Source organism: Heterocephalus glaber, unplaced genomic scaffold (genome assembly GCF_053883595.1).
Source record: "Heterocephalus glaber isolate CG9 unplaced genomic scaffold, H.glaber_assembly_v1.0 deba00001457, whole genome shotgun sequence".
NCBI classification, from domain to species: domain Eukaryota; kingdom Metazoa; phylum Chordata; class Mammalia; order Rodentia; family Bathyergidae; genus Heterocephalus; species Heterocephalus glaber.
This window is the reverse complement of record NW_028258305.1, coordinates 28,890,059-29,003,747: the sequence shown is the minus strand read 5'-3', so window position 1 is coordinate 29,003,747 and position 113,689 is coordinate 28,890,059. Positions and strand designations below refer to the sequence as shown.

At 39.8% G+C, this 113,689-nt stretch overlaps 1 protein-coding gene across 3 annotated transcripts; it reads left to right on the top strand.

Moving 5' to 3' along the window:
* The first annotated feature begins 4,358 nt into the window (after positions 1 to 4,358).
* Tmem178a (transmembrane protein 178A) lies at positions 4,359 to 112,762 on the top strand. Of its 3 annotated transcripts, none has more exons than XM_087216460.1 (4): positions 4,359 to 4,485; positions 98,310 to 98,423; positions 101,188 to 101,325; positions 111,807 to 112,762. In XM_087216460.1, exons 3-4 carry the CDS (start codon positions 101,220 to 101,222, stop codon positions 112,046 to 112,048), a joined length of 348 nt encoding a protein of 115 aa, XP_087072586.1. In that variant the 5' UTR covers positions 4,359 to 4,485; positions 98,310 to 98,423; positions 101,188 to 101,219; the 3' UTR covers positions 112,049 to 112,762. The 3 variants fall into 3 exon arrangements, with proteins under 3 accessions (XP_087072586.1, XP_021109420.1, XP_004839397.1); XM_004839340.4 differs by lacking the exon at positions 4,359 to 4,485 and adding an exon at positions 54,726 to 55,219; XM_021253761.2 differs by lacking the exons at positions 4,359 to 4,485; positions 101,188 to 101,325 and adding an exon at positions 54,721 to 55,219.
* Positions 112,763 to 113,689: the final 927 nt, after the last annotated feature.

Genomic DNA, 113,689 nt, shown 5'->3' with positions numbered 1-113,689 from the left:
ATGACCCCTTATCTCACTTTTTTCTTTTTCTCATATCCCATTAATTAATTTCTCACTTTTTGGTTCTTTCATTCTGATTCTTCACCCCTTCTACCTTTACTAGTATAACTACTAATCTTTAAGAATCTCTAGATAGCTAGTTAACTTTATGCTATTGCTGTTGAATACTCTTTAGTTAGTAGAGGTAAAGTTGTTCTATTCAGTAGATATTTATTGTAGGTCAATAATTGATTTTTCTTAGCGTTCATAGTTCAATTATAGATCCTTTTCTATGGACAAGGGTAATACTTTATTGGTCCTTGGGTTTGTCAATACTCAATTTGTATTTGACACTATAATTGCTGCTGATTTTATTACTATAGCCAAGGTGACATAGCTGTTGCTATTAATTGGTTTTCTTGAAATGCCAATAGCTGAATTGCCTTTGGGTCATTAACAATATTGTGGCTCCTTTCCAGAGAACTGGATACTGGGCTAAGTATGCTGCAACCTCCCATCCCAAGTAAATGGAGGTGGTGGGTCCTGGGACAGAGGCAAAGGCCAATAGTTAGCCACCCCTAGAGGACAACACTGAAAAGGAGACATTAACTAAAGAGGTCTCCACACTAAAAGCAAAGCTTTCCCAGTATAATCAACTGGCAAGCCTCAATACAAAAGCAAAAAAAAAGAAACACGAGAAGACAAACCAACAGAATGCTGCCCAAAACTCCCAAACCCCCAAAGCTGATCCATGAAGCACTGAAGGGGAGGAAACCAAAAGCCACACACCCAAATTACTTGAAACAATATCAAGAAAATAACAAGACAGGTCAATAAGGCATTTGGCCTTATGAGATATAAATAAGCAAATATGAAGAAGATATAAGTAAGCAGATATTGGACCACATAAATAAAATGATCAGCAAGTGTATGGAAGACAATAATAGAGAGTTAGTAGACCTAAACAAAATGATGCAAAGCATGAATGACAGGATAGAAAAGAATTGGAGTCCATAAACAGGCTCCAAATAGAAATTCAGGAGGTTAAAAATTCCCTTGAAAGTATGGAAGGGAGAAGTGACCATGGTGAGGACAGATTGTCAGAAGTAGAAGACAGTGCTGTTGTCAGTGACCAATTAATGACAGATACCTTGAAAACAAGAGAACATGAAAAATGGATCCACATTGGTTTTAGTTCCTGTCATTAGAACCATGAGTGTTCATGAGATAATTAAACAAATTATCAGAATCTTAGTGTTGGAATGGACCTCCAACTTACTCTAGTTTGAATGTCCCCCTGAGGCCAAAATGCCCTTTCTAGTGCCATTGTCAAAAATGAATTCAGATTGGGCTGGGGATTTAGCTCAGTGGTTCTGCCGCCTGCCTCGCAAGCCCAAGGTTCCTAGTTTGACTCCCCGGTAACCCCCCCCCCCCCAAAAAAAGAATTCAGACTGTGTAAATGCTACCTGGGGGTGGGCATGAAGGATCTCCTACATTAACTGACACATTGTTGGTCAGCCCTAGTATCTCAGAAGCTCTTTAAAAATTAAGCCTATACATTTTGTGATCAAAATATAGAGAATGCTTAAATTTAAAAATCACAGTGAAAGACACATTGCCACTAATCTTACTCGGAATATTTCCCCTCACTTTGAATACAATTATCCCATTGTTCTGGCCACTTTCTGTAACAGTTTGGAAGTCTTCTTTCATGAGTGTCTTTGTAAAGTATGATTAAAAAAAATACATTGAATACTGCTGCTGAGTGCCATCAAATGGAAAGACAGGCTAGTAAAAATATTATGATTTATCCTCATCCACTTTATTCACCAGATTTGGCACTATGGGACTTCTGGCGCTCCCCTAAAGTCATAACGACCATGGAAGATGTTATGCTTTGTATCTAGATGTCCCTGCCAAAGCCTCAGAAGCTCAAAGGTGGGGCTTTTGAAAGGTGATTGGGGTCTGGTTGGAAGGGGAGGGTTGCTGTAGCCATGATCTGGAGAGGTTCGTCTCCCTCCCTGGTGCCTCCCTTGATCTGTCTCTGCTTCCTGGATTCTGTGACATGAGTAGTTTACCTTCACCCAAGGACTTCCAGGCCAGACTGTGCAAAGTGAGCCAAAATCAACTTTTCTTCTTCTATGTTGAGGGTGGCAGATATTGTGTCCTATTGATGAGGAAAGTAACTAAGGGAGAAGGTAAACATTTCAGATTGATTTGGGACACCAAGGCAGCCATGCCCAGTGCAAGTGAAGACACTCACGAAAGAGAACTATTTCAGAAAGTGGCAAGAATGATGGCATAAGTGTGTTTGAAGCAAAGGGAGATATTTTGAGAGGAATTAATGACAATGTATCTTTTATGGTAATACGTTTTTCAAAACTTTAAACACTGTATTTTTTGATCACACCACATATATTGTTCCCTATAATTTTCAATTTCCCTAGATAAATAATTTTCCTCAGTCTTATCAAGGATTGATTTCTATGAAGCTCACCCATCAATCAAGTAGTTTACGCAAGTTAGGATAGATTAAGCAAGGTTAGTACTAGGCAAACTTCCTAATAAGGTCTCTAGTGGAGTGTATTTTCGGTATCTTTAATCCTACTGACTTTCTCTGGGGACAGCTGCCTCTCACCCTCTCCTCTCCTACTTTTCTTTCCCTGTTAGAATTCCTGCTATCAGAAGAAGTTTGGAAACACCGCCACCATCAGATATAGGTGACTGATAAAGCATGACAGCCCTCTCTCAAGAACATTTACATTTTATTAAGGATGAAGCCCTGAAAGATTTGGCATAAAGGAACAAATTCAGACTAAATCATAGTCATCAGGCAGATTGAGGGAGGGTGGGGGTAAGGTAATAGCTTCCCAGAGCTCCTGACATCACCTAGTGGAGGAACATCTCACACACTAAGGTAAGTCTGGTGCTTCTGTAGCTCCCCAGGTTGGGGCTGCTGAGATGCTTCTGCCCTAATTGAACACTGGGAAGTTGTTGGAGTGGAGCAAAGGGAAGTTAGCAATCTGAGTTATTTGAGGTTTAAGTGCAATAGAAAATGGCCTGTTTACATTGTGTTAAATGAAATAAGCCAGGTGCAAAAAGACAAATACCACATATTCTCACTCATACATGAAAGCTGAGAAAGTTCATAGGGGCGAAGAGTAGAATGGTGATCACTACAGGCCGGGAAGGACAGAGAAGGAAGGGGAATAAAGGGAGGATGGATAATGGGCACTGAAATGCATTTAGTGTTCCACAGCACAGTGGGGAAACTGTAGTTCACAGTCACCTCTTATATATTTTATGAGGCACTGGAAGAGTTTCAAACTGCTCAACACAAAGAAATGATACATTTTTTAAGGAGAAGGAGATGTTACTTACCCTGATTTAATTATTATACATTATATACATGTATTGAATTATCACACTGAACCTCATAAATATGTACGCTAAAAATAAAAATAGAAACAGGAAGGAAAGAAGGAGGGAAGGAAGCAAGCAAGCGAGAAAGAAGCCTGTCTCCTAAAATTAAAGCCCTGGAGGATTCAGATGGCCACCCCGGGCTTGACTGATGATCTGTTTTAATTCTCTTCTCAAAGATGGTGCCTCCAACAGGGTCTCCAATGGACCGTTCCTGCCTCCAAGATAGGAGCCAGCCATCATTTGGAGAAGAAGTTTTTTCTCAGAACAAACAGCTGTGTCTCTTGATGGAGGGCACAGGCATTCCTTGAAAAGCTTTCTATTCAAAGCAGAGAAGGTCCTAGCCTATCTTCCTTTGACAGCGATGAAAATAGCACAGCCTATGTAGTTGAAGGCTCTGTGGAAACTAAACTCCTCAGGCCTGAGGTAGAGGGGTGAATGTGTCTGTTATATTTATTATTTACTCAGAAACCTGTCCAAACAGTGCATTTCAGGAACTGGTAGGCAGCACAGAAGGAAATCTGAGCACCAGAGGGATAAGAGGGCCTTCAAAACTAGGGCAGGCTTTCATTAGCATCTACCTGGGCTCTGTGGGCCGGGCAGTCTGCACATACTCCCCTACCCTCATCACAAATCAATTTTTTAAAACTTGGTTTAGACTCTGAGAAGCAGCAAAATTGGGGATTTCAAATGAGCCTTTCAGTCCAGATGTGTCCATAATAAAGACCACTGGGTAGTGGGGCATAATTAACAATCTCTCCTTCCCCGAGACTACAGAATGGCATTAATTCTGCCAACTGGGCTTGATGTGAATTGGCTGGAATGTCTGAGTAGATTTCCAGCTGCTGCTCATGTAGCTCTGGCTTCCAGCAGGATTTGCATTCCAAATAAAACGAGGACTGAAATAGATGTGTGATACATGTTCAAGGCTATTTTTAATCAATGATCACTTGGTTAGCTGTGAAAGATGATCAGCAGGTCACAATCCATTTCAGATTTTGCTGTGCCCTGCAGAACTGATCTGAACACATGGCAACTTCAGTTTCCCCTGTGGACCTTGCGCTTTGTGAGCTCTTTGGACGAGAGGTAGGAGGGGGTTTGTGTGGATGGTGGTGGCACAGTTGTGCCACTGTTACAAGTTACAGAGCTGGAGGGCCATCAATGTGGGCTCAGGGCCATGTTTAACTTGCTTCTGATCTCCCAGGAAAACCTCAAGGATCAGTCTTAAATCCAAGGATTCTATCCCTGAATACCCATCCTAAAACTCACTAGTTACTGTCCAATGTCTTTTAATTCATGAAAGAACTCAGAGAAAAATATTTCTTCATTGCTAGTCTCTATCTCATTGTAGGGAGGCTGTGGGTTTTGCATATTTCTTTGTAGATAGTATCTTCTTGGAAGCATGAGATTTCTTTGGAGACTGCTGCCAGTATCATGCACTAGAGTTTTCTTTCTTTTTAAAAATAATGGCACCTTACATTTATTTACCACACTTACTGTTTGCAAGCATATCTGTAATTTCATTTGCAAAAGATATTCACAGAGTATGGATGTTTAAATATTTACAATTGCATATTAAGTTTGTTTAACAGAATATGGTAAAATTATTTCCCTACCCATATCTCCCCATTCTCTTTATCTATAATGTGTTTTGCTTTTCAATCCAGCTCTTTGGACTTTTTTTTTTCCACACATGTGTTGGCAACTGTATTTTAGCTGCACTGTTAGATCTCCAGGGTCATTAGAGTCAGGTACATTTTTTTATTTTTTGAAAAACACTACAACCCCACTGTGTACACAAACTACTCATTTTGCCTTCATCTTCCATCCTTCTCGATTATTATAATTCCTAAAAACTTTTTAATCATAGTTCACTTGGACTTTAGATGTGGCCTGGTTTTTTCTCACAAAAAATTCACTTAGGTACATTTCTTTTCTATTCTTTAATTTTATAAAGATTGAGTGGTCCATTCTGGCAAGAATATTTGATCATCTTATACAAGGAGGAAGGAGAAAGGAGCCCAGAGGTGGATTTGGCTCTCAGATATGTTTAAAAAAAAAAGAGAGAAGAAACGGCAGTGAGGTGATCCATTGATGGATTGGCCTCAGTTTTAGCACTGAACATTCCACATCCCCGGAAAACTGGGGTGTTTTATCACCCCCGCTTCCAGTGTGACCTCCATAAGAAAGGGAGAAGGTTAACTAAGCAGGACAGCAGAGAGTGGATCCTCTACTTTCTTGGTTAAATCCTAGGGGATTGAAGACTCTCACTACCTCCTTGGTGTATATAGGGGCTGGTGTGTCATCAGATTTGCTCTCACTTTTCCTAACCTTACGTCTCCTTTTTAATCTTCTCTATATCGGATCCCCATTATTTAGAAATTCTGTGCTAGCACTTTGGCCTTAACAGCCAGCAGAGACTCCAGGATGTAAATGAAGAAGAGTTAAGTAAGAAAATTTCAACTCAGAGTACAGGGACAGGAAATCGGGGAGGGGACAGCTACTTGTATAATATTTACACTATATACACGAAGCCCCAGATCTATGGTTAATTATTTGTTATGTGATATATTAAAAGAGCTTAAAATGTCTTCAGTGATAAACCCACTACCAACCTCTATTTTGTATAGAGACAGACTGTTCAATTATTTCTTTGTGTATATTTTGTTGGTTTTTCCTTTTGAGGAAAAACTAATATTTTTTCTCCATTGTGTTCTAAAAGTGTTCTTATAGGTTTCCCCTCTTTAAAAAGAAATAAAAGGAGAGCACACACTTCAGTCAGTTTTTTTTTTTTTTTTTTTTTTTTTGGTACCAGGGATCAAACTCAGGACCTTATGCTTGTGAGGCAGGTGGCAGAACCACTAAGCTAAATCCCTGGCCCAGTCAATCTTTTAACATAGATAGTAAGTATTTGGTGTTAGTTTTTCATTATTGCTCTTTTCTGCCTTGTTAATACCAAAGCATTCAACTGAATCTTATTTTTCCTCCGAAGTGCTAGGGATTGAACTCAGGGCCTTGTACATGCTCTACATCTAAACTCCATCCCCATCCCCTGAAATCAATTCATTTATCTTGTCTCATTCACTTATTTTTCATTCATTTGGATTTAGTGTACTGTTAACCAGAGACAACCACAACTAACCCTAACTGAGTCTCTAATGACAACTTCCAAATCCATCTCAAATTACTTTCTCTCCTTGCCTCATTTATCTTCCTTTTTTTTCTGCCTTATCCACTCCACAGCATATAAAATAAATTTTCAGGATGGCAGGGGAAGGGGGAAAAAATAAGAACCAAGAGAGTATGTAAAGGTGCATACCCCAATGATGAATGTCATTATATTGTACACCTAAAATGTACCAATAAAAGGATATACACACACAAAAAAATAAATAAATTTTCATCATCACTGTTAACACCTTTAATACTTTACTATTATACTTTATTTTTAATTTCTGTTTAATATCTTTGTATTTGTTCTGTTGATTTAACCTAATTTGTTTATTCTACTGTTATGGTAATATATGCTTATTATTGGCATTTGGATAATACAACAAAAAGAAGCAGAAAGAATAACTTCCCAGGATCCTTCTACTTAGTGATAGTTCCATCATTTAAGAAATAATGATTGAACATCTATGTGGTGGATTCTGTGGCTATAATCATAAACAGGGTAAAATACCTGTTCTCAAGCAGTAATAGTCTAGAAAGGGATACAGAAAAGAGCAAATTGAAACACAGTGTGATCAGGGGAAGGACGTAGCCGTAACAAGGTTTTTTGGAGCCTCCTGAAGGGCTTAGTTTGGGGAGCCTTGATCTCTCTTAGAGCAAGTGACCTTTATATTCACCTTCATGGAGGAAACAATAGCATCATGAGGGATGGCCTCATTTCCCCACTAACTCTATGTGTCCTCTTCCTCTTATTACAGTGAATGAAGGATCCCCAGGCCTTGGTAGGACTTTGCTTCTTCAGTGGTCATTTTCTGCTGGCTCGTTCACAGCAGCATATGAACATATTCTGGAAGACCTTATGTCAAAAGAACCCTGCCTTAACTCCATGTCCTCTTCTAGCTAGTGCTTTCTTTGTCTGCTCTACTTGACAGTGAGCTACAGGGAAAAGCTATCTTCTCTTGCTTTATAATTATTCTTTCCTTTGATTCTCACCCCTGCTCTGAGGCTCTCCTTATTAAGATCACCTATGAAAGGCAAGGATTAGCATTTCTAATACTGAGCCCATGCAAGCTGGTTTTCCAGGAAATGGGTTGGCTACCTGCACAGTTCCATAATGACCCACAAGGCCAATTGCTTAAGTAGTCATTTGCAAGGACTGGACTTCAGCCTTCTTATTCTGCCAGGGAATGGTTGCTTTTCCCTGGACAAATGTGAAGCTGGAAGAATAGCGCCAGAACTACAGTGTCACAGAACATACCAGCTTTGTATCCCTGATTGTGCAGGGTAGATGCCCTCCAGCTCAAGGTTTGTGGTTGCTGGAATTTGACACCCAGTCCGGCCAGGTCTCTGTGCATTGCAAGGGTTATCCCTGCATCCACTGCTGCTCTTATGTCTCCGATCCCCCGCCCAATGCTGCTCCAGCAGGGTGAGAATATATGTTGTCTTTTGCTTTTGTTAGCATGGCAACCAATAAATCCCACGTTGCCACCCTGAATGGTCATATCTTTCTCTGTTGTCACTCAGCCCCTTTCTAGCCTTCAATACAGTTGTAGTCCTTTTTGTAGATAAGTGACTTTTTCTCTTTGTTTGTGATGCCAGCCTCCTCCCATCTCACCAGATACTTGTTCTTAGTCTCCATTGCTGTTCCCTCATTCTCCATCAGACCTGGAAATTCTAGAAGTCACTGTTATACTTTTGCTGTCTTCTCTGGTTACGCTAGCTCCCTAGACAAGCTCATCCTGATTCTTGGGTTTATGTGCCTACATTGTTTATATACACAATATGATATTTTTGGAACATCTCATTCCTTTCCTGAAAAATAGAGATGCTTAGCAGCAACATCAGTGAATTGAATTTGTAAAATAAATTAATACTATTACGGGTACATCACGACAGTCAAATTTTTATCTTTTGCCCTGAAGCTGCTGTTGAACACTATCCTTTAGGAGAGGCCTAATCATCTTGACATCTCCACTTGGATGACTAATAGGGAACCTGGAATGAACATGGGTATGGGAGACACATGTTCTTTCTCCTAACACCCTGTCTGTTATTTCCCCAGTCTTTTTTTAAATCAGGAAATTCTTTTCATCTTCTCCCATCCAATCTATCACCAGTACCCATCAATGCTTCCCCATCATATACCCAGAATTACTTCATTCTCTCATTCTCTACTGCCACCTTGGTTCAAGCCATCATCATCTCTTATCTGAATGGTACACCAGTCTCTTAACTGGTCTCCCCATCTGCTCCCTGACTCCAATTTTTCTCTACCCACTCTCCCTAATAATCTTTTAAATATGCAAATCTCATCACTTCATTTCCGTTCTTAAATCCTCTAGTTGTTTTCATGCCATGGCTCTTATCCACCTTTCCAGCTTAATTTCACAACATGCTTTGTCTTGCCAATTAGTCTCCTGCCACAGAGGCCGATGTGGTGTCCTCAGACTTGTGGGGTTTGCCATAGGGCCCTTGCGTCTGCTCCCTTTCTCCTCTAGCCCAGAGCTGCTGTTTGCCTGGCTGTCTCATTCTTACCCTCTACATTCAGCTTCAAAGTCATTTCCAATGTCTGTTTTCCTCCTCACTCATTCACGCCCCTGCAACCTTGTAACTTTTTATTCCCTTGTCCAGATTTGTTTTCTTTGTCCATCCACACCACTCACCAAAAACGGCCATCTTCAAGGGCATCCTGGCATAGAAGATAGAAGTATTAGTTAGGAAGCTAAACCAGCTCTTCTGAGTACTTCTGAGACCTCCTGTAAGGACTCTAATCTCTCTGGGCTTCCTTTCCTCATCTATAGATTGAGGTTCATTAGCTATTTGGAGGATTAAGCAGGCTGTTACACATAAAGTGCTTAGAATGTGCCTGGCTAGGGCTCACTTAAAGCTGTTGTTTGGTTGTGTGTCTTTCTCTAGCAGCGTACATGCTTTGTGAGAGCAGGGTTGTACTGAATACCTTCTGTCTGCCCCTCCAGATCCATGCTCTGCCCTGCTCCACCCTGTTCATTGTCCCCCTCCCATTGGTGGCCCTTACAAACCTTAGCAGTCCTTGCCTCTGGCTTCAGGTTGGGTTTACTATAGCCAAGTACCATCAAGAATAGACAAGACTAAAGAATGAGTTTGGGGTGGTTATTTATCTGGTGTCCATGGGGACAGCTGTGTCCACCAGGTGACCTCTCCTAGGCTCCACTCACTGTTTCCTCCCTTGCCCCTCCAGCCTGGTAGAGGTAAAGGTGACCCTCCTCAAATTTCTTTAGACCCTACCCACGCCTTCTTGAATGAATACTTTGTTAAACTCTGCCCAAATGTCCCAACTAGGATATACCATGTTTTCTCCTAGGACCTGCAAAATACAGTCTGTCTTGTTCACTGCTGATCCCCAAAGTCCTGGCATAAAGAGAAACTGAATAAAATGCTTTTATGTTAGTGGAACTCATGAGTGGAAGAACAGATGAGGAATCTGAGTATTGAAGGATGTGAAGGTGTTAGCCTGTATTCCAAAATGGAGAAAGGTGTTCCAGAAAAGAAACAGAATAGAAGGTGAGGCAGAGACAGAGTAACCAGAAGAAATTAATAGTGTTTGAATTGTGAGATTGTAAGAGAGTTGAGAAAAGAGTCTGAAGAGGGAAGAAGGGCCAAGTTTTCCGCACAGTCCTTGTCAGATGTATTGATGAATTAGGTTCTTTTCCTATGAGCAATGAAGAAGACATAATGCCTTAGTTAGTTTGAGCTGAGTTGGGGCAGTTATTACGAAAGTACTGTAAATTGGGTGCCTTATATACAGCATGCATTTATTTCTTAGATTCGAGAGGCTGGCAGGTCCAGGACCAAGGTGCCAGTAATTTTGATGTCTGATTAGGGCTTGCTGTCTGGTTCATAGATGGCACCATCTCACTGTCCTCACCTGGTGGACAGGGCAAGGCAAGTCTCGGGCTCTTTTATAGAGGCACTAATTCCAGTTGAAGGCACTAACCCTATAGAAGGGCACGAATCCCATATAAGGGCATAAATCCATTTGAAAGGTGAAACCTAATCATGTCCCAAAGCCTCCACTTCTTAATACTATCATACTGGGGATAAGTTTCAACATATGAACTTGGGAGAGGGGCAAACATTCAGAGTATAATAAACAATAATAAGGGAGAAAAGTTATATGACTGTATGTGTATTTTTGCAAAAACAATGGTGTAGATCTTTTTAGGATCCCATTGCTTTTATAATTAAAGTGTAAAGCAGATTTGAAAATTACAGAAAAAGAAATAGAAAAAGGAAAGTAGAGACCTAAAGTTCTAAAACCAACTGATCTTCCTGTTGCAGTTTAGAGGATAACCACCTTCACAAATGCTTCATTTGCTTTAGTGCTCACTATTCTAGCGTTAATAATCCATGAGGTCCTCAGGCAACCCCACGAAGCAGGTGCATTCATGATTCCAATTTTACAGATGAAGCAACTGAGGCACAGAGGATAAATTTCTTCTCCAAAGCACATGGCTGCTAAGGGGGAAACAGTGACTCAAACCAGGAAATTAGACACCACTTCCCATGTGTTACTACAATATATTATATTTGACTTTCACTTTTTTAGGCAGTGTTAAGGATTAAACCTAGGTCTTTCTGCATGTTAGGCATGTGCTCTACCACTGAGTTACATCCCCAGGCCCTTCACATTTTTCGTACTGATATTTGCACTGAAACACAGGTCTAAATGGAAGGTGATGTGTAAAATATTACTCACTTGGTATTAATTTTTAAAATGCAGAAATCTTTCTTCCAATTTCAGAAAATGATCATATTGTTTTGCATATTTCTGCCTTTGTTTGAAGCAAGTATCATTTAAGAGTGGGCACCTAACTGAGCTGATTGATTGTGATGTCCACGATCACTTATCAAAAGTGTAGGTCTAGGGCCGGGGATTTAGTTCAGTGGTGCTGCTGCCTGCCTCAAAAGCACAAGGTCTTGAGTTCAATCCCCGGTACCAAAAAAGAAAAAAAAAAAAAAAGTGTAGCTCTATAATCCAAATAGGGCCAATCACAGCCCTTGAATGAAATTGCACGTTTGGAGCGTGAGTCACGTGGGTGTAGGGTTGGGCTGCCAGTGACCATCTTTCCTGTTACGTGAACTGAGTCCATGTACCACGGGAGAGAAGGAGGTCAAGGTAAATCAAATCAAACAAACAAAAGACAAAAACACACAGATTAAAAGACTCAGAGAAAGCTAGCTAGTGGGGGAGAGAATGAGAGAGTGAGAGTGAACTCTGATGAGTTGAGATCCTTCATCCAGCTATGCTTGAAGTCTTACTCTTGACCTTTCAGTCATTCAAGCCATAAATTTCCTTTTTGTTCCTTAACTAGTTTGAGTTGGTGTGATGTTTTGTTCTTCTTCCTCTTCTTTTTTTTTTTCTTTTGAGACAAGGACTTGCTATGCAGTTCAAGCTGGCCTTGAATTCACTATGTAGCCCAGGCTGGTCTTGAACTCATGGTGATCCTTCTGCCTCAGCCTCCTGAGTGCTGGGATTACAGGTGTGCACCACCACACCTGGCAGGTGTTTTATTCTTCAGAACTAAATGAAATTATAGAATTGGTACTAGAAATAGGCCATTGCTAGAGACAGACTCTAAAATGAGGAGTTGGTTGAGTATAAATGTGGCCCAGGACAGTGAGGACTCTCCTACTAAGTTCAGGAATGCTGACAATCCTTGTCATGTTTTCTGAGACATATGGTTTAACGGTCACCTCTTGTTTCTGTAGACTCAGATCAGGTGCCTGCTGAGACTAGAGCTTTAGGGGAATCATCAAAATTTCAGGATGCTGTCTGCTTCTTGCATGTCTTTCAAGAAAAGAAAAAGCTTTGGTATAAATTGGTCCCTCTGAAAGCAGGGAGAAAATAATATATAACTTCATTAATGAGAATAATCTAAGACTGCTGTGGCTCCGATAATCAGGCACCTCATGGCACAGCAAAAGCCAAGATCCACGCCTAAGCTGAAGTTAGTGTAGCAGAGACTGGGAGTTGGGAAACAGTAGGGGATATGATTGAGACTCAGGAGGAATTGAGGAAAGTCTGATCCTCTAAGCCTTTCCCTGCACTATCCTCATGAGAACTTGCTGTTGGTGAAGAAAAGAAGTCATTCCATAGCAAAGAGCCAATACATGGGATTCAGCATAGGCGTAAGGCTAGATCAGTTCTGCCTCAGCATCTCAGCCTGAATCATTAAGGAGTCTTACCCAAGGGCCAAGACTGGATGCTAAGGAATAAATATATAAAGAATCTGGTCCATAATCATGGACCATCTGGTCCATGATGAACAAGATTTCTACCATTGTTCACCTGCAGAAGTATATTCAAACAGTAGATGACTGGGGTTTTAAAGAAACCCTAGTCTGACTTGGCCAGAGATATGACAACCCCAGGGAGCTTGGGGTTGCTAGATTTCCAAAGCAACAAGACAAAAATGAAGGGAGATGCTAAGGGATAGGACTTCCAGAAGGGATTCCCTCCTAGCAGGTGTCCCAGGCGTAACATTGGAGAATAATGAATTTGGGAGATCCGTTTGCAGAACAAAGCCTGGAGAGATAAGATGGGTTCCATTGTCAATGTGCAAATCCATGTTATGCTCTTCTGCAGGATGTAGTATATACTGTGGCATAGGTCATATCACCCTTTATAAATAGTTTTAGAAGCTCCAGTGGAGCAATTGTTTAGTGCGCCTTACTTATATAAATAGAGTTTTAATTAAAGGTATCCTGTTTCTCCTCAACTGCTCTGTAGTGGAACTGTAAAACATTGTTATGGTTTAAATATGAAATGTTCCTCCAAAGATTCATGTACTGAGTTTTTGATCCTCAACGTAGCAATATTCAGAAGTGGGGCCTAGAAAAGTAATTGGATCATGAGAGCACTTACTGGAGACCCCTGCAGTTAGGCTCCAGTTTCCTGCCCAGTATATGATGCAGACCTGAGGGGAAACCCCCCCCCAAATTAACAGACAGAACTGAGAGAGACAGAAAGCAGGGAGCCAGGATGACCAATGGCAGTGCAACTGACAAAGGCTCTGGTCAGTCCAAGCCTCTGATTTTTATTGGTAATTAACTGGGGTAAAGGCCACCTATGAGCAAGGGCAGGACTATGTGAGGGGTTTCTATGGAAATTAATGTAAGCAAGGCTCATGAAGGGCAGGACAAAGCGTTCTCAAATTAGGAATAGACAAAATATATGGTTGTTATTATAACATTGTCCTAGTTAGAAAGTTTTAGTTGTGGGAACGGAATTTGGGTGTGAGTTACTCTGACCTTGGCACGGGCAGATAGGCTTCAGCCAGACTCACTTTTATAAACAAGCCAATTGTGGGGTTAACTCTTTACAGCCTGCTTGGGGGCATAATCAGTATTGCAGTCTCCTGCAGGCACTAACTTCATCAATGGGATTTTAAAAGTGTATTTAATTGGGTTACTTTGTTGATAAGATCAGGGCTGATAAGAAATGAACTATTAGGACTTGGGGTCCATTGGAGGAAGTAGATAACTGGAGCATGTCTCCTGGAAGAATATGTCTTGTCCTCTCTCTCTCCCCCTCCCTTCCTCCTTCCCCTTCCTGCCTACCGTGAGGTGAGAGGCTTTGCTCTGGAACATCCTTCTACCATATATTGTGCCTCCCCTCAGGCCTGGAAACAATGGAGCCAACCAAGAGCCAGCTGAGCATGGACTGGAACCTCTGAAACCATGAGAGAAAATAAATATTTCCTTCTTTAAACTGGTATATTCAGGTTATATATCACAGCACTACAGAGTTAACAGAAAAGACATCATTGTGTTGGTCATTTAAAGTATAGCTTGTTGGACCAAGAGGAAGCACATTTGGGTGTGACAGCAGGATCACCTAGAGATGGAGTGGTGACTGGATGTGATTCTGAGTTGAGTCTTTTTGGAGTAAGTGTGATTTGGATTACATATTAGTCACATAGACATTTAGGTGGAGGCACTTTTGAAATTACATGTGCAGGGTTGTGTGTATTGGTTAAGCAGCCAGGGGAGGTGACATCTGTATTTACTGTATGTCAGCCCTTTATTTCCTGTGAAGGAACCACCTCTCTCCCATCTCATTAGATTCTCGTGGGATTACTGATCTCAGCATATCTCTTGGCTGTGAGTGGTAAGTGACCCAGGCCTGACTAACAATGGTCCAACTCCTTGTCAATGGTGAATGGACATGACTTAAATACACACAACCAGAGGATTTTTATGAGATTTTAATTCTCATGGTGCAGGGAGTCGTCTTCCATTTGAATTATGGGCAAAACAATGTGGGCTTGGAGTTGTTCCTCTTCTGTGTTTCCTGGGATTGGGAAAGAGTATACAAAGTATACTTGCAGTGGAAGAGGATGTGGGCACTGTAGAAAGAGAAGCAGAGATAGAATGAAGCAAGAGAGGATGGAGAGAAGGAGAAAGGGAGAATGACGTTATTTGAACTCCTGTCCGTAAACACTTAAGCCACCCTGGGTTTTCTTTCACTTGCAACTAAGAGTCATAAAAACTTGGTATAAAATATTGAATTACAATCTTTGCTGATCAAAATTTTGTGCCTTCTTAGTGTCTTTCCAACACACAATAATATATTCCAATAATATAAGAAAAATCTGAGCTATTCCTGATTTCCCCCTTTCTATGCAATTTATTATCTGTTCAAATGCTTGAAGAGTTAAAAAAAATTTTGTTTACATGAAAATCTCTCTCAAAAATGCACTTAGTATGGCTGGGGATGTAGCTCAGCAGCACAGGGCCTGCCTAGCAAGAGTGAGGCCCTGAGTTTGATTCCCAGTGCTCACCCCCCCCCAAAAAAGAGTAGCTGGAAAAATGCACTTAGCTCTGGGTAATTTCATCTCTCCTATCTATCTATCTAACGACTTTTTCTCTGCAACATTGCGAACATACTCGAGCTAACATAATTTTCTAATTCATGATTTTTTTCAGTTATGTATTTGATTATGGTTTTTATTCCATTTGCTTTGGTTTCTTTTATCTAAAATCTATATGTTGGATCCTTATAAATTGTGGAAGGTGCAAAACACCCTAAAAGACATCAGCTGACAACGTACAGAGCATCAGCTAGTGAATAAAGATCAACTACCCAGTTTCTGGGTTGGGACAGATATTGCACAATTCCATCAACCTGAAAATGTCTTGGTTTCTAAGTCATTGTGTTTTTATGTTTTAGTTCCTTCACATTCATAGATATTTTAAGAGAAATTTTTGTTTTTCCTGTACTGGGAATTGAACTCAGGACCTTGTACTTATCAGGCAGGCATGGCGCCAATGAGCTAAATCCCCGGCCCTTAAGAGAAATTTTAGATACCAGATGCCATTTAGTATTGGAAGTCTTCTTTTGACTTAAGAGCCAGATGAAGCTTTGTGTACTTTGTGTTTCCAAGAGTCACTAAATTAATTCATGGAGCAGCATTATTAAGCACCTTTTATTTGTCTGCACTGTGCTTGGTAGGCTATAAAGTTGAACAAGATGCTATTCTAATTTCTAAATATCCAGTCATCTAGCTGGGTAGGTAGACATGTAAAACAGTCAACTATAAATGACTTATGAATGGATGGTATACACACAGCACTCTGAGAGAAATCTGGGGAAGGCTTCACAGGGGAGGTACAGACATTTGTATCAAGCTTTGTAAAATCAGCGGGAGTTTACTGACTAGATGAAGAGGCACCAGCGTGTTGCTCTGTTATCACTGGCCTCTGCTCTTGTGAGAGGGTATGATTGGGGTTAGACATTTCTTTTTAAAATTTTACTTCACTGCTATTCAATTTCACAGTGTTTTCTACTGACTGACAGATCTGCATGTGTGGGATTACATGGGCAGCTTTGTCTCTCTCTGGGGTAGTTTAATTTCTTTTCCCCTGTACTCACTGGGAATGGGGTTTCTATGTTCTTACACATTTTAATTTGCTTGTCTCTTATAGCATATATTTCTGTAATTTGGAAGAAATAATTATTTATATAAGCAGAAAATGTGAAAGTTTAAAAGGATAATCTAGTCCAAGGTTTCCATCTCTGCTACTATTTTACAGCTGAGAAGACTACACAGTTAAACAGGAACTGAAGAGGAATGATAATAATGATGATGATTGAATAGTACAGTACTGGTAATTTATAAGATGTTTTCATAAACATCATGACATTTCATGTTCACAAAATCCTCTGAGGCTAATATTACTGTACCCTTTTTGTTAGTAAAGAAATTAAATTTTAGCAATGTCAAGTTATTTGTTTAAAAATATCATATTGAATCCCTGGACTTTCAGTCCAGTACTTTGCCTGTTATGCAATGACACCGTTTGTTTAACTGAATTGTACTTTAAAAATACATTCCAAACTAATAGTCTTAAAAAAACAAACTATGAGAAAATGCACAATTGGTATCTAGCACAAACACATGATTCTTGTGTTTCTTATAATCTGCATCACAAGTGATACTTCCCATAGTACACAGCTTTGTGTTGCTGTCTTGTTTGTGTCTATATGATTTGTGTTGTCTGAGCAAAAAGATTTGTCCCCGCTCAAAATCTAGCAAATTTCTTCTGCCTCCGCCCCCTTCTTTATGGCTTCTCTGAAGTTCACCAAACTGTCAGCTCTTTCCTATCTCTCTCTGGAAGATTGTCAGATTTCATTTATCGTGCCTCGGACTGTTCTCTTCAGCCATTGCAGCAAAATTTCTACAAAAATCTTATCCACAGTGTGTTGTAATGTCAGTGGCCTCTGCTACTAATGCTTTCTTTCTCTTCTTTTAGAAATAACACTAACACCCTGTCTTAGTCTATTTGCTGTCACTATAACAGAATACTTGAATTTGGGTAAATTACAAAAAAAGGCTGAAAATCCAAGATCTCACTCAAGTGAGAAAAGAATGAATCCATTTATGAGGGCTTCTCTTCCATGACCCCAAAATCTCCCATTAAGCCCACCTCCCTACACTGCCACATAGAAGAATTAGACTCAACGTGAATTTGGGTAGCAAAGCATATGTAAATCATAGCAGATTCTTATTTTATGGGATGGACCATTCCACCTTTCTTCCACAGATGGCCAGCCTTTTCTCATGTATTTAGTAAAAGCAGACCTTGAGCAGTGAAAGACACTTCCACTCTTTAGGAAGGTAGTTCTGTTGCTCCCTAAATCCCTTGCTCCTTCAGTTCGCAAGAGATCCCTAACAGGAGTGGAGTAGTGTTGAATATCAGCCACAGGCTGCTGAGGCGGGGTCCTATCCTGAGTCCTGACCATGCTGCTTTCTGTTTGGGTCATTGTGGGCAATCATCTGTGAGCCTCATCTGCAAAGTAGGATCCCATTGGACATACCTACCTGGTGAAATTGAGAAGATAAAACTAGATGAGCATGTAAATCACCTAGAGTAGGTGCACAATGTTAGTTTCTGCATTTATTATTCCTACAAATAACTCTTTGACTGGTTTCTTTTTGCCACTATGCTAACCATTCAGTTTAATGTCCCAAATTCATCAAAATTCTTCCTCTCTTGAAACATTATAAGTCAGATGTTTTTTTGCCTCAACTCTATATTTCTTGAGCAACTTGATCCAATTCTCTTTCTTAAATATTTTTGCTTATTCTTCTTAAGAATTTTAGGCCCTACCACTCTATGGCATTTTTAGATTGGAACAAATGATCCCTTTTGGTTATTCCCCCAATATTTTTAGTGACTTCCTATTCTCATAGAAGTTTGCTAATTCCATATGTAATCTTTTAAACCAGTTTCCAAGAAGTAAATGTTGATTAAGATTGTGGAAAAACTGTTATTTGTCACTTTACAGTAATGTGTTCTGGCAGATCTATTGTCAGATTTTTTTTTCTAAAATTATAGAAATGTATTCAAATAAATATTCTTCAATATTCTTTTTATTCACAGTAATTTATAGACTGATTGATTACTTTCAGTTTTAGCTCCATTAGTAGAGAGGCAGTCAAGTTCTTCTTCCAAATCTAAAGGTTGCTTTTATAGTCAGCATATTCACTATTTAGCAAATATTTATTGATAACAGTCACTTTAAACAGAACCTAGAATTCAAGAACACTAAGGTGATAAGAACTAAGAACTGGCCGGGATTTAGCTCAGTGGTTCCGCTGCTTGCCGTGGAAGCGCAAGGACCCGAGTTCGATCCCCGGTACCAAAAAAAAAAGAACTAAGAACTAAGGTTCTGTCCTTCAGAGAAGTCACAACAAGTAAGTTGTCCCTTCCTTATTTTTAAAAAGATACTTGCATCTTTTTATTTCTATAATCATGAAACTTAGCTTCTTATACAAATGAGTATATAGTCCTATATCCCTTGATTATCCTAAGGCCTACTTTAAGATAAAAAAATTAATTTCTAAGAGAAGTAGTTTGATGTGGACATAATTTGCCTAATATTTGCATGTGCTTATTTTGAAAGATGTCTTATTTCTTTTTTTTGTGTGTGTCTTATTTCAAATTAGAGCATCACAGTGGTGTTTGAGGGTGGACCGTGTACTTTGTTTGGCTGACATAATTGCTACAGATTCCCTCTTTTAGAAACATCCAGTCAGAAGTGACTTGACAGTTAAATGCAACAGAGGAGAGAAAAACAGAATCTCAAGAAGTCTTTTAAGACAGTAAGAGGCCCCATCTGGATTTTTCCTCTCTTTTGGAGGAGCTACGACAATTCATTAGAGTACAGCGGGACCAGAGGGAACTCTGTCTACATGATGCAAGTTGATGGTCATTCAACACCATATTTTTCCCCTTACCAGCCTTCGGGTTGAGGCATGGAAGGGCTTCTTGTAAAATAAAAATATTTGGTCACAGAATTCTTTTGCCACAAGAGTTGCTAAATCATTTTATCACAGAGGTTCTCAAACTTTTCAAATTAAGAGTTCCTTTTCAACCTCAACATGCCTTGGGTTTCCATAGAGAGGTGTTCAAACTTATAGGATTCATGGATTTAGAAAGTATATAATGATGCTGTACCACTATGAGTTCAATAATGTCTTTATATAAAATTAGCTTTGTTAATTAGAATAGAAATCACACACATTTGAAACAAATAGCTATGTATGCATCTATAGGCTGTTAGATGTACATTGTAGATTTTGAAACCCCATGGATTCAGAGGCCGTCAGAGACCTCTATCTTGGGGACCACTTCTCTAATCCCGTGATCGCGAACCTTTGAGAGACGAGTGCCCAAACTGCAATTCCCAAACCCACTTATTTATAGCAAAGTGCCAACACTGCAATTAAACCTGAATACTGAGGCTTTAGTTTAGAAAAAACAACTCATTCATTAGCATCTTTTGTCTTAAAAGAAAAACACAATAACAGAACTTTCAATGCAACAAACAGCTTTTTATTGAAAGTTACAAGTTTGCATTTGGAGTGCTTTTGCACAATTACCGTGATCTTTGCTGTCGTATATATGCTGATAATTTGTCAAACCTTGGCTGGGACTACTTCACTTGTGTGCTGACAGAGAGGGCTCTGCGTGGGCACTGTGACACTTATGCTATAGGTTCACCACCACTGGCCTAATCTAATCTCATGTTTCAACAGATGCATTAAATGTGGCTCATGGATATTAAGTGACTTTATAAGGCCACAATTCACTGGTGGCAGAGGCTACATTGTTGACACCTTTTCCATTGTACCATAGCAGTCTTCAATTGTTCTGAAATTATTATTCATCCAGATGAGCAGAGAGAAGTATCATAAATGCAGTAGCTCAGAGGAAACTTATGCAGATACCATACATGGGCAGATATGATCCTAGATTTAACTAACAAAGCCCTTTCGCTTATTTAAACTGTGAGTAGAATTCTTGCATAATTTTTCCTATTTGGCAATTAAATATATCTTGAGGATTATAAGAAGTCAGAGACATGTTAGATACTTTTTAGGTATACAGCAATTTCAAAAAATATTAAATTTCTGGTCCCCCAAAGACAGAGAAAATCTAAAAAATCTTAAGGATTACGGATTTCTGGCCATGTATAGCACAAAAGTCAGCAAGAATGGACAACTTCAACTTCTGCCAAGTTGGGAGAAGCAATTCTGGCTGCTGAGTTGAGAAAAGAAATGAGGAAAATCACCAGCCAAACAATGCATTATAATATTGGCAGACAGAGGAGGAGGAGTGTGTAGGACATTAAAAAGCCATTCAGTATTAGAATTACCCAACTCACTTGGGGAAAGATGAAAAGAACAATAAATATTTCCTGGATATTTTTTAATGTTTAGTTAGAGGTAGATGTCTCAAGGACAGCCAGGTCTTCAGCCAGAGTTTCCATGAAAGATGAACACGAGGTTATATATATCAAACTGAATGCAAATCAAATTCACACTCTCCCTGGTTGATCCATTTCTACCAGTACTTCATTGGTTTATAAAACTTCAGGAATTCAAGAGATTAACCTTAGGTGCCCGTGAGTCAGAATGGCTGTAGAGAGTCTGGGTTGATGATGATTCCCTTGAAAATGTGGGCCAAATTGGGGGTAGACCCTGGGTAGTCCAATTGTATTTTTTATATGGACACAGCAATTATGAGGGCTCATTCAGTTAGATACAACAGTCTTCAGAAGATGAAAGTTGCTTATCTAAACATTAATGCTTGTGTCAATTTTTCCATAGATAAAGGATCTAGGTTATGACTAAGGTTTGCAATTTTCATTGCAAATGATTTGAAACTATGAGCTTAAGAAATCCTAGGGAAGATGGGACCAAACACATCGAAATACACTCCCATCATTGAAAGATGTAGCTCAGCCTGCGTTGTCTTTGGGAGATAGCACATCTGGGTCTCAGACAAGCAAAGAGTAGATATACTAATCACTGTTGACACAAAGCTGTGCAAACATACCAGAATGGATTCCATAGCCCCTACAGCTAAATAGAATTAAATCACAATCCAGAAAGTGTTGTTTTGCATCCAGCTTTCCTTCCTTCTCACTCCCAAGACTCCCAAGAGTCACAGGGAGGGAACAAGAGTGTTTACCATGGAACAGAAATCCTTTTTCTTTTCCATTAACTCTCCCCATGTGCTACAGTGCTGGCAGCCTGCCTAAGATGGGCTGGGAAAAGTGGGTTGGTTAACAGGAGCATTTTCAAGGCAGGCAGATTCGGTTGCCGTGGTGAAGTCCCTGTGCAGTTGAAGAGTGGCTTGTCTGTTTCTGGCTGGGGAATCACTTGTGCTCACCCAGGTGTGGCCCGCACAGGAAACCCAGGAAACTGGCTAGCTTGGGGCCAGCCTAGGCTACGTAGTGAGTTCCAGGCCAGCCTGAACTGCATAGTGAGACCCTGTCTCAAAAAACGAAACAAGCAAACAAACAATCACAGTAAAGATCAACATTCTGCTCTGTCCAGCAGTGGGAACCAGTAGCCACATGTGGCTGTTAAATTCTTGCTTTTTGGTTGGCTCCAAGTGAGACATTTGATAAGTGGGTCTTGAAGGCTTCCTATAGAAAAAGGAATGTAAAACATCTAGCTCATTGATAATTTTTTTACATTGAATACATGCTGAAATAATATTTTTAATATACCGAATCAAAAATATATCATTAAATTAATTTTATCTTTTTTTACTGTTTTAAAATTGTGACTACTAGAAAAATTTCAGTGAGAAATATATTTCCTGCATTATATTTCTACTGGGCAGCAGTGATCTATATCATTCTTTGAGGCCTCTGGAAGTTCAGTGTGCATTTATGTTGGGTTGGTGGTGGTACTGCTGCAGGCTCAGAAGCAGACACCCGCACCCAAGCCTATGGATGGTCAAAGTGGAAGGGGGCATCAGACAAGATATATCTCAGGGCTTGAAGGAGTGAATGGTGTAGCATCCAATCCATGCACCTGCCTCACTTTGCAAACCAGTCGCTATTGCTGGATATTCTTCCCTCCAGGTGTTTGCCAATATATTCAATGTTGTTGTGAACAATCCTCATAAACCTTTGTGCCCTGTCTTTATTATTTTTAGAGTAAATTCTTAACAGCAAAATTGCTTAGCTCAGAACTATGAAAGTTTTTAAAGCTTTAGAAATGCATACCCAAATAACCTTTGGCAAGTACACATGTGTGCAGCGATTTGGTGATATTCAGAAAGATTTGGAATCTGGGAAAATAGTGCCTGCCCTTAAATGCAAAAAAGGGAACCAAGCTCCTCTATAAGACTGATCTGATAAGAATGCCTAACAGAGTGGAAAGAGGAAAGCAAGAGAGAGGAGAGGGAGATGGAAGAGAAAGGAGAAACCAGTTAGAACTGAATGAGGCCTGGTGTGGTAGCGCACACCTGTAATCCCAGTATGAGGGAGGCTGAGGCAGGAGGATCGCTGAGAGTTCAAGCCCAGCCTGGGCTACATAGTGAGTTCAAGCCCAGCCTGAACTACAAAGGGAGACCCTGCCTCAAAAATTCAAAAAAAAGGCCGGGGATTTAGCTCAGTGGCACTGTGCCTGCCTCGAAAGCACAAGGTTTGATCCCTGGTACCAAAAGAAAAAATGGAGCTGGGAAAGACCACACATGGTTTATGTGGTTTCTAATAGATCTTTGGAGGTTGAACCAGCTTGAGAATAACCACTCCACAGAGCAGAAATCTACTATAAAACCACTGCATGCTAAAGCTAAACAGATTTCCTAGATGCTCTGTAGTAGCAGTAGTAGCAATGTTAAATTTATTTATCTGGGAACTAACTTCTTCCTTCCTACCTTAGTATTTTTATTATTATTTTTTGTAGCGCTGTGGATAGAACTCAGGGCCTCCCAACCCAAAGCTTCACACATGGTGGGCAATGACCCTACTACTACTGAGCTACATACACTCTCAGCCCCAGAAATAGCTTTGAAGCAACCCTAATGCTTTGTCCTCATGGGAATGGGGAGAAAGGACATTTGCCTGAGTGATGAGGTAAAATGGCTCCCAGGGTCCCTGAGGTATGGAATGGAACTGTGGATGTGTCCTTCACCATTCTCCATGGAAGGTGAAAGTCAGAGTGGCCTATCAAAGGGGTCCCTGGCGATGTCCCTAGCATAGTGTGACTACATAGCATTCAGTATGACCTTTCACAGCACAGTTGGGCCCTTCAGTTTACCAGAATAGTGTTCATTATTTTACATTCAGTCAAGATGAGATACTTATTCGAGAGAGTTACTAGAAACACATAAAATCCTTCAACAGAGTTCAGGCTATGCTCTGGATCTGAACAAATTCAGTGCAATTTCTTATCCTATAACTCTTGTGTCTTTAAGACAGGGCAATGAAAATGAATGTTCTAAATAATGACCCGAGGCGCTGCAAGGGTCTGAAGTGCCTCACAAATCATCAAAGAAAGATTAAATTATGTCTTGTACTTACCAAAGCCAAAAAGTGAACTAATAATATATTTTAGAAATCATTGCTCCCAGAGGTGAAACTAAAAACAGGGCAGTATTTAACCCCAACATGACTAGAACATGGAAGTCTGGAAGTCACCAAAAGACCCTACAATGAAAGGCTTCCAATCAGTTATTTTGCTTATAGATATGAGAATGCCTTATGTGTTAGGCCTTCTTGAAGGCAAACTCTTAGCGCTAGCACTGGCAGATCAGCAGAAGTGGCAGCACCTACTGGAGCTAGTTAGATTTTTTTTTTTTTTTTTGGTAACGGGGATTGAATTTGGGTCCCTGGACTTGTGAGGCAGGTGCCAGAACCACTGAGCTAAATTCCCGGCCCATGGAGCTAGTTAGAAATGCAACTTCTCAGCTCCTTTTCTCTCAAACCTGCTGGTGGAGCTGCAGTTAGGCATCATCTCCAGAGGATACATTTGTACACTGAAGTTTGAGAAGCATTTGCCTGGAAGGTAGGGGACTAAGGACTCATGGAAAGGAAGGAAGCTCTTCTCCTTGAACAGGGCCTTTGGGGATATGGCTATTTCTTCAAAGTTCACATTATGTGTTAGGTACTATGCTAAGAACTTTATAAGGCTTCTCTTCTTTCAGCCATTATAACAGTCCTATGGAGGCAGCATAAAAATTAATTCCATTTTCCATATAGGAAAACTGAGATATAAGTTGGGCAGGGTGGCATATGCCCATAATTCCAGTTGCTTGGGAGGCTGAGGAGAATTGCATATTTGAGGCCAGCCTGGGCAAGTTAGTGAGACCTTGCCTCAAAAGAGCAAATGAATGAATGAATGAATGAATGAGTAAATCAATCAATAAATAGGTAGATAAATGATGGCAGCTCACTGGTAGCTGAGCACTCACTTGCCTAGCATCCATCCCCAGCACTGCAGCAAACAAACAAACTCCATGAGATACAAACCCATTAAATGATTTGTTCAAAGGGCCAGGGATTTATCTCGGTGGTCCCACCACCTGCCTCATAAGCGCAAGGTCCCAAGTTCGATCCTCAGTACCAAAAAAAAAAGCCTGGTCAAACTCATAGATATAAACAGTAGAACTAGAATTTACATCTCTGCTGCCACTTGTTGGCAGGACATAATTCTGTCTTTCTTCATCAGGTTTTCAGTCACCTACGAGGTGGGCAGATACAGAGTTTTGTGTGTCTTAGATCCATAAGCATTTTTCATCTTCTCCAGAAAGCCTAGGAGGTTATGGCTGAATTTTCCACAGAACGTGGATGGTGGAATGATACCCAATGAATGGGTGAGTTCTGGGAGAAGTTCAGGTCTTCTGACATTTCACTTCATGTACAATGATCAGAAAATACTGAGACCATGAAATCCATATGCAATCCCATTTTTTAGAAGCAATATCTATTAAACTCAGAGCTTTATTCTTTTATTTTGCAGCTTTAGTGAGATATAATTGACAAATAAAGTAGTATATATTTAAAGTGTACAGCATGATATTTTGGTATACACCATGAAATGATCCCCACCATCAAGCTAAACAACATATCTGTTACCTCAGAAGCCTCTCTCTCTCTCTCTCTCTCCCCCCCCTCTGGTAAGAAGACTTAATATCTACTCTCTTTGCAAATTTCAAGTATACAATACAATCTTATTACATATGCTTACCATGCTGAACATTAACTATCCAGAACTTATTCATGGAGGTGACTCAAGATAGCTCAGAGGGAACTTATTTAATAGTGGGGTGGAAAGGAGAGAGTGACACCCTTCTTCTACCCATCAAAGGCTCTTGTAGCACTCATTCCCTTTGTCTTTGTTTGCCCCATTCCTGTCTTTTTTATACACAAGGCTCCTACTGCCTGCTCCTCCCCTTTTTAGTAATTGTACTGCCGAAATAAGTCCCTACTCAAATATAAAAACAGAAACGCTGAACTGGCTGGAAGAGAGGTTAGGTAGAACTCTTGAAGACATTGGGGTAGGAAAAGACTTTATGAACAAAACCTCAGTTGCCCGTGAACTAGCACAAACAATCAACAAGTGGGATCTCTTTTTACTAAAACGCTTCTGCACAGCAAGAGAAACCACCAGCAGTGTGAAGAGACAACCTACAACGTGGGAAAAATTTTTCACCAACGGTCCCTCAGACGAAGGTCTACTATCAAGAATCTATAAATAACTTAAAAAAAATCAGACCTCCCAAATTTAAAGACCCAATCCAAAAATGGGCATCTGAGATGAACAGACATTTCTCACACAAAGAAGTAGACATGGCAAATAAACATATGAAAAAATGTCCAACATCACTTGTCATTCGAGAGATGCAAATGAAAACAACACTGAGATTTCACTTCACTCCAGAAAGAATGGCTGCTATCATGAAATCAACCAATAACAAATGCTGGCGGGGCTGTGGGGAAAGAGGAACCCTGCTCCACTGCTGGTGGGAGTGTAGACTGATGCAACCACTGTGGAAATCAGTATGGAGATACCTCAAAGAACTAGGACTGGAAGTCCCATTTGACTCCACTGTTCCACTGCTGGGGATCTTCCCCAAAGAATTAAGAGAATCATACCACAGTGATATATGTGCACCCATGTTCATAGCAGTGCAGTTTGTAATAGCTAAAACTTGGAAACAGCCCAAATGCCCATCAACTGGAGACTGGATCAAAAAAATGTGCTTTTTAAAAATAAAATGAAGTACTACTCAGCCATCAAAACTGAGAAATTAGAGACATTTATTGCTAAATAAATGCACATTGAGGTGATACTCTTAAGTGAAATAAACAGGACACATATGTGTAAATACTGAATAGCTTCTCTAGTGTGAGAAACTGAAGGTGTAAATAAGGACTAAAAGGTATAATAGATAATGTGAAATAGGAAGAAAAGGGGCAAAGGGGAGGGGGAAGTGGGAGGGGTAGGGGAAAGGAAAGAAGGGAATGGAATTAATATGAGAAAATGAAAAAATGGAAACAAAGTCTTTGTAAATAGGAAGGGATGGAGTGGTTGAAGGGAGGGCAGGGGAAGGGGGAAAAATAAGAACCAAGAGAGATTATGTAAAGGTGCAAATTTCCAATGATGAATGACATTATATTGTACACCTAAAATGTACCAATAAAAGGATATACAAAAGAAAAAAAAAAAAAAGAAACAAGTCCCTACTCCTCCACTTGCAGGTGGATGAAAATGGCTACTCTGTCCCTGATGTGACAATGTCCTTCAGTTCACGTGCCAACGACTATATGATGCTGGTCTTTGGCTCTATTATTTCCAATTCTCCAGAATGAGAATTCCATGCTATTTGTTCCTCACATCAGTCCAAAGTATTATTAAAACAGCCAGGAAATCACCTCTTTGAGCAGACATTGTGTGTGTGTGTGTTGGGGCGGGGGGAGTAATTCAAATATAGTCCTCTTTTGATCTCAGCAGAAAATTTGTTTCAGGAATGCCTCTCCCCTCAAATCTGTGGATGCTCAAATCCCTTATGTAATACAGCCTACTATTTGCATATAACCTAGGCACCTCTTTCCATATATATACTTCAAATCATCTCTGTATTGCTTATGATATGTGGTACAATATAAATACTATATAGTTGCTATACTGTATTATTTAGGGAATAATAGTTATACTGCATGCAGGAATAGTAATGTACATGTTCAGTACAGATGAAACTTTAAAAAAATATTTTCAACCTGTAGTTGGTTAAGTCTGTGGATACAAAGGGCAGACTGTAATGGATTTTGAGCTAGGCAGACTTGCCTAAAAGTCTCTACCACAATTTATTTAATATAAAAATGAGATTGTATCTTTTGCAACTATATTTTCACTAAATATTTTACCAACACATATCCTGGACTATAAATATAATTGTACCTCAACAATTTTAGTGGTAGTATCATCTCCGTTCTATGCACCTGCTTCGGTATGCTCAACCAGTTGCTATTGTCCAATATTCTTTTCCAGATATTTGCCAATATAGTCAATGTTGTTATGATCAACTGTCATAAATCTTTGCTCTCGATCTTAACTTTTTAAAGGATAATTTAAAAAGCAAAATCGCTAAGTTTAAGAAATAGGAAAATTTTAAGGCCCTAAGTTACCTTCCAGAAAAGCTGCACCAGTTCATACCCCATCAACAGTGTAGTTGTAGGTCTGCCTTCCCACATCCTTCCTACTACGTTTTGTATCTTTACCAATTGGCAAAGCTAGGTGTGGTGGTGCAGGCCTGTAATCCCAGCATTTGGAGGCTGATGCAGGAGGACTGCAGTAAGTTCATGGCCAGCCTAGGCTGCATAGTGAGTTCAAGGCTAGCCTGAACTATATAGTGAGACCCTGTCTCAAACAAAAACCAAAACAAACAAAAATATAATTGAATAGGCAAAAACTGAGATAATCTTTTATTTGTGTTCTTACTGAAATGGAACAAACTTGTATATATTCATTGGACTTTTTTTCTCATTTTGCAATACTGTACACTTATTTTTAAAATTCAACTATACACAAAGGGGAAAATGCCTTTGACGGTTGTGCCCTAATTGCATCTGTGGCTTTCTTTCATTGCTTATCCCTACCTAAAAGTAAACCAGCATCACATTGTCTTCTTTTTTTTTTTTTGGTACCGGGGATTGAACTCAGGACCTTGTGCTTGGGAGGCAGGCGGGGTGCCATTGAGCTAAATCCCCAGCCCCACATTGTCTTCTTTAGGATAATAGTATACAAATCATAAAACAATATGTACCATCAGGCCTTTAGCTTATTACACATCATTGTCCCATTATCTTTCATGATCATTTTGACTTTGAGGAAGAGCTAGAAGTCTCATGGTTACAGATGTGTTGAGTAAGCTGGATGAAGACTGTAATGTTTTTTTGTTTGTTTGTTTTGGGTTTTTTTTTGGTACCAGGGATCGAACTCGGGTCCTTGCGCTTGCAGGGCAGGCGGTGGCACCACTGAGCTAAATCCCTGGCCCCGAAGACTGTAATGTTTTTACAAGCCTGCCTATCTGTTGAGTGGCACTCAGCAGCAGCACTCATCATAGTTTTAAAAAATTACACCTCATAAAGACACTCATGAAAGAACTACTTCACAAAGTGGCGAGAATGATGGGATAAGTGTATTTGAAACAAGGGGCAGTATTTTGATGAGAATTATGACAACGTGTCTGTATTGGTTACCTTTCTCATTGCTAAGACAAAATACTTAACACCCAAAGTGAAAGGAGAGAAGGTTTACTTTGGCTCACAGTTTGTAGAGGTTTCAGTCCATAGGTGGCTGGCCCAAAGGCAGGGAGACATGGCAGAGGGGCATCACAGAGGAGAAGCAGCCCATGGTGTGGAAGGGCAGGCAGAAGGCAGCAAGAAACAGGCAGCAGCAGCAGCATCCTACCTTCTCTCTGTCCCTTTATATTTCATCCAGGCTACTTGCCCTTTGGGTAGTGCCGCCCACAGCCAGCGAGTGCCACCTTAATCTCAGCACCATAGCTTTAATACCAGCCTTACACCCTAGACCCAGCCATCTCCGAAAATTCCCACCTGTGAGTGCCCGAGGCTTTGGGGGGGACATTGGGATACAAGCCATACCAGTGTCTTTTATTGTAATCCATTTTTTAAAAATTACACATTCTGTGTATATTTTGATCACTTCTTGTAGCCCTTACCAGGCCCCATCCCAGACTCACTGATTCAGACTCCTCAGGTGAAGTTCTGATGTATCTACCATCAGGAGGTTTAGGAAATGCAAATTTAAAGTATTTGAAAGAAGGCCTTTTGTAGGAGATGGCTTTTGGGATGTGCCTCCAGCCTGTAAGATACCCATCAACAGAACTCCCAACTTATTGGGAGGGCCTTAACATTCATATTGGAGCTGTATCATCCCTACATCCTTGGGCTTGAAGCAAGTCAGGCTGAACCAGTCAGATTTTCTCCCTCTGTAAACTAGAGATGATATTTACAGACAGCCAGTCTCTCTCTAAAACATTAATATGGAATCTCAAGAATTCAGGCCAGCCTTACTTTGCCATTTAGATGAAGCAGTTAACATGATCTATAGGGAGACAGAAGAATGAAACATCGCCTTTTGCTTGAAGTAGCTTGATTTGCTTTCAATAACTTGCATCCCAAGACGAAGACATTCTAATACTTTTAAAAGTCTCTTACATATTACTCACCTTTTAACCTGAAGATGAATTGAAGGAAAGGGGAGGTAAAAGTTATAAGATGTAATATGCATATGTACTAGTTCCCAAAGATAAATGTATTTATTATGTATTGCAAACACATACTAAAAAAATAAAAGAATTGAGGTTAATGGTCCTTCTATTTTAAAGCACGAATTCTTCTGGTAAGGATCTCATTCATAATTCAGTATGAGTTACTTAAACAGGTGACTGTGAACTGAGGGACAAGGATGGGAAATGGATGATGGAGGAGACACAGGGAGGGGAAGACTAGGTGGAGTCCCTGGAGGGGTGCTAGAGACCAACAGGAGAGCTAGGGACTGGGTGTGGTCATTACCTGCTTGTCTTTGTGATAGCGAGTGTGTAGGTATTTCCAGTATAGGCTGATCTGTTCACTGTCACGTGGCAGTAATGTGGCTCTGAGTTGGCTTTTAGAATCTGTCAGAGTCAGTGTTCAGTTGTAAAACATACCTGGTTAGGGTTCTTGAATCAAAGCTTACAAACACGAATGAGTTATTCCAAGACAACTCACAGTTGATTTCTTGTTTGCTCACCCAGGCAATTCATTGTGTACCTATGCTTAGCCCTTGCCTTTGTTACCCCAGAGTGAGCCAAGTTCTCCCTCCACAGGGACCTGACATCTTGCCCTATTGTTTTCTGTTGCTCCTGTTTCAAGGGCTTATGGATTCCTTTAGAAGTTATCTCAGTGCTCTGTTATGATCACAATTTCTAGGCTTTTTTTTTTGTACCAGGGATTGAACTTGGGACCTTGCACTTGTGAGGCAGGAGCTGGAACCACCGAGCTAAATCCCTGACCCCCTTTCTAGGCTTTCTTATGAAGTAGATTCTTAAAAACTCACCTCTTGTTCCTGAACTTCTTTTGCTTTTGAAGTCAGTAAGAAGCAATACATTCATGGCCCTCTTTGATTCTACTATATCCTACGATTTTTTATTTATTTTTCCCAAGATTTATTATTTTTTTAATTTAAGGGGTAGGTATGTGGGAGGGGAGACTGTTATCCTCCAGGGAAGGCTTCTGTTAAGAAGGAAATGTCTGATGCTCCCTAATCTCTGAAGTTCTTAACATTGTTCTCCTTTCAAGGAAGCCCCACCACTAAAGGGGGTGAAATCAATGGACTTAGAAGATTGTGAACAAATCTTTTAGAACCTAATGCTTGCCTACCTTTTACCCTTTATTTTACATGAAGGATTCATTCTGTTGTTTTAAGGGTTCCTTTCTTTTGCCAGGAAGATAATTTAATTTCATCCTAGGGTTCCCAGAAGGCCAAACATATGGGATTAATGTAGGTTGTTTGATGCAATTAAAATTTTATCTTGATGATACGTTTAGACAAGGAGCGTCTGAGGGCTGGTCTTAGAGTCCAACCCTGGATTCTTGGCTGAGTTCACAGAGGCAAAACACATTGCAAGGAGAACGCATCTGGTCTCTTGAGCCAAAGGAACCTCAAGGCCGCATGTGACTGAGAGTGACTGGCTGTAGCCTCTGGTGCAGGATATTTGGCGGTGGCCTGAGAAGGCTCCTGAGAACAAAGCTTAGGAAATCTGCGCTTGCTTGACGTGGGGTAGAACATAATCCAGTGATTTGCATATGTAATAAATTCCTTTTTATTATCTCTCCAGTAGGTTCTCAGGTCCTCTGCAAGTGTGAACTTCTAATTCTTAATAGGTCTGTGCATTATTTCTTTCATTTATGGCTGAGCGAACAGAAGCACACAGAGATACAAAGACTTGCCTGAGATTATGGAACAAATGAAATAGGCATTGCTAATTGACTGCTTACTCTTTACTGCATCCCTTGCCCACCCAGCCTGCCTGCCTCATGGACTGTCTTTCCAGACAGCTGCTGCCCACAGCTCCTTGGGGAGAAGCGGAAATTCAAGTGCAAATGGAGGAAAAGAAAATTGTTTCAGTTCAGCATCCTCTTAACATTTAATTCAAACTTGTGCCATTGAACCAGCAGTGTCCACATGATTTAGTAGAATCCTGATCAAACTCACTATACAGAAAATATATGTACAGTGTAGTACTACTACTGATGCATATTTGGGGAGAAAACTGCAAATTCAGGGAAAATCTACACTTATTTCAACCACACAAGCTGCAGTGACTGCAATTTGTTTCTTTCTGTCTATTCAGGGATTAAATTGAGATCAAGCAGCCTGGAACAGCTTGATGACTCTACCTCTCAACCATGGAAGGTGCCAGGTGTCCTGCATTTTGGATCTGACACCTTATCGCTGGGATAACAATATACAACTGGTTGCCTCAAGATGGCTTTTGGCTCTTTTAGGCCCTCCCGCAGACTGATTTGTGTGAGAGTTGACAGTGAAATTGGGAAGTAAGCAGAATGATAAAGGGTTAGAGCATGTTCTTTGCAGACAAATGGGTTTAGGTTCAAATTCTGCCAGTTAATAATGGCATGACTGGGAACTCCTGGAGTGTATCTTTCAGGTGATGATTAATCAGCAAAGGATAGGTGGGTGGTAATAATGATAATTATTAGAGCAGCTATTATTAAATGAATGCTTACTGAGCTAAGGGATCTCATTTAATTTTTACAACAACCCTAGTAGATAGGCACTACTAATAAATGTGTAATTAATCAATGTCAGTTGCTTTCTTCCTTGACTGAGCAAGAATTTACTGAGTGCTGGTTATATTCAGACATTGTACAAGGTGCTAGTGATTCAATATCAGATAGGTCATGATCCCTTCACTCAGAGAGGCTCATATTTGGGGGTGGGGGGGGTGGAGAAGGAAATATAGTATGACAAAGGCTATCCAGGGCTTGTTGGGAGAAAATGAGAAGAAAAAATAAAGTATCCTTGGAATCAGGGAAGGCTGAATCATCAAGATGTGTGGTCACAGAGGTTCCTGAACTGCTAGAGATCATGGGATTTGGAGTTCAAGTCCTGTTCTATCTACTTCTTGGATGGGCATTTCCATTAAGATAAGGCTCAGGAAGACATGTTGGAGTAACAGCCTTCTTTTTACACTAAAGCAAGCATTATTGTTGCTGTCATCAGATTTACATTCTAGATATATGACCTTTTAAAAAAACAATCAGAATGCTGGTTTTGTGAACAATGACTGGTATACTATGGGCATCTTTGACAAATGAATTGGACACAATTGGTGCTTAGTTAAGATGCTGGACTTCATCAGGTAACTGTTGTCATCCACATGTATTACTGGCAACCATTCGGTGAGTGGTAGACCACATTGTGAAAACAGATTGGAACTGAGTCTTTTTCTCCTTTTCCTCCATCAGCTCCAGTCCCTAGAAAGGAATCTGTGTTTGGCAGTAGGCCCTGAGTGACAATTTCAAAGGCAGAGAAAAATTTTTAAAACTGAATGCTTAGACCACTAACCCATGGAATTTAATTCATGGTGCATTTTTTGGATTACAAAAGAATTGATTGAGCTTATGAAACAAGAGTAAGTTGTTTCTGTAAAGGAAGTCCTTTTTAGCATTCAGTAAAGGGATTGACTGAGGTTTACTGAAGTTAGAATAGTGCTGCTTTTGTTAAAAAAGGAAGTAACTGGGTACATGACAAACCATTTGGAGTGTTACACAGAAGCCTAAGTTCAAGCCCCAGGCCCTGCCTTTGATGAGCCAGATGATATTTGGCACCTCCAGCACTTCGTACTTCTGAGCCCCAGTTCTCTTAGCTGTAAAATATGTAAAATCATCTTAGCTGTTATATTGTGATTTTTAAGAGGGTTAACTGCTGGGTCCTGGTTAAAATAGGGTTCTTCTTGAATCAGATAAAACTGGGTTTGGGGCTGATGTCCGCTGCTTTTTAGCCGTGTGATTTTGGCAAAACTCAGTTTTCTGCATGTTCTCCATTGTCATCATCTATCAAATTGGTACAACAATAATAGCTACAGCCTGGATATTTTTTACAAAAGTTAAATGGAATATGTTTGGCATAGATCTTGGCACCTTTAAACTCTCAATAAATGGGAGCTATTTTATCATGAGTTCTTGTCCTGTTTATATCATATTGTACCTGAACAACAAGAGACCCAGGATGAAAAATTGAGCCCTCATCAGTGTTACAGCAGAATTAAGCAAAATTGTTGTGTTCAAGGAGCCTTATTTGTGTGAGCACTTTGCTGTGATGTAGAGTTAGCATGCCTGAAAAAAGGATGCATTATTAGCTGTGTCAAATCTATAGTTGATCTTCTGTTTCATTCATTTAACACACAACCAGCATCACCAAGCTTTAGATTCTTGATGTTCTACTGGCTTCTGAGGATAACAAGGCAAATTGGACATCTTTCTTGCTCTTGTGGTGCTTATAGTGCAGATGGCGGAAGACATGACCAATCTTGTCACAGTATATTGTTTATCAAGTCTCTCTTTCCTTGAGCTTTGTTGAAAGCCTATAAGATTTGGAACTCAGAAGCCTGTGCCAAGTATATTTGCCTAAAATTAGCTTTCTTTGTGATGATGTTTGATTCAGATACATGACTGCTTATATTCTAAGTCCACACAACCTTAGATTGTCCTTGTGAAGCCTGCACTTCATAAACTTCTCTTTCTAAAAAGAATTTTGTGTACGGTTATATGAAACCAGCAATCAAGCAAATGAACAAAACAAGAAGAGGAGACAGCCTGTTCTACTTTTAAAAAACAAACATAGCTGACTTACACCAAGTCCTCACTATGTTCCAGTCAGTGCCTAAGCTCTTTGTGTGTTAATTCATGAATCCTCCCAACAGCCATGTGAAGTATGTTCTACTATCATCCCTTTTTACTGGTGAGAAAACTGAGGGATAGACAGATGGAGTAATTTGTTAGATGACTAGTTAATGGCTAAATTGGGGTTTAATCTCTTGCAGCGTGAGCCCAGAACCAGGCAGGTAACCAGTAGTTTCTGAATGGAACAAGATACTTGTAATGGTTTTCTATTGTTTTATTAAATATTGGACTCAAGAAAATTAAATCACAGCAGGCTGAAAATATAATTCAAACTTTTATTAAATGTCAGAATATTGGATCTTTGGATGCATTTTATTTCTGGGCAATTATCCAGGTTTGAAGCATATATGTAAGTATTTGCTACTGTGATTATTGTATTGACTTACAGTGGCAAATCAGATTACACACTGAAGAGAATTAAATTACTGACACACATTTGGGAGGGCACCTTTGATCTTGGTGTGTAAGTTCAAATGTTAGCTCATAACCAACAGCCCTTCTCCCTCGCCTTAATATTTCTTTTGAACTACTTGCTCTGTTGAGAGTTGTTATCTTACTTGGACCCTGTGAGTTCCAAAAGGAAAATTTATTCTTTATCCTTCAGCCAGGTGTTTGCTGTAAATAAATGCTTTTGGTCTGTGAGTAAATTTATAGTTACTATCGTAACTATTTTTGTTTTGCTTGGAAAATCTAAAATCGCTAACTATTTCAACTTTTTTTCTTCCTAAAAGTTCTCCAAAACATTATATTTGGAGTGGAAATAAAAGATCTTCTCTGGCCTATCTTCCTGTACTGTGCTATACATAGTCATTTTTAAGTCTATCTTTTCTAAGAAGCATCTACATCACTTATTTCTGGTACATACTTTTCTTTTCCTGACTGTGTCCTCCTTGACTCCTTAAAGCTAGATTTAAAATGGACCCAACATCATGTCTATCTTAGTTATAATCAATCCTGGCAGGGAAGATACTAGCCTCACCTCTGGAATTAGTTTGCATTGGTGTCCAGTGACCTGTTCACAAATGCTGGCTCTGGTGTTGGCCCTGCCACTTATTATTAGGTCTCCATCAGCAGTGCTAATCAGCAGTCTCCTATCTGACATCAGAATTGTGCCCGCTCTAAGAGTCTTTTGCTACTGTGTTTCTCCCTTTGGACTGAAGCTCTACGTATCCACAAACTGAACCTTGCCTGATTTCACTATGCTGTGTGAGGATTGTGCCTCGAGACTGAGCCTTATTGGCTCTGTGACCAGAGCTAAAGTAAGCTGGAAATGTTGGGTTGAATCATAGGGCTACCTATGGGGACAGTCACAGGAATGAATCTTGAAGACAGACTAGAGGAGTCATGATGCTCGTGATTCTAGAAAAGAAGCTTAAACATTACCAAACAAGGAAGGGAAAGAAACGCCATGTGGTGAAGTGGTCCAAAAGAACAGGTAGACAGAGGTGCCAGGTTGAAAGAGGGACTGGAATGAATGATTAGTGAACACAGAGGGCAGGCAGGGATGGAGCAGGGGCAGGTGCAGGTGCAGGGGTTGAATCTTGCAGGTCTTGTGATCCTTTTGAGAGGCAGGGAGTGGCACCTGTCAGACTGGATGCAGGACCTTCAAGTTTGCAGCTGGCCTGGCGGATACTCTGTGCCTATGCCTGCCTGCCCCTTGCTGCCAAGGCCCCAGCAAGCCTCTTGCCTGCTAGATTCTGTGCTCTGTTCCATTTTCAGTTTAACAGAATTGATGTTGCTCAGTGCTCCCAGGACACGTGACGTTGCCCTGTTTGGCTCTGGCTCTACTTTCAAGAGAAGGTGGAGAGAAAAGAGGACTGCCAGCAAGGCCATTTCCTCCCATTGTAGTCTGACTGTGCCTCCTGCTTCTTATGAGTGACAAACCTGCACGATTCTGGGTAGGGCTTTTAAATTAAAATATTTTATATTGTCTGTCATGGAACATCGGAGATCATCTCTAATTAAAGTCAGCCAATGTTCATCAGGTGTACAGTATTTATCAGTATTCCTTACATCCTTAATCTTCTTATAAAATCACAGAAAGAAAAACAATACAAAGTCTGCTTCCAGACGTCAAGGGCATACACAGAAATCATTAGTTTACATTTCTTTTGGCTGTATTGGGGATGAAACCCACAGCCGGGTGCACGCTGGACAAACGCTCTATCACTGAGATACACCCACAGATACATTATGACTGAAAACCATCTAATGCATAGAGAAATGTTACTAACATTATAATATGGCTCATGGGTTTAGATATGTCATGATTCAGATCGTATCAACTGAAAATACCACACAAAGAAACATTCATTTTAGTCTCACTTTCCAGCACCAGTCTTTAAAAGAATTCTAAAAATTTTCCAGCTCTATTGAAGTGTAATTGACAAATTGGAATAGCACATATTTAAGGTGCATAACTTGATATTTTGATACGCATGTGCTTGTGAAATGATTACCATAGTCAAACCATTAATATATCTAGCATCTCACAGAATTTCCATTTTCTTTCTCTGTGGTGAGAACACCTAAGATCTACTCTTTTTTAGTAAATTCCAACTATACAGTATAGTATTGTTAATGGTGGTCACCATACAGTACCTTACATGTCCATCATTTTGCATAACTGAAAGAAGTGTTCTTTGACCAACATTTCTGCCTCCTAACCAGCCTCACCCCAGGCCCTCTGCCTACCACCATTCTACTCTGCTTCTAGGAGTTGTAATTGAGATTCCACGTAGAAGTGAGATCATGGAGTATTTGTCTTTTGGCATCTGGATTATTTCACTAACGTAACATTCTCCAGGTTCACCCATGTGTGGAGATCCAGCCTCACATGAGCGTAGACCCTGGCACACATCCCAAGTGGTTCAGCAAGTCAGGTGAGTGTGGTGTGCCAACCACTGACACCCTGTTTCATAACTTATGTTGGACATGTGGATAGTTTGTGAGAAGGCCAGGTGTATTCCAACCAGCCATCTCCTACTTTAGTCTAGCATTTGCAGGGTCAGGAGCCACTTGTCTTGATGCTGCTTCAGAGATACTTCTGTTCATAAATCCACAATAAATTGCACTTTGGGCATTCTTGGATCCATCTGCTTTCTTCCTCTTCCTCTTCCACCTCTTCTCCCACCTCTTCTTTGTCCTCTTCTTCCTCCTCTTCTTCCCCCTAGTTCCCCTCTTCCTCCCTTCCCCTCCTCCCTCCCCCTTCTTCCTCCTCCTCTTCTTCTCCTTCCTCTCCCCTCTCCTCCTCCTCCTCCTCCTCCTCCTCCTCCTCCTCCTCCTCCTCCTCCTCCTCCTCCTCTTCTTCTTCTTCTTCTTCTTCTTCTTCTTCTTCTTCTTCTTCTTCTTCTTCTTCTTCTTCTTCCTCTTTCTTCTTTCTTGTTCTTGCTCGAAGTATCTTCTACTGGTCTAGGTTTTTCTGAAACATCATGTTGTCACAAATAACAAGATTTCTCTCTTTTTAAAGGCTGAATTAATATTCTCTGTGTGTGTGTGTGTGTGTGTGTTGTTGGAAATTGAGTTTAGGGTATTGTGCATTCTAGGGAAGTGCTCTACAACTGAGTCATTGTCCCACCCCTATGCCACATTTAAAAAAGAATTCCAGTTTTGAAATCTAACTTTCTATCAGTTCTTGGAATTATAACTAATAATAAAATAACACACACGCACACACACACACGTTTGTATCTTGCATTACTACCAAGTCAGATCAGCTGTAATGCTACCTAATGAATAGCTCATGATGTATGATCAGTCCATATATTGTTTGGAAAATTGGATAAAACCACAGAAAAGTAGCCTCAGACTGAACGATTTAACATAATTTATTCTCTCATACTGAGAGGCTCTATTTAATTTTCATACACTTGTGTCTGGTATCCTTTTTTGAAATACAGTAGTTTGCTTCTCAAAACTTCTTTTCTGGTTAAAAACATGAATTTATTTTTAAATATATTCTTAATTTCTGGTATAGGAATGAACTATGCCTCTGGGAAAGAAGTGCATTGCATGGATACACTTTGTGAAGGTAAACACTCAGAAGCATTCTGCTTTCTGTTAATTAATGATAGTGATGCCAAGTTTTTATAGGAAACCAATTTTGCTTTTGAACACCAGGGAAATCTTTGAGCATCAGAAATGTTTCAATTTATGAAAACCATAGCACAGCCCACAGTCCGAATGTAACAGGTGAATTAGAGTTGGTCCAGAAAATTGGATGCATTAGTAATTGGTCCATGAATGTTCAGTAAATACAACTAGACCCCTGAAAATATTTCCTCAAAGCTAAAGACAACTCTAAGAGTTGGGATTTGTTCCAGCATTTCCCAGGAGCTGGAGTTCAGATTATAGACTGGTCCTGTGGAAGCTGAGAGAGGTCGGAGTTTTGAGCAGCCACTGGGTGAACCTCGCCTTATCTGTGCAAGGGTCTTTCCTGGCTTATGAGGAGTCCACATTCCTTATCTCCAGTGGAGCCTGAGTCTGACCTTTTTGCAGGGTGGAAGTTTGGGTGTTCTCTTGGTTTTCTACATTAGGAAGTTATTTATGAGCATTCACTGACTGTGACTTGACCCCCTTGGTATATTTAAAGCAGTCTAAGGCTGATGTTATCAAACGTTTCATTGTACACACAGATGCCTCTTGTCAGCAGGAGCTCAGAGTTTGACAAGGTGAGAGGCAAAGGATGTGAGCACTGAGTCACCTGGAAGAGCTCTCCAGTAACCCCCTTCCCAACTTCCGTAATGGGAGCTACTCCACGGCCATTCCCACCTCTGTAGCATCTAGGTCACATCTGCCTGGAGCTTGTGCAAAATTGTCTGCGTGAAGGCATGGCTGGTGATCAAAGAATGATGAAAGTCAGGGAAAATACTTTAACCACAGCATCACGAATAACAATTATAAGTTGGAAATTGCCTAAATAGGAAGGGAGCCATAAATTATGACACATTTATGTGATGGAGTATTATGTAACTGTGAAAAGCAGCTAGGCAGATTTATAAGGATGAAAATGCCCACCATAGATTTTATATATATATATGCACATACACATCTATATATATGAGGTTTTTTCCATATTCATATATGATAATGTTTTTTCCTTGTATATATGATATTTTCCTATGTATATATTTCCACATATAATATACATTATATTTTCCATATATATATAAAATCTCATTTTGTATTTAGAAAAACTGTAGAGACATGTGATCTTTGATAAATAGAGTTTAGGAAGGTGAAGGAAGGACTGCCCCTTTATATTTCTGCATTTTTGTATTACTGGAAAGTTTGTGATTAACATGTATTACTTCTGTAGCTAAATATATATTTGAAAAAGGAGATTAAATAATTTAATAGTGTTTCAGTTAAATTTCCCAGCATAATCCTAGTGGCCAAAAAGAACAGATCTGTAATCACAAACAGAAAGAAGCCCAAGGTGTTTGGATATAGCACTTTATCAGAGTGTATTTCTGGGACGTATGTTCTCTCTTCTGAGAAAGGAGGGTTTAAGTCATTTATTGGTTGGCCACTTTTCTTCTATTAGCTTGATGACACTACTGTTAATATACTTCTGTTCATTTTCTATTTTACAGGTTATAAAGCACTTTTTACATCTTGAATGATACAACAAACCTGCAAGGGGGTCCTATTATCTCCATTTTTCAGAAAAAAAGCATTAAGGTTTAGGGGAGTTAGTCAATGTGCTCCAGTAATACAAGCAATTAGGGCAGAACTGCAGGAGCCAAATAGGGATTCTATCCCCAAAGAGGCCATTAATTCTGGGCAAATCACCATTTTTCTAGGTCTTAGGTTTCTCAACTATAAACAAGGATGTAGAAGTTTTCTAAGTATACAACTGTTTAAATAAAGCTAAATAGCCCTTCTTTACCCTTCAGTTAACTTTGAAACAAGTATCTGGGCATGTTTAAAGATATTTTTATTTTGTAGACTCATAAATATCCTTTTTATTAGCATGTTTAGGTATAAGGTTAAAGGAAGTGCCCTGTTTCCCTCAAAATAAGAACTAACTGGAAAATAATCAGCCTTGAAAACTAGAAATCAAAAATGCCAGCCCCCATCAGCCTGTCCTTGCCTGGCTGCATTACAGAGTAGCTGAGGTAAGGTAGGTAAAGCAAGGCAAGGTAAGGCAGGAACAGGCTGACGGGCTTACTGCCCACAGGGCTACAGCATAAGGTGCAAATTTTATTATTCATATGTAGTGAGACCAACAAATCCAGAGAAGGCTGCCATTGAGAAGAGAGTTTGTTACTGGCAGTTCCCAGCAGGAGGGGACATTTCATCCAGGACCAGGTCAGGAAGTAACAGGGTCGTCAGGAGGCAGAAGCAGAGGGTGATGCAAAACATGCACCAGAGTCAATATTGTAGTTTTTCCCTGGGAAAGAATGCAGAGGCAGGGTTAGGGTTGGCTCCTCTGACTACTACTTGAGGGCCTACCACTGGCTTGGTCTTTCAGTTCAGAGAAGTAGCAGGTCTCAGGCCAGAAGCTCTCCCTACTGGAAGGACCCGAGTTAAGTCTTTAGATGTAACTAGCTCCTTTCTTTTATCACTCATTCTTTGCCACACACCTGCCCTTCCTCCAAATACTCAGATCTCCTCCCCAGTGGTGCTTGTTCGTCATATGAATCCCAGCTTCCAATGAGTGTACTTTTTTTTCCCCCCATAACATTGCTAACAAAGGGAAAGTGCCCCGATGCCACAGAGCCTGGGGCAGGCATAATTCAACTTCTCTTGAATCTTTTGCTATGTTCTTAACAACTTTCAGTTTTGTCTGAACTTTTTTTCAGTTTCTCCTTGCTTTTTAGTTGTTACTGTCTCCATAAAGTCTTTATGTCTAGTCCACAGTTCTCTAGATGTATTAACTTGGCTCCTTTTGTTTCTACTTGTTAACCTTGATATCTTTCTACCCTCCTTTATAATATAGTCCTCCTCCGGATCAATACTGTGCACTCAGTGTATATCTACTTAGTAAGTTGTTCTGGAAAGATTCTGGGCCCTTTTTTAGGGCCCATATGCAGAGTTTAAAGGGAACTTCCAGGTCTTGACAGCTTGGGTTCAGGTGACTAGAGCAAGAGGTACATATGCTTTGTTAAGTGCCAGGTGAAAAGCTGTTCTGATGTCATTCAAAGTGAGGTTGAAAGGGAAAAAAAAGTCTTCACAGCTGTTTGATATAGGAAACAACTCATGGTCCTGCATGAACTCAAAGAAATCACTGGATGTATCTTTCCTGTGACTGTAACAGATGCGATAATTTTCACGTGGGCTTCTTCTTTGCTTTCTGGAGCATCCACTACAATAATTCTTAAACCTTTTCTGTCCTGGATGGCAGATAGAACAGCACTTTAGGTGATGCAGTGAATGCTCAGATAAAATAAATGCCAGAAGAAAAAGGATGCCTGGAACCCAGGAGGGCCTTCCCAGGCCTTCTCTTCTCTGGTGTTGAGAATTTTACATTTTGTATCTTTTGGGATTCAGCCGGTCCTTGGAACATGATCAAAGAGGGAGCAGTCAGGAAGGAGAAGAGATTGCATTGAGTTTGGGGATACCTGTCTGAGAAAGGAAAGAGTTTAATCAGGGTATTAGATTTCAGTTGCTAGTGTATGAAAATGACTAGCAAACTAATGATGCAAACCAAGGCAATTCATTATCTCACAGTTCTGTGGGTGAGAAGTCTAAAATCAGTCTCGTTTGACGAAGACTAGTGTCGGCAGGGCTGTGTTCCTTCTGGAGGCTGCAGGGGAAAGTGCGATTCCTGGCCTCTTCTACTGTCTGCTTTCCTAGTTTATGGCCAGCATTTGCTTGTAACAGCAGCAGCACCGCACCTCTCTGATCTATTTTTTTCTATTGTCACACTTCTCTCTTTTCTAGACTGTAGCTGGGAACCTCTGGTTTTAAGAATGCATGTGATTAGATTGGATCCATCTGTATAACTCAGGATAATCTCCCCATTTCAACAAGAGCCTTAACTTAATCACATCTGCAAAATCCCTTTTGCCATGGAAAGTAACATATTTATAGGTTGTGGAGGAGGGGCAGTTATTAGATCCTACCACAACCACAAACTTGATATACTCACTGAGACAGCTAAAGGAAGCTTTTACTTTGGTACTTTTTCCCTGAGATCTGATGGATATCTATAGCTTTAAAAAAAATTCTCTATTTTACTTAACATAAAATTGGTCTGTAACAAATGAAATTTTATAGACAAGTGATAGTATTATTAATGATCTCATTTTTCTTTGTTTCAGTTATAACCTTAATTTTAGTTCCTCTTAGTCTCATCTTTTCTATGCCTCTCTTTCAGACATATGTGAGTTTTCTTTACCCTTTTCTTTTTTTTTTTTCCAGTAGCAGGGATAGAATTCAGGACCTTGTGCTTGCCAGGCAGTTTCGGTGCCACTGAGCTACATCCCCAGCCCTGGGTTTTCTTTACCTTTAAGAAACTGTAATATTACAAACTGTCCCGCTATACACATGGGTGCGCATATCATGTAAAGATGCAAGATCCCAATGATGAATGTAACTGTATTGTATACCTAAAATGTGCCAATAAACTTAATAAAAAGAAAAGAAACTGTAATATTCCTGGCCTCTGTTGCTATAGAATGATTCCTCTCCCTTTAAATGCCAAAGTTCTGAAAAAATTAATCAACATGTGTTATTTTTCTTTTTCCTCATTTTCTTCTCTTTAACTCTTGATCCCAGAAATGTGATTTCTCCTTCAGCCTTTCTATTGACCCTCCCAGCTGCTGGCTATTCCTGTAATTCTTGGTGCTACCGACCTTGAACCTCCATACCTTTGGCTTACATGATTCTCCTAACTCAGTCAGGTATTCTGCCCGGCCCTCGTTCCCTTTCCACTTGGTCCCCGGACTCAGAACACAACCTCTGCTTTTCTTTGCTATACCTTCTTCCACATGGTTGCCTTTAGATGAAGGCTAAATCTACTTTTCACTTTAGCTGGTGGACATTTCTGCACAGATATCCTTCTGCCCTGCAAACTCAAATGGCCAGAGCTGCAACTTCCAAATCTGTTTTCCCTCCCAGTGTACGTACCTACTCCCTTATCTAAAGTTGTTTATTTTAGTTAACAGGTCCATTTTGGCCTAAGTATTTGACCTTCCATATTTATATTTGACTCTTTTCCCTTTAGGAAAAATTGACCTGCTCACTATCTATTTTTATTAATAATACCTCTGGTGTCTCTTCCTTTGCTTCCAATACCACTGTCATGACTCTCATTATCCAGGTCCGGGTGATCTGGTGATTTTTATCATTTGATTCATTGCTACTGCTAGTTTAATTTCTTATCTCTCTTCTTCTATCACATCCTCCTCCTCCTCTCCATTGTCTAAGATCTTGGTGTTGTTTAAACCAACCACAATCTGAATCTAACCAACATTTCCAAACTTATTTTTTAACTTTTCATCATAAGTCTTCCATCCTGCCAGGTCCACTGTGCTCAGTATCCCATGAACATACCTTGTTTGTTATTATCTCTGCTTCACACAGTTTTCCATTCCTGAAATGCTCTTTTCCTCACCACCAACTCCTCCCATACATCTTTGAAAGTTTAAGTCCCATTAATATTTTTTGGTCATCTCTATTTGTAAGATTTTCCTTCCTCTTAATGTATTAACATTCGCTGAATGTTGTATTATAGATCATCAGAGAACTGCCCTAAGGGACACTCATCACGATCACCCACCTGGCTACAACTGTCACTAGGTCCTCAATTCTTTCCACTGTTACTACGGATAAATTATGAACATGCCTCTTAAGACAACTTCTCCACTGATCTACCAGATCCTCTCCCCTCTTGCTTACATGTGAACTTCACCCTAGAAAATCTTCTCTTTTCTGTATCAATTTCTCTCACTAATCATTCTCATCTGTGTACAAACATACTGTTTTCTTCTCATTCTCAATAAAATAAACAAGAAACAAACCCTCTCCATTCTACTTCTACCTTTAGCCATTACTCCTCTCCTTTATGGAAAATCTTGAAAGAGTAATCTGTACCTACTGCTCTAACTTCTCTCTTCCCAGTCTCTTTTGAACACATTCCAATCAATCTTGTATTCCCTCCACTCTGCTGACATTGTATTAAGATCACCAGGGACCTCCGGGCAGCTAAACCCATGCGGAATTCTCAGCTCTCATTTTGCTTGACTAATCAGCAACTTTGAGACATTGGTGATTTTCTTTCATTTGAAACACTTTCTTTACTTGGCTCCCCTTTCATTAATTTTGCTGGTTCCTACTGACTTCCTGAACCTCAACACATAGCAGTTTGCCAAGTCTCAGTACCTGACCTTCTTCTCTACTCCCTCAGTGGCCTCATCCAGTCTCATGATTGAAGTATCATCTATATATACAAACTTCTGGCTCCCAAATTTATATGTTTTTTTTTAACTTCTTCTGTAACTCTAGATTTGTATATCCAACTGCTGACTCCACATCTCCACTTCAAAACTAATGGTAATACCAAATAGTACAGCCCAAATGAAGATACTGATATTGTACTCCTTTAAACTGTTCATTCCAGAACCTCCCCTATGTCTGTGATGATAACTCCATCCAGTCCCCCTTTTTACTCTTTCACTACACACTGTACACATCAGCAAATCCTATTGACTCTACTTTCAATATCTATTTAGAAAGCAACCACTTCTCACCATTCCACTTTTATTGCTTGGTCTAAAATGCTATCATTTCTCTATTGGGTATACAAATAACAGTTTTGAGTGTAGATTGTGGAGTCAAACCATTCAGATTGGAATTTTGGCTCTGACACTTAATAAGGGCATAATCCTGAGCAAGTTATCCACCCTCTCTATGCTTCCTCAGTTTCCTCATTTGTAAAATGAAGATAATAATTATAATATAATTAATAGCAACAGTACTACTACTAGTAGTTGTTATAAGTATTAAAGAGAAAAACATATAAAATGCTTATTGGTGCCTGGCAAATGGTATATGATCATCACATATTAGCTACACACATTATTCTATAAACCTCCCAAACTCTATGACAGCAGATGAAAAGTACTAGGTAAGAAAATCAGAGAAATTGTGGAATGGCCATTCTCTTAAGCATTAGCCATTCAAATTTTTAAATACCCAAATCCACGCTGCGCTCCACTGGGGAATTGTACTGACCTACTGTGACGTGAGCCTACAGCTTGGTGTGTTTAGTTTGTACAGCTTTTATATAGAGATTTTTGAACATAAGGTCCATTGGTAACATTTGTTAATCATGTACTGTTTGCTATTGCAAACACTTTTTCACTTGTCTTGAGAGTAATTTCTATAACATTCCTTTTCCAAGTCTTTCTTCAGATCCCTGGAACCTCAGATAGCTGTAGTCTTGCTCCTGGCCATATTCTCTCTCCCATCTAGGATTTCACATTTAGTTTGCTGCCATTGCTACCAGCTATACTATTTTAAAAAGGGCTCCATAAACCTAGTTAATATGCCAGGAAAGCCATTTTAAGTTTGCATTTTATTGACACAAAGAGCCTGGGCTTCTTGACAAAAGTAGTTGATATAGAAAAAGGTAACTTGCTGAATGAGAATAGGAAAAGCAAGCACTAATTCAAACTATGCCTACAAAATTCAAGAGCAACACAACCAAGCATCTTTCAAAAGAAGGAAGTTGAGAGATTAAAGAATTTCCCTAAATATACAGAAAGTATATTTTTGTATCTGGTGTTAAATTTTAGTAATGGAAACTTCAGGGATTTCTCTTGGCTAAATATGAGTATTCTTAGGAGGACTCCTTTTCTATTGATTTTAAGTTTCCATGGGGTTCATAATGGCACATGGTTACTTGGCTGGAAAACACTACGAGACAGCGACCCTGCTGCCAACCCTCTCTGACTTGCCACTCACACAGTTGGAGGCTCTCGATCACATGCAGATTGCCGACACCAAATAAATTGGGCAGATGGAACTCATACATCAAAGCCACCTACTTGGATTCCTTTCTGGCCATTGGTGCATTTCCTCTCTCTCTTTTTAAATCAGCCTCATAAATCTGACCCTGACAAGGTCCTGCCTCTCCATACCATAGTCGGAGGTAAGATGGTAATTTGTCCCCAAGCTTTCATTTGCTTCTGCACTTGAGTGACCATCAGTGCCACATGGTGTCCATTTATTACGGGGCTCAGGTGTGACCGTGAGGAGTGTGTGCCAAGTCCTGCCAAACTGGTTACTCCTTCCAAGAAGACAGGATGGTTCTCCAAGCACTGTGCACATAAGATGATTATTCTCCACAGTGCGTGATTAAATCCTGGCATGCTGAGGTATTTTTCTGAGTATCTGGTTCATAGTAGCAATTCATATCCTGGCTAATGATTACCTGGATTCAAAATATTTTTTAAGGAGTTTATTTGAGTAGGGAATTAAAGACAAAACAGAGCTGTCCAGGGTAGTGCCCTTGCTCTCAGAGGTGGGGGCATTGGCTTATGCCGAACGCACCATTTCTGGGGATGTCGGGCTCAATTTTTGTCTCCTGGTCTTTCCAGTGAAAAGCTGGAACATTGACCTGTCTCATGTGGGTGAAGTTTGATTTCTTATCACTTGTAAAGAGCTGCCTTCTATCTTGTAGGAGTGGAAACTTCAAGTCTTTCCTGAGTTCTTACCCTTTTCTCTTTGCCCTTCCTGGTTAGTGGATTTTTCTTCTCTCATCCAGATACTGTCCCCATCTGCCTTAATGACCATTCCCCTCTCAGCAGCCCTCCCGGGTCCTTGTTTGGGAAAGGGAAGGTCCAGGCACTGTCTTCATTCACCTAACATGATTTGTAACCATAAAATGCAGTAGCCGCGGACAGTCATTTTCTACAAGGCCCTTTCTATCTAGTCCATTTTAAAGACCTTGAGAAATGGAGATACCTTATCATGCTCTGGCAGCTTATTTCTGCTATTCACAAAATAGCATTAAACCCCTTTTATGGGCTCATGACAAAATAGCCTATAGAAAGAGCATAATGGTTCCTCGTACTTTTGAATGTTCATCGTTTCACAAATACTATAGACGATTTATGTTTTTAGAGGCTTTATGGTAGGCTTTCATGCTTTTCATTAGGGCACAATCCTTGGGAAAGTAAAGTTCTGTACCACATCTAGGATTATGACCTGCAAATGGGAATAGTCTCCAAATATTATTGTTGGAGATGATAAATGACAACAATGACAACAGCTATCGTTTATATGCTGAACATTTATTATATGTCAGCTTTTACATTCTTTATGTTAAAAAGCACTCTATATTCATTATGTGGGGGTTTTTGTTTGTTTGTTTATTTTTTTATTCTCCTAGCATCCCTAAGAAGAATATTACTCTTACACCCACTTCACAGATAAGGAAATGGGTTTGGAGAGATAAATCACTCTCCCAATCCTACTCACACTAGATTTTAAAACCAAGTTCCTGTGACTCCTCCTCCAACTCTTTATTGCTTTGTTGCTTTGGGCATTTACATTTTCCAGTTTTCCCTCCTAGTTTCCTTCTTATCTTCTCTATGGCACTTTCTCCTCCTGTAAGGAGCTCTATGTTTTCCAGAACCTCAGAGCCTAGACCTCTATCTGTGAGTTTTTCTAGCTATGCTTTCCCCTAAGTAATCCTATCCAGTCCCATGAATTTAAAAACCAGATGTATATTGTTACCTATATATCTCTATCTATATTTGTATCTAGCATCTGCAATCTGTATCTCTAGCCCAGACTGCTTCTCTTACTCTCGGATTCACATAGCAATTACCTATCCTCCTGGGATTTCTAAGTAGCATCTCAAACTCAACATGTCCAAAACATTGTCCTACCCCACCCTTGTACGTATGTTTCTCCTCTAGCTTTCCTCTCTCGGTACATAGAGCGCCATTCAAGTACTCAGCTCAGAAATGCAGTGCGGTTCCCCACTTCCCCTTTCCCTCATCTGTACTCACAGTGATTCTGCAACTTCAGCCTCTGTCCACTCCTCTGTTTCCACTGCTGCCTTTTTTTGGCCCGAGTTACTAATAATATTCTTCAGATGATTTTAAAAGGCTCCTGACTGCTTTTCCTGCCTCACACTTGCCACCCCTAGCCCCCATTCATTTTTCACACAGCAATCTGAATGGCACTTAAACACATTTATCAGTTCTCCCCATTCCCTACTTCAAAAATGTTCTTCTGATTAAAGTCCAAATTCTGGTGTGACCTTCAAGGCCACACATGATATGACATTGACTAACTCTCAACTTCACCTTATTCCATTCCCCTCTCATTCACTTTTTGATACCTACAATGTCCTCTTCTTAGTTTCCCAGGGATACAAAGCTCTTCAATGCCTCAGGACTTTTGGGCTGGCTATTCCCTCTGAAATACAATACTTTCTCACTGGCCCATGGGTGCTCAATACGTTAACTAAAAAAAAAAAAAAATGAGAATAGTAGGTTCCTCCCTTTTTTAAATATTATGGATAATAACACAGAAAATTGTCCTGAATAAATTATTTAGCCATTTTTATTTATGGCATCTAAATTAGATGGTCTTCACAGAGTAGACCTATGGATTTTCTGAAGCATATTTCTGTTTGCATGGATGGAGCAGAGCCATAAAGGGGGTGGGAGATATATATCTAGCAGGTTATGATCTGTGAAGTAGATGCTGATATTCCTGTTGTTTAGAACTTAAGTTTTTTCAGGGTTGAGTTACTGGCTCAGGTGCATAGGTAGAAAGCAGCAGGTCTGGAATTTCAGGCTGTTTGATCCATGTCAGATGAAGACCCAGGTCCATTCCCCAGATCTTGGTGACTTGGAGTAGACGCAGAGAGAAGGTACTTGTAGGTAAGAGAAAAGGGAGAGACACCTTGAAAATCTGACTGTTTTATTCATCGGGGCAGCATCACAGGTGGCTGTAAATCAGACACACTGGATACTAAGTTATTTCCAGTTCTGCTTTGGTTGTCAAATATGGCATGAGTGAGCTGAATTGAACCCTAACTTCAAAATCCAGTATCTGCAAACACAGATTAGGTGGTGAATACAGTTAGGTATGGCAGTTAATGAGTCACCATCTGCTAACACATCACACTTTGAGTGGGACTTAACATGGTTATGGGTTTCTTTGAACACTTTTTTTTCCTCCTGCCATATGTGCTTAAAGGATCCAAAAAGGAAACAGCTTAATCCAGGAATGTGAAAAAGAATGGTGACATTCTACAGTGTGTCAGCAAAATGAGAAATTTATCAGGCACCATCTATTTTAGGGGGTTTTGTGTTATTTTGTGGTTCCAGGCATCTCGGCAATGACGAAATGGCATTACCAGGATGACTTACCACACGTGTGGGTCATAGAAGAGTACCATAGTGTAGAGACTACTTCTAAAATTTACTTTTGGCTTTGTCCTGGACTGAGTTAACACAAATACAGAAAATACTCTCCCCCCCCGCCAGGGGTCTGAGATCACATCTATTGCTCTTGGCTTAACAAAACTTAATGTTCTTCTCAATGGAAATGAACCTCTCTGTGCTAGATTTTCCAGCATACTGTTTGTTCCTCTGCCACAATGCTCATCCCAGGTTGTGCCTCTGCATATCCTCTTGCATTCTTATTTTCCTTTTCCACTAATTTAAAGCTCCCTGAGGGCAAAGACCATGTTTCATTCATCTTTGCATAATTCAGTGGTGCCTACCATAATAACTTACAATGGAGGTGCTCAGTATATATTGTTGAATTAAAATAAAATTGCTTCGGGAAAACAGTTTAGAGTAATGACTTTAATATAAGATAACTCAAGTATTTGCAGGAGTGACATGGCAGATCAACAATATAATTGACTATATCCTTACTTTAAATGTTGCAAAAGACTCATATTACCAAGAAAAAAAAATCCTCACTCTTTATGAAAGCTAGTGCTTGGTTTTAGTTAAACTACATAGGGTCAGTTGTGGGTTGAAATAAGGAAGGCTGTTGCTTTGAGTCTTGACACTGGGACAAAAGGGTGAAAGTCTCTTAGAGTATTTACAGTTAGCATGCTTAGTTTAGCATAGGTATATCAATAAATCATTTCCATAGGCCTGTGATATGTAGAGATCTGTCTATGTGTGCACTTTTTAAAATAAGTAAATACTGGGCTGGGGATTTAGTTCAGTGGTTTCGCTGCCTGCTGCACAAGCCCAAGGACCCCAGTTCGATCCCTGGTACCAAAAAAAAAAAAAAATAAATAAAAAAAATAAATAAATAAATAAAATAAGGAAATACTTATTTTAAAGAACTTAAAGAGAAATATGATGAATGTCACAAAACATTAGATAGATATTATGGTAAGTATGTTTGAACAGGGCAAAAATACTGTATTTTGTTTTGTTAATATTTCAACATAGCCAGTGTGTCAGCTGTGATGTTTAAATGGCTTGGGAACACTGACAGTAACAAAAAAGGACTCTGGAGTAATATAGTGGATAACATAAAGTACCATTTGAGAAAAATGCATCTAGCAATGGGATCCATGATAAGTGCTGGAAGAGTTGATCCTGGAATCATGGGGGCCAAGAAGAAAGCTGTAAGATTAATCCAAACACGGGGTGCTAGGAAAGCGTTAATGCAAGTGGTAAAAACACGGAAGAAGGAGTGGGTATAAAAGATACTTCAAAAGAAACATTTTTACAACTTACATAATTCTCAAATATTGGGTTTAAGTGACATAAGTGACGTGTCAACAACAGAGAAAGGGAAGTTGAGAGGGACAGCCAAACCATGGGGAAATATGAGAGTTTAGGTTTGGACATGTTAGTTCAATAGAGTTGACATCCAGCTGCAAAGTCTGTGGCTGTATCCCTGTCACTTTAGGTCATGGTTGTTCTCTCCAGGATGCACTGGAGTACTTGATCTGAAGGCAGCAAAGAGAAATTTAAGACAAGTGAAGTAAAGTTTCAAATTGTCAAGGTCATAGCACAGCCAAAGCTAAGAGATGCCACGGGGTTCTGCTTGGATATCTGATCTCCCATCATCCCGACTACTCCCTGTCAGGCTAGATACCCTCCTACCCTGATGATATTCTGGCTTAGACTTCTGCTTCTACACATCTGTTAAGGATCTAGCTTGTAGTAAGTCATTAGACTATTTCAACAACATAACTTCAGCTTGTAGAGAAATACTTATTTTACAGTGTTTTAAAATACTGAAACCTCCAAATGTAGGAGCTACAGATAAACTCAAAGAGGTGCATCCTGATTGTAATGCTGATGTCTCTGATACTATTCTCTTGGTGGTCTAACCCATCCTTTGAGAATCAACTCAAGGGTCTCTATGTAGCCCACCCAACTCCCCCAGGCAGTTAGTAGGCCTTTCATTGCCCATGTTTCCACAGCACTTTGTTCCTCTTTCTGCTACAGCCCTTGCCTCTTGTTCTTTGTGTCTTTTTCTTGCCATTGGACTAGGAGTAACCTGAAGACAGGAAGTACTTATTTATCTTTGTCTTCCTCACTTCCCTAACAAAGAGGTGGTTAGTGGGTGATCGTCAATTGTTGGAAATATCCTAAAGAGAAATTTAAAAACATGGACGGAGCAACGTGCAGTTGCTGTAGCAAAGCTTGTGTATACATCATGTGTCACCTCCCTGCTGTCGCCGTTAATGCTGCACCAGCAGAGGCAGCGCTCTCATTACATACTGCTGGCCCGTGTTTGTAATGTGCGACATTTTTTTATGAAATACTGTCAAGAGCAATCCATCATACAGTAACCTTTGGATTATATGCTGCGACTGATCTTAAACAGAGACATAAATGAACTTCAAGGATAATTCTATTTTCTAGGAAGGGAATGATCACAGAGTTCTGGCTAGGAAAATGAGGCAGAGCAGTTTGTTCTCTTAAGTGAGGTAGTATTCCCGAGCAAGTGGTTTCCTTCTGTGTAGCTCCAGTCGGGGACATGGCTATTGTACAAAAATGATCAGGTAATCCTGAATTGTGGCTGAATATCTCCTTTTACCCATCAGGTGAGGATGAGACAAGGGAATGAGAACGTGCCCGAGGTGTGGCAACCCTTGGGATTTGCAAGGTTTATACTTTTATCTCAGGGGACATTTTAAAAGTAAAAGGACATGTGACAACTTGAGTGAATTTCAGATGTCAACTCACAGTTCAAGGCACAGTATTTCCTCTATGTAAACATGAAGATCTAGGATTTCATATATATATTATAGAATATAATTTAAAAACTTCTAAGACTCATCATTTTTATGTAAATCCAGGTAAGACTCCTTTCATGAGCCCAGTGTTTTCTCTTAAGGGAAAGCTTATAGGTGAAAAGAACACTAAAATTATAATTCTTTGTCTTCCTTAATTAGACCAGAGCTTACCATAGTTCTTGCTGAAGCTGTGAGGAAATCCAGGCAATAATTCACATTGTCAGGTCAGCAGAAATGAGCATGAGGGTCTTAAGGTTTGCTTAAGGGATCTATCTCTAAACTGGATCGCTTGCTCAGAAGAGGTACATGTTCTTCATTGGAAAAATACCCTCTGAAGATGCTGAGCACAAACAGCAATGAAAATCCTAGCAAGATTCTCAATACTGCGTTTACGGATATCATTCCAGAGAAATTATATAAATCACATTAATACCAATTGATGTGGGGCACTAATTAATAAGTCCCATTAAATCACAAAGTAATGACATTTAGTATCTAATGAATGCCTCATAATCTCTTGATCATTAATATTTCATAGCATCAGAACACAAGAACTGCCATGCCTGAGCTCCCCCAGCATGGTTTCCTGGCCCTGACACGGTCCCAGGGGCATTAAGCAGCACAAAGTTACCATCGAACCTCTGGTGTACAGACTATCTACCCACACAATTAACTCGTTGTACCTAGGATCCTAGTTTTCTGGTTTTAGAAAAAGAGAATCTGCTGCCATTCTCGGAGCTAACATCTGTGGCTACTGAGTGCCCTTCAAGAACACAAGAGCTCAGACCTTGACTTTGGTGTGTAGCTGCTTTCTTGCTGGACTCCCCCTCTTCCCCAGCCCACAGAGAAGCTTGCACGGGGGAAAATCATTACTTTGATTCATTACTGGGGGCTTTATTTATTCAAAGGCAATAATCACTTCGCAGAGCAGGTGCCAGTGCAAGGGCTTATTGATCCTGTGCTCTTCTGGCAATTCCAGGAGTCCCTCACTCGGGAGGGAGGTGGAAGTGGTCAACGAAAAAGAAGTCTATCTCAGACTGTGCTGGCCGCGTCTGTGTCGCTCCAAGCTTTTCTTGCAGAAAAGGGGCTGGAGCAGAGAGAACGCTTACAAGGCTGCCTTGAGCGAGGGACAGGGAAAGAGCCAGGACACAGCCACTGCAAGGGGTCCCAGAAGCTGCCTTCCCCAGGCAGCTGGAGAAGGGGACTGGGCCCCAAAGAGTTAAACACAGCCACGCAGCCCAACCCGGATGAGAGCTGCTCCTGGGTACCGAACGGGCCACAGATCAAAATCAACCTGGACAGGGAACCAGACTGAGTCTGATGGTGGAGGTCTTTTAAGGTCGTCGGAGGGGAGAGGACAGACGGGAGGCGGTGTGCTCCGGGGGAGGTGGCGAGGCGTCGGGTCCTGAGCGGGGATCTAAGGGCACCCAAAGCCAGGAGGCAGGGGGAGGCCGTGAGGAGGGGAAAGAGCGACAGAAGAGTTGAAGAAAAGTGAGGGGAAAGTAGAGCCGGGGTTAAGGGGAGGCGGGAGGATGAGAGAAAAGTGACGGCGGCGCAGAGTGGGTGAAGAGGCCGGAGGGATCCCTGGGGAAGGGCGGACAGTCCGACCCGCGGGGCGGGGGCGCGGGGGCGCGGGCGCGGCGGGGCGGGGCGCGGAGGCCGCGGGGGAGGGGAGGGGAGGGGGCGGGGGGCGCGGGGAGCGCCGAGGCCAAGCGCATTGTGTCTGGCGGCGGCGGCGCGCGAGCCCACCGGCGGCAGCGCGGGCCGGGAAGCCATGGAGCCGCGGGCGCTCGTCACGGCGCTCAGCCTCGGCCTCAGCCTCTGCTCCCTGGGGCTGCTCGTCACGGCCATCTTCACCGACCACTGGTACGAGACCGACCCCCGGCGCCACAAGGAGAGCTGCGAGCGCAGCCGCGCCGGCGCCGACCCCCCGGACCAGAAGAACCGCCTGATGCCGCTGTCGCACCTGCCGCTGCGGGACTCGCCCCCGCTGGGGCGCCGGCTGCTCCCGGGCGGCCCGGGGCGCGCCGACCCCGAGTCCTGGCGCTCGCTGCTGGGGCTCGGCGGGCTGGACGCCGAGTGCGGCCGGCCACTGTTCGCCACCTACTCGGGCCTCTGGAGGAAGTGCTACTTCCTGGGCATCGACCGGGACATCGACACCCTCATCCTGAAAGGTGAGCGGCGGGAGCGCCCCAGTCCCACGACCCGGCGCCAGCGCGTGGGGCGCAGCCCGCCGTCCCCACGGCCACCTCGCCACCGCCTCCTGTCCTCATCCCTCTTTCGTTCGCCTCCTCTTCCCTGGTTCTCTCCCTGTTCTTTCCGGGGTTCCTCTTTCTTCCTCATCCTGCCTGGCCGTTTCCCTCCTCCCCGGAGGGTCTGCTTTACCCCTTTTCTGATTTGGCCTGATGCCACCTCTTCTCCTCTCCTGTCTGCACACCTGCCTGACTTGGAATGCACGTGTGGGTTTTCTTGTCTGCTCCCGGTGGAGGGTAGCAGTCCAAGACTCGATCGTTCCTCCAAGTTGTCCTTTCTTTTTTACAAATAAAAAACCCTTTGCAGGAAAAGTGATGCAAAGCTCGGAGGAGCGGGAAAAGGGCTTTCTCTAGGATTTACGTTGGTATCAGACTCAGTTGATGTGGTCATCCCAGCCTGGCAGGGTCAGGAGTGAAGGAGGCCTGAGGAACCTTCCTCCAAGCGCCCAAAGTGCAGGGGTTGTGTGGTTTGGACCTCACATACCCGTACAGCACTTCACTAGTGGAAACAACTAAAGGCAGATAGAACACCTACGTTTTCCAACCTTTCTGATGACCCTCACCGCATCCTCCGCAGGATCTAGGCAGGAGCTGAGAAATTGGCCAACCCCTTCAAAGTGGGGTGGGCAGGGAGTCTGTACATATCACTCTGTCTTATGATTGTGGCATCTTGTAAGATTGTTTTTTATTATTTGCCACTGAGTTGTGGAGTATCACTTTGCTCTTCTGAAATCTATGCAACACCTGGCTCCCGTGCATGTAATTAGTTTGACTTTTTTTGGGGGGGGCGGATAATCCCATTCATGTAAAAATAGTCAGTATGACAATCTTATTTGTGAAGCTTCCTTTAACTTCCAGAACTCAATCCTTAATACAATTATTTTCCTTTGAGAGTAAAACAAGCAAACAAACAAAAAACCGCCTCTTCTTGGACAAGTCCAAAGTCAGTACATTTCTAACATTTAGTAGCCATTCAGCAAAGCAAATGAACAGCTGTATGATGAATTATAGCTTGAAATGGAATTATGCAGAAAGGAGGGGGTTAATAGTGTGTTGGCTTTCCAAGTCTTGTTAGTTGGCATATTCTTCATTTCTCAAACATGTCAACTTCCCCCTTCCCATGGCTAGCCCAGCTGGGGACTGCCATCCAAATCTGTCTGTACATGGAAGGACTCCAGCAATGGGAGAATCGGATACAGTAATTTTCGTTTGGGAAGTGCATCTTCTCTCTCCTAACTTGCATCCATATCTGATTTCTCCTCGTGAAGACGCTGCATAATTAATTCTGATAGTAGCATAGTACATGAAAAAACTGTAAAAGCTGAATTTGGAGGCTCAGTTGCCAAATGCTCATTTAAGCAAGGCAATTTTGAAAGCTAAGCAGTGTAGTCTGCCCTTGGAAATGACAACTGCATTGCCTTACACTCTGTATGCCTACAGTATTTGATTATATGTAAATTGGATGTAGTGTAATGTGTGGAGTAGCCGGGCAGAGTCCAGCCTACAGCAGGAGAGCACCCCTACAGGACACTGCAGAACACTCTGGAAGTGCCCTCACTAGCCCAGGTGCCAAGCTCCTGGGCAGTCCAAAGTCAAATGATCTAGAGGAGGAAGGACTGTAGAGGTCAGTGGACCCAACCTTCTACTTACTGTTCTAATTCCCTTCTACAGTTCCTATCAAATGGTTGTCTAGCTCAGTACTTCTATAAGACAGAACTGACATACTAGTTAAAAGAACTAGATTTCGGGCCAGGGATTTAGCTCAGTGGTTTTGCCGCCTGCTGTGCAAGAGCAAGGACCCGAGTTCGATCCCCAGTACAAAGAAACAAAAAACAAACAAACAAAAAAACCCACAGAAAAGAATGAACTAGATTTTTCTAGTCCTGAATGCCTCTTTTAGATGAAAACAATCTCAGATGTAGAACATGGATGATGTATGGCTAATCTCTTTATGGGGAACGCTGAAGTGTTCTAGGTTTTAATCAGAAGAAGAGGTCCACTGCTAGCCCTGTTGCCGAATGGTAGTGTGCTCTTCCACAGATGGCCGAGCTGCTTTGGTCCCCAGTTTTGTTGTCTCTACTGGCCAGAAAAGCCTTGAGAACTTTCAACAGTAGTTTGTTACTCATCTACCTTAGGCTTGTTACATAACTCTTCTAGATCTCAGTTTCACCGTCTGGGAAATGAATGGGTAACATGAACAGCTTTTAAATTCTGATTCTGTGAATAATACGAGAAAGGAAAATGTCATCAATGTCTTCCTATCGCCAGCAGATGATTTTGCACCTTGCTAGGTCAACATCATCACCTTTGTTTTGGTGTGTCACATTAGTGGCTGTGGTATGAATTTTTATAGAACTAGAAATTGACTTTACATCTCATTTAAAAATTTTGATAGAGTCCCAAGTTCTAGGCTTACTTTCCTCTTTGAATTACCTGTTTGGTAAATCCTGTCATCATTTAGAATTGTTATTTATTTTAAAAAGTTGACTCAGGTGAGAGAATGAGAAGGGTTTGAAGGGGCACAAGAACTTCATGATGTGTTTGGAGAGCTTTTGAGAGGAAAAGAATTCAGCCTGTTAATCTGTGGATCGAAGAGTTGGGTAAAGGCTGTAGAGACAAAAATATGGAAAACATTCTTACAGTCAGAAATTATGAATTATTTGCATTTCCTATTATTACTGGAAGTAAGACAGGTATTTCTGAGAGATGTGTAAGAGATAAAAAGTACAGTGTGACCATCATGAGATTAGCCATGACATGTACAGAAATTATAGCCGTAATCCACTTAAGAGAAATCATATGAGCCAGAAGGGCATTGATCTCAGTGGAACAAACACTTGGAAGAATTACCAAATTCTGATTTTCACCCTCTCTTTAGGATTCTAATTCACTTCTGTCTATACCAGGTTTTGCAAGGGTTAAGGCTGGATCTTTAACCTTCAATAAGAATGGAGGTAAAGTTACTGATTAAACCTGTAAAGTTATAGTTGTTTTCCAGCAGAAAGTCCTCTTAACAGTACTGTGTCAACCAATCCAAATTTCACTGTCTGGCTTACCAGGATGGCATGAGACCTTATCGAATGCTTTAGAGATATTTGGTTCATACTTTGTTTCTTTAGTTTACTTTCCAGTTCAATAAAATGCCTATTGAAAACCTCTTATGTGCAAGGGTGATACTAGGAAGATTTTAACTATACATGTAGGTGTTCTTTTGTATTTGACTCTAAAATTATTCTTCCACATATTCCCTTCTTGAAGCACTGGCTAACTTCTGATGCTAAAGAAGCTTTGTTGGTCAAAGGACTAGGTCTGAGAATATGCAGAGGAAGCCATGTACCAGCCAACATTATAAGGTCTGGAACAGTTAGGGACCATGTGGTAGGATCTTAATTAGAATGGACTTAAAGTTTAGGGCTTCAAGCCTTTCTGTGCTGTAGAAATGTGTGTGTGGGAGATGTGTTTGAAAGAAGCCTATAGATATATAAAAATTACAGAATGTTTTAAGGCAAATGGGTTTGGCATGGTTTTTACGTATGGATCCAGGAAATGAGAGGACGTGACCTAAAGATCCCATTCATTCATTCGTCATTTATTCACTCAACAAATGGATACTGGAATGTCAGGTATTGTTCTAGGTGTGGGAGATACACCTTAAGTGAACAAAATGAATCAAAGTTCCTACTTTTTAGGAATTTATTTCAAGTAGTAGGGTTTGTATTTTCTAGTGGGTTATATAGTAAACTACTCTTGGTAGGTTAAGGAAGATTACCTGCCAAGAGTGGAGAGCACTTTGGGAAGTCTCATAGTTCTGGTGAATAAATGACAGAAAGGACAGTGGAAAGTGATGGGGTGCTGAACCCTTTGGGGAACTCTCAGCTGTTCTGTTCCAAGTGCAATTCACATCTTTCAACTATTAGAAGAAAGTAAGATAGGTGGACGGTTGGATGGAGACTCAGTTGGAAACATTAATGCTTCTTTCAGTTATTGAAAGCACTGTTTTTAAAAAACAAACATTGGTGAGACCTGTGAACATATTATGTAGAATTTTGGAGAAATCAATTTTGAATATGAATCATATTTAGTAAAATTATATGAGAAGTTCCATATAATTGAAAGTTCCAGTTGTTCTACAAGTTTTAAATTTAAACAATTTTTAATTAAAAAGTTTATGAAAAACATTTAACATTACTTTTTAAATATGTGTACTTTGTGCATACGTATCAAATTCTAAAGTTATATATTGCCTGCAATAAACAAGAGGAAAATTAATGTTGCAGCATTTTGCTTTACAAAATTAAAAATGATAGGATTCAGAAACATGAAGATTATAAATCCGTTTGCCTAATGTTAACTTCCTAAATCATTTGGGATTGGGTTCTTGAGACTTGAAATAAAATATGATCCTGTGGCTTCAAAAGCATTTTTCCTTTAATGAGATAAACAGAGATATCAAAGACAGAGGGACGTAAATACTTTGTCATTTTGCTTTCTATAAGAAAAGGAAAGTAAGAGATTTGGTAGGAATTCATTGGGTCTGCTCTTGACTGTGCTAATGATTTATCTGCTTCCCCTGTTGCTTATTCTCCACGAAATTAACAGTCTGTACAGGACCCAACAAGTCCTACCTGACACAGAAATAGATTGATGATTTTCTTCAGTACATTTGTGGACCAAAGCATCATTTGTGTTAGAATAATTATCTCCCAAGAGCAGATATATCTAGGGAGGCCGAGAGGCCAGCATTCTTTCTCCTCCTTGACCCCGTACTTCACAGATTGTTCTCAGATCTTCTCTTGCGCTAGAACATGCTGCTGGCAAAGGGATTCTTCACTTCTGATGGTGCTGGGAATGTGATTAAGGCTTCATTTTTCTTTCCTCCTTTAATTCTCCAGGCAAGTAATGTCTGAAATTTTTAAAGCATGCTTTCATTTGATGTTCTGATAAATATAATGTATATTATTCATTTTAAAATTATGTGCATGATCTATGCTAACATATACATCATAAAACAGACACAAGCCAATTTTGTAGGGATATGGTAATCAAAGATATAAATAGAAGTTGGCCTATTTTCATTCCACTTTCTAACGATTGCTTGTGCACTCCTTGGTCTATCCACTCCACTTTAAAGCCTGTTTCTCCCATTATTCATTAGTAGAGCCAGATCTCTCATCTGCTGAAGGAGGATTTTTCTTATCATGACTAAAATTTACGGTAGGTCTCACAGTACACTGTTATATCACACACACACACACACACACACACACACACACACACACTGCACAGGGGAGAGAAGAAGATGCATTTTATTTCTGCATCAATTCTAATATTAGGCATAGTATTAAACGAACTTTTTGATTGAACAACTGTTAGTTCATACTACACAATTCTTAATGACAAGATTTGTAGTTTCATCTTGTCTTACGGTATATTGAGGCTGTGCAAACCCAAGTGTGATATTTTATGTTTCAACACGTTCTATTGCTATCACTTGTGAAGGTTATCTTGAACAGAAATTAAATTTTTGCCACTCTGTCATCAAAAGAAGACACTTGCTTCCATTCTTGCCATCTGCACACAGAGAATATCTTTTAAAAGTAATTTATGAATACAAAAGTTGTTGGTACTTTGAGTGGTTTGTGATCAAAATTTCCAGAATCAGTGACATTTTCATTCATCATATCTCGTGGATAACATTTAGCAACAGCCTTGAGGGGAAAAATAAGAAGAGTTTTTGCTATGTCATAGAAAGTTCACATCCAATTATACTCTAGTCATTGTGATTTTTTTTCTTAGCTACTGATTTTTCTTCTTCAAAGCTCAGAAAGAGCCCTCAAACTCCGCCAGGCAGACTGCTCATAATTGCAAGTGTTCCTGATTGCTATACAAGATAAGCTTTTGTTGGGGGAGCTTCTGGAGTCACCAAGACTTCCAGTGTCATTGCAAAGCATGAGATCCTGAGCACTAAAGCACTAGTGGGAGCACTGAAGGGATTTCAGTGGGTTGCAGAATTTTCCCAGCAGTCACCAGAAATGTGCTGTCCTTCATCTCTGTGTATACCTGCAGAACTACGTTCTCCAGATTATCAGATTGTAGTTCCAGATTATTAGATAATAGTTAGATTGTTAATCTGAGATCTCTGCCAAGCTAACCATGACAGTAGGTTGTCTCCTCATTCCCTGAGTCCACCTTGTCATTTCTTGTGTCCACCTTATCATTCAGGGAAATTCCACTATCTTTCTTTGAGTGTTGATTGTGTGAACATTGCTTCCATTTTCCTGCATAGTTTACTGGCTCAAAAATAATCAAATTTGGTCTGATCATCCTCTTCATTTTTTACCTCCTCCCAGTAGCAACTGGTGGAATGAAAGGAGAAGATTGAAAACAAACCAGTTGGAGGACTGGCAGATAATACAAATCACAAATACATCTCCTTTGAAGCAAAACATTAACTTAGTATTTTGGTAATTCAGATAAGATCATATTAGCCATGTAAATCTGCTTTAGGTTTTTAATTTTTTTCTAGTTATTATCTTTTCAAAACATCACATTGATACTGTCTAAAGCTGTGCATAGCTGGTTGAAAAGATTTTTATCAAAATAAAAGGCAAATTTGTAAATAGAAAATGGACTGTATCTTTCAAGCTTGGTAAAATTTATGACAGTTTATGCTTTTGCTTCCTCACAATGTTTCCTTGTGGTTAAAAGTGATTGCGGTGATTAATCTGTTTTATTGCAAGTTTTAACTAAAAGGATGTAACTGAACTTCTTGGAGCATGAGAGAGTCAGCGTTGCTGTTCTTGAAGCTGACAGCCTTTGTTTGCTGCGGAGTAATGGGAAACTACATGCTGCACTCCATCTTTCCTGTAACTCAGCCAGTTACGCTGATTGCAGACCAAACAATAATGTCACGGGGACACCCAGTAAGGATTGCAGTAGCAAGCAAAAAAAGGGAACAGTACAAACCATATTTTACTTTACCTTTTCCTGAATTACTGAGGACACACCGAATTATTTCTGTAACTTGCTGGATGTCCCCCAGTGCTCAGACTCTTTAATATTTTGTTCATAGGTAAAAATCAATCAACTCTTCCTTATGCTTAAGAGTCTAAAGGGCATATTATATTCCCTTTTGGCTTCTCCAAGTTATTTGAGGCTATATTGGTAGATAGGGAACAGATTCCAGAAATTCTGGAGGTGGGGAGTTGTGTATGTATAAATAATTCTAGAAGGCATAATTGTCTCCTTAGAACAGGTCACCCAACTGCGAATAGGCACTGATGGTTTCATCTGCCATGCAAATAAGCACTGACTTGCAGACTTCAATCTGCAGCAACAGCAGAACAAGCTGGGTAGGGGGTGGGAGGCTCTGTCTCACTTTGGATCTATTTTGTCTGTATTTTAAGGAATTTTTATTTGGTGTAGGAGATGTGAGCATTTGCTTCACTCAACAATCAGTCAACAAATGTTGCTCTTGGAAAAGTTTTTTTTTTTTAATTTAAAATAAGAAGCTACCTAGTAAAAAAAACTAGTCTGAAGTCCTCTAGGTCCTATAGATTGAGGTTACCACACCTAGAGCACTGAAGGAAAGGGTCTGAGTTGGGGTGCATGGCTGTTTTGGTTAATTTGAGTTTGTCTTTTTTTAAAGTTCTCACAACTTATGCAACTGCTTACAGTCATGTTTACAGTTGTCATGGAATTGTAAGTATGAGCATCCTGTTACATATTACTTGATGAAGTTATCCCGGGAAGACAGCAGAGTTGATCACTTGCCATGCGATTGAAAAATTATGAGACAGGTCATCAGAGCAATGATTTGATGTAGCAGAAGGTAAATTATGTGGGGGGTGGCAGTGATAGAAATTGTAACGGCCAATTAGAATAATTGAGCTTATGCCAGTTGGAGTATTTGTTTTATGCCATTGATAATTAAAAATCATTTCTTATAGTTAATGTAATTGTAGCACCTAACATATTGTAGGAATATGTTCCTTGGTGTTCAATGAAAGTAGTAGTTGAAGGAAGCTAAAATTTACAAGTATTAGAAAAATAAAGAGGCTGAACAGAAGAGTGTCAGAAAAAGCAACAGTGATGGCTAACATGAATGGTTCTGAAAAATACTATCTTTTTGTTCAGTTTTTGAAACAAAACAGAAGACACCAGGTAACCATTTACTCTTCAGCTATAAAAGGTGAAACGCAGTCAGAAGATGTTCACTGAAGAAGCATCAAAGTCATGTTGTATTTCTTTCCTTTTTTCCTCAAGGGTTACTTTTCTTTCTGGAGAAAATTGGTAGGAGGCAAATGGGTAAATTCAGGTAGAATCAGATTCATGGACTTGAAAGTGATACTTACCTGATTTTTATGCTATGATGTCCATAATGGGTGATTTGTACTTGCCCTGCAATAGCTTGTCGATTATAGGCACTTCTTCTAGCTCCTTCTTTTTCTCAGGAGGGTGGATGTTGTTATCAGCATCATCCCAAGTTGGTTTTAATTTCTAAAACAGAATATCATTTGGAAGAGGAAGAACCTTTGATTTGTGTGGAAGAGTTGGGTGTGGGGGTTGTAGGGGGTAAACTGAGGGATATTAAGGCATTGGTGCTTCAGTTCCTCAAAGTCACCCCTAGGCATCACTATCATTTTAGAAAATAGGTAGCTGTATAAATAACTCATTGCCTGCTAGTCCTCTGAACAGGTCCCAATGCATCTGATTTGGGAACGTTTAGAAGGAATGCCAATAGAAACCATAAAAGGAAACAGTTGTGTATGCCCTCCAAATGTGACAGTTATTGAAATGAATGTGTCTGAGAGGCGTAAAATAGAGTAGTGTGCTATTTTCTTAACCACGCATACAGATGATTGTGCAGTAATATTTTGATTATACCATGAAGGAAATTGAATGCTTTTTGTTAATAGACCCCAGATTTTCATTTTGGAAGTTTGTGGCTTGGGTGCTTTTAACAGCATGTTTTTATTTCTAAATTATCACAGAGATCTTGTTTTAGCACTGTTCTAGTTCTCTTTGCACATAAAAATGGTAGACCTATCCCCCACCTTCCCGAACAAGTATTCAAGTATTCCCCATATATGTAGTTTTCTGGAGTTGTTTTTATTTCTGAAAGGGTCAGATGCAGCAGCATTTCTGATGAGGTGTGAGGCATTGTAATTTGGTTTGTGGGTTTAATTTTTTAAAATGAAGTTGATAGCCTACTTGATAAATATTTATTTAATGTGAGTGTATTTATTAGTTAAGTATTCTTTAATGTCAAGTGACAGAATACCAAAATAAAAATGGCTTAACCCACAAGGAAAATGCATACACCTTATACATAGCTGTTCACAGCAGCGCTATTCACAATAGCCCAGAAAAACTCAAATGCCCATGTCTTACCTAACAAAAACTCTGGAGGGATTCTGCACCCAGACTAGTTAATTAAAGAGATTCCGTGTTGCAGGTCTTTTGCAGTTCCAGCATAGGAAGCTTTGTCGTGAGCCTCGACTCCTCCTGGTCACAGCAGTTCTGTGAATCACTTCCTCACATGAAGTAAGAGAGGGCATACCCTTCTTCTGATCCCTTTTCCATAATAAATATAATTTCTCAGAAGTTTCCTAGCAGACTTCCCATGGGTCTCATTGGTCAAAATTCTATCACATGACCAATCCTTGGTAAGTGAAATGGAATTGCCGTGTTCTTTTCAACACGTCAAGCTATATCCCTAGGATTAAGGAGGGGCTAGGCTCTTCAGGAAGCTCTTGGCTGCCTGACATCTGAACAAAGTTCTGGCTTCTGTTAGCCAAGAAAGAGTGACTAGTGTGTACACCTCTGTACAGCCTGCTACAGAAGGGACATTCAAATGGCAGTCCTGTCCTAGTCGTGATCATTCCGTAGTACCATGGACAAGCCAGAGAAGAGAATCTAGATTTCCTGCTAATTCTTCCAGATTTACTAGTTTCTCTATATTCTGCTCTGATGGGTGCATGGATATGCTCTGAAAGCCTCATACTTTTCTTTTTGAAGAGCTCTTTGCGCCTCTGTAATCTGTAATGACTGAGAGCCTGCATGGTTGTTTTTAAGGGGGCATATTTATAACTTCATTTAAAAATGGAATGTAAAATGTTCAAAATTGTACATTGTAGGAGATACCAATTTGCTTTAAGGTCAGATGATGCAGTTGTTAAAATCTAATAAAGCGCTTCCTAGATACACAGCTTTTGTCCCCTAAAAGGGAAGTTCAATATAGTCTAGAGAAGAGCTTTGTGGACATCATTATTCTGAACATGCTCCACCCAACTCCACCTCTCAAGCCAGTTCCACTTTTAAAATCTGTTCAAGCCCTGATATGATATTTTAATTTCTTAATTCCTTAAAGGGAAGCAATACCATAGTTCATTCCTATCTTTTGGTACTGATTTGACCCTCATTACAACTTCTAAGTGCATCTATAACTATAATAATTTTGAGGAAGAAAATTAGCAAAGCAATCTTCATTATTGCTTGTGTTCTTGTTTGTTGACAGAGGCACATATTCAAAATTTGAGAAACTAACCAATTCTAATTCAAAGAAAAGGCAGTTTCATAACCCTTGAAATTTCTGTGAAGAATCATTTACTTTTGAAATGACAAATCTAGAAGACCAGCCGAGGAAGCAGCTGTTTAGCAGTGCATGTTTCTGTGTTTGGAGGAGTGGGATGGAGGAAGGGAAAATGAAAATGAACCCCAGACATCTCAGCAGGAATGCTTAGTCAAGCCAGTCCAGCAAACTTCGTTTCCTGATGGAATTGATTTGCTTCTCCTGGGCCTTTCATTAAACCCTGAGAGACCTGTTTATTAAACCTTGATACCTTCTCAGAGCAAGTATTATGAAGCAAGAAAGTCTGAACTGTTGCAGGTGGGCTGAGCTAGCAGGATTTTAGCACAGAAGCCTCAGAAAATGGTGTAAAGTCACAAGATATGTGGGTGGGCATATATTTGTACACCAGATTGCATGCCAGCTTATAGGTTCAACAAGACAAAAAAGTAGAAGAGCAGGAGGAAAAGGAGACAGGAAGACCAGAAAGGCAGGCAAGAAGGGGCAAGAATTTGGTGGATCTTTTGGGAATCATTTCTGTAGGGTCTAATTTTCTTAAATATCCATTAGGTACATTTGTGTTTCTAAAACACAATCTAATTATGTTTTTCTGTTGATTGAAAGTCTCTGATGGGTTGTCCAATAAATTAAGTGAGACTTACCAAATAACTCAGCAGTTTCACTTGCCGGGATATACCCAAATGATTTGAAACACATACTCAAACAAAAACTTATTATACATAGCTGTTCACAGCAGCACTATTCACAATAGTCCAAAACAACTCAAATGCCCATCAACTGATAAATAGACAAAGAAAATGTGGTATGTCCATACAATGGAACATAATTCAGCCAGTCAAAAGAATGAAATACTGATGCATGGTACAACATGATGGACTTTGGAAACATTATCCTTAGTGAAAGAAACCAAGCACAAGAGCCCACATATTGTATGATTTTATTTATAAAATACATCCAGAATAAGCAAATTCATAGAAACAGAAAATGGAGAATAGGGCACATTAGTTACTTTTCTCATTGCTAGGATAAAATATCTGATGCCTGCAATTTAAAGGAGGAGAATTTCATTCTGGCTCACAATTTCAATGGAGTGAGTCCATGGTCAGCAGGCTCTAAGGCAAAAGAGCATAGTGAAAGGGTATGGTGGGGAACAGCTGCTCGCCCAACAGTGGCCAGGAAACAGAGATAAAAGTGAGGAGCCAGGGACAGAATATACCCTTCTAAGTCACAAGTCCCGTGACCCATGCACTCCAACCAGGCCCCACCTCTGAACACAAGAGTTTTGGGGGACATTTTAGATCTAAGCCATAACATTATGCTTCTGGCCCTCAAAAGGCTTATATCCATCTCTGTAAGAGTTGCCAAATTCTTAGTTCCAGCACTGCGGAAAAATCCAGGTCCAAAGTCTTTGAGACTCAAGGGAAATTCTTAGCCGTGAGCACTGGAAAAAAAAAAAAAGCCAAGAAGAAAGTGAAATACCTTGCGCAAGAGCAAGGACCCGAGTTTGATCCCTGGTACCAAAAAAAAAAAAAAAAGAGAAGAAAGTGAAATACTTCCAACATGCAATGGAACAAGGTAAATAGTCCCATTCCAAAAAGGAGAAGTAGGGATAGAAAAGAATCAGACCAGAGCAAGACCCAGTAGACCAAACATTAAGTCCAGTAGCTCCATTTTTGGCACCCAGAGCAGATTGTGGCCACATGTGAGCACCAAAGACAGCTTGAGCAGCCCCTCACCTATGGCCTTGCTGGTTGTAGCTCACATAGCCTTTGTTTTGGACAGACTCTGCTCAGTGCCTGTGGTTTTCCTCAGCAGATAATCCACACTCACGTTTCTGGCATTTCCAACTTCCTGGAGTCACCATTGCACCCTCAGCTTCACTTTCACAGCTTCAAGTATTCCCCACTCAGGGGCACACTGCCAGGCTTTCCTTTGAAGTCTGGGTGGAAATCTCCATGACCTCACAACTCTTGGATTTTGCATGCCCAGATAGCAAGCACTATGTGGATGATACTATATTCTGCTGCTTGGCCCCTTTGAATAATGGCTGCAGAGTCTTCTCAGTGCCTGGATAGCTGAACTCTGAGAAACATTTCACTAGGTGGCCCTGAATGAGCAGGGCACCCTGAGGCTCTCTTCTCAAAGCAAAGCCTTTTAAAAGTGTTACCCTTTTGCATCCTGATTCTGTGAGTTGGGGGCCTGGCCAGTTCCTGAGAGTCCCTTATGCCATCTTGCTTATTGTTCTGATGCAAAGTACTTGGCTTCTGTTTAATAGTATTTTTTTTTAACTAACCATGCCCTTCTCGGCCCCAACCTTGCAGGGATTTCCTTTTTTGTGAAACTGACAACTTCTCATTTTTTGGCTCCTCATTTTCACTATAAACCTGACTAAAAGCAGCCAGAAGTACCCATGCCACAGCCTGAATGTTGGGCTGCCTTGAAATTTCCTCCACCAGGTCAGTTGGTCCACCACATTGAAATTAAGCTTCACACAAAGACTTAGAACATGAACAAAACATAGACAAATTCTATGCCAAAAAAAAATATGCATAGCCTGTAGTACAGTTTCCAATAGAGTCCTCATTCCCATCTGAAACCTCATGAGCCTGCCCTCCATTGTCCTTATTCCTATCAGCCTTTCTGTTTTCTGAGCTCTGGCCAGAATTACTCATCAGTTTCTACTTACTGCAGTTTAGGGCTTCTCTAGACCTCTTTGCTAAACTTTTCCAAATTCCTGCAAACAAATTTTAAAAGCTTCTAAATCACACGGTCAGGTACAGTCATAGTAACACCCCCACTTCTCTGGTAGCAACTTTATTTATTAGCTTTCCATCACTGGGACAAAATACCTGATACCCGCAGCTTAAACAAGTAGAGGGTTTTTTTGTCTCACAATTTCAGTGGGTTCAGTCCAGAGTCAGCAGGCTCCAAGGCAGAAATGGCATGGTGAAAGGGCATGGTGGGAGAAAGCTAGTCACCCCATGGCAGCCAGGAAGTAAAGAAAGGATGAGCCAGGTATAGAATACATCTTCCCAGGTCACTCCCCTGAGTGACCCACTCCCTCCAACCAGGTCCTATCGCTAATCATAAGACTTTTAGGGGACATTTTAGATCTAAACCATAACATGAGTGACTACTTAATGTGTATGGGATTTTCTTTTGAGTTTATGAAAATGATCTGGAACTAGTGGCAGTGATTGCACAACATACAAAATGTCACTGGATTGCATACTTTTGAATAGGTAAAACAGTAAATGACATGAATAACAACAAAAAATCTAAAAGACTGTGCTGGTTTTTCATTGGCCACAGCTACAAGTCTAAGCTTCTTATTATATCATTAAAAAAGCTTTGAGGCTCCAGCTTCCTTTTTGGCTACATACTTAGTCACTTCTCTATGAAACCTAGGATGAGGCTATATTAGACTATCTTCTGTTTCCTCAATAAACATGCCCTTTCATGTTTCTGTGTCATTGCATATTCTGCTTCTTTTGCCTGAAATACCGTTCTCTTTTGTCCACTGGGCAGTGTCTGCTTTCCTTTGAAAGCTTCATGCCATCATTTTAGCTCTTCTCTAACTTTGGTTTTGTCTCTACCTCAGCGCCTCCTTCATTTCCTGCAGAATTGTTTTACAGTAGTCTATTCTTATGACCACTTTGCTTTTCATAGTCAACTGTGGACTGTGGTCCATATTAAATGGAAAGTTCCAGAAATAAATGACTGAAAAGTTAAAATTGTGCACCATTCTTGGAAGTGTGATAAAATCTCTCGCCTCTTGCTCTGTACTGCCCAAGACATGAATCAACCCTTTGACAGGTGTAACCACAGTGTATATGCTACTTACCTGTTGGCTATCTAGTGGCCATCTTTGTTATCAGCCTGGCTGTCATGATCTCAGTGCTTGTGTTCAGTTAATCCTTATTTTACTAAATATAGACCCCAAAGTGCAAGAGAAGTGATGCTGGCAATTTTATTACAGTATATTATAATTGTTCTGTCTTTTGTTATAAAACTCTTACAATGCCTGATTCATCAAACTTTTTTGTAGTTATAGATGCATGGGGGAAAACATGGCCTATATAAGTTGTAATACTACATACTGTTTCAGGCATTCACTGGGGGTTTGGGAACATATTTCCCTTGAATAAAGGGAGACTACTGTATTAGGACTCCGTGGTACTTTACACATGTCTCTAGCATAGTAATTTCTGTACTACTATACTGTAGCTTATTTCCTTGTCCTTTTTACTTCCTGCTACCTTAAGATCAGAAACAAATGCCACTCAGTTCAGTATCTAGCACATGGTGGTCTTTCCATAGAAGGGCTGTTAAAAAAATTGTTTTGGGTGAGCATAATGGCACATAACTGTAATCTCAGCACTAGGGAGGCTAAGGCAAGAAGATCGTAAGTCTAAGGCCAGCCTGAGTTACATAGTGAGTTCAAGGCCAGCCTGGAATACATAGTGAGACCTGGCTTTCAAAAAAAATTGTATTCATTCAAATCACAGGTATATCTAATTTATTCTCTTCTCACATACTTCAGAGTTTTTGTTCAATTCAAGGACAAGAGAAGGGAGAATTATTTTCAGTTTTCAAAGACTAAGACATCAATGGAAAGAAGACAAAGAAATTTGACATTAAAAAAGTAGTAATAGTAGTAGATGTGAAAAACAAAACAAAATCCAGCATTCATGGTATGCTTTTATTTTTGAAGTATTTGAAGTATCAATGTAAAATTAACAGAGGACTTCCTTACTGGGAGTTTCATCATGAAAGTTTCTTAATCCTTAACCGAAGAACTGTATAATTATTATTTAAGTTCTCTTGTCTTGCTACTCATCTCCATGGGAAGTCCTTCCTTCAGGAACTGCTCCTTGGTATCTTTTCTTTCTCAGAATCTGGTATGGTAGTTTTCAAATTGGAGGAACTGAATATACCAGTCATTTTGCCAAGTTCATTCTGTGTGTATCCATCTAGTTTTGGCTTGTTAAATATTCTTTTTTCATCAATTATTGCAAGTCCCATTACATCCCTTTGTTGACCAGGAGTGGACTAGCTGGAATGAACCGCTTGAGACTCTTGGTTGCTGCCCTTCACTAAGCTCTTAACTGAACTGCTTTGCTGCTGTCACCTGTGTTACCAGGGAGGGTCCCCTGTGCTGAGAAAAGTCTGGAGAACCACATAGGGTGCAAGAGGGCTCTTGGGGCTCTTCAGGCAAAGGTGGCTCTTCAGGAGATTACTGGCACTCCAAAGTGATCTTCCTCCAGAAAGTTTATTTGTATTTTACCGAGGTGACAGGAGTCAGGAGATTTGGAGCATTTCTTCACTGTGCATTTTACCAGCTATGTGACCTTGAGCAAGGCACCACCCCTCTCCAGATCTTGATTTTTCTCATATGCAAATATAGAGGTTGGGTTTTTGCAGCATTAACTGTTGTAATGATAAGATGCCTCGAAAACAGCAGCCTAATTAACCCAGCAAGGTGTCAGGGTAGGAAAAGTTCCGTGTTCTCTACAAGTAAGCATTAGGACAACCCAAGTTTAAGGGTCTTTTCCTGTTTTGAAGTTGTTCACCCACACAGCTTTCCTTTGCTCTCTTGAATGTGATATGTTTTCTTATTGCTAATTTTCTTTTTCACTTCCTGAGACTTTTAAAAGAGGCCTTGAGACTTTCTGTATTAGTTCAGAAATTTTATTTTGGGGGAGCAATGTTGGAAGGACTCAATTTTATAATTTTCTTCTTAGAGGATTTCATAGGGAACTTATATTAAAAACTTGTGTCTGGCTTTGGGAACTGGAATTAGAATTCATGATAGAGACCAAAAAAAGGAGAATATCCTTTAGAAAATTGTATAATATGTATAATTTAAATTTTGCTTTACGTGCTCATATCAAATTTCTTTGAATAATTTTTGAAAAGATTTTGATGAAATAAAAAAAATCTACTTTTTTATTCTTACAGGAAACATTTCTAGGTTGATTTCCTTCACAATAGTATTTAATACTCACCATCCATGTGAAGTCAGAAAGGAGTTGTATTAGATTACTTTAATTCATATTACAAATCGAATATTCATTTCAGTTTCTTCCTTTTTCTTTGAATACTATTTTTAAGTAGCTTGCTGAATATTGCAATTGGTATAATAGTTAATTTTACTGAAAGCTCTTTTCAAAAAATTTAAATATGGCATGAGTTTCCTTGACCTCAAATTTCCTTCTTTGTGTAGATGAAAGGACACACCCAGGTAAGCGTCTTTAATCAGTGTGGCAGTGATTGTGATGGCAGATATACTGCTCAGCCTCTGATGCTTGACAGGACCAGTTTTTTCCTCAAAAAACCACACCCAGCAGACATTAGATCAACAAGACAATCATCCCCAGCATCTGCATCAGTCTGTGTGGTTCCCTTTGGCTTTAGTGATAGAACATCTGTGGTCTAAGGTACTGAACATATCACTTCACCTATGCCCTCTGTCACACGCATTGTGGTTAGAAGACTTAGAGCATTATCAAAGACAAGGAAAATAAACTTGTTCAAAATAATGAAACAAAAGTACACGGAATCATGTGTGGAAGATGGGGGAGAGAGACCTCCACAGAAGGATGAAGGGGAGAGGTCTCACTCACATATTGCTCCCAACTTAGGACTCTGGATTTGGAATTGTGTTTCTTAAAATTCTTTTTCATTCTTCTGGGATGGTTGTTTTTGTTTCCTTTAGCAAACAGTGACACTAGGGAAGAGTGTTAGAAAAATCTGTGAGAAAGTATGAACTAGGAAACTGAAATTACTCTGTAGTGATGTGATGAGGAATGCTGTACTCATGGAATATAAGAAGGAGCACTTTATATTTACATAGCAACTTCCTGCCACGTAAGTCAAAGCAGTTTATACAAAGAAGAAAAGGAGACATGTTCTCTGACTAAGCATATGTGTTTGGGAAAATAATGGTGGAGCTGCTGCTAGGTGCTATTTGTTCACAAATGAAAAATGTATCTCTGGTGCAGAGCAGGAAAGAGCAGGAACCTTGGGCGGGGCGAGGGGGGGGGTCGGGCATTGGCTGCTTGTGGCTCTTTTAAAGCCCGTGGGACACTGGCAAGTCATTTATGCTTCTTAAACCTCAGTTTCTCATTCTTAAAGTGAAGGGTTGAACATCGTTTAAAGAGTTGTTCAAACTTTTATGTTTTGTGATTTTTTTTCAAAACATTAGGAAATAAAGGGCAGGTTTTCCAAACAGCAAAAACCTACCTTATGTGCATCAAAACTTATTTTTATCTAACTGGATGGATATATTTATTCAGTGAATTATGCACCTTTTTTGCCTTCTGAAACTGAGAGTACTAAATTTAACTTTTGCTGAATGACTCAAGGTTATCTTTATGAACTATGACGCAATACATATGTGTCCTGAGGGAATGTAGAGGTGTGTAAGAACTGTATGCCTTAGAACTGAAGGACACAGTCTACCATCCTTTAGAAAAGAAATGACTGTTTGTTCTGACTTTTTTTGTGCTTATTGCTTTACTAAATATCATTTTCTTCCATTTCTGTTGTCTGCCTCTAGGTGTCCCTTTTTATATTCCATTTTGCTGCTTCCGCTGGCATAGAAACAGAGACCATAGATGAAGCAAGTTGATATTAGGTCTGTAGTTAGGGCAAATATTCCTATGTGATATTTCAGAGCTACATCTGCGACTGAAGGCTTTGCAACTTTATTTTCAATGCTCTAGACCTTTGGGGTATTTTTCAATGCTGCAATAAATGACCCTTAATAAATACAGTATAAAGGTATATGGAATTTCCTATTTATAGAATGATATCAAGTTTGTGACTATCCTTCTTGGAGGAGAAAATGAGGATGAGAGCAGGGTAAGCATGAAATAGTTCAAGGGACTACAAGAGGGCCAGAAATATAAAGAGGTCAAGCAAAAGGCAGATCCACAGTGCTGTGGGAGTGTCCAGATGATTGACAGGCGTGACCAGATGTCATCTGTAGGGCATCCCACACTGTCATCCTGTTCATAGTTGTAGCTAGCCCATTACTTCCTCCTTAAGCGAAAGTGGACAAAGGGGAATTGGTAGTGGCAAAGGTTAAATTAGGACCCAAGGATGTAGGACTTCTAGTTCATTGCTGTTCTTTTGATCCTCAGGACCACTTGCAGTAGATTAAGAAAATTTAAATGGTTACGCATTTTCTGTGTATTTACAAATAAAAGCAACTTTATTAATTTACACACTACAGTAAGGTCCATTTCGGCATGAATTTGGATGCTCGCTAATTTTGCACTTCTTTTATCTGTAAGCCTGGTAGTTTTGAGAAACCTCCTACCTCCTCCATCTTTCCCCCCAGTTGTCTCATCTCACTTATCCAGCGAAGCCAAGAATGCTTTGTTAGACAGTGGGAGCCATATTAAAAATACCATTGAGTTTCTCTAAATTCTCCTGAACTTTAAAATAAATAAATAAGTAAGTAAATAAATAAATAGGGCCAGACTTCTATGAGGCTCTCTTTGCTAGGTTTTATGGGTGCCCATGGAAGGGAAGCAACGTGCCCTGCAGACCTGATGCTTTGTTGGGCCACACTTCCCCTGTCTAGGAGTAGGACATAAGCTCATCCTGGGCCAGGTGGAGCCTGGAGGGTCTAATAATATCTGTGGCTGTAGCTTCATCCAGGGTTGTGTTTTTGTAGCTCATGAGGGTGATCAGGAAGTATATGTGGGAAAAAGCCATGAGATGTCAGCCAGTGGAGAAGTAGGACCACAGACACCCATTTTGGCATGGAAGTTAAGCATGTCACAATGGTGCACACTTGTGCTAGGGTTTCCCATTCTTTTCACATGGTCAGTGTGCATGATGATAGACACAGTGTGAAGACAGCTTCTGCTTTTTCCCCTTCTAATGGTGGCCTCCTGACTTCTAGAAAAATAACTACCTTAACTGAGCTTAGGATTCTGGAATTACAGTCCCTGTAGCAGTATACCCTGCCTTCCTTATCTAAGGTTTAAGATTGACTTCTTCTTTATTGATTTGGGCTGATAATCATGCAGTCTATTGGGCTATTTCTAATTATTTTGGCTATCTTAATTATTGGATTGTGCATGATCTGTTCTATTCGAATAATTTCTCAACAAAAAGAATTAAACCAGCTGCAGAGTACTTGCATCTACCTAATTCCTATGTACTTCTGCCTCCAGCCCTTTATGTAATGCTAAATGAATCATTCTGTTTCCTTGCTTTTCATTTTCTTCTCCATGAGCATAGGGAGAATGATATTTATCTTGTGGCTTAAGATTTAAGGTCACTAAATATCAGGTGCCCTCAAATTGTTGCTATAAGCTTGATGACTATTCATGCTGACTTCATGTAGTTTACATCTTTATTTTTTTCTGATTATGAACTTTTGTAAATATATGCTTATTGTAGAAATTGCAGAAAATTGTAAAGAAAGAAACAAGAATTATCTATAACTCCTAACTTAGTTATGCAACACTGTTAAAAATACTGTCATCTAGTCTTTATGCACATATATACACAGATACAAATTTGAGGTAAAGTGGTATATGCTCCTTCAGATCCAGAATGAAGCCACAAGAGTTTTCCAGTTTTAATCATTTTTTATATCTGCATGGTTTTTTTTTAACCTTTTTGGGGGTTTTTTGGTTCCAGGGATCAAACTTGGGACCTTGTGCTTGTGAGGCAGGCCACAGAACCACTGAACTAAATCCCTGGCCCTTCTGCGTGGTATTTTAACATGTGGATGCAAATCCATCGAGTTAACTAATCTCCCTGACCCCTGTATCTCCTCATAACCCTTATTTACTCAACTGAAAAAATTATCTATCCAAAATAAACTTGATCATATCACTCCCCTGCTTAAATCCTCTGTGGCTCCTGCTAACATAGTGGCTGAGGCCTTGCAGTAGGCAGGAGAAACTCTTCTGGCTGACCTTCCCCCCCTAGCTTGTTAGTTCTCATCATTCTCCATCTCACAGTTTTTGCTCTAGTGATACTGAACCTCCTGTCAGTTCCTGTAAACACCCCCAACCCCTACACTTCACTTTGGCTGTCCCTCTGTCGCACATACCCACTTTCCCCCAGCGTCACCCTGGACCTAGCTGCCTCTGATTTAGGAGGACTTACCAGACCTCTCCTTTACTGCGGACCTTTTTCTTCTGGCCATTCTGTACTGGCCTGTCTCTGTCTCTTATCACTTAAATTATTCCTGGCCTCCCCCAATCTGTTTTCTGTGCTGTGCTGGAAGGAATTTTTTTTTCTTGTTTGATTCCGGTCATATCCTCTAGTTTAAAATCTGGGGTGACTTTCATTGACTCATGACAGAGACCAAGTTTCAGCCAGGATTACCCCTCCCCCCATGGTCTAGCCCCTACCTTCCCTACTAGCAACTTCTCCCAAATGTCCCCCTTACTCTCTGTACCCTGCTCCTGCAGGCTTCCACTTCAAGAAGCGAGCTGCTCTCTCACAGCAAAGCCTTTGTGCATGTTCTTCCTTTTTCTGTACAAGGACAATCTTACCTACCTCCTGGCCTTCAGCCTTCTCTGAACATTTTCCTTTTCCCCTCAGTGTTTAGGAAGACTTGTTCTGTAATCTGAGATCATTATGTGCTTCTCCCTTATGCCAGAGTTGTAATTTCACATTTCTTTGTGCTATTATTTCAACAATGCTTGTGTCCTTCACTAGATTCAAAACTCTGTGAGAGAGGGCTTGTGTTTGTTTTTATTTAGATTATGCCAGTAGGAAGGATTGGACTGGGGAAAAATTCCAGAGAGCAAATAGTTGAGGTTAGACAAGCTATCCAGCTAGTTGGGCTAGATGAAACTAAATTAGATGGAACCAAGAACAATAAGACAGGAAGCATGGATTCAAGGTAAATCATGCATAAAAAGACTCTGGAATCATAGGCCTTGGAATACCCAATGAGATCAATATTATCAGCCCTATTTTGCATATTAACTAAGACCCAGAGTTATTTTGTTAAATGGGTGGTAAGGCCATAATCTCATGTTAAGCCAACCTTCAAGCATAGGGAGGTGATGTGGAATGAAGGACATACTAGACCAGCCTGTGCATTAGGAAGTGATAGACCCCCTGGTCTGGTTTAGACCCTGCCTTTGCTTGTCTGAGACAAACATGCTGGCAGATCATTGTGGGACTTACACTAGTCAAGCAGGGAAGCATGCAGCCAGAAGCTAGGAGCACCCTGGGAGCTGATTTTACTTCTGCACACTTGTGTTCTGGCATGCACTGTGCTCTCTGAGAGCTTTTGCTTGGCCCTCCACCAGTGGGGCAGCTGCTGGCCAGGGTTCCAGAGTCCCTAGCACTCTGCTGAGCCCTGAGCAGGAAGTCACCAGGTGCTCAGAGTTTTCCAAAGTCTCTGTTTCCTGTGGGAAACAGAGGTGGGCTCTCTTCTCCCAGCCCTGGGCTCTTAAGCCACCCGCTAAGATGCCCTAGAAGGTTGGCTATCCAGCCTCAGGCTTTGAAAAACAAATTCAAAACCAAGTCTTCTGGTAAGAGAGAATAATCCAAAAAGGATGTTGCCAATGAGTTTTTTTTTTAAATGTCTTCAGCACTTTCTTAAATTAGATTTTTCTTTTAATTACCTACTTATCCTTCAGAAACTCGAAACAGTCCCATTCCTTATCAACATATTCCTTGTCAATTATGCACAGGCTCAGGCTTATGGTGCCTAAGGTGATGTTTAAGTGCAGGGCAGCTGGAAATGTTCCCTCTTGGGTTGAAGGCAGTGATAGGAATGCTGATGTGCTGCAGCTCCAGGCAGAGCTGGCACTGGCAGCTGAGGGCAGAGCCAAGCTGAGCACAGCGCCTGGGGGCTGATTGCTTGGGCTTGGGGGAACTGGGACAGAGCTGCTGAACCACAAGGAGAATGGGGGCTGGTGGGGCGGGGGGGACTGGGTGCTAACCTCTGAATTTTGTGATCCTGGTAAATTCTGCCTACCCATAGTTTTTTTAGCAGCAAAACTCAAATAGCTAATTTAAGGGCTGCTTAGCAAAATTGCACTTTTTTTTCCCCTTTTCTGATTGGCTAAGTCATTTTGTTGTTTGCTGCCTGACGTAAAATTAAGGGTGGAAACATTGTGTGGGAATGTTCTGATGAAATGTAGGCAATGATGTGTGTGTGTGCATACTTGTGTGTGAGTGTGTGTGATGAGGTGCAATGAGAGGAATAAAATGAAAGTCTGGACTATTTGCAAGTTTTCGTGACCTCTCTTTGTCCTCAACCAGGCAGTCTGTATGCCTTTGTTAGGACTGACTGTGTTAAGGACAGGTGGTAAACAGAAAGAGAATTATAGTTCCCCTTCATGCTGACATTGGAACTGGACCAGAGTCCATTTATTTTTCAGGCTCAAGCACCTGATGGGTGTTTGCAGAATTTGAATTATGTGTGCTGGTGGGTGATCCTAGAAGAAGGCTATGAGGCTTTCCCTTCCCTTTGTCACATTAGGTGCTGAACACCCACCTCACCCCTGATCTGAGCACAAGTGTGTCCCAGCCTGTGGGGGTATGGAGAGGTAGAATTCCTTCCTTGGTCTTCCTCCCCTCATCCACTTGCCACACCTCCTCTCTTCCTAGTCAATCCTGTGGCCCTTCTGTTTTTCCCCTCTCAGTCTTAGTCAGGATCTAGGCACCTGAAAAACTTCCTCTGCAAATAGGGAAAGATGCCTTTCAAAAGTGGTTTCCTTGAGCCTTTGTTCTTGCTCCAGTGTCAAGAGAGGGCAGCTTCAGTGTATCAGAACAAGAATAAAGGGGATATTGAACATAAAAATGGATACTGTGATAAAAATAATGCCACATCAGTTCCTGTCAAATAAAAACATCATCAGATTATGACCTTATCCACCTTATTTACTGAATCCATTTCGTGAGACTTCTGGGTCTTCCCCAAAGTAAAAATCACCATAAGAAGTAAACATTTTATTTATTTTTTTTCCCATTAAGTTTATTGGTACATTTTAGGTATAAAATACAGTTACATTCATCATTGGGATCTTGTACCATTACATGAGTATCTTGGTTCTTATTTTTTTCCCCTTCCCCTGCCCTCCCTTCACCCCCTCCACCCTTCCCTATTTGCAAAGACTTTGTTTCCATTTTTTTGTTTTCTAATATTTTTTTCTTTTCCCTTTTTTCCTTTCCCCTACCTCTCCCAGTTCCCCTGCTCCTTTAGACTTTTTCTTCCTGTTACACAATATCAATTATCCATTTTTAAAATTACAATATCAAGATCTAGGAGACATTATCACAGATTTTACAGAATTTAAAAGGATATAGAAAGCATATTACAAAAATCTGTTTTGAAATAAATTTGACAACTTCTAAGAAGTGCCTTGGAAGACAAATTAATGAAACTAACTCTGGAGGAAATATAACATTTGAATAGCACCTATTAAAGAAAGTATATTCCTAGCTTGAAAACCTACCTATATGACAACAGCAGGCTCACATACATTTTAACTGATAAATTTTATCAAACAATTAAATCAGAAAAAGGAAGGAACACTTCTCCCCTCATTTTAGGAACTCAACATTGTGCTAATCCTAAAACTGGATAAAGATAATAGAAGAAAAAAGTATTAACATAGATAGAAATTTGTTTAACAAAACAAACTATTAGAAGTCAGGTCTGACAGTATGTAGAAAGTGGTTTTGTTATAGGGATGGCAGTGTTGGTTCAGCACTGGAAGATCCACCCCCAAAAGTCATCATTTTAACAGAGGAAAGGAAAAAGCCACATGATCCTGTCACTAGTTGGAGAAAAAGAATTGGACTAAATTCTACAGCTGTTCATGGTAAAAGCTATCAGGAGACTAGAAGTAGAACAGAACCTTCTCAACAGATTAAAGACATGTACTCCATACTTCCAGAGAGAACGCCTTACATGAATGGAGAAGATAGAATGCTTTCTCCTTAAGGTGGGGAACAAGGGCAGATATGCTTACTCTTTATCTATCCATTAAACTTTGAAACCTAGTCCCCACCAAAATAGTCTGGCAATAAAATGACACAATTAGGATAGGATTGGTAAGGTAGAAGCAAAATCTTTATATGGAGATGAAATGATCATCTACAGAGAAAATCCTAAGAAATCTCTAGGAGCCCCTAGAACTTGTACTTGAATTTAGCAGGATTAGAAAACACAAGGTATATATAAAAATTCAGGTCTGTGTATACTTTTTATAAATGAAGAATTGGATATTGAAATTTAAAAGTTATGTAGGAGTACAAAGGACCTAGAAAAGTTAAAAAAAACACTGTTGGAAGACGTTTAGTACCTAATTTTAAGACTTCTTCTAAAGCTACAGTAATCAAGGCGGTGTTGTTGTAAGGAAAGACATATAGATCATTTGAATAAAACCCAGAATCTAGAAATAGAACCACACATATATGGTCCACTGAGTTTTGAAAGATTATTTAACATTAACATTTTATAGAATACAAACTCAATTCAAGAGCCGAGGAAGAGATAGTGTTTTCAGCAAATGGCACTAGAACACCTGGTATCCGTATATAAAAAATTAACCTCAACCCTTTATTTCCATACATGAAAATAACTTGAAGGGATCTATGAACCTAAATAAGAAAGCCTAAAAGTATAAAACTTTAAGAAGAAATTATAAGGGAAAATGTTTATGAATTCAGGGTAGGCAAGAACTACCTAGGATACAAAAGACATGATGTTTAAAAGAAAAAAATTGATAAATGAGATTCCATCAATATTTAGAACTTTAAATGACATCATTAAAATGAAAAGTAGTCCTTAAACAGACCGTATTTACAATGGATATAACCTATGACCAGAATGTATAAAGAACTCGTATAGCTCATTACTAGACAACCCAATTAAAATGTAGACATAAGAAGATGATAAATAGCCAGTATAGCACAAGGAATGGTGTGCAACTCTAGAATCAGAAAAATACTAATCAGTACAATAATAAGATTGAATTATACACTCATTAGGAAGATGAAGTTAAAAATTTTTACAAACCTTGCCATGACTTTTTCTTTTTGTTGGATTCCCCCCCTTTGTGTTTAATTTGTCACACCCAATGGATTCATTCTGCTGGGTTTCCTGGGGTTGTCATCCTCATTGTCTTTTCCTAGGATATTGTCTAAAATTTTTTGGAGTGCCAGTTTGGTATTCATGAAGTTCCTGAGGTGCTCTTTATCATGAAAGTATCTCATTCTCCATCAATTTTGAAAGATAGTTTTGCAGGGTAGATCAATCTGGGTTGGAGGCTGTTTTCCTTTCGGGCTTGAAATACATCACTCCAAGCTCTTCTTGCCTTGAGGGTTTGCATTGAGAAGTCTGCTGTGATTCTGATGGGCTTTCCTTTGTATGTGATTTGTTTCTTTTCTCTCACTGCTTGTAGAATTTTGTTCTTCTGTTGGATTTCTGGAATCCTAACTATTGTATGCCTATGTGTGGATTGTTTTTTGATCAAGGCTAGCTGGAGTCCTATATGCCTCACTTATCTGTATGTCAAGTTCTTCTTCCCCTCCTTGGGAGGTTTTCTGCCATCACTTCTGTGAACAGTTTTTTTATGTCATCTGCACTCTCTCCTGTTTGTTCATTGATTCCAATCAGTCTTATGTTATTCTTCTTTGAATTGTCTAGCAGCTGCTGGATTGATTTCTCATGTTCCTTTATAATTTTAAAGCAATTTTCTTCTCCTGGTCACTAATTGCAATCTTATCTTCTATATGTGAAATTCTATCCTCACATTGGTTCATTCTGCTGCGCAGGCTTTCGATGGAGTTTTTCATCTCTTGGAAATCTGTTTGCATCTGTTTTATGGATTCCATTTGTTTCCTATGTTGGGATTCCATCATGTTCCTCAGATCCTCTATTTTTTTTTTATCTGTGTCCTCTCTAGATTTATTAATCCTGTCTTGCACCATGAGCACAATCTTTGTTGTTATCTGAGTAATTATTTCTGATTTCATTTTTCCCAGATCCTTTTTTGCGGCAAGTTCAGAGAGTCCAGGTGGTTGAGTATCAGATTGTTCCATCTTGTTTCCCTTTGGGGTTGCTGTAGGTGATCCAGAAGTCTGTTTTTGAGGCTTATATATGTGTCTTCTCATTTCCATGGGGAGGGGGGGTTGCTTCTGGTGCCCATGCAGCTCACCTTCTCTGCCCTAGGAGCTTGGGATGGTGGTGAGGGTGCTTCCTTCCGGGTGTTGGGACTGGCTCACCTTCTCTGCCCTAGGAGCTTGGGATGGCGGCAGGGGAGCTTCCTAGCAGGTGCTGGGACTGGCTCAGCTTCTCTGCCCTACAGAAGTAAACATTTTAAATCAATGCATGACATAGAGGCAGCCATGACAGTGCAACTAAAGACACTCACAAAAGAGGACTTCCAGAGCTCCTTCAGAAAGTGGCAGGAATGATGGAGTACATTTGAAGTGAGGGGTAATATTTTAAAGAAGATTAATGGCAATGGGCTTTTACTGTAATAAATTTTTTTAAGTAAAAAAAAAAAAAGTAATTCAGGGCTGCCTGCTCTGTCCTTTTGCATTTAGCAGGATTAGTTAGGTATGATTAGATGCAGTCAAAGTGATTCTTATCTGAAAATATCTGTTTAGATATCAAAAAACTGACTTTGGAGGCAGTTGCAGATTCAGTCCCAGCGTGTCACTTGATAAGGTAAGTCTTTAGATGGATTATTTAACTTCTCTGAGCCTTAGTTTCCTCCTCTGTAAAACAGAGGTAAAGATTGAACCTATCACATGAAGGGAATTTGAGCTCTTGGCATGGAGCCTGTATATAAGAAGCCCCCTATACATTATTATCTTTAGTGTGTTCAGTTATATGGCCATGGGCAGGCCTCCTAAGTGGCCTGTGCCTTGTTCTTATTGTGAAAGGGAAGAAGGCTTGTGTAACTAACAGGGATGCTGAGAAGGTACTTTGAACAAAACATAACATGCTATACAACAGTGATGGTGAACCTTTTAGAGCTTTCAGTGATGACAAACAGCCCACTGTGGCATGTGTGCTGAAGGTTCTCCACCACTGCTATGTAATAAATAAAACCATGCTTATCATTTTCCTATAAGTTTGCTACAGGAATTCTGGTGGTCTCAAAAGTGTGCTTATCTTGCTCCGGATTGATATAGTGATTTAAGGATATCTGCAGAGTTTTGGAGGAAGCAGAACACATGGGAAATACTGATAAAGATTGCCAAAGACAGAGGGCCTGTCCCTGATTGTCACTTTCTGCTGCTGCTACTAATGGCTTTGGGATTTGGCTTCTTCTTACCATCAGCCTCTTACCTGCGGAAAGTGAGGAGTGCCAGCCTCAGCTCTTTTTGGAGTGCGTCCTTAACAATCCAACCAATTTCTAGTGTTCTTTGTACTTTTTTTTTTGGTACCAGGGATCGAACTCAGGACCTTGCACTTTCCAGGCAGGCAGGGGAACCATTGAGCTAAATCCCCAGCCCTTCAATTTCTAGATTTTATTTTCCCTTTACTTCTTTTTCTCTGGCACCTACCATGACATCTAACTCTGAGAGGGTGGGGTGGATTGAAGAAGTAAAAGAAAAGGAAATTCAGATTTGCTAGTTTTGCTTGATCCATTGCTTGGTCTTGATCATTGCTAAGAAAAAATTTAAAATATTGTTTAAAATCAATTTATATTGTTTTTTGCAATTGATTTCACTAATCCATAAAATCCCAGGAGTACAGCTCTGTCAGTTATAAAGCCAGCTATAAAATAGACTCCTTTCTTAAAATGTAATTTTATTTGTAATGGACACAGTAATGTTATATATTTACAGGGTATAGTGTGATGTTGTAATACATGTATACAGTGTATAATGGTCAGATTAGGAAAACTGGGATATGTCACCTCGTTTATCATTTCTTCATGTTAAGAACAGTCAGCATCTCCATTAGCTATTTTTAAATATTCAATTAATTGTCAACCATTTCTACTCTACTGTGCTGTGGGACATTAGAAGGCATTCTTCCTATCCAGCTGCACCCCCTGTAACCTATTGACCATCCTCTCTCTATCCAACCCTCTTCCATATCCTTCTTGGGCTTTGGTAGACTCTCTTTTTAGATCCTGCAGACCAGCTTTAAAATAGCTCTTAGTTTCCATTTATCTTGATATGTATCTGTGACACATCTCATCATAAATCCAGCAGCCCATCTGGTGAAGGGAACACAAAAACATTGTTCATAGAAGCAAATATGTTTAATTTTTTCACAGTCTGAGCAGAACTATTGCCCTTGTCTTTATTTTTATAAATTAGCTGTACTATATGCATTTTCCTAATCGCTGTATACAGTAGAAATTAGTTCAGCTTGATCCAGGTTCATTTCTCATAGGAAATAAACCATGTGTAGCTCAAATAGAAGAATCCTATCAAGTTACCTGGAAAGGACAAACAGTGCATTGTTTTTAAGGATAATTTGCCCTGGAATACTGCCAACCATTCTAAAATGTGCAGTCATTCTCCAATAAGTTGTTCTTTTCCGAGTACTTCGGAAATTGTTAAAGCCATCAAGGTTTATAGGTGATCATGAGGTAAGTAGATCTCTCTCTCTCTCTCTCTCTCTCTCTCTCTCTCTCTGTCTCTTTCTCCCCTCCCTCACTTTCCCTCCCTCCCTCTCCATCCCTGTTTCAAAGGTCTGGTTTAGTTTCACTTTATTAATTTTCAGTTTTTATGGGACCAGACTCTAGATTCAAAAAGAAAGAATAAATGTGAAGATGATTGACTTTTGAATGCAGATCATAGTAAATGACTAACATAAAGACAGAAAGTGGAATGGTGGGTGCCGGGGGAAGGGCAAGCAGAGAGATTTTATTTAATGGGTAGAGTATCAGTTTTGAGAGATGAATACAGTTTTGGAAGTAGATGGTGGTGAGGTTTCACAACAGTATGAATGTACTTAATACCACTGAACTGTATATGTGAAAATGGTTAAGACAAGGATGTCAGCAAGATAGAATGAATGATTTCAGCCCTCATACCGCCACAAAAACTTTGATTTTGATGATTATCCATGGTCAGAAATATTTTTGTTGGAATTCAAATGTGAAACTAATAGAAGGAAAGAAATTATGAAGATCAGAGGGAAAGTTGATGAAATTGAGGCAGAATAAACAATACAAAAGATCAATGAATCCAAGAGTTGGTTTTTTGCAAGGACAAGAAGGGGATCTGGGTGTGAGGAAAACAGAGAGAAAGAGAAAGGTAGTAAAAAGGATGAAGTGGTGATATGTATATGTATCAATTCCCCCACCATGAATGTACTTACTGTGTATTGCAAACATAATTTTAAAAATAAAGAAAAAATAAATGTTTTTGTTGGAACCGAGGAGTCTAATGGAGAGTCCAACATCCTTTTTAAAACAAAACAAACAAAACAAAACAGAATAGATGTTTAAAGATGGTAATATGAACAATTTTACTTTATTCATTTTAACCCTGTGGCCTGGAGCTTAAAAGAGACCACCTTGGCCAATGATTTCTCCCATAGGGAAAAAGGAAGTTTACTGAGTACCCAGTTTCCACAGGTACACTGGACATTGTTCAAGAGGCCCAATTCTGCCTTGCTGCACATAGATCACTGAGGAGATGGGCAGGGTTAAAAAGTCTGGGTGGGGGTCTAGGAGCAGGGAAAAGAAGCAGGGTCTTACATAGATCTCAAAATCTGACAATAGATCCTGTTACCCAGGAACTCCACAGAAGGCCCACTGTCAACCTGTGGGATGCCCTTAACACTTTGCACACACCCTTGAGATGGTGCACGATGGTGCATGGGAGTGTGTACAGATCATGCTGCACATGATCCCATGGACAGCACAGTTATCACCAGCCAGCTCAACTCTGTGGGACTGGGAGGAAGCATGCAACCTTGAACATGCGAGCAAACTTTGCTGGGGAAAATAAACAGGAGTCTCTTAGCCCCCAACTGGAAAATAAGTGAATGAGATAAAGCTAAAAATCCTAAGACTTTCCCTACAAGTGGAAATGAGTGAAGCAGAGCAGGTGCATCCTCAGGAAAGGTCTAAGAGACCTTCACAGTCTCTAGCCAGTGAAGGTTGTTCTTGCCTAACCCCAGTTAATAATAAAGACTATCCTTAAAATGCAATGACAGCAATACATGAAGAAGCAAGGAAACATAACAGCACAAAAGGAAAAAATTTTTTTTCAGTGGTCAACTCCAAAGAAATGGAGATTGATGATTTACCTGACAAAGAATTCAAAATATCATCTCAAGGAACCTCAGTGCATTATAAGAGAATACAGACAGATAACCAAACTGAATCAGGAAAACAACATGAACATGATGTTAAATTCAATAAAGAAATAAAAATCTTTTTAAAAGAACCAAACAAATCCTAGAAGTGAAGAATATAATGGCTGAACTGAAAAATTCAATAGAGAGTTCCAGTGATAGATTAGGTCAGACTGAGGAAAGAATGAGTGAATTTGAAAATAGGTAATTTGACATCCTATCATCAGAGAAACAAAAAGATGAAAAAGTGAGGAATATTTATGTGACTTATAAGACACCATAAAACAAAACAATATATGCATTATTAGAAAAATTTCAAAAGGAGCAGAAAGCTCATTTAAAGAAATAATGACAGAAAAAAACCTCCCCAAATCTGGGGAGAGTAGGCAACACTCAGATCCATGATGTTTAAAGAAATTCAAATAGCCTGGATGTCAAGAGATCTTTACTGAAAGACATTATAATCAAAATATTGAAAGATAAAAAAATCGAAAGCAGCAATAGAAAAGCAACTCATTACATATTTGGGATTTCCCACACATGAAAAGCTCACAGTGGATTTCTCAGCAGAAAGAGATAGGGTGATTTACTCGAAATACTAGAAGAAAAAAAACTGCTAACCAAGAATACTTAATCCAGTAAAGCTATTTTTCATAAATGAATGGGAGCTAAAGATTTACAAACAAAAGGAAAGAGAATTCATCCCCACTACACTTTCCTTACAAGATATGCTGAAGTTAGCTTCTACAGGTTGAAATGAAAGGGTGCTAAGTTAGCAACATGAAAACATTTGGAAATATGAAACTTATTAGTAAATTTAAATCTATAGTCAAATTTTAAATCCTGTAATGGTGATTTATAAATCACTTTTAACACTGGCATAAACATTTAAAGACAAAAGTATTACAAATAATTTGTTATTGGTTATATATTATACATTGGTTATAACATTTAATAGTTACATATCATAAAAATACATAAATCATTATAGTGATAACATAAAATGTATGTGGAAGGGAAAGGTGTAACTTTTTGTATCCAACTGAAGTTAAATTTTTATCATCTTAAAATAGTCTGTTACAACTATATGATATTTTATGTAAGCCTCATAGCAATCACAAAAATCTGTAGTAGATGCACAAAGGATAAAAAGCAGTCAAAGCATATCACTACAGAAAATCGTCACATCACAAAGAAACACAGCAAGAGAAAAAGAAAAGAACAAAGAAACTACAAAACAGAAAATAAGATCAAACTATGTGTTGCCTATGAAAGACTCACTTTGGCTTTAAGGATACACCTGGGATGAAAGCAAAGAGATGGAAAAAGATATTACATACAAACAGTAGTCCATAGAGAACAGAGGTGATGATACTATATCAGAGAAAATAGACTTTAAGTCAAAAATGTTCACAAGAGATATAGAAGATCACTTGTATTGGTTAGGATTCTCTAGAGGAACAGAGTGAATATAATTATGCAAGAGGATTTATTAGGGTTGTAGGATCAGAGGTGAAAGAATCCATATAACCATCTTTGCTCTGGAGAACAGGACGATCCAGTAGCTGCTCATTCTAAGAACCTGGAAGCTGCAGAACAAGAGGGATCAAAGATACAGCACCACTCCCAGACTGATGGTCCAGAAGCTCCCTGGAGAGTAGCAGATATGAGTCTCTGTATTGAAAGGCTGAAGAAACAGGAGACTGATATCCATAGACAATGGTGTAGCAAAAGGCACACTCACTCAAACAGAATGGAGCTTTTCAGTTGAAGGCCAGTTTCCTCCTTTTTTCTCCTTTCATTCCATTCAGGCCACAAGCTATTGAGTGGTGTCATGCAAAATCAGGGTGGTTTTCCCCTTCAGTTTACTGTTCTGCATGCCTGTCATCTCTGGAAACACAACACAAACACACCCAGAAGTGTGCTTTACTAATCTACCAGGTATTTCTTCATTCAAACAAGTTCACATATCCTGAGTGATGGTCATATCACTATATAATAATAAAGGGGCCAGTTCATCAAGTTGATATGACAATTGTAAATATATTTGCACCCAACATTGGAGTGCCTAAATGTATAATGCAAACATTAACAACTGAAAGGAGAAATGGACAGCAATACAATAATATTAAGGGACTTAAATACTCTGTTTCAATATTGAAGAGACCATCCAATCAGAAAATCAGTAAAGAAACAGACTTGAACAACACCAAATGAACTGAATAGACATATACAGATTATGATGACCCAATAGAAATGATATGATGCAATAGTGGCAAAATATGTTCTTCCTAAGCACATATATGGAACATTCTCCAATTTGATTATAGGTTAGGCCAAAAAACAAGTCTCAATAAACTTAAAGACTGAAATAATATAAGGTATTTTTCCTGACCACAATGATGTAAAACTAGAAAATTAATGGAAAAATTTACCAAAAATAGTTTCAGGATACAAAATCAACATACAAAAATCAATTGCATTTCCATACACTAACAATGAACTATCTATGACAGAAAACTGAGAAAATGATTCCATTTATAACAGCATCAAAAAAGAATAAAATACTTAGGAATAAATTTAGCCAAGAAAGTAAGAGTTCTGCACACTAAAAACTATAAAACATTGATGAAAGAAATTGAAGAAAATAAAAATAAATGGAAAAATATCTCATGTTCATAATTTGAAGAATTAATAATGTTAAAAGATCCATATAATGCAAAGTGACCTATAGATTCAGTGTGATCCCTAACAAAATTCCAGTAACATTTGTTCACAAAAATAGAAAGAACACTTCTAAAGTTCACATAGAACCACAAAAGACCCTGAAAATCTTGAAAAAGAACAAAGGTGGAGGCATCACCCTTCTTGGTTTCAAAATATATTATAAAACTATAATAATCTAAACAGTGTAGTATGGCATAAAAGCAGACACATAAATCAGTGGAATGGAATAAAGAGCCCACATATAAATCCACACATAGATGGTCAACTAATCTTTGACAAGGGTGTCAATATACAAAAGGGAAAAGATAATTTCTTCAATACATGTATAGAGAACTGCATATCTGTATACAAAGAATGTATGTTATTAGTCAGCTTTTTGTCACTAAGGAAAAAATTACTCGGGAAAGTTACCTTAAAAAGAAGAAAAGTTTGTTTTGGCTCACAGTTTCAGAGGCTTTATTCCATAGTCACCTGGCTCCCTTGCTTTTGAGCCTGTCACAAGGCAGAAACATCGTGGCAGAAGGGCATGATTGAAGAGAGCTGCTCATCTCATGGCAGCCAGGAAGAGGGCTGGGGAAGTTGGGTGCAAGATGTAGTCCCAAGGTCATGCCACCAGTGACCTACTTCCCCAATTGGGCACCACCTCATAATAGCTCATTCAGCTCTAAAGTCATCAGTGGATTAATCTGTCAATAAGGTTAGTGTGCTCATGATCCAGTCACCTTCTAAAAGCCAGCGACCCTTTGGTACATGAATTTTGGGAGACATTTAAAATCCAAAGCATAACAGAATGCAGTTGTACACATTCTCTTCTTCCTCCTCTTCCTCCCTCCTCTTCTTCCTTACCCCCTTCTTTTGAGAGGCTCTCACAGGTGAGTCCAGGCTGGCCTCAAACTATGTAGTTCAGTCACACACTGTTTCTTAAACACATATATTAAACGCAAACAAAACAAAACAAAACCCAATTCCTCCCTGTATTTGGGAGCGGGTAGATGTTGCCTTAGAATAAAAAAAAAAATATTCATTGATAGTCAGACTAATTAAAAAGTTATACTGGAGAGGGAAGAAAGCTTAGGTTTGCTTCCCATACTGACTAGATACCTTTCTGAATCCAGGAGATTTTAAGATCAGTTGTTTATAAATAACAACGCTTGGCCCAGGTGCTATTAAGACAGCTTTTGACTAAGATATATCACGTACAGGTACAAATTCCCAATGATGAATGTGATTGTAATGTATACCTAAAATGTGCCAATACAGTTAATAAAAAATAGAAAGGATAGCTTTTGTTCTGACTCTATCGCTTTCTTGGAGGTCAGTATGTTATGACTAGAGCAAGATATCCAGCAGTGATTGTTGGCCTGTCCTTGTAACATAGTATCACCTGTAGCAGGGAAAACACCACAGCGTGTTTTGACGGCTGGAGTGAGGCATAGGATGGAATGTCAGTTCTGTCTTCATTTGGCTTATCTCCAATGGAGTAATCAATGTCCCTTTTTTCACTTTGGTAACTCTGAGATGGGGAAAAAAGATTAGGAACTGTCTTCTTATTGTGGTTCTTTTGTCAAAAGAAAAGTAAAAGAAAGGAGAAGAGAACAGGAAGGGAGGGAAAACCAGGGAGTATTTAGCTGGGGGTGAAGTCCCCATAAACCTCAGATAGTCATATCCTTTCTTTAGCCTCAAATCAAAAATACCAGCCACACCAGCCAAGTCACACACCATATACTATGATGTAAATTTAAATCATTTATTTAAATTTTAACTAGTTTTAAATTTCAACTATTAAATTACTTTTTATTGTAGATACAATGCAATAGAAAGATGTAGAAATTAATTCAGCAAAGCAGTGGTCACTCTGGCCCAAAGACAGTTTCACTGCTTCACAGGATCATTCTCTTTTGGATGTTGTTACTTCTTGTTCATTCCACTGCCGTTAAGAAAAAATTTCCTGTGGGGATGTTTACTGTGTCTGAAGTGGGTCGAGTCTGTTTGATTTGTCATCTTTGGCTCCATGAGGTCATGTATTTGCAATTCAAGGAAGAAATAGTCCAGTTTTCTGGGTTTGTTCAGATTTTTTTAAAAGGAGAAGTAGTAATGATAATAATGGAAACTAACACTGGTAATGTATGATTGTTTCATTTAATCCTCCTGTGAGGTAGAAGGGCTATCACTGTCTACACATTACAGCTGAGGAAAATGGTGTGCAGTATTCTAAGTACCTGGCCAAGGGAGCATAGGGAATGGTGAAGCCAGAATGCAAATTCACAAGGTTTTGCTCGAAGAGAATACAGAGGAAATACAGACATAATTCCATAGCTATCTAGAAGTTGATTCTGCCCTAATGATAACAGTTAAATCAGAAAAATATAGCATGTTGTGCTGAAAGGATCTAAACATAGCATAACCTTCACAGCTTTCAGGTACTTTCTTTATCAAATATTCTTATTCTCCCATGCTTTTATTTTAATTGGAAACTTATTCACCTTCCTGTAGACATCTCTCCTCTCTGGCATGATGAGTACCAGCCACAGGAGACTTTGAAACCTTGAAATAAGGCTTGTCCAGAAGGAGATGTGCTATAAGCAGAAAACAAACATCACATTCAAATTTTGAGGACTTAGTATGAAAAGCATGTAAAAATCTCTTTAATGTTTTTCAAAGTATTGATTTCATGTTAAAAGTTAAATATTACAATTATGTATGTGTGTACGTTTACATATACAATTTTTAAATGAATCTCCCCTATTTCTTTTTTAATGTGATTATTGATTTAAAATTATATATGACTTGTGTTCTGTTTCTATAGGAAAGTGCTGCTCAGGTTTATTAATTTTGTATCTCCTTCCTTTCAGTAGTGCAAACTAGATAGTGAGTTTGCCCTCAGGGGCTTTGGCTTTGGGGTTGGTTTTGGCCATTTGAGGTTCTGAAAGTCAGTTAAGCCACTAAACTTACTGTTCATGGTTTATTTATTTAAGTGAGAGCTCAACAGAGAAAGTGATAAGGAAAACATTCTTTGTCTGCTTAGCACCCGATTTGCTCTGAAATTCAATCTCTCTGACAGGAACATGGCGTCTTCTCCTGCCCTGTGATTCTGTAATTGATCTTTCCTTTCAAACTAGGATGCTTGCTGGTAAAGCTGGTGGAAAGAGGAGTTTTTTATTTTCTTGCCCATGAGCCAGTTATGGAATTCCAAGTTGCCTTTAGAATGTTTTAGGAAACAATACAGATTGTCACTGACCCTTTCTGCAAGAGAGCCTTTAGCACAGTGGTACTGCCATTGTCCTCAACTGTTTCAGACGTATCTTCTAAACATCACATACCCAGCAAGAAGTCTTAGCCTTCCCTCTGGAAGAACTTGGGATTAGTAGGGAGGCAGACTTTCTGATCTATCAGGAAATCACAAAGACAAGAGCCAGATAGCTGAGCCGTCTACAACTTCGATATAAAGCCAGAGACAAAAGTGAGCTTCGAGGCTTCAGTATTGAGGGAAAGTTGTTCCTAGGCAAGGGCTTGGGATGGGGCTGCGTAGATTTGGGAATGTTTGGGCTGTGAGGGCTGTATGTATAGGAAGGTCCCAAAGATGAGCATGACACTGCCGGGGCCACTTCTCAGAGAGAGGTAGATGTAGTTCCTGAGAACCAGTCCCAAGTAATTGTGAAATGGAGGTGGAGATAAATGAGAGGGAGCTAGTGTCTGGGTTTGGTTCAGGGGGAAGCCACTTGTGTGTTCCTGGACAGGAACATGACGGAGGCAGGCAACTAAACCACGGTTTTATGCTCTGAAGGAGATTGAGAGATTTTTTTCATCTTCTGATTATAAAAGGTTGGGAGTTGGCATGTTGGCAAAGCATTAAAGCTATCTAATAAACAATCCTGTAGCAGTTATATGTGCCAGGTACATTATTCTAAAATAAACACATAATTATATCATGTCAAGTAAAACTGTTTCTTACTTTAAAGCAGCACACATTTATGATACTGTAAAAGGAAGGTAGATGGAGCACAAATTGTAAAGGTTTGCAAATTTCATTTGATTAATGGGCAACAGAGCCCCCCAGGGGGCCCAGGTCTTGACAACAGGTTATCCAACGGTAGTGTGAGGGTGGAGCGAGGACAGAGAATAATGGCAAGGAGGTGAGTTAGCAGTTTCTTCAAGTGTGATATGATGGGAATCTTGAATGCAGGTGGTGAGACTGGAGAGAAAACATGAGAGCCAGTGGCTGGGCCATTGCTCAGGCAGTGTCTGTCGTGTGTCCACCTTGCTCTCTGTTCACTTGGTTAACCTGGGACAGCCATTGAGAGTTCACACCCTGGTGTGTGGCAGTGGTTCTATATAAGGAATGTGGACAGCTGGCAAGAGACAACCCATGGTCCCGTTCTGATGATTATGGAGTGCTTACAGTAGTAGGCTGTGTCCTGTGCTATGTCAGTCTTCAGGAGGTATCTGGCATTATTCCCCCCACTCTGTTTTGAACAGATGAGGAGAACCCAGCCTCAGAGAGGTTATATAATTTGCCAAAGTCACATAGCTTGGATTCAAAGCCAAATCTAACATCATGGCCTTTAAACATCCTGTGCAAATGGTGGCCAAAATATACCGTGACTGTTTAAATTTTTCAAAGATGATTACCTTGCCACTAACCCTTCTTCAGAGTACTTCTTACTTCCAACACACTTATCCCATCATTCTTGCCACTTTCTGATGCAGTTCTGGAAGTCCTCTTTTGTGAGTGTCTTTATGAAGTTTGATAAAAGACACTGTAAATATTGCTGCTGCATATTATTCAGTGGAAAGGTGGGCTCATAAAAACATTACAGTGTGTTTTCATTCACCTTACTGGATCTGGCATCGTGTGACTTTTGGCTCTTCCCAGAGTCCAAGGTAAATGTTTTGAATCACTTGGGAGATGTGTGTTCGATATGTGTGTGTAGGGGGGGTACCTTGAGGGAAATTAATGTCAATTTATCCTTTACTGTAGTCAAAATTTTAAGTTTAAAAATTTACTGTATTTTTCGACCACACTTCATATACTGCTTGATAATAATACTGATTGATAATATACTGATTGATAATAGTGACTTTTTATAGCATCTTCTGCTTCCCATGTTTTTCGCTCATTTAACATCCAGTGTCGGTTTCTGACCTTCCTTGGAACTAGATCATTTCTCTTAGCACTGGCAACCACAGATTCACCAGAGCAAAAGCTCTGCTCCTCACCCTTGTGCAACATACTTATATATTTTATTCTGTGATTTATGTCATTGTTACAGTGGCTCTACTTGGCCCTTTAAGAATCTAATTAATCGCTAAATATAGACCACAACTTGTTCTTTTCAGTTCTCTGCATGTTTCTTCCCCCCATTGTGTGATGCCATCTGGTGCTATGAGCTCATGTGTTTTGTGTTCCTTTTCAGAGAACCAGATTCATTGCTATCTAAACCCAGAAAGCTGGGTTAATTTTGGTTTGCATGTGTGGCTTTGAAAACATCAGACTCTACCGCCTCCTTGTGGATTTTTGCAGTATCATCACTTTACAGAACATTGCCTGGACTTGTGTCTTTACCCCTGTCTGGGTGCACTGTATATGTGTACTTGTGTTTTTATCAAAAGGACCTACTTGGTCGCTGGCAAGCCATCAAGCAGCTCCAGGTCTTTTCCGGTGTGATTTTTGTCGGGTTTCATTTCCCCAGTTTTGTGAGTGCTGTAGGAAGCCAAATCTTGATAACATACTTTCCTCTTTGAATCTATGTGACAGTGGAACAAGCGTTTAAGAACAAGAACATACAAAGCTAACAGCTGGTCTCTGACTCTGCTGCTTATCTGTCTTTATTCCCACTTTCTCTTTTAATTCTGCTAAAGTCTCAAATCATCTTCCAAGGACATGGGACATTTTCTTGCAAACTCAGCCAAGGAGCTCTGGGCTCACCACCAGGCCCCCATCCTCATCTTTGGGATCTCCGAGCTGCTTGTTACTCTCTAACTCTGGTCACTTCCCTTATCTGCTTTCTCTTATTACTTCAGAATTCTTGGCACTTTGGTTTAGCCTGAGACCTTGGTGCAGAAGGAAAGGCCATTTGGTGATGTGTGCACTGCTTACCTCATTCCTGGCACAGGGAGGATCCCCTGGGAAGTAGGAGAACACTGGCCAGCTGTCCACCTTCTTCCTGCTGTACTCCCTGCCTGCTGGAATTCTGCCGGTTATCAGCAAGGGCCAAGGGGGAAATGAGCACCAGGAATATTTGCAGTTGTTTGAAAGGGGCCACACATTTCCCTAGCACAGAAGTTGTGCTCAGACCAGCTCCTCTGAGTCTGAAGAGAACCGCTTCTCCTCAGTCCAGCCTCACCTCCAGCATTAAGCATCTTCTGTGAGGTGCAGATGGGGTGAAGCCATAAGTCAACTATCTAGCTAATCCAATCTCCACATACCGTATGTAGAAAGATGGACAACATACAAACAGAACCTTTGATTAGGAATTTTTCCAAAAGAGTTTATGTTGCTATAAAACTGGAAATATTTTTTTTCTTCAAATTAACAGTTATTTTAGAACTACAGCTTTACCTACAGAATTAAGATGCATTTCTAAAAGATTAAGGATTTCTAACTTTCCTGAATGAGTAGTATACAAAGTTTGAGTAACACCATATGTGTTAAGCTTGGTTATTACTTAGGACTGTGGGCTCCAGCTAATTACTTACCCTTTATGACCTTCATATATTTTTTTTTTTTTGCTTAGTGGAAGTAATAGTACTCTACCTCAAAGTGTCATTGATGAATATTCAATAGATTATTGGGGTTTTTTGGCTTTTGGTTCTTTTGAGACAGTGCCTTGCTGTGTAGCTCAGGCTGGCCCCAAACTCACCATGATCCTCCTGCCTCAGCCTCCCAACTGCTGGGATTACAGGTGTGCACTGCCACGTCTGGCTTAAAAGAATTTTTAAAAATGCATCTTCTCTGTCTTTGAGATGATTAGGTGGCTTCAGCCCCCTAGATGTATTCTCCATATATATATACATTTTTTTTGGTACTGGGGATCAAACTCGGGTCCTTCCACTTGCAAGGCAGGTGGCAGAACCACTGAGCTAAACCCCCGGCCCCGCCTCCATATTTGTTGATATGGTAGATGGCATTCACTGATTTTCATATAGTAAGCCAGTCTTGCATTCTTGAAATAAATCTCACTTGGTCATGATGTAGGAATCTTCTTAAATGTTGCTAAATTCAGTTTGCTCATATTGTGTTAAGGATTTTTGCATGTATATTCACAAGGAATATAATGTAATTTCCTTTTTTATATCTGGTTTTATATCAGAAATATTGGCCTCATGAAATGATTTAGACAATAATCTCTCATCTTCTATTTCTTTTTCTTTTTGAGAAATCTATGAAGGATTGTTAAATCTTCTCTAAACATTTGGTAAAACTCACTACCAAAGCCATCTGGTCTCTTTTCCTTGTGGGAAATTTTTACTAAGTTAATTACGAATTCAACCTCTTCTTTTGTTATAGATTATTCAGATTTTCTATTACTTCTTGAGTCAGGCTTACAGTTCGTGTCTTTAGAAATTTGTTTATTTCATCTGTCTTAATTTGTTGGGATATAATTTTCACAACATTCCCTTATACTCCTGTTATTGATTTGTAATTATTGTGTTGTGGTAAGAGAATATACTTTGTGTGGATTTAATACTCTTTAATTTCTTGAGATTTGGTTTATTGCCTAACATATGGTCTCTCCTGGAGACTGTGCTGCATGCACAGAAGAATGTGTATTCTGATGTTGTTGGGTAGAGTGTTCAAGGTCGTCTGTTGTGTCTGGTTGGTTTATGGTGTTGCTCATGTCCTTTGTTTCCTCGATACCCTGTTCAGTTGTTCTACCATCACCAAATTCTACCACAAATATTGCTGAGTTGCCCATTTCTCCTTTCAGTTCGATCAGTTTTTGCTACTTGTATTTTGGGATTGTGTTGATAGATACACATATGTTTATACTATTTTATCTTCTTAATATATTGACCCTGTTACCATTATAAAATCTTTCTTTGTCTCTCATGATAATATTTGTCTTAAAGTCTGTTTTAGCTGATATTAGTATAGCTATATCATCTCTCTTTTGATTACTCTTTCTGGTATATTTTCTCCTGTCCTTTACTTTTGACCTATTTGTGTGTCTAATAGTAATCTCCCCTGTTCATTGTCTGAGTTTGAAAAATTTTTCACTTCACTTTTATATTTACACAAATTCCACTAATTAGAGATTTATTTGCATCTCTGAGGATACATTTCTTGACAGCTGTCAGGGTTAAAGAACACTCTCTTACACCTTTCTCAAAATTAGTTTAATGAAATTGCATTTATTCAAACTGGCCAAGATGATTTATAGTGAGAAAGGATTTTTTGTTTGTTGTTTAAAAAAGGTTGATACCTTTCATGGGATCAAGAAAGCTTTAGAAGAATAGTAGGTCTGTATTTATTCATGCAGTAAAAGCATGGGCTCTGAGTGAGGAGGAGGGTACCCAGCTGAACCAATGGCTGTGCTTGCCCAGTCAAAATATTCTGCCTAAGGCTGGCCATGCAAGTGGATAAAGGGAGGAAAAAATTTTTCTTTGTCTTCTCTGTTTTCAGCATTACTCAAGATCCATAATTCATGATTATTTCACTCAGATCTGTAATTCAAGTCAGTAACATTCATATTAAGGAAAGATATCAGCTGCTGAAGGGTTAAATAGGCTAATAGGCTTTTGTCTGGAGTCACCACCTAAGTCTACAATGTAGATGAAGTTTTTTTGAAAATTGTCTTCTGGTGTCTAAATAACATACATCCTAATGATATATATATATATTTTTGTACTAAGGATGGAGTCACAGAGCCTTTGCACTGAACTATCCCCAGCTCTTTTTATTCCATTTATATTTTTTAGTTGAGATAGGGTATTGTTAAGTTGCTAACTTGCCCAGGACTTAAACTTGTGATCCTCCTGCCTCAGGCGCCTAGAATTCTGTAATTAACTTCTGATCGACCCATTTGAGAATTTGACACTGGATTAAATTTAGAACTGTAATTTATGTGTTAATTTTAAAATTCTAAACTATTTCTCCCAGCCATCTGTATACTTAGGCTGTTTCACCTTGAGTAGTTTTGTGTTTACTCCAGACAAACTCTCTTGGAAAACATTTAGAGGAATATATAGACTCTTATAAAACTTAACACATTAAAAAATGAAACGTGATTTGAAAAAGCATTTCATCTTTTAGGTTTTCATAGTTCTGACTTGCCTCTGTGAATGAGAGTAATCAAGAGGTTCCTGTCCCCTCTCCCGTTCGATCAGTTTAGGGTAAATTATTCAGCCTCAGGTCTCCAGAATTCCATTACAAATGAACAGACTAGTAAATCTCATTTCTTATTTCCTTCAAGGTATTGCGCAGCGATGCACAGCCATCAAGTACCACTTTGCTCAGCCAATCCGCTTACGAAACATTCCTTTTAATTTAACCAAGACAATTCAGCAGGATGAATGGCACCTGCTTCGTAAGTATTCCTGGGAAAGGGTCCAAGAGGAAACGGTTTGAACTAAAAGATGTTTGACATGCGTGGGTCTCTGGGTCCACTTGAACTTGGTCAGAGACTCCAAGGATCCTTTCCTTTGCGGTGGCATAACTTGTTCATATATCAAGGTGTGAAAATTAGGCGTGAGGGCGTGTGAGACAGTGCAGTGTGCCTGGCTGCCTGGGTGGCATCTGGACACAGCAGCTGACTGGATCTTTTCTCTACCAAGTTTTCAGGTACAAGAATCTGCGCTACCGCTTGTCTTATTGAACCGAAGAGATTATACCTTTGATGTGCTTATTTTTGTTTTCTTTATACAAAATTTATTTTAGCGACTGTATTTAATCTCAGACCTTGGTATTTCTGCTGAAGAATCTTTATGAGTACGTGTCATAATTTTCTCAGGGTGTCTGCTACCTGTACATCTCAGCAGAGGAACTGGTCTTTTTCACCGTCAGGAAAATGTGAAACTCTAGAAAGGATCATGCGATGAGAAACTAAAGAGGGCTGATATTTACTTGGAAACTGTTGATTCAAGCTGCCTGGTGGTGGAGAGCTCATTAGAGCAAAACACTACCTTGAACTCTTTTCAGTATTTTCTAGAATGAGGGTTGATATTGTCCCTTTTCCAATGAAATATGCATCAAGGACCTCAGCAATCTTGAGTGGCAAAAGCCACTGTAGGAGACCAAGCAGAGTTTCCTTCTGTAAGTAGTGGGCCCCTGCAGAGCAAAAGGCTCTGTTTTGAATCTCAAGCACATACGTGGAGACTCTAATATATTGCCATGACACTGGTCTCCTATTATAAATATTAGGACTGGAAGCTTTAGGACTTGGAAAGTCTTTGGATAAAATACGGTTTATGTCTTAATTGTGTTGACTTCTTGAAAGTACTTTCTTGCTGGCATATTTTAACAGTCACTCTCAGCAGATCAAAGTTAAAGTCTCATCCAAGTGTTTGGACTTCTAAATTAGCATGTTTGGAGGTATTAGTCCTAATCATCTGTCCAGATGAGCTTCCTAGTTACTGACTTTCTTACCTTGGTCAGGTAAGAAAAGATTGTCATGGGATCTGTGTAATCTTTCCTCTAAGTTTGAACCCTGTTGTTGGTCAGGAAGGCAATAGTGTAGCATTCTCCTTTAAATTTTTTCAGAGCTCCCATGGAAAGATGCTTTCAACAGACTCAGACCTGCCTGGCTATTTCTAAGAAACAGCCCAGATAAGGTTAGCATAGCTGGTGCTAATGCAAATCTCATGTGGATTACATCTGAACCTTGTGCCTTTTAGTAGTCACAAAATTTAGAACTATCATTCAAATCACTGGGACTTTGGGAGCTTTAAGATAATAGTGGCTGAACTATTACTACATTTCTCCTGCTAAAATATAATTATCTCCAAGCTACTGATACCTGTAACAATCAACTTAGCATCTTTAAATTGTGACTGTCCCAGCCCCTTGCTCTGTGGTGTTTACATTCCCTTTCTAGTAGAGATCCTCTCTTTTAATTTGAGTCCTCCAGGCTGGAAATAAGGAATCTCCTTTAAGAAAAGGAATGGCCTGTGTTTGGCTGCGATGCTAAGAACGAGACAGGAAGCTACTGTAATCTGCCCTCTACACAGTACCCCTGCTGTGGCCAGGAGCTGTACAAACATCTCCCACATGAACAGAGAAACCCAGATTTAAGATAGTGGGGTGTGCATCTTGTCTTTGTTCCGTGTGCTTATGCATGTTCCTTGTCCACATGCACTTTGCCTGGACCTCAAGGACAGCAGTTATACGCTTGCAATCTGTTGTTTTAAGAAGCTTCATAAAAATTTTATCTTTTAGGTAACAGTATTTTGGGTTAGCTTTGTTTAAAAAAAAAGGCAGGACATAGAAAAATAAAATAGCCAGAGGGTAGACACCTGAGTGTTGAGTGCTACCTTACATTAGCAAGTGCAGGGAAAGTGTGTAAGAACAGTGGTTGTCAGTTTGGGCAATGCACCACACTTGGCAGTTGGGTGTGCAGTGGGGACTTGGACCATCGAGATAGTCCCGCAGCCTGGGTAAATGGGTACTTGGCTTATGGTACCTGTATTTGAGGGATGTGCAGATATCTCATGTGTGCACTTTGACTCACTGTTTCATTCCCTACAGTCCTTTTTGAAAATAGGCAGGGGTAATAGTAAATTTATAAAATTGGCACCCATGATGTTCAGACAAAACCCCATTTCACTGTAGCTCACTTTTTAGGCTCTTTCTCTATAGTCAGTCACAGACACTATCATGGCGGTAAACTTTATTTCCATTGCCCTTTTAAGGCTGATGAACATATTTCTCAAACCTACCACACACTCAGTTCACTAATTTCTCTCTGTTGTCCAAGTTTACCGTGGAGTAAATTGTTATTTTTTTATCATGGAAATGGCCTATATGCTGATCAACAGATGAATCGATAAAGAAAATTTGGTGTTTATACACAGTGGAGTACTACTGCACCATAAAGACAAACTGGAGTAAGCTGCTCTAAATTTGGACTTCTCCATGGCCTCAAAGGGGTGGACTGACCCAGCCTTGTTATACCCACCTGTCCTCTTATGGACAGACAGCTGGGGAGAGAATCCCCAAACCCCCTCACCCTGTGGGCCCAAAGCCTGTCTCCATAGCTTAGTAATTTTCACAATGTGTACAAAACTCTGTTCTATAATTTTCACTTCCCTGACTCTTTTTCTGACTTTAGATGTCTGTTTCTATGTTGGGTTTAGATTTGAGAAGAATCACTGCTGGCTTCCTGGGCATGGCGGTGGCCGTCCTGCTGTGTGGCTGCATCGTGGCCACTGTCAGCTTCTTCTGGGAGGAAAGCCTGACTCAGCATGTGGCCGGCCTCCTGTTTCTCATGACAGGTATGCTGCACCTCAGGCTGCCAGCGGTGGCGGATGCTGCTCAGGCTGCAGCCAGCCTCATCATGTTAGACCTCCCATAATTTTATTTTCACTGGTGAGAACAGCCAGAAGGTCACTTAGCTTTGTGGGAAATACTGAGTTTAAACAAAATTAGTGTTATAAATGCAGCTCCAGTTTTCCCACTGTGCCATGTTAGTAGCTCTGGTGGAAGGGAGCTGGTTTAATTTCCATTGTTCTGTCCCATTCTTTCATACTGAGCCTCAGATCCTGACCTGGACTCTTGGTGAAGGTGGGCCACTGCTTAATCAGGAGCCCATGAGGAGAGAGAGGATGACAGGAAAACACACCCATTTCTGGTCTGAAAGTCTATTCAAAGTATGTGCCTCAGTACTGGTGGCACTAGTGTCATTGTTATTATGTAACATTCATCCACTTCCCTCCACAGATATTTTTCAGGGACTTACTATGTGTCAGACAATGCTCTAGGCATTAGAGACATGTTCTGGGTACAGCAGTAAAATCCTCATACGTTTTACTGTGGGGAGAGATAAATAATGATTTTTTTGGGAGTACTGGGGGATTGAACTCGGGACCTTGCACTTTCGAGGCAGGTGACAGAACCACTGAGCTAAATCTCCAGCCCTAAATAATGATTTTTGATAGTGATAAAATATGTGAAGAAAACCAGCAGGGTGAAATAGAAGCTCAGGGAAGGTCTTACTGAGGCGATGATTTCTGGCCAAGTCCCGAGAATCAGCCGGTGTTGGGAGTGTGCTGCAGGCTAAGAAAGCTCCCAGCATCAAATCCTGGGGAGGGGGTGTTGATGAACCCCGAGGCACAGAAAGATGACCAGAGTGGCTGGAGGGGAGGAAAGGAAAACACAGTAGCACCTGAGGTGGGAGCCGTGTCCAGTGGTCAAGTCTCTAGGGCTTTCTTCATCACAGCGAGGAGCTTGAATTTGAAACTAAAGGTGATAAAAACCACTAGAAGATTAAGTAAAGGAATGACTTGACTTAAAGCAAGAAATTGAGAGTAGCTATGTAAAAACATGGCTAGGGATATTTTACTTAACAAGTGAAGGATACTTGTGTCTAAAAAAGGAGAATTGAGCTGATGGCTAATGCTGGCTGAAGGTGACCGCAGGGAAGAAATCTCCCCTTTTCCCTTCACAAAAATTAATGTGTTAATGAGTGAATGCCAAATTAAGTTTTGCAAAGTATACTCCACATCAGAACTAATACTACCCTAGATAGCCATTTTTAATAAGCTTTTTCCACTTTCCTGGAGTTCTGTTATGCAAGTGACCACTTCTCACTGTAATGGGGCACTTAACAAACCCACCTTCATGCAAGCAGCCACATTTCTTCAGGGCTCATGCCATTTTCTGTTGTCTGTCTCTCAGAGCTGACAGGTATGTGACACATTGCTTTCTGGTGTGCTCACCCTGAGGTCGTAAGTGACACAGGCAGGGACCTTTGCTTCCCACTCCCACCTGCCTCTTTCCCACTCTGTGAGACAGGCTTGCACATGGATTGTCATCAGAAGCCTCCTGACAGAGCTTCCAGAAGTCTCATGGATCCGGTATAGTTCTGAGAAGAAAACCAGATAGTTTTTATAGATTTGGGTGAATGTACACTGGTTGCCAGGGCTGTAGCATATGGAGGCTAAAACTAGGTCCTGAAATTTGGGGGAAGGATTTGAACCTTCAAATCCAGCCAGTGGGTGCTTGGCTATATGATGTACATATTTACAATCTAAATTGTAGAGAAGGTGATAGTAACAGGGAAAAAGAGACTGACCTGCCAAGAGGATTCCTTTAATCATTTACTGTGGCTTAACTGTCAATAAAAATAGTTCCCATTTCCTCCCTTATTAGTTGGACCCCCATTTCCTTGATTTTTATGCCTATATACATCAAAGAAGTGCAGATTTGCTTTCCCTTACCCTTAAAAGCCTCCATATCACAATCCCTTGTCTTGTGTGAGAATTTCTAGACTTGAAAAAGGCTCAGTAAGGTTATTTTTTAAAGGACGCTTTTAATATAGATAGTGCACGAGTAATTTAGGATGCTCTTAGCATATAAAACATTGTTAACATTAAAATAAATCTTAAGACCATGAAAGCCAGGCCTAGTGAGTGCTCCCTGGGTGGCCAAGGGGCTGGTCTGCTTTTAAAGGAAAGAAAGGTGGGAAGCCAGCATTAGGTGAGCTCAGTGGAGAACCAGGAGTTTCCTGGGTGCTGTATTCTTATGTCCCTTGCTGTAAGATTTAATGTTTTGTTTTTGTTCTTACAAATAATGCCTTGGAATTTCCTTTGGAAACACTGAGATGACTGTGTTCATCTACTGGATGAGATAAATTAGCCGTAGAATATTCACATGCAGTAGCAGGAGAGAGAGCAAGTAAGGGTTAAAAGCATTGATTTTAATTAAGCAGACTGTCTTGAGCAGCTCTAGACAGCAGCCCTCCCACAGATTTTTGATGCTAAACTTAGCCCTTTTCTAATGTGCTGGCATCTTCATTCTCTGCCTGAACTTATTAACCAAACCTTCAAGGGGAAGCATCAATGACATGACAGTTTGAGCTGTTAAAATGGAAACTATGGAACAATCTTTCTCCTTCTGCCTTACTGCATGCAGACGGGTCTTGATTACCCACATGTGGAGCAGCTCCGCTGTGGACTGTCAGTTCACATTTGGGAGCCAGGCTGTATCCCCTTTCCTCTTCCCTGGGCCTTGCAAGGGTTCTGTAAATAGGACCAGAGTAGGCCCAAGGGCCTCACAATCAGACTCTTGATGTCATATCCTCTGAAGTTACACACATAGGTACATAGGAGTGAGGGAGTAAGACTCTCCTCTTCCAGCTCAAGCTTCTGCCCATTACTAAGGTATGCTACTGTCTGCCCTGAATTTCCATCCACATAACGATGCAGTTATAATTGTCATGATTTGAATTATAAATTTTAAAGGGATTTTACTCAGTGATAATACTTTTGAATGTAATTTTTACATCTCGGTTGTAGGATTTTAATTATCTTTAAATATACGAGGAGTTCCAAAAACTAGATAAAGCATGGACTTCCCTTGGTGAGGATCTCACTGCTCACTAGTTCTGTCCTCCTCAGTTGTTCCCTGAACAGCCATTGCCATTTTGGAAGAGCACATATGGCAGGAACATTTCCTCCTGACAGCAGGGAAAGGGGACAGAGCTCCAGCTGCCCCATCAAAGCATCAGGGGCAGTTAGCACCCACACTAGATTACCTGTTCCTTTGCTTCACTGCATCCAGAAAACCAAAAAACTCTGCTGCAGTAGGTGTATTGAATTATCTATCAATTATGAACTAAAACTGCAGGTATGTAGTGCTTTATCCTTGGGGCTGGATACATATTGGAATTCAAGATTTTAAAAATTCTGTTTTAGAAAGGTAATATGGTGCATGTAGCCTATGTTATCACTCTGAGCAAGGTCTGGAGCAGCATCTTGAAGTCAAATACATTAACATTTCTGCAGCAAAACATATGAATATTCACATTAAGCAGGATCAATAAGGACTACAATAGCTTTATGTTAGAACAGGTCAGATTTTGCCACTAAAGGAGATTACTGCAGTCTTTCAGAAAAAGACTGGAGTTTTAAAATCTAGTGGTTATAGTGGGTGAATCAGTTTTTGTGTTTGTTTATTATCTATTTTTAAAAGTTTTGTCTGTCTCGATTCATTTAGTTAGGCAATGTAGGCATGGGTTTTTGAGTAATTTTTGTAGAAAGTAACATGAAGCATTTTTTGCTGGCAGAGCAAAGAGGCCAGAATGATGGGCAGGTCATCTTTTGAAGGAGTCGGCGAAGAATCAATGTTTATGCCTTTGGGTCTTGTAGTTAGGTTATTTATCAAGTAGGCTAACCAGAGTGAAGCAACTTCTACTCCTTTAAGCCTTTTAAGCACATCAAAGATGGGACATGGAAAGAATGGGCCCAGTTACCCTAATTATGTCTTACCAGCTGGCCACAGGCACCACAAAGATTTCAGGGGTAGGAAATTAGGTCGATGATCTGGGATGGTGGCATAAATTTACTGCTGTGTTGATCTGAAAATATCCCTTCCAGCCCTGCAACTCTGTGATATCATGGTATCTTCTAATTAAGAATATTGGCAGAAAACCTTTTAATATTTTATAAGAGTAGCTGCATACAGGGGTTGTCAAGGAACTGATAATTACTCATTCGTTTTAAGATGCTACCAGCAATAGGCAGGAGTAAGCGCAGGATTCAGAAACCTCTCTCCTGGGGCCATCAGCTGGGCTGAAGAATATCAGCTGCTTAGGGAAAACAGGAGGGCAAGGGAAGAAAAGCCAGAGAGAAGAATGAAGGAGGGATGGCCTTTCATCCCATGGATCTTCAGGATGGACCCTTAGAGTTTGAGCTTTCTGGATGCTGGAGTACTTTATCTTTCCACACCCCCTTCACGTACCTTAATTAACTAGATGCTAGTAGTGAATGTGCAGTATTACCTGAAATAACTTGCTGCATAGGTAAATCCTACAAGGGACAATTTTGGAAGAACTGGCTCATAAATTGGTAGAAACTCCGTGTATATGGAGACTAAATAACATGTTGTTGAGTAATCAATGAATCACAGAAGAAATCAGGGAAGAAATAAAAAAGTTCCTAGAATCAAATGACAATGGAAGCACAGCATATCGAAACCTATGGGACACAATGAAAGCATTTCTAAGAGGAAATGCTATAGCTATAAATGGACACATAAGAAGAATCTCAAATAAATAACCCAAGGTCCTAGAAAATCCAAATTTGAAACTAATGGAAGGAAAGAAGTGATAAAGATCATAGTGCAAATTGATGAAATTGAGAGTAAAAAGATACAAAGGATCAATGAATCAAAGAGTTGGTTATTTGAAAGGATGGGGGGGATCTGGGGATAGAGGGAGACAGAAGGAAGGGAAAGCAGAAAGAATCAAGATTTGATATATATACGCACCAGTTCCCTATGACAAATATATTTACTATATATCACAAACATATGAGAAAAAAAACCCCTCCATGTATGGTACAATTCTGTTTTGTTTAGCAGGTTTTCTTTTCTTTCTTTCTTTCTTTTTTTTTTTTTTTGAGGCAGGATCTCCCTCTGTAGTGCAGGCTGGCCCTGAACTCACTATGTAGTCCAGGCATGCCTCAAACTCCTGGTGATCCTCCTGCCTCAGCCTCCCAAGCGCTGGGATTACAGGCATGCACCACCACACCTGGCTCAGGTTTTCTTGACTCTGTCTGCAGCTCTGTTAAATGACATCTGGAGGAAATCCAGGAAGATTCAGGAAGATTCTTCTACCTTTGCCTGAGATGCATGCTGGAAAATGGAGTGGAAAGTATACTTTGGGTTCCTGATCTCATCAGTATTGAACTGGTTATGGCTATGACCAACAAGAACTTGTGAAACTAAACTACCTTTAATAAAATCAGAACTAGGTCTGAGACATTAGTAGATTAACAGTTGTTGGACATCTTATTAAGAAACACTTAAAACAGAACAACCTTGCTAAGACCCGTAAGAGAAATGGAAGTGTAGTCTATTTACTGATTACACGCGGGTGTGTGCACACACATACACATCCCATGTTATAGGCTGAGTTGTACCTCCCTCAGTTTATATATTGAAGACTTAATCTTCAGAATTTTGGAATGTGACATTATTTGAAAGTAGGGATTTTTGAAGAGAAAATTAGGTCATTAGGGTGGCTTCTAACCCAAAATGGCTCATGTTCTTAAAGAGGAAATTTGGACCAAGTTCTAGAGGGGAAGTCCATGTGAAGGACTTCCACAAGGAGGTCTAAGATGGTCACCTGTGTGGCAAGGAGAGGGGACTCAGAAAAAAACAATTCTGCTGACCCCTTTATCGCAGATTGATAACTTCCCGAACTGTGAGAACATAAATCTCAATTGTTTAAGCCACCTGGTCTTGTTATGATAGCCTTATCAAACTCATACACATGAGTACTCTAAAAGGTGCCTATGGAGCCTAAAATAGAATTCATAATGTCAAAATTGACCTAAACTATTAATCCAGCTATGATCAACAAGCTTTCATTATTTAAAACAATGGCTTTTTTCTTGATTTTTTTGAATTTGGAAGATTTTTTTTTTCTTTTGAAAAGAACTCAAATGGAGTAGACTGCTTTTCAAAAAGCTCATGAGAGCATTTGGAAACAATGCTTTATCTCCTCTCAGTACATTTCCTTGTACTAACTGCCAATAGTCCTGCCAGTTCCACCAAAAAATAGCTGTGGCAGCTAGATATTGGCGAACTTCCTTAGAGATATGGAGGTTTGAAAGAAGGAGCTCTTTTTGGTCATCTTTCCCGTGGTTTCTTCTCACGCAGAACAACTGCAAGAACATCTTAGAAAGAAAGAAAATGTTACCGAGGAGGAACAGCCTATGGGGCATTTGTGGGAAGAGGGAAGGGCAGAGGATTCCATACTTGTAGGCCAAGAGACCTGTGCTCCCCCACTCTCTGCTGAGTGAATCAAAGCTGCAGCAAATAAAGCAAGTTTCTGCCAAAGTTTGATAATTGCATATTCCAGAAAGGTCCCAAGTGGCACAGAGATGCATGTAATATTTCATGGTAAAATAGAGATATATCAACAATAAAAATAAAACAAAACGACAACAAGATTTGCAACATGTGTTACTCAGCTTTCTGTTGCTCTGACAAAATACCTGAGAAAAATCAACTTGAAGGAAAAAAGATTTATTTTGGCTCATGGTTTCGGAGGTTTTAGTCCATGGACACTTGGCCCTGTCACTTTGGCCTTGAGGCAAGGCATCATGGCATGGAACATAAAGTGGAGCAAACCTGCTCACCGCATGATGCTTGGAAGCAAAGAGAAAGAGAGGGTAAGGAGGAGTGTGTCCTACTATCCTCTTTGGGGGTGTGACTACATTAACCTAACCAACTTCTACTATGCCTCACCTTCCATCCACTAGAAGTTCCATCACCTCCCAGTAGTGCCATAGGCTGGCCACCGCACCTTTAACACGTGGCATCTGGGGGACATAGCGTAAGGCAAGGTGGACCCAAAAGTGAGAATAGAAGCAAAGCATACCAAGAAATTCTGCGCTTGTGCTCCTGGTGGACCACACATTTAGCATTAGGAAGCTTCAGGTCTCTGGCAACTTGGACAAAGAAAGAAATTGTGTTAGTGACATCATGCATAGTATCTATGAGGTAAGCATACACCAAGTGCCTGGGGGAAATTACAACCATGCATGACACTGGTGCCAAAAGGAAATCTTCACCCTGGTTAAGTCCTAAGATTAGATGATTTCTTATAACCTTTTTCTATTCAGTAAGATTTCATGGTGTGATGGCAAAATTCATTTCACCAGAAGCAATTTTATGAAATTGATGGAAGAGGAGTTGATTTTTAAAATCAGAAGGAATAACACATACAGAAAGAAAAATGCATAGAATGTTCCATCTTTATTTAGTTGCATAATACTGAGTACTAGATTCACTAATAAGTTTCAGGAAATACACTTGTTCCATGTCTTATTTTAGATTAACAGAATCATAGAAATTTGACACTGTAAGAGACTTCAGTGACCAAGCCCTCACTTTTTTTTTTCTGGATGAAGACTTTAAAGCTCAGAGAGTTTATGTTATTTCAAGGTCACACAATGATTGTAGAGCCCAAGACTAGAATACATATTCCTTATATTTCATCTCAGCACATTTAGACATCAAAGGATACTTAACAGTCTAAGTTTGAACTCAAGCTTTCAGAGGTCATTTAAATGATGTCACTCATAAAAATACTTGCTTTGAGACATTCGGCTGTGTGCAAACAGCTAAAGGCAGAACGGAGTTGTTTTTCCTGTGAATAAGTCATCATTCAATTATTATATTTTACCTGTTGATATTCCAGAGATCAGTTATTTTTTTCTAGTGGCCTTATTAACTAGCATTCATTGAAAGGGCTTTGTTATACATAAACATTTGTCTTTGTTTTGGTACCAGTGAAAACATTTGTATAAATAAATGTAAGCACATTCGCTCTTCACAAGGTTTGGAAAAAGCAGAGAATTTTTTTTTAAATGTCCTATTCCTTTGTGAAAGAGTTATTTCCATCTTTTCTTTCTTTTGGAGAACTCACAGTGGTACAGTGGTACTTTGGTTTATGAACTCAATTCTCTCCATGATTCTGGTCGCAAAATGAATTGGACAAGAACCAAATCAGATTTCCCCATAAGGTCAACATTGAACCTAGCCATTGAATTTGATTCGGTTCTCATCCAACTTGGTTTGTGACCAGAATTGTGGACAGAATCAAGTGTGTGAACTGAGGTACAACATTTAAAATATAATTTACAGGAAACATGATAAATACTCACAGTAATGTTCACTGAAAAAAACCCCAGACTTGTATAACCATTGCAACTATATAAACATGTGTCAAGTCATGTGTAGAGCAAAAGGAAATAACAACTATTTTAAATTAGATTTGAGAGACTGTATTTTTTTTTCCTTAAAAATATGTCTGTTGTAGGCAAAATGGAGCAAGAAGTCAGAAGATGAGATTTTATCCTTTTTGGAAAAATAAAATCACTTTAGAGTTTAAAAACAGAATTAGGCAAAAGGTAGCAAATAATCAAATTACCCCAGATCAAGCATCCTTTTAATTTAGAATATTTATTTTCTAAAGGCACATTTGGAAAAAGATTCAGGCAATGTGCCCTTACATAATTTGGATGGAAGCAGATTTCCAGCATTAAATGGGAAAAATGGCATTAAGGTGATCATTATTTCCTTCAAATTGCTACTTACTCTGAATTTGTATATCTGCTAGTGCTTTGGATCTCTAAAGCTATACTTTGTTACCAGGGGTCAAACTCGGGTCCTTGTCCTTGCAAAGCAGGTGCCGGAACCACTGAGCTAAATCCCCGGCATTTAAAGCTATACTTTAAAAGGAGGGTGGAAAAGGAGTCCTGGTTCTCTTAACTCTCTTCGGTTCTGAAATTGATGCTTGTTTCCAAAGGGGATGCTGTATGCATCCCTATGGATACCAATGCAAATTTCCAGCAAATAGACGCTACCTCCATCACACACAGGGATGAACCGGAGTAGGATGCAGAACAGAACTGGACATTTTGATACTTGACTGGGTGCTAGCTTTTATTACTCACCATCAACTCAGCAGCTGCCTTATTCTAATCCCATCCTACCCAAGAGGAACACCCGAAAGAGCCAATGTGAGAAAGTAGAAGTATCTCCATCCTTAGAGCATCACTTGAGCACTAAAAATGTATGGTTTGGACTTTCGAAGCATTTTTGTTAGAGTCCTGATTTTAGAGTTCTTGAAGGCCAATGATACATACATGTATTGATAGAAAAAGTAAAATTTTGGGTATGCCTATTTTCCTTATATCCCTCAAATTGCCTACAATTCGAATGGTTGATGTACATATTTCCTTACCCAGCTATTTTACATCAATTGCAGATTTCTAGATTTAATTTATATTATTTCAAAGCATTCATTCATTAATTAAAATTTTTTTTGTTGATTTGCCTAGCATGTATGAGGCCCTGGGTTCAATCCCCAGTACTGAAAAAAAAAGCCATCTTTAATTATGAGTGTTTGCATTATATACTGAAAACATGTACTAATAGAAAAATTGAAAAAATATTTTTGTTGAGGCCCTAGTATGTGTTGGAGTCTGTACTTAAAAAAAAAGCTACTTGTGGGCTGGGGATTTAACTCAGTGGTTCCGCTGCCTGCCTCGAAAGCACAAGGTCCCGGGTTCGATCCCCAGTACCAAAAAAAGCCTACTTGTAAGAATTCATTTAAAATATAATTTACAGGCAACATGATAAATACTCACAGTAATGTTCACTGAAAAAAACCCCAGACTTGTATAACCATTGCAACTATATAAACATGTGTCAAGTCATGTGTAGAGCAAAAGGAAATAACAACTATTTTAAATTAGATTTGAGAGACTGTATTTTTTTTTTCCTTAAAAATAGAATTTTTAGGCAAGTGGGATGGCACATGCTTGTAATCTCAGCTACTAGGGAGGCTGAGGCAGGAGGAACAGAAGCTGGAGGCCAGGCTGGGCAACCTAGCAAGACCCTGTCTCAAAAATAAAGTAAAATAAAATAACAATGTTTATTAAATTGTTTTTAAGAATAAAAAGCAAAAATAAATTCAACATGCATAATCATTCAAGCCAGCTAATTCTGAAAAATTCAAATTATAAAAGTTTTCTCGTTTTTCGTAAGATAGGGTCTGGCACATAGGAGTTGTGTCAGTGTTTTTTGAATGAATTAATTTAAATAAGAGTTATGATCTTTATGAATGTGGAGTGATTGCCTGACTGGTCGATCTGATTTTCACAAAGACTTGTCTGGTGTGTTTTCCTTGTAGCAGGCAAGGTTGTGACTGATCATTCTGTTCCCTTTGTATTATTCATAGGGATCTTTTGCACCATTTCCCTCTGCACGTATGCTGCCAGTATCTCTTACGATTTGAACCGGCTCCCGAAGCTAATTTATAGCCTGCCTGATGATGTGGAACATGGCTACAGCTGGTCTGTCTTTTGCGCCTGGTGCAGTTTAGGTTTTATTGTGGCAGCCGGAGGTCTCTGCATCGCTTATCCGTTTATTAGCCGGACCAAGATTGCACATCTAAAGTCTGGCAGGGACTCCACGGTATGACTTGTCTGCACTCAGAGCCCAGGATGGCATGGGCAACTCCTACGGGGAGAGGAGCGGAGCTCACATCAGGATTCCAAGCACAAAGCTGTCTTTTACATTCCAACCTGTTGCCTGCAGCCCTTTCTGGATGACTGATTGAAAATCGTGCAAAACTTCCCAACCTTTCTAAGGACAAAATTACTGTGGATTCAAGTGCTTTAATGACTATTTATGCTTTGACTGTGAGAAATAGGGAGCAGTGGGCCATGGAACATTTCTAGGTGTAGAAAAGGAACTGCAATGGAAAAATTTGTATGATTTTCATTTATTTCAGAAAGTTTGTATATAACAATTACCTGAGAGTCATTTCTATTTGCAAAAGGATTCATAACAAAGCGAGTATAATTTTGTCACTGTTCCATGCTCTTTAAAGTTTAATGCAGCATCTTCAGAACTTGTCCTGATGGTGTCTTGTGTGTCGGCACCCAATATTTGCTCATTATTTGTGGATGTTCCTTGTCACAGGGGGATTCTTCTGTTGCCTTATTATTACTTTTTAATTGAAGTCTCTTCTCTTGTCTTTGTGCTGGGATCGGAATCATAAGGAAAACAGATCAAGCGTGTAAGAGCTAATCCGTGACACTATGCAGCATTGTTTGAAGTCCTATCTGTTGTTCAGCCTCTGTCTCTTTATGTTAACTGGATTTCTGCATTAAATGACTGCCCCCTTGTTAATGTAGGTGTGTTTTTCTCTGTCATTTAGCTGTGTCAACAGTCTCCCTAGCCAAAGGACAGATGAGAACTTCATTGTTTTAATAAGATTCTTATTAAGCCTAATTGCTTTGTTTCAATTAGGTAGGTCTTTATTCATCTTTTGTAGCAATCACAGGCTTGCAATTGACAAAAGATGTTATTTCAAGCTTCCTTTTAAACCTAACTATAATACTTAATTCTTGTCCCCATCCTTTACCATCTACTTGGTATTTATCCAGTGATATGGTGACATGGCCCATGGCCTCGTTTTGGGCCAGTGACTTTCAACTTCAGCTGTACGTGAGAATCACTTAGCAAATTCTTCATTTGTCCCCAAACTAGGTCCCAGTCAGACCAATTAACTCAAGATCCGCAGTTGGACCTGGGCTTGATTTTTTTTTTTCTTTAAACATCTCAGATAATTCTGATGTGCAGCTAGGATTGAGAAGCACTGTTTGGAGCCAGAATTGTACTTACCTCCTTAGCTACTGAGAAAGCTAGTTAACTTATTTAGCTCTTACTATGTGCCAGTAACTGGGCTGTTTTTTCCTGGATGTTATTTCACTTAGTTCTCTCAAAAGCTCAATGAGGTAGTTGCTATTGTATGCCAGCTGAGGATCAGACTCCAAACATTTGTGTTTTCCCCCAATCCCTTTCTTATTTGTGGGCATAGAACAGAAATTAAAACCCTTCCATAATACTGTATTTTCTTACTTTCAATGGAGGATTGGGCATTAGCTAACTAAGCCTTTTTTTTGAACTCTAACATTATCCCCTCTCTACATGTGAGTGTGATAAAAATGCTTTGCAAAATAGGGGAAGATGCCATATCCTGAATAAGATGCTGTTTCAGACTTTAATTTCACAAAAAGGTACTATTCTTTCTTCTTTATAAAAAACTTACTTCAT

Bases quoted from the DNA above. Each gene is read 5' to 3' on its own strand.
- Tmem178a (XM_004839340.4), top strand. From the start codon at position 54,820: ATGGAGCCGCGGGCGCTCGTCACGGCGCTCAGCCTCGGCCTCAGCCTC. The intron at 55,220-98,309 runs GTGAGCGGCGGG...ATTTCCTTCAAG, and splicing joins CGACACCCTCATCCTGAAAG to GTATTGCGCAGCGATGCACA. The intron at 101,326-111,806 runs GTATGCTGCACC...TATTATTCATAG, and splicing joins CCTCCTGTTTCTCATGACAG to GGATCTTTTGCACCATTTCC.